The sequence below is a fragment of the Pyrus communis genome, chromosome 3, assembly GCF_041283825.1.
Source record: "Pyrus communis isolate YQ-2024b chromosome 3, ASM4128382v1, whole genome shotgun sequence".
Lineage (NCBI taxonomy): Eukaryota > Viridiplantae > Streptophyta > Magnoliopsida > Rosales > Rosaceae > Pyrus > Pyrus communis.
This window is the reverse complement of record NC_142567.1, coordinates 21,443,579-21,585,420: the sequence shown is the minus strand read 5'-3', so window position 1 is coordinate 21,585,420 and position 141,842 is coordinate 21,443,579. Positions and strand designations below refer to the sequence as shown.

Here is a 141,842-nt window from a genome sequence, read left to right as displayed (position 1 = left end):
TAATTCTCATGTCAATGTTATAAACATTGCTTTCAATTTTTCAAAAGATCTCTTCGTTGCTTCTCACTTATTTTTTATGAAATTATGACAGCATATACAAAATCACCTTATAATCTCAAAGCATCGTTTAACAGTCAATCTAACAAACTCAATCATCTCATGTGATATGATGAACCACATTAAGAATTCCAATTTGATATTTGGTGTAACATGCGATAAGAAATTTGGTAGAAGGATCGATGTTGTTTATTACTAATTCATAGTAGAGTCAAACTAAAGAGTTGGATCCCAATTTCCAATATCGAAAGTATTAAGGGCTGGTTTGGTATTGTTGTGCTTTGAAAAAAAACTGCTTCTGTTGTGCTGTGAGAATAAGCAGCAGAGTGTTTGGTAAACTTTTTGGAAAAGTGCTTTTGAAAAAAAAAAAACAGTATTATAGTGTTTGGTAAACTTTTATGTAAAATAGATGTGAAAAAAATCCAGTTTTTCAAAGCTGGGTTTTGCAGCTTCTTGTTTTTGGCTTTTTTTTACCCAAAACTGTGAAAAAAAGCTGAAGCTGAATGTTTACCAAACACAAAAACAGCTCCCAGCTTTTTCTGATACCAGCTTTTTTCAGAATCACCTCAGTACCAAACCAAGCCTAAGACTTATGTACTACCAATAACCATGAATGATCCAACTACTTATATTGGTGGAGTTGGATCCTTTGCAAAAAGTGGTATTTCAAATTCGAGAGAAAAGAAGAAATAAAAAATACAAAATTGTTTTTCATTATGCGCTCGCATAATTTTTAAAATTCCCAATTATTGGTGATTAACATATAAAATGATTTGTTAAAACAAGGATATCATAAACAATCATACTATTTTTCATTGAGTTTAAGTAAATTAACAACGGTACCAATGAGATTGAAATTGAATGGAAGTAGAACACAAAACAAAACAAGGTGCGCACGTGGCGCTGAAGTTTTTGAATTCCCAAAAAAAAAAAAAACAGCGTGCTACCGGTCACGACCGTGTCTTTTTTTCCTTTCCTTTTTTGTTGTTTTCTTCCTTTTTGCTTTTAATTATTTTTTAATGTTTATACACTAATCTTTTTTCTCATCGCTCTATTTAATTTTCATAATATATCTTTTATTAAAAATAAAAGGAACTGTTTATAATACTCTAAAAATCTCATTTTACATTTTTTATAAGTTTTTTTCTTTTTAATTATAAAAATTTGAAATGCCAAATAGAATTTTGATGTGCTAATAACAATTCTTAAAATAAAAAAGAATAAAAAATGTGGCATGCCACGGCGTCTGCGTGTTTCGCTTGACCTTGGTTAAGGTTGGGATTTTACGCCTTTACTGGTTTTAGTCGAATCATTTTCTTTTTATGTTAGAATATACTAGCAAGTAATGCCCCGCACGATGCTACAAGATTGAAAACCGCACGAAAAATTTGTATATAGTACTATTTACATACAAAGAATAATTCTTGACGTGTCTTATATACTTTTTGCATACAAAAGATATAGCCCTATTAAAAATCGTACATCCACATCAAAGTCTATTTACATCCTTATGTTCAATAAGGAACAAAAGAGTATCATTATTTTTTTCCTGTAGAGGGGCTAGGTTTCATGTCCCTCATCTTTTTCATGTATCATTATTGTTTTCGTTTCTAGAAAGGTAAGGTTTATGTTCACCTTTCTTTTATATGTATATATATATTTTTTTTCTTGTACTGTAAGGGGTTAGGTTTATGTTCCCTTGACTAGGTGTAACTTCTTTTTTCATTATCAATAAAATTTCCCTCATACCGTCAAGGTTTACCAAAAAAAAAAAAAAACAAAAATTGTCCTTCATTAGTTAGATGTTAATGATTTGAATTTTTAATTGGTGGAGGGTGTTTTTTGGTATTTCAAATGCTTCACTATTTTGATGCTTTCACTTTATATATACTAGCCTTCACACACGCGTTGGAGCGTGTGCAAAATGTATTTTTTGAATCACGGCGTGCTACGCGTGACTTACATTTTTTAAATGTATTTATATGCGTAAATTGACAAAAAGAAAGTTAAATATTTAAAGTAAATGAATAATTTTAGATCATGCTAGAAGAAACCCCTCATAAACCAATTAAAGTAACTGAATTCATATACTAAAATCGGTTTCTATAGAATTTACATTAAGAATAGAGAAAATAATATTTAATAAACAATTGCTTGAATCACATTATTGCTAGCCCATTGTAAGGTAAAGCCCACCTCCTCCCCTTTAGTGTAGATAATATCGTTTGTTAAAAAAAAAAAAACAATCATTTGACAATTAATTTAATCACATTATTATCCGCGTGCGAAATACATTTTTTATAAAGAAAATAATATTTAATAAACAACTGATTGAATTACATTATTACTAACCTATTGGAATGTACTAATTAAAAAAAAATTTACTAATTTATCATCGACACTACGCTCCTCTTAATATGTTTTGAACACAATATTCATTATTTTCCTTATTTATTATTATATTTTTCTTTTCCCTTCACGTGGGCACCATCAACTTTCACTTGTCCTTTCATTTTTCTTATTCTTTTCTCTCTTTCCACTTGTATTTATATTATATTTTATGATGATCAAATTATCAAATTATCCCTGCATTATTTGATATATTATATTGGGCTGTTTTTGAATTTTTTTGGTTGAGGGGTAATTTTGTCCTAATATTTTTGTCAAATGCGTGACCGCAAATCGGGGCTCTCGCTTTCTATTATATAGATATAGATGACTCTCGTTAAGATAGTGGTTTAAGATTTCCTAGTTTATTGGGTTAAACTTAAAATTCTTATACAACGACTGACAAATGGAATCATAAAGGAATATCATTACTTTACTGTATTATACTTTTCGCATACGCGCTTATGCTTCTTTTATCCCTTTCAAATCCTTTAGTATGATAAAAATTAATTTGGTCGAGTTGGTCTAGTTCGCCTTGTATGCTCTATTAAACTTATTTTAAATTGATGACCTTTTAAATGTTATCTCAAACGTCCTTTTTTATATTCTCTTTAATATCTATATTATTTTCTTAATACTATAATAAAAACGCTGTTGTTTTGCAATTTTTTTCTCTCTGATAATAAAATGACTGCTGATCTTCCAATCAAAGTATCATAGAATGAATCTTTACCCAAAAAATTAAAAAAAAAAAAAAGCATCATAGATGAATGATTTTGTAACAAATAAAGTTATCTTCTTTAAAATAAAGAAAAACTAATGAAAATGATTTTAAAATTTTGAGTTTTAGCGAAAATGACAAAATAAAGGTTAAAGTAAATAGTATCATAATTGATTTTTTTGTATAAAAATAAGATTTTTCGTTAAAATAAACAGTAACAATAGTATTTTGTAAAAATTTCCTTTAAATAATCAAGAGGTTTTGTGACCTACTAGCAATTGATCTGACGCCTTCATACCCGATGTAGTTGTCGGCTCACTCTACCCACGCTTGTACGATTGTAGCTCTTCTCCCTTTTTTTCACACGGCTCCACCTATATGGTACTTTGCTTTTTTTCTTTTTATTGGTAGGGAAAAGTTTAAGGAGAATTTGGCTACACTTACTACCAGAACACTTGGTGTACCCACAAATTTAATTAAGAGGATTTATGCGTGACATTTAACGGTTAGTTATTATCGATATAGATCTACGTACAATGCACACCAACTAGAACTGTCGGCAGCAGGAATTGAACTTAGATTGGGATAACCACAAGTACACCCTTACCCATTGAAACGACCTTCATAGCTATTTTTATTTAAACATCAATTATTGTTGTGATTCTCAAAAAAGTAAAAAAAAACCATCATTGTTCTGGATTGGATTGGATTTGCATGATGCTGAGCCAAAATGTACATTTAAGTTAAATTAGCGTTTTTGATTGCACGTATTCAGTTGCGTTGCTTTAACCGAATGATGATTAAAAAAGAGTAAACCTTTTATTCTGTTATTATATTTAATTAGTCTATTGATTAAAAAAGCCATTAATGCTTTCATGAGAAACTGAAATCTATTGATTAAAATTACTTTTAATATATTTTTTGAGGTCATTTGATAAAAATTTCATTTTCAACTTTTTATTTTCAGTTTTTACCTATTTTTTTTAACTGAGACTTCATTTCATAATTATTTTCAGTTTTTAAAAAGTGAAAATTATTTTTTCAATTAAAAATTTAAGAGTCGTCTGAAAACTATTTTGTTTTAAATTTTCAATGTTTATTTTCACATTTTTGAAACGAAAATTTTGTTTGGTAACTACTTTCAACTTTTAGTTTTTAAAAAATGAAATAAAAAACTACTCTTTTAAGGGCTGTTTGATAACTATTTCATTTTCAATTTTCAATTATTGTTTACACTTTTTTGAAATTCGAAAACTGAAAACTACTTCAATGAGTTTTTAAAATTTGGTCTTGAGTTTTCACTTTTTGGGTTTCAGTTTTCAGTTTTTTGAAAACCAAAAGCAAACATGATTTCAATTTTTGAAAAAGTGAAAATTGAAAACTAAAAATAAAAAATAAAAAAACCAAAAATGAAATGGTTCTCAAACGACCTCTTAAATTTTCCAAATTTTAGTCTTGAGTTTTGAGTTTTTAAATTTTTAAAAATTAAAATTTAAAAACAAAATGGTTATCAAACAATCCATTGACTTTCAAAATTTTACTTTAAATTTTTAGCTTTTTAAAAGTTTAAGTTAAAAATAGAGGGGTTTTGATATAGATGCCTATGTTTTAAAATTTTGACATTAAATATTTATGCCTTTTAGAGTTTTGATTAAACATTTTCCTATAATTTAGGTGCCACATGTATTAAAAGTAGCATTTTTTATAATTTAAATTCCCCAACTTGCCATTATATAAATATACCCTTTAATTCCTAGATAATACATCAAAACTCCTAAAATCTTGTAGATAAATATTGTAGAATTTAATTCCAATAAAAAGTCTTTCAAAAGACCCATGAATGGGACTTGCCATTATATTTAATATATCTTTTAATTTTCTTAGATAATATCTCAGAACTTCTAAAATCTTGCAGATAAATATTGTAGTATTCAATTTTAATAAAAAGTCTTTCAAATTACACATGAAACGTAGATTTCTTCTTTGTACATATTTGATACGTTACTTAATATATCTTCTTGGTACATATTTGGTATGTTTGTTTTCTTTTTTTTGTATGTATTTGGTACGTTTATATTTATTAAAAAAAAAACATATTTGGTACATATATTTCTCCTTGGTACATATTTGGTACGTTACTTTATATATCTTCTTGGTACGTATTTGGTAAGTTCATATTTCTTTTTTGTATGTATTTGGTACATTTATATATTATTTTGGTACGTTTATCTCTACTAATTAATGAAACCCTCTTTTCAACCAAAAGAGAGTGAAAAGACAAATTAGTCTTCTATCACACAAAAAAAATGATGGGCAATAATGTAATTTCACATGTCTAAATTTTATTATTTTTTTATTGAAACCTCACTTACAGGTGATGTTAAAATACCTCCAATAATAATAATAAAAAAAAACCTCCTTCTCCCCCCACGTTCTCTCTCTCTTTCTCTCTCTCTCTCTCCCCCTCTCTCCTTCTCATTTTCTAAAAAAAATGTGTTTATACAAACAAAGTGTGCAGACAAATAATCGTATCTATTTAAAAAAACATATTCGGTACGTTACTTTATATATCTTATTGGTACGTATTCGGTACGTTTAAATATATTATCTGAATGTACCAGCCTCAAGCCTCCGAAAATAGAGAATACATCTAATTATCTCACATGATATCAATATAAAATAGTGAAAACAACCACTAATTGAAATGGATAAGTCCATTCAAAATTCAAAAATGAGGATCACAGAATTCTAACGTGGGAGAAGAAACCATACGGCTCAAACGTGGGAGAAGAAACTGGCTTCCTAAAAGAAGGCCACGTACAAAAATATATCAACCTAAAATGATATATATGAAATTTAATAATTAGCATTTTAAATTAAAAAAACACAATAATTACATGCAATCTAAATAAATATAAAAATGCTGACATGGCTATTGTTTAGGCGTCCTAATCAAATTTCAAAATAGAATCAATGTTTAATCTAAAGAGTATTAGGTTTGGTTTGGTATTGCTGTGCTTTGAAAAAAAGCTGCTTCTGCTATGTTGTGAGAATAAGCAGCTGTGAAATAAAGCAACATAGTGTTTGGTAAACTTTTTTGTAAAAGTGCTTTTGAAAAAAAAAAAGCAGTATTAAAGTGTTTGGTAAACTTTTATGTAAAATAGATGTGAAAAAAAGCCGGTTTTTAAAGCTGGGTTTTGCAGCTTCTTGTTTTTGGCTTTTTTTCACCCAAAACTATGAAAACAAGCTGAAGCTAAATGTTTACCAAACACAAAAACAGCTCCCAGCTTTTTTTTATACCAGCTTTTTTCAGAATCATCTCAATATCAAACCGGGCTTTAGAAAAGTGCAGGGGATTCTAATTTTCCCTAAAAATAGTTACCAAATGAGTTTTTCAAAAATCTTAGAACTTAAAATTAAAAAATTAAGAAACTGAATAAATAGTAAGCGCCCCTTAATATACATCTACCATCACACCACTAATTACTCTTTGGGAAAATTTATTTGAACCCATATAACATATTTCTACACCCAACTTACTCTTTACATCCATATTAGTTTTAATTAAACTATTAATATCTCTTTAAACCCAAATTCACTACCTAAACTACACTCACAAACCCAATTCAATATGTAAATTATATTTGCACCCATTAAAAAATTAACAAATCAAAATCAACTCCTTGTATGTTCTCTCCTTTTCCAACAGTTGCTTTTGATTCCTTTAGAGCAGTTCCAGCCCAAGGAAAATGGACCGGCACCAAGTGAAGAAAATGGATCGGGACTATGTCCATCACCTCCAGCCCGCAAAACAGGCTGGCACCCAGCCCAAAATGGACAGACCCAGAGGCCGGTCCATTTCCCTGGCGCGTGCACAACACGCGCTCCTGGCGCGAGTAGTCGATAGCAATTGTAGGCGGTGGGGCCCGCGTGCAGGGCAAGTTGCGTCCGATTGTCAAAGGGCTACGTGGCCCTCCTCAGAGCCGTTGGATTTCCAACAGCTAGTTTTTGTAGGCCGTTGGATTTCCAACGGTAAAAAAAATTTAAATTTTACTTTTAGATTGGACCGTCCGATCACAGATCAACGGTCCACGTTTTTTTCACCAAAAATTAAAAAAAAAAAAAAAAAAAAAGGCCCAACGGTCAGAAATTTGACCGTTGGCCACGTGGCAGCGTGTTGGCTGTTGGATTTGATTATTTTTCAAATCCAACAGTCCAGATTAATTACAACATTAAAATTTATTAAAAATTGTCAAAATTTTTTTAAAAAATACAGAAAAATTTTAAAAAATTAATTTTTTTTTTCTATAAATACCTAACCCTCATCTTCCACCTTACACCACATTTCAATATTTTCTACACTTTCTACATTTGAATATTTTGTACACTTTGAGAGAAAAAAATGACTTCGTGGAAGCTCAGTGAAGATGTTACGTTGTGTGAATGTTGGGTTTACACTACTCATGACCCGATTACGGGTAATGAGATGGATAAGCGAGAAATGTGGAGTAAAATTACGAAATCGTTTTGCGATGTACATGGAAAAGATGCCAGATCTAGTCAAGGTCTTCAAGGTCGTTGGAAAAAACTCAACGCATCCTTTACTTGTTGGAAAAACGCCCTCTCTCATGCATCTGGTAATCTGCGTAGTGGGACAAGTTTAGCGGATGAGGTAACAATATTTTTATTTATTTATATGCATTCCACCCACATCAATATTTTAATTTATTTAATTTCTTATGTAATTTTTATGTAATATGCATTCCATGCCCATCAATATTTTATGTAATTTCTATGTAATTTATATGCATTCCACGTCCATCAATATTTTAATTAATTTATTAGTGTTACACCCGTTTTAATACTAATCCCACATTTTTATAGACACTACAAGCACAAGCATTCTACAATGCAAAGAACCATAACAAATCATTCAACAAATGGGAATGTTGGCAAATTGTCAAAGATTGCCCTAGATACAAAATTGTGGCAACCGGTCCAGAAGTTGTCATGCACGGTATGGGTCTACACAGTTCACCAGAAGCAGACACAGCCGAACAAGAAGCCAACACATTTGAAGACACGGAAGGGACGCCTGAACAAGTGCCAGAGACCCAACCGACTCGTCAGTCCCTCAGGCCTCAAGGTAAAAAGGCATCAAAGAAAAAAGGTAGTTCTTCCAAAAATGACTACACTAAATATATGGAGGAACTTACTCGTCAAGGTGAACTGAACATGGCATGGGAAAAGGCTAGAGATGAGGAAAAAGCTATTGCTATGGCAGCAATTATTGCAGCTACTGAGGCTTGTGATGCGGCAGCTGAGAGACAAAGAGAAATAGTTAATCGAGAGAACGAGATGATTAGAGAAGCACTTCATCGAGAGAATGAGATGCTTAGAGAAGAAAGGATGACTCAAACAGATCGTGACACTATGAACAAGTCTCTAGTAGGACTGTCTCCGAATTCAAAATATTTTTGGACATCAGAAAAAAGAGATGTCGTGCGAAGGAGGCGTGCAAGAGATGCCGAAACAAGTCAAGGGGGTTCCAGCTACAGAAATCCTAGCAACCAAGATCCTAGCACCACATATCCTAACTCCACAGACTTTATTTAATTTCTTATGTAATTTCTTATTTATTTTTAGAACTTTATTTAATTTCTTATGTAATTTCTTATTTACTTTTAGAACTTTATTTAATTTCTTATGTAATTTCATATTTACTTTTATAACTTTATTTAATTTCTTATGTAATTTCTTATTTACTTTTAGAACTTTATTTAATTTCTTATGTAATTTCTTATTTAGTTGGTGGCTCACGAGGACTCTACGGCAGTTCTGACAGACATCCATCAATGTAGGGTTTTGTTTTTCATACCTTGTATAATTAGAATTTAGCTTCCTGGATTGCACCTTGGCACTTACGCTCTGACTATGTATATCTACACTCCAACACTTATTCCCGCACTTATTTACTTGTCTTGTGTGCATTAGTTAATTGGTTTTTGATTTCTCACATCTTTATATCACTGTCACTTCCACACTGCGCACATGGCTACGTCACCATCACGTGACAGCCAACATGCCTCGATTTAGGTCGGGGTGTGTCAAGAAGCAATTCGAAGGAAGATAGAAAATCTAGTTGAGAGCAACTCTATTTGGTGAGAAAACTTCTTGTTCATTTGCATTGGATAGTCATTTTTTGTGTGAGAGAAAGAACCATGAACATAAACATAAAAACCGTAATGCGGATCAATGTTTTAGTAACATGATTTGTATTGGGGTGCTGCCATTTTTTGTCAGGGTTTGGTTAATGGGTGTGAGTTTATTGATAAATCTTATTTTTATTGTTAATTGTATATTGTACTTGATGGTAATTATGCAATAGGATAATATTGATATTTCATATTTAAAATTTATATTGGGTGTAGAAAAAGATTATATGAGTTCAAATAAAATTTATTTTACTCTTTTTTGTGATAAAAAAAAAATTTACAAACTGGCTCTCACATGTTCCATATTATTTACTTCCATCTCTTTTTACTAGTAAAAGAAAAATGAACAGAAACCGAAAATAAGCAAACATCTCGAATTTATTCAACTTCAATTTTCAGTTTGCCTAAACACAATTTTATTTTTTGGTTTTAATACTTAGTTGCTATTTATTGAAAATATTAAATGCATTAGAGCATCTTCAAATGAGATGTCAAAATGTCTAAATAAGTAATAACGGTAAAAAAAAGACAGCATCAATGTTTTCCAATCGAGAAGCCAAATCTGATGTGGCATGACATGGAATGACATCTCTCCCCTTACCAAATTTGACAACAGCTTCATAACATTTTTAATTAATTGTTAAGTGCTTTTTATTAATTTTTTATTGATTTAAAGCTTAGCCCTTTATATTTCTTTTCATTACCAAAGCAAGTGTAAATACTTTTATACCTTTTAATTCATTTTCTTTCATTACCAATGCAAAGAAAAGATATGTGAATTTTTATTTTATGTTTAAAATTTGACATATTGGGTGGAGAGTAAAACTTTAAAAGATATCAAAGTGCCACTTAAGCTGTTAAATGTAAATTTATGTTTAAAATTGACATCTCTTTTGGAGATGATCTTAGGGTTGGTTTGAGATTGTAATCAATGCTCATTTAATGAAATTTTCAAATGACAAGTATACCCCCACATGTTTTACAAAATTACAATATTTGCCTCTACATTATATCTTTGACAATTATTATTACATCATTTTTAGTCATTTAACATATTCAAAGTAATTTATATAAAAATTTATCAAACACTTAGACACTGTTTTTATTTATTTATTTTTATTTTAATAAAAGCACTTTTACATAAAAAAGTTTACCAAACAGTCAACAACTTTATTTTACAGCTGTTTATTCCCACAGCATAATAGAAACAATTTTTTTTTTTAAAGCACAATAATATCAAACTAGCCCTTAAATACCTGTTATGATTAGTTATGTCCTTTTCCAGCGTCTAATCCCAATTAAATAAAAAGTTGAATTTTTCCTTTTTTTTTTCTTTAAAAAAGGTTCAAATATATTTACCCTAAAACATTTAAAGTTAAATTAAAGAAAAATTAATGTAAAATACTTGAAAACTTTGAGTTTTAATGATAAAGATAAAATAAAGGGTAAAATAAATAATACTAGAATTGATTTTTTAGTATAAAAATATAATTTTTCGTTAAAATTTTAATTGATCTGAAGTCCTTTTCCTCCTGTGAACCTGTGTACTATGTACATAAATTTTTCTCTCATGCTAAAGGTAGTAATATAATTAAACTATAATTATTATTTTGCGGCAGTAAAACTTGAAAAAAAACAACTTTTCAACCAAATGAATTGTATTAGACACTTTATATCAAAATCGCGTGCCCACACATCAAAATATTCTTAACGTCCAATTTACCTTTTTCACCCCTCCTTTACCTCCGCGCCCGGGCCCACAGCTCCCACCCTATAAATCTCGACGCCGAGGACTTGAGATTCTTGTACCGACAGGAGCCCAAAATCGTCATTCAAGCTCGCAAACTGGTGAGAGAAGAGAGAGACAAACGTTTATGAGTTTTTAGAGAGAGAGAGAGAGAGAGAGAGACTCGTGGAGGGTTGCTGTGTGCGATGCGTGGAGGGCAGGTGCTGAGTGCCCAGACAGGGAAACACCGAGATCGCGCTCTTGAAAATGGCGGATCGTCATCCCAAACCCTCAATACTCTGAACCAGCTCTCATCGTATTCCTCGTTGCTCTTCCCAGATCACCGACTTGCAGGTCCTCTCTCTTTCCTCACATTGTCTTCAATTCTCTCTCTCTCTCTCTCTCGTCGGCATTGCATCGAATTCTCTGTCTCTACCCATCCTTCTCATTTTTTTTTACGTGCTCGTACCATCACATCGTCACGGGTTCATGATTAGTACTGTGTCAAATTTTGAATTTTGGTTTAAGCATTTCGATTTTGGTAATTTGACACTGATGTTTGTTTGAGTTTTTGCAGAGATGGCTGAGGCAGCGAAGGTTCTGTACATCGTGGTGGTTGACGAAGAGGACAAGAGAGAGAAAGGGAAGGATTCCTTTCGGTATACGCGTCCTGTTTTGCAGAGTTCTCTGCAACTCATGGGCTGCAAGCCCCGCCACGCCTTCAAGGTATCGAAAAAGTTTTGAGTTTTGAAATTTCTATGAAATTTTAGAACTTTTTGGCTTCTGGGTTGTGTTTTTGGTGTGGATTTGTTGTTGAATTCATTAATTTTGGGGACATATCTGTGGTTGCATGTAATGTGTTCTGGGAATGTTCTAAATTTGTCAAATTTTGAAGGCTTGAATGTTACATGGTGGTGTTGCATGTTTAGGTGAAAGGATTCTTTTAAATTTCGGGTCAACGGAGGCTTATCGGAACTGGTATTTTAGTCAGTGACTTAGTCTTGGTTGTACAATTGGCTTTCTATAGAGTCAACCTTATGAGTCATTATCACAGATTAAGTCCAGATTCTTCATAATTTGCTTTTCAAAAAGGTGGGTTATGACCGTTATATTGTTCTTGTGTTACCTTCGACTTGACCTGTTAAAAACTATTCTTCTGGTGGAGGATTTGATTATTATTGTTTCTGAACCATCTTAACTTGTGATCTTATCATCGTGTTCTCCATTTTACTTTTTATTTTTTCCTTCAGTTTTGGTTCTTTGGGAAGTTACATTTTAACAGTTGACTTTTTTAGTGGATCTCTAACCAATAATCTCTGTTGACGTACATTGTTATGAGAGTGTTTAATTGTCAACTCTAGAAGAACTTTAATTTTGAAATTTCCTGGTTTAGAAAGATCTCCCGTGTTTCATGTGTTTGACCAATGTTTTGAGGGTTTGTTCAATCTGGATGTAAAAGGGGGTTTGTTTTGTGCGAGAAATCCCTTGAACTTTGCTTACGTGTTGAGTGGTGTGGAATAAGCGAGAGTGGAAACCGTTTTAACTGAATGGGAGTTCCATTTAGGTTTGTTGTGTGTGAGAACTCCCTTGAACTTTTGTTATGTGCCGAGTGTTGTGGAACAAGTGAGAGGGTAAACGGTTTGATTGAAAGATGTTCTATTTAGGTTTGAATATAATCTATGCTTTTCTTTGCTGTTTATAATTTGTTTCTTCTTGCTGTGGTAATCTCAGGGATCATGCTTTTTAAAGCGTTGAAATGTGTGATTTGTGTGTATAAGGAGCTTTATGTTTCAACATCATTCAAGAATGTGCATTGTTTTAGTGATGTCTACATTAACTGAATGGATCAGTAAACTTTTATCCCCTAATCAGCTTTTGGTTCCAGTATTTAGTTTGTAAGACTCCATTGTAGCATTGTACAATAGCTTTGGTGCTTTAGTTTAGTTCTTTATAAAGTGATTTCTTTATTGTGTTTTGGTGTAGGTATGGTCTTTAGTTTTATTTAAATAGGGTTCATGTGGGTCATTTGGTTCATTATTAGAATAATCTTTCTGATGATAGTGTATTGTGATGTTTTTTTTGGACTGTACTGATTCCCATGTTTTATTTTACTTTAGAAATTTAACCACTAATGCCTGACCTATTTTTCCTTTGATCAGATTAGCCAACGGGTTTTCGAATTGATAAGAAATGAGAGTTCATCTAATGTCTTGCTGCCAGAAGGAACAGAAAATGTTCCTCCTAGTAAAGATGAGGCTGGAAACCATTTGGGTTCAGGGAAAGATGATAGAAGCAAGAGTGTTCCTTTTGAATTGTACAAAGCACGCACGACTGTTGTGGTTAGGAGAAAAACCTTCTTAGATGTTGTTTGTGATGCTCTGGCTGAGTACAAGTATGTTGGTCCCAACCAGAGGGCAGACTTAGCTTTGGCGTGCAGGTATGGAGGAGTCTTTTATCTTTATTTGAAATAAATGGAACTTACATACATGCGTTCATATATAAACTGCATTCTGTGAATAGTTTCCCTTTCCTGGCAATCTTTGCTTACATTGTGACAATTATTTCACATGCCGTGTCAACATTATGCATTTGAATGAAATATGGAAACACATATTTTATAAGCCATAACAGTGTGGAAATGTCTATGGTAACATTACTATATGACTTATCGGGAATGTTTTCAAACCTGTAATGTAACCGTGATCTTTTGAACTGTTTCTGTGGACTAGTGGCATAATAATTAGTTATTTTTGTGGTGCACCAATCAATCGAGTTCTAGTTTATTGATGGAGGGGTTTTCGTAATGCAGCTAGAATGGGAAGATGAAATCATTGTAGATGTTGGGATTTTAAAAGGGAATATTCTGTCTTACTGTATGACATTGTGATCTTTTTTTGTTTTTTTTTGTTTTTTTGGCAATCTTTAGAGTTATAATTTCTGCTAGTTTCCTAATTTTTATTTGGATAATTGTTTCCTTGCAGAATCAGGGAAAGGAAGGAATCCGTGACTGTACTGTTGTGTGGCACTAGTGGCTGTGGAAAATCTACTTTGTCCTCTTTGCTGGTATCTGAGTTCACTAGTTCCTTGTTTTCATGATTTCCTTTTGGGTTTTGTGTAGTCTTTAAGTGTTGTAATGATGTGCTTTTACTACATCTTTTTAATGCCTGTAGTGTACTATTTAAGCGTTGGATGATGTAAGTTTTATGTTCTGTTATGTAAATTTGTTTTGAATGTAATCTATAAAATTTTGCAGGGTAGCAGGTTGGGAATTACAACTGTGATATCTACCGACTCAATTCGGCACATGATGAGGAGCTTTGTAGATGAAAAGGAAAACCCTTTGCTATGGGCTTCAACCTATCATGCAGGGGAGTGTCTGGATCCAGTGGCTGTTGCAGAAGCCAAAGCTAAAAAGAAAGCCAAAAAATTGTCAGGAACTCCACACTTACTTCCCAAAGATGGGATGCCTGATGGCTCTGCCTTTGGGAAATCTGATACCCGATTGTCAGATGTCGGTTCGAGTACTGCTGAATTGATCAGCCCAAAGCAGATGGCTGTTGAAGGGTTTAAGGCTCAAAGTGAGATGGTGATTGACAGTCTTGATCGCCTTATCACTGCGTGGGAGGAACGGAGAGAATCAGTTATCGTGGAAGGTGTTCACTTGAGCCTTAATTTTGTGGTATGTATCTATAATGATCTTTCCGTATGTTGTTTTGTTGTTTCGTTGCTATATTTAGTTGCATCTCTCCCTCTCTCAATAATTATTTGAATTCCAGATGGGGCTTATGAAGAAACACCCTTCTATCATTCCATTCATGATATACATTACAAATGAGGACAAACACATGGAACGATTTGCTGTCCGTGCAAAGTATATGACACTGGACCCAACAAAGAACAAATATGTGAAGTATATCCGTAACATCAGAACAATCCAAGAATATCTCTGTAAGCGAGCTGACAAGCATCTTGTCCCCAAAATTAACAATACTAATGTTGACAAGAGTGTGGCAGCCATCCATGCAACAGTTTTTAGCTGCCTCCGTAGGCGTGAAGCAGGGGAGCAACTTTGTGATCCCATAAGAAACACAGTTACTGTAGTGGATGAGGAGTATAGGAACCAGTGTGCGGCCAATTCTTTGAGTTCTAAGGGGATGTTTCAGCTGATCCAGAGAAAAGGTTCGTCTAGGCATTTGATGGCTCTTGTAAATACTGATGGATCTGTGGCCAAGGCTTGGCCTATTGATTCAGTTAATAGTAATGGGAAGCCTATATTTTGCCATGGGACTGAGATGGAGATTGGAACCGCAGAGCAAGTGAATCTTCAGTTTGGTCTCTATGGGATCAGTGCTTGGCCCAGTGATGGTGGACCTAGTTGTGCTGGAAGTGTTGATGAGTCGAGGGGTGAGGGAACTGAGATTGGAAGAAGTATTCCCTCTTCTTGCTGCAGCTCCCCACGGATCTCTGAGGGACCTGCCAAAGAGGTATTTTATAGCACCAATTTCATTTTCTCCAGAACCTCTTCTATGACAGTATTCTTAGGTAGGTGTAAGCTGAGATTTGCTTAACAAGTTATCTAAATCGTGGATGAGTAATCGTAGAAATTAGTGGCATAGGCCAACAATTTAACTGCATGGACAATATAATAAGATTTGAACGATTTGTTCAGTTTAGTTTATCTTCTTGGATTTCTCATTGTTTTCTTTCCTTCAGCTGAAGGAGGACAATTCAGTGCATGGAAGCGACGAAGAGGTTGAAGAAGAGGCTGATGTAGGCAGTGATGAAGAACTAAGTGATGATGGTGACAAACGACTGTATGAAGAGGTATAACAAATTGGTTTGTTTGAAATTCTAGACAATAACTTGAACTTTATCTACTGAGGTCATATATATATATATATATATTATGAGCATTGCTATATTTAGGTCATGGTAAAGGTCCACACATACATGTGCGTGTGTGTAAACGCACACATGTATGATACAGAACTTCTGATCTTAAATGAGCTTATATCTGATCAAGGCTAATAAATTTGGGGAACTTTGTATGTTTAAACTGATATAATTCTGGTTAGATCAGATGAGAGGTTGAAACTCAACTTTTTGCAAGAATTAATTGTTTAAACTTTTTACTATTGTGCAGATAGGGTCGGTGGACGAGGAGTCTACAAAAACAGATGAAGAGTACGATGACTTAGCAATGCAGGACATGCAGGGGAATGGATACTGGATGGAGAATGATGATCAGGGAGCCAATCACAAGATTTCCCCCGTTTCTGAGGATCAATCAGCCGATAAAGAAGGGGATAAGTATCGCCAGAACCTGGATCTCTTCCTTAGAACTAGATCAGAGTCATTTTCTGAACCATTGTGCTCAAACTCTTCTTTGTTTATTGAGAAGAATGAGCTTTCAATGCCGTGCTCTGGCAATATGAGAATTAGAAAACGCCGCTCCCTTAGCATTCCCGCCTTGGGAAGGCACGGGTCATTAGTCGGGGGTCCCATACTTTCGGGAGCCCCTCAGTGCTAACACCTTAGTGTATATGGACCTTAGTGCTCTCATCACCCTGTCATTTTCTCCCTTTCTTTTTGTAGCCTGCCCTTTTAGCGTATTTAGTTAACTTAAGTCCCCCGTATCTGTACGGTAATCTATTTAGGAAGTTGCAACGGAATGTGTTATAGTATACTCATTAGCTATGAATCTATGGTAGAATGAGAACATGATTTTATGAGTAGTATGGGATGCATAGAATGAACTCAAGATTTTCGAGTTGTATGCTAAGCGCTGTCTATGGTTGAATACCTACTTTGTTTTTCGTGATTCTTTCTAGCAGGGATCGAGTTGGTTGTTTGTTCAATCTCTGTTCAAGATGTATTGCCCAACTATTCACCAAGTTGCCGAGGCCAGAAAGGGGAGGATTTGCGTCCGACTGAAAATGCGGATACAGAGATCCAGCTTACAAATGCAACCTGCTTCAGTGGAAAAGCGTTTCCTTTGCGGTTTTCGATGGCAGATAAGAAAGATAGTTTTGGTTTTATTGCTTCACTGGCTCATAAATGAAACGGATGTGTTTTTGTTTAACCTTAAAATTGGTGGTGCAGAATGATATCGAACATTTGGCTTTATTAATCGCAAGACCTCCCCATCTGTGAAACTCGATCAGCTCTTGGTTGATGGGCAATGCATTTTGCAGAGTTATCCTCGACGGTTGATTATCTGAAACGTACAACAACAATAACAAACGCTTATGCCACTAACTAGACTCGGCTGTATAAATCTTAGAATGCTATTGTGTTTGGTTTTGCGTCAGCTTCAACTACCCTATGTTTCTTCTTAAAGTCTATTTTCTTGGTTTCCTTTACCTTTTTTTATCCTGAGCTTGTCTCATAATCGTGTTTTTTAACCTGAGCATTTGCAGGTCTGTTTCGCATGCTCACACCGATTTTCTCTCATCTTCTCTTTAATCTTGTCATTCCTCGTGTGCCACGCATCCATCGCATCCAACGAAGCATTCTCATTTTCACTACACTCATTTTTGTACATGTTTATACCTGACCATCCAACATTTCGTGTCATTAAACACTGTTGGCTTTATTGTTGTCCTATAAAATTTAATTGCATACGTACAACATACACGATGCACTCTTCCACTTCAGTCAGCTTGTATTCTATGGTTGAGATCTTTATCCAATTTTCTGTTCTTTTGCAAGATAGATCTAGGATAATGAAAACGTTCACTCTTTGGTACTTCTTGATCTCCAATCTCACCCTTATCTCATTTGGACCCCTATTTCCTTTGAACTTGCACTATGTATACTACCTTTGACCTACTTAAGCAAAAACATTTAGATTGTAACACTTCCCGCAAAAGGTTAAGCTTGGCATTTACTCTCTCGTGTTTCATTTATCAACGCTCTATCATCTGCGAAAAGGATACACCAAGGGATATCTACTTGAATATATCCCATTAGCTCATCCATTACTAATGCAAAAAGTGAAGGACTAAGTTGAGCCTTGGTGTAGCCCTATAGTTATTGAAAAACTTTCACTTTGTCCTCGTGAGGTGTTACTAGAGTCTTGGCTCCATCATACATATCCTTTATTTCTTGGATATGTGTTACTCATACTCCTAGAATCCTCCAAAGAATTTCTCTTGGGACCTTATCATACTTTTTTTCCAAATCTATAAAGACCCATGTGCAAATTCTTTTGCATATCTCTATATCGTTTCATCGATCTTCGCAAGAGACAGATTGCCTCCATAATCGAGCATGCTAGCATAACCCTGAATTAATTATCTGCAACGTAAAATTTACGAAATCTTTTTAACAGGCAATTCGGTTGTTTACTTCCTCTCCTGTTTAAAAGCTGGCTGAATATTTCAATGACTAGGTTTAGACGGAGGCTTGTTAACAACTGAAGCTCGTTGAAGAAGCTAGATGGAGATCCATTGATCATAACTAGAAAAGGCCATGGGGAGATGATTTCTATTTTCTGCTCACATTTCAGGAAAACTCGAACATTTGAGGGTCTTAAGCGAGTTTGGACAATAATAGTACTAAGATGGGTGAGGCTCACAACAACTCATGTTGCATTCCTCAGTCCGAAGTAGCAGGCTTGTGTTATAGGTTGTAGAATCCCGGGGTGGGATCATGATATCAAATTTGCTTTAGTACAGTTGTGTGTGTTTTGAAGTCCCACGTCAAGTTGGGTCTGGTCTTTGGCGTCGGGATGGGGGGAGTACGGAGTTTAGTCACGCAAAGAGAGAGATACGAAGATGGGGCAAAAACTCGCCCTGGCCTGGATAGCGGAATTTGTCTTTGCTAACCATGGTTACCATGCCGCACCTCATTGGAGAAAGCAAGGCAAGGCATATTGTTGGGTTTTCAAGTTGCATCTACAAAACAGGATACAAAATTCGCCAATGATTCCGAACCACTTCATCTCAATAATATAGGGAACTTTTAAAATTAATTGTTTTGTTTTGCTTCTTACTTTCGACTTGTGTGGATGACAAGTAGAAATTAAATTATTATGATTGGCACATTATGTTACTTAACTCAATTTCTCCATTTTTAGTGTAAATGTTCGATGTATTAAAAAATTTGTTATATTTTGATTGTTTTAAGTTGTTTATAGGGAAACAAAAAGCGAAAGAGAGAGAATATTAGTGGGCGGAGCTAGAAATTAACTTCAAGAAGCACACTACTTGAATTTTAGCTCGAATCTCACTAAATCATTCGTAACTTAACTTTTGTCACATAATTTCTTGAACTCAACTTGTATCTCACTTAGCCTAACGTCATTTATAGTTTACAATTTAGCTCAAATCCCAACTTTTCTTTATGAACCATCCCATATTTTTTTCATTTTTCTGACTCAGCCCAGCCCAACTTAGAAGGAAACATTGTTCCAGCCTAGCCCAGTCCACATTCAAAAGCTAGTTTTGTCACTGATCAATTCTCTCATATACGGTGGGTCATACATAAGCCTTACTTGGTTTAGCTTCTACCATATTTTTTTTTATCTTCTTAAACACTCCTATTTAAATATGTCTGTTATTTTCGTTTAAGTTATTTATCTCATTATATACGAGATTTGAATTTAAGACCTCTTACTAAACCGAAATACTAAGTGACAATTTGTAGTATTTTCTTCGAATTGAACAAATAAAAGAAAGCAAAAAACTGAGCTAACAACTCACTTGGAAAAGTTTATAGAGAGGTCAAAACTAATCCAAAATTTGAAAGAAATAAGTTTCGAGAGATGGACATAGCGACACAGAGTTGAAGCAAAAGATGCAGACACGTTTGGGAAGAAATGAAAGACGTAAGAAATGCATACCTCAAAAGGAGCAAGCAAACCACCATGCTTGTTCTGAGGCCGCTCAGTCTTCCTTGTGTTTTGTCCACAAAACTTGAGAATCCGTGGTCATTTCATCCTCTGTGTATGGGGGGCATCACATCTTTCATCAGAAAACATTGAGTTCCACGCTACATAAAAGAGACATTCCTTGGAATATTCCATCCACTTCTGTCTACTTGTCCTTCGTTTGGCTTAGCTGTCATTACAAACCAAGCACAACAATAGGGGTGAAAGGTGAGTTGTAAATGACGTTTTTATTGCAGTGGTGAAAAATAATCATGTTTATGCACTGTGGTGTGAATTCGATTTTCACCAATTACTTTTTCCCTTATAATATTAAAAAAAAAAGGTGGAAGATGATTGTAAAATTTAATTTTAACTGGTTCCAATACAAGAATTTTAATCAAATCCAACATTTGGTTTGAAAATGTGTGTTTAAAACGTTATTCTGCTCATACGGCCTTTTGTTATAAGTTTAAAAATTCATCTGCTTCTCGTAAACTCGCCGATTGGGGGTGTTTTCTGAAGAACTTCAAGTGCTTTTAATTCTTTTCGCCCAATATTGCTTGAAAATACTATCGTCATTCTAAAAGCAGTTCCGAATAAATAGTAATTAGATTTCTGTGATGTTTGATGGCCTGCCTATGTCAAATACGGGATTGGGCAGCCCAGTAGCAGTATTTGGGTTCAGTCAAAACTCAAAGTTGACAAAGTCATAGGTTAAAAGTTGACAATAACAATTTGGATTTAAAATGGGGAAGGCTAGATATCACTGAAGCTGGTTTGTCGAATTTCCCTGAGGGGTTAAATTGATGAGGCTACATTTGGGTTTAGGACTTGCTAAGCCGAAAAGTATAGGGGTGAATGGTGCGCTTTTGAGTCTCTGATTCTCCGAGGACGTAGGAGTGGCCCTGAGAGTGTATCGGGAAAGACCCGATGACCGGTTTTCTGCGGGAGAGACGAGATGGAGCATGAAACATCTGAGATTTGGGAAATCTCAAGTGATTTCCAAAGCCTCCCACTACTCTGTATGTCAGCGGATAAGCTAGAGTTTTGAGTTCAAACTCCAGGTATGTCAACAACGAGAAAAACGAGCGCGAGAAATCATTTTGGTTTTAGACATCAAAGTTGACACAATATTTGTACCAGGGATGCTAGGAGTGCTCCATACTAGCAGAGAATGAACTTATGCATTGCAACAGCTGCAAACGTTGATCACTTTAATTAAAAACTAGACTCAAGTCAATCATTCTGAGTAAATATTACAACACTGCCGAAGAATTGATCTCTGAAGAAATCCTTTCTTTGGTGTGAGCAGGCCGTGGGATCAAATCTTGAAGGTGCGCACAGTATAATCCTTCAACTGAAAAATCTTCAATTTCCCAAGGAGTCACTCCTTTTTGTTCTTCATTAAATGAAGGAAGACGAACAGGAAAATACCAGTTACAGCAAGTTGTAGTCGTTGCTGACTCCATGAACTTCTATGAATATCTTAACAACACTAGACAGTAAAAAGCAGTCGCATGAAGTAATGGCAGACCACAGTTCAGCGTCACAATTCAATTCGAGTTGGAATCACTTTCTCTCCAGCCTTCCAAACTTGTAGCCTGATTAAATGGCTGAAGGTCCGAAGGCCAGGGTTTAGGGTTTAGGGTAATGGCAGACCACATCGCAACAATAAGCATACAGTGGGTCATTTCTTTTGCAAATCATACTTGTTTGTCCATATATTACCGAGTGAAATGGCAGCTGCTAAACGAGATCACCCAGAAGGTAGTAGTCTTAAGAACTCTTCTTTCTCAGAGCTATCACAGGCAGACTTACGAGTAGAAGGCACGTAATATTGTGATGGCCTCAACTCTATACAATTCCAATTCTTCATCTATTCTCCTTTCCTTGTGCACCTATATCGACAAACAGCAATTTCGGACACAGTAGTTCTACCACAGATTCTGCCCTTCCAAAAATGGAATGTGCCTCACAAAAATTTACAATGAACAGACATCAAAATTATGATCCAGATCAAGCATGTAATCCTTCTCCATCATCCCTCACTAAGCTTCAGAGCTTCATTCTCCAGATTGCCCGCCCCTGCGGCATCTAATCTCTTGTATGAGCACAACAGCTGCAAACATTGATCTCTTCATACATCACAAATTAGTGAAGCTCCCTATTTTAAGGTGTTGCACCTGTGTAATTAATCATTTTTCAACAGCCTCTTTTGGTTCCTCAGCCTGATCAGGTTGATTCGACTTAAGTGATCCATTTACCTTTTTTTTCCACGCAGATGAATCAGCATTCAAAACTATTTGCTCCATCAACAGTTGCAACTCAAGAGCTTCATCAATCATCTTTTTGTTGTGAAGTCCATCAATCAAGCTATTCAATATAACACTGTCCAATTCAAACCCCTTGCTCTGCATCTCAAGCACATACTTCATTGCCAGCCCAGTCTCTCCAGCCTTGCAAAGGCCCCTTATTAGAGCCCAGTACGTATCAGCGTTCGGGACTACACTTCTCTCATCCATTGTACAAAATGAAGAAATCGCACCATCCACAGACCCCAACCTACAATAGCCACTTATTATCAAATTGTACAAATGAGTGTTCACTTTCAATCCTTTATCATGCATCTCCCCAACCAGCCTCTCAGCTTCTTCTACCTTCCCTGCGCTTGTGAACCCATCAATCAAGAACTGATACGTCTTGATATCGAGCGCCACTCCTTCCTTCTCCATCAAAAGCAAAACCCTATCCAACTCTACAAAGTTCCATCTCTTAGCACAAGCATCCACCATTGTATTGAATGTAATGATATTGGGTTTAGTCCCTCTCCTCACCATCTCCTCCACCAACTCTCTACTCCTTCTAATCTCCCCACTCCTACACAACCCATCCACCACAACCGTCAAAGAATAAACCGAAACCTCAGTGCCCGATTCGCGCAGCCGATACAAGAAACCCAAACCCTTTTGCACCTCATCACATCTAATAAGAGTAACCAAATGCACAGTACAAGTTCTCTCATCAATCCGGATCCCATTACTCCTCATGTGATCAAAAGTCTCCAAAACCCGGTCCCAATTTTCGCAATCCGAATACACTTTAAGCATGCACTTGAACAATTTGGCTCTAACTCTAGGTTCAAGCCAGCAAATTTCAACAGCAGAAGCAATTACATGAAAAGGGTACCGGGTATTTTCATCAACGGAGACATATCTGAGGATTTCCTCGGCATCGTCGAACTTTCTTGTCTGGAGAAGCCTGCAGAGGATGGTCAAGTGGGCATGGAGGTCGATCTTGAAGGAGATTAAAGACTGGTTTTTGAGGAGGAAGTTGAAGAAAAGCAAACATTTGGAGGTTCTGAATTTGGGGTCGGAGAGAATGAAGCGGAGGGAGTTGGGGTTGAGGTTGGAGAGGAGGGTGATGGTGGTGGTGTTGAGAGGTTTTGGGGGTGTGGAGATGAGTTCTGTGAATTCTTGATAGGGTCTGGCGGGCGTTCTTTTCACAGTATTGAGGGTTCTGAGGACGTTTTGGAGCGACATTTTTTTTCGATCCGGAAGTTGGAAGTCAGTCACAACTCACAACTCCGTTTAGCCTTTTGGTTTTGGGCTATTTTGGAAAGTGATTTCCAGTATCATGTTTTGTTTCTTGTACGCATCTTTTAAATTCTAGCCATTGAATTAAATAAGTTAAACGAAAATAACAAATTTCTTTACATAAGAGTATGTGAGAAGGAGATGTGTTTATCATTTTTCTTTTGCAATTGGTTATATATTAAAATTGGTTTTCTCTAACATACATCAATAGTGCAGATTTAAGTTACACATAGGAACAAGAGTTGTTATACACACATTTATATTACACATGATAACAAGAGTTGTTAGATTGATTGTTCTAACGGATCTAATAGCTTTTGTTCTCATGTGTAACTTAAACCTGCACTTTTGAAGTGTATTAGAGAAAACTCAACATTTTGGATACAAAACAACGATTTAGGAGAATCTTAGCTGCAAGATGAGTTCTTTTATGTCCATGAGGTGCAAATGTGGATTATACATTAGTTTATAAACATGCCTACTACTCACCACTTCATTAATTTATGAAGGACTAAGCGGTCAAACAACACAAAAGCATAATTTGATACGATTTCATAAGTTCATAACCTTATAGTGTAGTGTGAGGAAATTTAACGAAAAGCTTCTGGTACTGTTTATTTTAACGAAAAACCATATTTTTATACTAAAAAGTCAATTCTGATACTATTCATTTTATCATTTATTTTATCATTATTGTTAAAACTCAAAGTTTTTAAGTATTTTTCATTAGTTTTCCTAAATTAAAACTCTGTGACCCATTTTAAAAATTAAAAGCTAACTTAGAGGGAGTGAATATAGTTTGTCCAAGGAAAAAAAAAGAAATTTTGAGAAGAAAAAAGAAAACAATTTTACACATTATTTTTCTTCTCTAACATATAGCTTTATTTTTTGCCTTTAGATTGAACAAATTTAGAAAGAGCCGAAGGGACAAATAAGTAAAAATTGCGAAGAGGAAAAAGTGGTGGGCATAAATCATTTACCCAAAAAAAATAAAAATAAAATGTAGCACTAGGTTCATTGGATGCGTATGGGAGCACTCTTGGAGCATCATCATTAAAACGATGGAAAACTAAGATAGTAAAAACCAGATTTACATCTCAATAAAATGTGAATGTGGATTCTACTTCAATGAACGAGACGTAAATTTAAATCTCATTCATTTTTCTCTCTATAAAAGCATCTCCAATAAAAAATGCAAATTGTCTTGAATTTCAGTGGACTGAAAATTTGAGACGTAAATGATCCAACTCGCTTAAAGTTGTAAAAACAAAATCTTATATATACATTTTTTTCATCTCCATCTGCATTTAAGAAACAATGGTGGAGTACCATGCAAACAAATAAGTACAACTACGAACTGGGTTGTCCTGTTTCTCGTTGCCTCTCCTCTTGCTGCTTGGGTTTAGGTTAGTTTTATTGGGTTCATTTGTGTTTACGTTTGCTATCCTTTACATTTTTATGCTTGTTTTCTTTTAGAAAATTAATAAAAAAAATATGCTTCAAAACGTTAAATCTTAATCAAAAGCATGGCTAATATCAAACCGGTCATATATATAGTTGGATAGTAGTTTACATGGAGAAATGCATGAACTTCAAAGTAGAGTTACCAGGTTGCCGCACACAATTCATATACTAGACTAGATAAAGCCGACATGTTTGTAAGGGTTTCTCCCGAGTTACCTAGGAAAAAAAAATGGAGTGATTAATGGCGGATCTGTCCACGCGTCTGTATCATTGTTATTGAAGGAACACCATGTTCATGAACTCATCATGTATATAGATATGGCCAAGTGGTGATGAGAGGTGCATGCCCTCTCTAACTACATCGGGCCTCTAGATACAAAGAAGTGGAAAATGAGAATAGAGAAAGAATAAGAGTGAGAGTCGACTGTGCAAGTGAAGGTTATTACGCCTACTTGCTCGTTTGCTACTTATGATGTTCTAGAATTTTCATGGAGGTACAGTTTGAGTACAACTATCACACGAGGGTAAGTTATTTGACAAAAATTCTAAGAAGAGAACCAAGTAATTGGTAGGTAGGGAGGGGAAAGTGGTGTATGCTCGTGCTGCATCTTGGACCACAACTATGGTGGTTTTTTTGTTCGTTAAGTTTTTGCTTTTCTGCATTTAAGTTGAAGGTTAAAATAGGATTAAAATGCAGGCGTTCTTTCATTTATTATTTACATGTTTTGTTGTTCACCTTAGTTTTTGTTTCCTCCTAAATCGTAAAGCATATTTTCTTTATTTTTTTTTTTTTCTTCTTATCTGGGTGAAAGGAAGCTGAACATTTGGAACACAAATTCACTGTCATGGGCAAAAATATAATTGGGTTTTGTTGTCCAAGGAGATCTCATGCGTGCGACCCAAAATCGTCCTTCACCAGCATGTCTGCCAAATTAACACCCACCCGGTGGCATCAGTTGGACCACCATGTACGACCATGGAGACCACTACTGCCTGCGTTTGGGCCCTTTCCTCCCTGAAATACGTACTGTAAATCCGTAAAATTTGATTTTAATCTCATACAGAAAAAATACACACACGTGTGCGCGCACACACACACGTGCGCGCACACACACATACATATAACTAATATTGTAATTGTAAGATCAATCAACTTATAAACTAAATTTCTAATAGAAATGAATTATAATATCAGAGTTTCAAGCATAATATATATGTACTAACTTAGAGAGTGCAGTCAAATTAAGATTTATAAGAAGAAAGGAAAAAAAAATAAAAAATTAAGATTCATAAGGATTTTGAATGACTTAAGAATTATAAGGTAGTCAATCAAGATTTTAAAAAATATATATTTTTTTTAAATTAATGTAAATTTATATGTAAACTAGAATTTTAATAGATATTTAGCAAGTGCATGCAAATCTAGATATATTTCAGAAGCTTACAGATTTTATGGAATTTCGTTAAGTTGCGAGATTTGAGGATAAACAGTATACATACCAAGGACACTAAACAATTTCACCCTTTCCCAAAGATTTTATTGGATTCCCCCGCAAATGAATTCATGAACTCTGTTGTTCACACTCGTGTCCTTCATAACTTTCCCTTAGGATCCCAGAATCATTCGACCTACCTAATTAAAGCACCATATGTGTAAGACATGACTGCATTCCACTGTTATGGGGCTCCTTATCATTATCTTCAGCCCCATTTTTTTTATCAAACGTATTTTAATCCTCACGTATTTTAATCACACTCACCAGGGACCAAATTTTCATTTGTCTGCTGTCAACAAAATAAACCGATATTCCATTTTTTTTTCTTCTCATTTACGGGAGAGAAAGAGAGATGGAGAGGTGGATTCTGGGCAGGTGATGGTGTAACAAGAGCATAGGAGGGAGGGGATATGGTGGTTATTGGGTAGGGAGGATGGGGAAGGGACACAGTTTTTCTTTTATGTCTTATTATTTCCAAAATCAAATTATTGAGATAAATGACTAGAAAATCTTCCAAAATCCATCAAAATTTATGAATAAAATTCTCTAAAAATTCATCAAGTTCCACAAATGAAATCAATCACAATCCTCAAAAGTGCATTTGGATTCTAAAAATCCTATCAAATCTACCGCTTAGAAAGTCTTTTAAAATCCTTCTACATGCTAATTTGATTACCTTTCATACGAACCTTGCATCATCTCTCAAAGTTTTTTTATTCAGTTGTTGTTTAAATCTTGTATCATCTCTCTAGTTCTCATAGAAAATAAAGAGATCGAATAAAGATAAAATACACCAAACATGTCCAAAATTTATTAGTTTTACTATCGACTTAAAATAGAGAAATAAATAACATCGAGAACTAAAACAAAAATGTTTTTATTTTTATTTTTATTTTTTGTGACCATAAATGCAGTATACCAACATAGAATGTATGAGAAAAGAGCCCTTTCAAATCGCTTCTAAAGATAATCACGATCTCAAAGAAAATTGCCTATCAGTCCCTATATTCGCTAGCAGCCTAGCAAAGATAAAGGTTAGATAATAATTTTCCAGAAGATAAAAATTAATCGAAGACGAGATTTTTGCCCAAATTTTTTTTGAACACAGTAGATATACATGACATTGCCTCTTTTAACACCATTCTAGTTTTGTGATCTCATGCATATATCTTTTAAAGATGTTACTTCTTGACTTCAAATATAGTACATCTTCCACAACAGGTTATATAAATATTCTTTTGTGCCTACGAAACTCATCATGTGATGAGTGTTGAAAACACAAATAAGTGTTGTAGAAAGGTGACACAACATATTTCTCCAGACAACAATAGATATATATATATATATATATATATATATAACTTAATTGTTTAGAGCATCTACATACACACATTTGAGAGTTTTTTTATTTTTTTTACCCAAGCATCTATAAATATAACTTAATTGTTTTAGAATGACTAAAACCCATGTAGTGAAAGCACTTTTGGGTTCTAAAAACACTTGAAGTGCATATTAGATCGTGCTTCTTGCAAGAAGCACTTTAAATGATTTTTCAAGATTTACTTGCATTTTTACTAAAAACTGTTAACTGCAAGCACCTTCATTAAAATTGTTAACCATTATTTTCAAGGACTTCCAAACACACTTCTAGTCAAGCAGAGAATAAAGCACGTATATGGGATATAGTACATGCATGATTCATAGCTGAAGTATAAATAAGAAGTATAGAGGTCAGGAGACACACTCGGACAATTAGAACGATATAGAACACAATAGTAAGCTATAAAGATCCCAAGATAAAGGGTAAGAAGTTCGAAATGAAATCATGATCACACAGGATAAACCATAAATTATCAACTATATATAGAAGACGATGCTAAAGTACATCAGCTCCATGCTTTTTTTTTTTTTAAATAAATAAATTGTGTAATGGACAATTAAAATCACAAATAAAAGAAAGAGCAGTGACCGGAGTTGTGTCAACAATTGGAATGCGTATGATTATTAATTAATTATGACTCATTATCTTAAGCAAAATTTAACAACAACGCCTAGATTCAAGTCTTAATTAAACACCGAAAGTAATGATAATATAGGTTCATGAGCAGAATAAGTGAATGAAGGTGGGGTAAATATATATGTAATTGTAAGAAAGAATGTGTTGAAATCTATGTAAAGTATGCGTTTTGTACGAAATGGAAGAAAGAGAGAAAATAGTTGAAAGAAAGTGCATTAAAATTCTAGATTTGTTATACATGCAAGTTCTCAAAATAAGCCAGAGTGATCAGGTAGTCATAGTTCATACTTTATTATCTAATTCATATACACACTACATATTTAGCTATAAGATTGCTTTGGTTAATTTAAGTATATTTCCATTCCGAAATTTTACGATTTGATGATCTGCCTAAGTACTTTTAAAGATCTTGGCATTAAGGGAAGATCAACTCCTATCTTAACAGTGAGAATTGGAAATCAGTGGTCCTAGCATTGTAGTTCACTATGTTATAACTGGAAATCTTGAGTTTGGACCACTCTAATTTATTCAATGCATGTTTGGAGATCGATATATATCAACATGTATGCATGATTAACCAGAAAGATGTACCTGATGACAGAGGTGGTTCATAAGGTTTTCCTCATTATCAAAACATAAAAAATATAAAATTCATAGATATAGGTACGGAAGATATTTGCATATGACTGAAGATATATCTTCATGTTACGATGGTACTTATTGCGTAGCCTAATTGAGACCCAATAAAATGTGAAAGTATCATGGATAGTGATAGAGGCACACAGATCTCCATGATCTTGAAATGACTGAAGCATCGGATGTTACTATTACTGAAGAAGTGAGAAAATAGTTGGAGTACTGAATATTATGTCTTTGAGAGGAGTGATGAATGAGACGGGAGTGAGGTTACATCTCAAGGGTCCCAAGTTGGAAGACGACTTACTCTTTGGTTGGTCCTCAAACAATTGTAAAGGCAAAGACAAAAATGGCTGTGAGAAAGTGACAATGTGTGACCATTTCCCATCAAGATTTTGCATATCGAAGTTCCCAAACCGATTCCAATTTTCAATGATCTACTGATTTCACAGCTAGAGATCGAACCACTTGAAATATTTTTCTAAAAACAATTAATTCTTTGAATCAAATAGCATCAACCCACCACCCAAAACAGGTGGGGAAAAAAACCATACACAGAGACGATCTAAAACTTCTTTCACACATATCTATTTCTCAGCAATAGAAAGACAGGAAAAAACCAAGCTTGTTATTTGTTCACGATTCAAAAGTAATAAATTTTAAGATGAGGATACAATTTGAAGATTTCCATTGTATTCTAAACTTTTAAAATTTAAAATTTTATTTGGTAACAACTTTGACTACGGTTTTCATGTTTGATAACAGGCATCTTTACATTGAAGAGACCTTAACTCAACTTTGAAATCTAACAATATTAATTGCTTTTGTATTTTCAAGGGGGGAGAGATTTATACACTACTCTTTTCACATATTGCACTCCCCTATATTTTTCTAACCACTGAATTAAATAAATAAAAGAAGAATTAAGAGACGAAATTAAGCAACAAAGTGTAAAATTAAGGAAAATCAAGATCAAAACAAAGTGTGGAAATCACTTCCCTTTCAAAATAATGAATAACGAGTTCTAGTGATGGACTCTTTTTTTTGCATTTTTAAGATTGTTGTTTTTTAGCAACCATTCTACCAAACAACAACTTTGTTATTGGAATGTATTCCCTATTTTTGGAAACTATTAGAAATCAGCTTTTGGATTCTATTCCGAACGGCCAAGTATTCGGACAATCCATGGGTAGATCTGAAAACCAACGCAACAAAATAGGAAAAATAAAAATAAATAAATGGTTTGAAAATATTTACCTTTTCAAAATGCTTTAAAGGCTTTGCAGCATCGTCAAGGCTGATCAACACTCTCCTTTCACATCCCAGTACCATAGACAAAGTCCCATCTCTCTCTGCATAAACAGACTTTGCTCAGGTAACCCTTGTACCCGAATCAAGCTTTTATCAGAAGAATAATCACAGATCTAAAAATTTAAGCAGAGCCAAGTTAATGAGGCCATAAATAACACCTACAAATACTACTGATAATATATATATATATATATATATATATATATATATATGAGCTCCATTAACAAAAATAAAGAAATTCCTAAAACTAGGGAAGCAAAATAATTTTTTTAGAAATACCCTTACCTGAAACAGTAGACAGAAAGCATACCAAATCATTGAAGTGAGAAAAGTGAAACTGACTGTGGAGTTCTCCTCTCTTTTGTATAGTGGTTTATTGCCGATGCAGCATCATCAAGATTCTCACCTTCAAAGAACTTTATCAGTTAATTGCATGTGTGAATCTTGATGATGCCACACCCGCAAACAACGACTGTCAATCTATACATTTCCTCCATGCATTTGAGTCAAATACTGTAAATTCTAACAAGAAAATGACACCCAGAATATTATATTTAGAAAGAAAAAAATTGAGGATATTCAAAGAAGAAAATAGTGAAGGAATAGAACCAAGTCCTCGAGCAATATGCTGCACTGCTGCAAGTGGCTAAAACGTAAAGAGGGGTACCCAAGAAGAATCTAACCCATGAACAAAACAAAACCCTATTCTTCTTTTAAGGTACTATTTAATAAAAACAAAGGGTACAGATGCAAAATTTTGTGGAGAATTCATATGTTTTGATACGCAGCTTAGGTTTCTACAAAGGATCGATCGATTCCCACAAAAGCACAATTTAAAAAATTTGTTTGTTTTATAAAAAGCAAAATCCATTTCAGATGCCATAGACATGGTTATATTCAGAAGAAAATCCAGTTGGTATCCAGTGTAAAGCAGAAAATAAGGTTGAAAAGGAGGGAAAAATTAGAACAAATTAACATTACGATTAGAGAGAAAACGAGCAGAATACTAAATTTGTGAAAAAGCAGAGAAAAAAAACCAGAAAAAAGAGCGTTTATATACTTGAGATCTAACACCATAGCGAAGGCCCTATGCGTTTGGCCCCTTGTGTGTGCGCGTGAGAAGTATCAGAGTTAGGAAGCTCTGAAACACGGATGGTAAAGCGAAAGTAGGGTTTATATAAGGAACATTGGTGAGCCTAGACTCTATTGGTTCTCCAAGTTTTTACAATCTTTGCATTTTGATTGGTAGATGCTGAGTGTACAGTACTGCGCCAATGTGGCCGCAGTTACACATCGTCGTCTTCATTAAAAACCCTAACTTTGATTTGGGTGTTGGGAGGATGAGGGCATCCTCTTCTTGTTGTTATGGATTCATGCACCCACACTCATTATGATTCTTTAAATCATTGCCAATTTTTTTGGTTGGTTACATTGAAGGGCTTCGAAGGCAATCACTTGTGTTAAATAAAATCATGTTAATTGAAGGAAGTTGAGGTTACAATCTAAAATTGATTCTTGGCAACATCTTTCTCGACGAAAGTTGATATATACCGACAAAATTTGACCTTTTATGGTGAAAGTTTTTGCGGGCATTGTCGTTTGGAAGGCCATTTTTTTAGTAGTGTTGGCAATGTAAGAAGTAACTTAGGGAAGCAAGGATCAGGCATGGAATAATTTTGATTTTTAAGTTTCCTGCATTTATTAAAATATGGTTATGAGAACAATCATTTCACTCTAACTTTTCCATTTGTTTACTTACACAAATGAAGTCGAAAAAGTGTGAGCTTCCCATTGAAATCCTTAATCAGAGAAAGAGGAGGAGGGGAGTGCTGATCAAATTCTCTTTGCTTAGTTCCCATATCTCTACGTTGTGTTTTCCATTTCTATTAAGTAAAAATGCCCTTACTTCCTTATAAGTTTATGAAAGGTTTCTTAATAGTCTAATGTAACGTGAGACATTTTTTTACATTGTCACGCATCCCCTCATGTGACACAACTTTTCGAGCCTAACTTACGTGGATAATTTTGAACTTTAAGCACATGGGCCATTGAGCCTTATACATAGCGAACCTGCTCTATAACCAATGAAATTGAGATTTCATACAAAACCAGAAGTATGTGAATCTTAAAGTCTCATACCATGATAATAGTGTATACTGCTATCTTGTATAGGGTTTAGGGTTTAGGGTTTAGATACCTTCCATCACATGGCCTTTCTACTGCATGCATTATGTGTAATGCTAGAAAGATCATTTATTCAAACTATATTTTGTAAACTATATGACGTGATTAAATTATTTGTTGATTAACGTACTTATTTTACATTGATAATGCATCTCATAATTTACAATTTGGTCTAAAAAATTAATCTATCATTCTACCTAGCATTACGCATACATTGTATACTTTTAGTATAATGAATGAGAGCATCTGTTTAATTTAACTAATTTGATCAGAAAAACAAAAGAAAATTGTGCAACACAACAAAACAGAAAACCGAAACACCGTTTCAAATGCCTGAAAAAGAGAAGGAAAACAATAAATCCCGTGTAAAGTGACAAATTTTGTCCCCCATCAGGTCTCCCCACCTGAAGGCCTCGTGGCCGCGGCCGTGTCCGTACATTCTGATGTGGCTGCTACAGGTTTTGCCTTTCTTTTATTCTTTTCACGTCATCAAACTAAGAATAAAAAAGCTGTTTGCAAAAGCAGCTAATTGGTATCGCATTTAAATAGTCAATTATCCACCTTTTGAGAAAAAAACAATAACATTATGTTAGATGTCATCTACTATTTATATCGAGTAATGCTAAAAAGATTAAATTTACAGATTAAATTTTAAAAATTAAAAAATATAGATGTCGATAATTGGTTCATTACTTAAGGGTTGATAAATGTGCTTATTTCTATTGATAACACATCATTTATTTTGCAAATTTAATCTCTCTAACATTACTATTCATATTTGTTTTTCCTTCTTCTTTTGGGCAATGACCATCCAAACTGATAGTTTTGGGTAGGCATGTACGCCAAACTGATAACTTATAAACGGAGCTTGGGTAAAATGCTTCAAGTTCATGTTAAGAACTTACTGCTAATACGATAGCCGAAGTTCTTCCTATTTGTGCCAAAATATAGCCATCAATAATATCATTAAGATTTTCGTTAAAAATTTACGTGTTTTCGTTAAAAAGTCACATACGAGTAATGTGACTGTTAGGAATATAATGAAAGAATGTGATGTATTGGATTGTCGACACTTGTCACAATAGGAGATTAGTTATATATATATTTATTTTTTTTAATATTTTTATTTTTAAGAATGTGTAAACATGAAAAGTAGATTTGTATTGATGAATTTGTAGGTTACAATCTCTGTTTACGATTTTCTTTTGATTCAGTCTTCAAATTTGATGTAGATGCATGATTGTTGATCCAAGGGTCGCGATGACTTGATTTCGGACGAACGGTTGAACGATTGCTTCAAGTTTTGAGCTTGAAAACAACGCATGGATGATCTTCACCTCAAGAATGTGGCAAATGTGGTGTTTGATGCGGGATTTCGTCGCTTCAAGGGTCTTGGTGACTTGATCTTGCAACGAACGTTGCTACAAGTTTATAAGCTTGCAACAAAGTCTTGAAGGAATCGGCATGAGTGCTTGTTGATTCTTCAAGGAAGTGCTTCGACTTTGGTTGAGAGAAAGCTTCGGCTTTGGTTGAATGTTCTTCGAAGAGAGCTTTGGCAGTGTATTAGTCTTCAAAGGTTTGGCAGAGGTTCTTCTGTGTAGAGATTTTTCGACCCTTATGCTTGTGGGAGGATCTTGTACTTATAAGCTTCTCACGGCTTGCCTTTGGGTGGATTTGGCCTTGATTTGTGTCTTGATTCGTCCATGAGAGAATTTAGGTATGTTTTGTGTTTAATTTCAGCCACTTTACTCCTTTGGCCAAAATTACGAGGCGTTTTTGCCTATTTTGTGAGCAATCTTCGATTCTTGCTTGTTTTATGAAGATGCCTTAACTTTCTTTCCGATTTTGAGAGCAATTTGGGCCCTTTTGCCCAATTTAAAGGAGTTTTCTCCCTTTAGCCAAATTTTGGGAATATTTTATACTTCGCTTACTTGATTTGTGCCACATGTCATTGATGACTTGTCTATTTGTGAGGAGTCATATGCCACGTGGAGCTTTGCGATGCATTCTTTGTATGCAACGAAATTTACATGTCTACAAATGCCCCACTTCAAGGCACGTTGTAGGCATGTGCTTGTCACATGTAGGAAACGTGTTTTGAAGTCCCGCAATGTGAATGTTCTAACTCAAGGGTAATCGAGACTTGGTCTTGAATTAGTTTGTTTCTTCAAGGGTCGTGGAGGCGTATTTCTTGAATTGAGACGATGAATTTTGTCAAGGGCTGTTAAGGCTTGATCTTGAATTGAAATGACATTGTTTCTTCAAGGGCTGTAAAGGCTTGATCTTGAATGAAGTTAGACCTGGCATTCGTGTTGTGTTTTTCGTGTTCATGTCGTTTTCGTGTCATACCCGATAGCTTAACGGGTCATGTCGTGTAATACCTGTTGAAGTAAACAGGTAATATGACCCGACCCGAAATCAACCCGTTAATATTTTCAGGTAATATGACCCGACCCGTTACCCTTTAAGAAAAATATATTTTAAATCAATAAAAATGAAAATGAAAAACATAATTTGACCCAAAAAAATGTAAAATATAATACTAAATTAGTATATACATACTAAATTTCGAAGTTGACCCCTTAATGAAAGTTGTAAAGCTTTTCATTATGAGTGATTACATTTTTCACACTTCTACAATAATTATTATTAATTTTATTAATTTTTCACTTAAATAAATAACATTGTTCAAGAGATTTGGAGGGTTTTAAAAATCTAAACGACCATGTAACTTTGCTAATGGAACTCAAAGCTTACATGTTATTCCATTTACAAAATCCTCAATTTTCATAGATCATCATGACATAAGATTTTGTGGTATATATCCACTTCTGTAAATATTTTAAATTGACGATCAAATTAGTTCATTGTATTCATATAGGATCAAGGAGTGTAGTTGTAAAAAATCATCAAAATTAGAGTTAAAATAACCGTTCAATCGTGATTTTTCGTTTATAATCGTCGAAACGTTTTGTCTCGTTACTTGATCTCTGAATGTTTGTTTTGTGCAATTTTTGGCATATGCGATCTCGAAGCATATATAAACAAGTTTGACGGTTGGATCATTGAAATTAGTTTCATATGATGCGTATCCCATCAAAATGATACATTAACTAACACTTAGAGTTTATTTAACTTTTATTAAGTATAACATAAGATTTTGTGGTATCCACTAGTGTAAATATTTTAAATTGAAGATCTAATTTATTCATTGTATTCATATAGGGTTAAGGAGTGTAGCTATAAAAAATCATCAAAATCGGAGTTAAAATAACCGTTAAATTCGTGATTTTTTTTTTTATAACCGTCGAAAAGTTTTGTCTCATTACTTGATCTCTAAATGTTTGTTTTTTTCAATTATTGGTGTATACGATCTCGAAGCATATATAAACAAGTTTGACGGTTGGATTGCTGAAATTAGTTTCGTAGGATGCGTATCCCATCAAAACAATAGATTCACTAAAACTTAAGAGTTTATTTATACTTTTATCAAGTATAACATAAGACTTTGTGGTATCCACTAGTGTAAATATTTTAAATTGAAGATCGAATTCATTCATGGTATTCATATAGGGTCAAGGAGTGTAGCTGTAAAAAATCATCAAAATCGGAGTTAAAATAACCGTTAAATCGTAATTTTTCGTTTATAACCGTCGAAACGTTTTGTCTCATTACTTGATCTCTAAATGTTTGTTTTTTGCAATTTTTGGCCTATGCGATCTCGAAGCATATATAAACAAGTTTGACGATTGGATCGTTGAAATTAGTTTTGTAGGATGCGTATCCCATCAAAACGATAGATTCACTAACTTTATTTATACTTTCATCAAGTATAACATAAGATTTTGTGGTATCCACTAGTGTAAATATTTTAAATTGAAGATCGAATTCATTCATTGTATTCATATAGGGTCAAGGAGTGTAGCTGTAAAAAATCATCAAAATCGGAGTTAAAATAACCGTTAAATCGTGATTTTTCGTTTATAACCATCGAAAAGTTTTGTCTCATTACTTGATCTCTGAATGTTTGTTTTTTTTCAATTTTTGGCGTATGCGATCTCAAAGCATATATAAACAAGTTTGACGGTTGGATCGTTGAAATTAGTTTCATAAGATGCGTATCCCATCAAAACAATAGATTCACTAACACTCGAGAGTTTATTTATACTTTCATCAAGTATAACATAAGATTTTGTGGTATCCACTAGTGTAAATATTTTAAATTGAAGATCAAATTCATTCATTGTATTCATATAGGGTCAAGGAGTGTAGCTGTAAAAAATCATCAAAATCAGAGTTAAAATAACTGTTAAATCGTGATTTTTCGTTTATAACTGTTGAAAAGTTTTGTCTCGTTACTTGATCTCTAAATGTTTGTATTTTGCAATTTTTGGGGTATGCGATCTCGAAGCATATATAAACAAGTTTGACGGTTGGATCGTTGAAATTAGTTTTGTAGGATACGTATCCTATCAAAATGATAGATTCACTAACACTTAAGAGTTTATTTATACTTTCATCAAGTATAACATAAGATTTTGTGGTATCCACTAGTGTAAATATTTTAAATTGAAGATCGAATTCATTCATTGTATTCATATAGGATCAAGGAGAGTAGCTGTAAAAAATCATCAAAATCGGAGTTAAAATAACCGTTAAATAGTAATTTTTCGTTTATAACCGTCAAAAAGTTTTGTTTCGTTACTTGATCTCTGAATGTTTGTTTTTTGCAATTTTTGGTGTATGCGATCTCGAAGCATATATAAACAAGTTTGACGGTTGGATCGTTGAAATTAGTTTCGTAGGATGCGTATCCCATCAAAACAATAGATTCACTAACACTCGAGAGTTTATTTATACTTTCATCAAGTATAACATAAGATTTTGTGGTATCCACTAGTGTAAATATTTTAAATTGAAGATCAAATTCATTCATTGTATTCATATAGGGTCAAGGAGTGTAGCTGTAAAAAATCATCAAAATCAGAGTTAAAATAACTGTTAAATCGTGATTTTTCGTTTATAACTGTTGAAAAGTTTTGTCTCGTTACTTGATCTCTAAATGTTTGTATTTTGCAATTTTTGGGGTATGCGATCTCGAAGCATATATAAACAAGTTTGACGGTTGGATCGTTGAAATTAGTTTTGTAGGATGCGTATCCTATCAAAATGATAGATTCACTAACACTTAAGAGTTTATTTATACTTTCATCAAGTATAACATAAGATTTTGTGGTATCCACTAGTGTAAATATTTTAAATTGAAGATCGAATTCATTCATTGTATTCATATAGGATCAAAGAGAGTAGCTGTAAAAAATCATCAAAATCGGAGTTAAAATAACCGTTAAATAGTAATTTTTCGTTTATAACCGTCAAAAAGTTTTGTTTCGTTACTTGATCTCTGAATGTTTGTTTTTTGCAATTTTTGGTGTATGCGATCTCGAAGCATATATAAACAAGTTTGACGGTTGGATCGTTGAAATTAGTTTCGTAGGATGCGTATCCCATCAAAATGATAGATTCACTAACACTTGAGAGTTTATTTATACTTTTATCAAGTATAACATAAGATTTTGTGGTGTAAATATTTTAAATTGAAGATTGAATTCATTCATTGTATTTATATAAGGTCAAGGAGTATAGCTGTAAAAAATCATCAAAATCAAAGTTAAAACAACTGTTAAATCGTGATTTTTCATTTATAACCGTCGAAAAGTTTTGTCTCGTTACTTAATCTTTGAATGTTTTTTTTTTTGCAAATTTTGGCGTATGCGATCTCGAAGCATATATAAACAAGTTTGACGGTTGGATCATTGAAATAAGTTTCATAGGATACGTATCCCATCAAAACAATACATTAACTAACACTTAGAGTTTCTTTGGGTTAAATATTAGGCGGGAAATGGATGGATATAGGCTACAAAATTTCCCAAACATTAGGCGGGAAATGGATGAAACTCTTGAAATATTAGGCGGGAAATTAATTATTATAATTTGTTTATGTGTTTGGTATTTTTAAATTACTTGATATTTTTATTTTTAATGTGTTTTATGATTTTTAATCTCAATCTTTGCCTATAATATACTATAAAAATAAATAAATAAATAAAACTTAAATTTTAAAATTTATATAGAATAATAATAGAATAATAATTAATAAACAATATATACATATTCATTATATCTATTGCATTTTATAGTAAGTTTTTTTTAGTAGTGTAAAAAATTAAAATCATCAAAATAGCATTTTTCTTATCGTGTCGAAACAGGTTACCTGCGTGTCACTCTCGTGTAAACCTGTTAAGGACCCGTTATTAACGGGTTATTATCGTGTGACCCGATAATGACCCGATTAGTTATCGTGTTGCCCGAAACTCGTTATTTTCGTGTCATTTACGTGTCGTGTTAACGGGTCATGTAAGAAATTGCCAGGTCTAAATGAAGTGATGGATTTCATCAAGGGCCGTTGAGGCTTGATCTTGAATTGAAATGAAAGTTTTCTTCAAGGGCCGTAGAGGCTTGATCTTGAAGGAAGTGATAGATTTCGTCAAGGGCCGTAGAAACTTGATCCTGAACGAAACATTTCTTCAAGGGTCGTTAAGGCTTGTTCTTGAATAGAAAGGAATTTTTTTTTTCTTCAAGGGCTGTAGAGGCTTGATCTTGAAAGAAATTTTGAAAATGGATAAATCGGCACATACTTATTGTACGTATTTGATTTTCCATAATCTTTGACAAAATGCATTTGGTGCATTTTGAATTTTTCCTTGTGGTTGTAGGAAAAATGTTTTCCTTCCTTCGATAGGAATCCCTTTCAATTTTCGTAACGAGGGGGACTTTCTTCAAAGTGTTGGAAAGCTTTTAATGATTTCCTTCAAGGTCTTGGAAAGTTTTAACGCTTGTCCTTGAGTGAGTAGGATGTGCATTTTCCTTTCCCTTTTTCTTTCCCATGGCAAAGAGGGTATTTTTCTTTCCTCTTTTGTTTTCCACAACAAGGAAGAAGTCTTTTTTTCTTCCTTGTTTTGATTTTCCACGGCAAGGAAGGAGTTTTTCTTCCTTATTTTGGTTTTCCCACGACATGGAAGCAATCTTTCTTCCTTGTTTTGATTTTTTACAGCAAGGAGGAAATATTTTTTATTCCCCTTTTGATTCCCCATGGCAAGGAGGTATCCTGCTTTCCTTTTTTTTGTTTTTTGTTTTGGGAACATGTTGTCTGACTTGCACGCCCAGTTTGAGGTTGATTTCTCTTTGAAAATTCTGAAAAGGTATAGGAAATGTAGCTTTATCCCTTATCTTTCCAGAAATATATCGCATGCCACTAGGAAAAATCGGGAAGGCTTCAACTTTGTACTTTCCTACAGCTGCGCAATCTTAACGGGAAAGCAACTGCTGCGGGAATGATTTAAAAAACTGGAATGTTTGGCTTTAGGGAAAATTATGAAATTTGGATATAATGATCCTCAGCCACTTAGCTTCCTTCTCCAATTGGCCTTGCATCAAAATCCTTCCGGAAAGTTAAATTATCATAAAAAACGTCCTACTTGCACATATTGGCTGTAACTTGCCATTTTTGCTTGGAATTTGCTTCCTTCTTTTGGTGGGAATGTGCTTCCTTGTTTTGATTTTCCTTTTGCTAGTTAGGTATGTATTTCCCTTATAGCATTAGGAAGCAATTGACCCCTATATATAGGACAATTGGGTGTGCATTTTTTTACACACACAATTGCTTGTCGTGGACTACCTTGAAGCTTTTGCCGTGGGCTTGCTGCTGTTGCCGTGCCCTTTTTGTCGCTTAGAGCTTGTTGCAGTGCGTCACTTTTACCGTGTGGGGTTGTGCAAACGACTGCAGCGAGTTTATGTTGTGTAGTGCTTTTTGGTCACAACTTTCCTCCGTGGTGACATTTTTGTGCTTCTTGCCGCTGCTTGGAGCTTGTTGCAGTGAGTCACTTTTACCGTGTGGGGTTGTGCAAAAGACTACGGCGAGTTTATGCTGTGTAGTGCCTTTTGGTCACAACTTTCCTCGGTGGTGACGTTGTTGTGCAGTGCAAGAAACTGCTTGCGTGATCATTAGGTAGCATTTTTGTTTTCTTGGTATTGTAGCGCACTTTGAAGGACCATTATGTAGCTGCCCTTTTCGCCGTGCAGTGCAAGAAACTGCTTGCGTAATTGCTGTGGGGTTGTGTAGTGCGATTACATGGCGTTTTGGTTTTCTTTGCTACTGTAACGCACTTCGAAGGACTATCTTGTAGTTGCTCTCTTCGCCGTGCAGTGCAAGAAATTGCTTGCGTAATCGTTGCGGGGTTGCGTAGTGAGATTACGTGGCGTTTTGGTTTTCTTAGCTACTGTACCATGCTTTGAAGGACCATCCTATAGCTGCCCTCTTCGCCGTGCTTTTCGAGCTTTTGTGGCTAATTTTCTTTTCGTCATTATGACTTCATCAAAGTCATCCTTCAACGCTTACGAGATTTGTCTCGCATGTCTTTTGCTTTAGTAGAGCGATTTTTCTTTCTTTGCCGCCCCACTTTTGTGCTTACGTTGCTTTGTTTATTTTGTTGCACCCATGATATTTTTCAAGTGCTTTAAGAATAATGCCATTACCATTCTAGCGAAGGAAAGCGATTCGCAAGATAAGGGAATAACGTTGAAGCTTTGTGCGTCGTTGACTTGCCCTAAGGAGCTTGTTTTTCCTGCAAAAGACAACTTGATGCACATCAAGTTGTGGTCTTCTGAAGTGTCTTGGGAAGTGACAAATTTTTGTCGATCAACTACAAAGAAGAAAGCGTGTACATTGAGGATTCTTATCTTGAATCCTTTGCACCATGCTCGTGACAATTAGCTTCTTCGCTATCGTATCCCTTGCGAAGCTGTGACTTAGAGTGGCGCGTTGTCGACTACTAGAGAAGTCGTCTTTGTTTTTTGGTCATTTTGTAATAAGGCTATGTAGGGCTGGGTTCAGTTTTTTGCCAAAATCGAAACTGAACCGAAATTTCGGTTCGGGTTTTTTTTTTTCCCTTTCAATAGCAAAAAAAATTCCTAATAAAACATTGTTGTTGATTCAGTTCAAAACGTCACAAATTATAAGGGTTAGTGAATCTTCTAGTTGTAGAAAATCACAAACAAATCATTGCAACTAGGATCTAGAATTATTTATGTGAACAAGGAGCTATCCCACAGTTCCCACTTGCATTTCCGAAATGATGCCTCGCAACAATCACTTGAATTCCATGGTTTCCTACAGCAATGGAAGCGACTATGTCTTCAAGGTCGAGTTCAATTTGCCCTTGTTATGCTAGCTTTATGATGAGCTCTTTAAGTGACACGCCCCAACCTCGATATCCCTAAATATTAGGGTAGGCACGTGCTGGTCGACACCCGAGGGTGACGAAGCCATTTAAAATATGCATACAACTAAAATATATGGTTAGAACAGATTAAACTAAAGCAGAATCGTGTTTACAGCATACAACTAAGTAAAAATAATGTGAAAGAACTACTATAGAAAGGTACGAACCAAGGAATGAGACTCACACCGAAGAGGCTCGAAGATGCCTAAATGGGAATGTCCTGACGCTGTGATCATATGCCTTGAATCTAATTCCTGAGGGGGCGTAAAAACAGAAAATGTGAGTGGACCATAAATTATAATAATACTAATAGTAAGAAAACCAGTTTATTGTAGAACATATTAACCCCCTGTTTTGAAAACACACACACACACACACACGCACACATATAATATTACATATAGGTTTTATGAAAAACCCTAGCATGCAGTGTAAAACATTTGTGAAACATCGTAAATCATATCCGTGCTGTACTCAACTAGGGGTATCATAGTTACCCGAAGGCAGTACTTGTCCATCACTCAAAGGTGAAACTGTATAACCTGTCCATCACCCGAAGGTAAAGCTGAATAACCTGTCCATCACCCACAAGTGAAATTGAATCAAATAGCATAACATCCATACTAACACTAATCGTGGCTAGTGAAGTTGTCCGACACCGTTTTCGACGGTGAAGCTAGGGGTATATAATATATCATATCTCACTCCTCCATCATCTATGTCCTATGGCCATAGACATAATACCCGTGGTGTGCGGATGTGCCGTATGATAACCCACTAAGTAAGCACCAAAAACATATCTCAAAATCCCACTCAAATCTGGAGCTCGAAAGCTCAAAGTCCAATCTTATAAATCATAGAAACTTTCTAGCTCAATTCATCAATATAAATCATAATGAATCCATATCCGTAAATCCATCATATAAATCATAATCGAAATCCATATACGCAAATCCAATAATTCATATCCGCTCGTAAAAACATAATTTTCGATAAATCATAATATTTCGTAAAGCAACTTAATTAAATCATGAATTCTATATAAACCATAATTATATAAATTCGTAAAACATAATATCAAACAAATTAAATGCATGAAATATGAAATGCATGCTAGGCTAATATTTTATAAAAATATATAAGTTATGAAGGGGTTCACTCGCAAGTTTTCCATTGCCCGAAAGCAGCTCGAACTATCGAGAATGTGATCACTTCCTGCCAATGCGCCTAAACACAATTAGGAACCTATTAGCAAAACTCTACTAAAACGTTATAATTTTGGAAAACGGTTGGCGGATTCGGATTCTGCCACCCCGACTTGCCGAAAAATCTAACAACTCCAAGAATTCCCAAATTTTACAGGAATGAAGATCTCAATGAGATGAAAAACTTTCATACCTGTGACTAAGACCAATTTTGAAAAGCCCCAATTTCACTAAAACCCTTCAGAAACCTTATAAAGGGTGTTTCTATATTCACCTCAAATCGATTTCAGTGCTCCAACCAATGATTGGGCATTATTCTTGAGCTCAAGGGGAGTTGTTTGATGGTGGGGATCGATGAGATTGCATTCAGAAATGGCGAATCGCTGCTTAGAGACTCACAGGTTGTCGTCGGAGCTAATGACTTTGAACTTCACAATTTAGAGCCCAATTCCTTCGATTTTTGGGTGGAATGTGAAGAAGGAAGGTTGTGGAGTTGGTTTTAGGTGGTTAAGTGATGTAATTCGCTGAAAAACGGATGAAAAACAGCTGGATTCCATGGCTACCATTCTGGTTTGGTCGGAAAAGGAGAAACAGGTTGTGGATCCCATGCTTCTCCTCTCCCTCATTTTCTTTCCTTTCCTGCTCTCCCTATTGGTCACTCTCTCTCTTCCTTTCACTGATTGGTCCACACCCCTCCTTATTCCTAATTTCCTTTCCATCACAGCCACACATATGGCATGACCATTCTTTTCTCCAGTAATCTGGAGCCTTCTAGAAAATGGTCAAATGACGATTTTATCCCTCTTTTTACTTGCCCACAACTTCTTCGTTATAACTCTGAATTACATTTTGTTTGCGCCCACGTGTTCATAGCAACGAGTACTACCCAAATTGCCAAGAAAATAGATTTTATGTGGCACGACAAGGTGGTCAACAAAAGTCAACATATTTGCCTTGAATGGCATTTTCATAAATTCACATTTTAAAATTATAAAAACTATAATTTTTGAGGACATGTCATTACATTAAGGACGAAGCATTTGCCAATAGGATGGTTTATGATACGATGGTATTTGCAGTACCTAGGATCGTTAACGCGATTCATCTCTTCGGGGCATTTGCATTCAGGCAACTTGATCACTTTCTTCTTTAGCAAGTCGTCTAGCATTGCGACCACATCAGAGTCCGGAAAAGGGTAGGTCTTTTGCTTCAGCTCCCTCAAGGTGTTTTTGTACCTATCTTGGATATGAGAAGGCTCACTTCATTTTATCTCATTCGCTTTGTTCTTAAAGGAGATCTTGACGGGCACAAGAGAGATCTTGATGGGGGCAGTGTTAACGGCAAAAGCTTCATTGGCGGGCTTCTTCCCAGTCTTATCTACCTTTGGAGTAAGCACCTTATCCTTCTTGAAGTTGGTGATTGGCTCATTTTTCCCATGGTTGGCGATACTCAGCTCCATGTCGTGGGAACGAGTTTCCAGTTCCTTAAATGTCCTTGGCTTTATGCCTTAGAGAATGTAGTGTAGCCCCCAGTGCATGCCTTGAACACACATCTCAATGAAGGAGATTTCAGAAAGCCGATCCTTGCAATCCAGACTTAATGAACGCTATCTTTTGATGTAGTCGATGATCGGTTCATCCTTCCATTGCTTCGTACTCGTCAGCTCTAGCATGCTTACGATGCGGCAAGTGTTGTAGAAGTGGTTAATGAACTTTTTTTCAAGTTGATCCCAGCTGTTGATGGATTTGGGCTCGAGGTCGGTGTACTAGTCAAAGGCATTACCTTTTAGCGAGCGCATGAATTGCTTGACGAGGTAGTCTCCATTTGTCCCAGCGCTGTTGCAAGTTTCGATGAAATAAGCAATATGTTGTTTCAGATTACCCTTTCCATCGAATTGCATAAACTTTGGCGGCTGATAACCCCTTAGCATCCTCAAGGCGTCAATCTTCTTGAAGTAAGGCTTTGAGTACAGTACGGAGTCATGCGAGCTTCCTTGGTACAACGCCTTAATGGTGCTAGTGATCATCTCCTGTAGCTGCTGGATAAAGAGAGATTCTATGAGCGCTGTTGCTTGGTCCAGCTTCTCCACCATTTTTTTCACCAGAGGTTCTTCATTTTCATCGGTTTCCTCCTTTGGTGGATCAACCTTCGACTTAGCTTTGTCGTCGTGATGCTTCTCCAGATGGTTGACAAGCGTAGCAATTTGCAAGTCCTTATCTTCCATGATTTTTGTCAGCCTTGCAATTGCTTCACTTATTTGAGCTAGCTATTCCTTGATGGAAGTTATGCTAGTAGTCATGACTTGCATGGCTACGGGACACGAGGTGCTTGAGTCGGCATCAGAAGTTAAAAACTCAGAGTACTTCCTCGGACTTTCTTCCCTTGGTGCCCTTAATGAGGCCAGGGTGATCACAGGTTCGTGCCTTAGGTGCTCTTACTCATTCAGCAAAGTTGATGAAGAGGTGGAAGGCACGACAGAGAGAGAGTTCCTGCTTTGCTTTGGGCTGTGACGCCCAAAGTGCCACCACTTGTGGCAAGGATGCCCTTGTTCTTTGCATTGGTAGTGGGAAGAGCTTGATCCTTTCTTGATGCCATTTGTGCGAGTTTTGAAGACATAGATGAGAGGCAGAGATGTCTCATTAGGTGTGCCAAATTTGTAAACAACAAAATTCCGTATCGAATGAAATAAGAACACGTGTACAAAGTAGATTTTTATTGATGAAGATGCGTGATTGTTGATCCAAGGGTCGCGATGACTTGATCTCGGACAAACGGTTGAACGATTGCTTCAAGTTTTGAGTTTGAAAACAACGCATGGATGATTTTCACCTCAAGGATGCGGCAAATGTGGTGTTTGATGCGGAATTTTGTCGCTTTAAGGGTCTTGGCGACTTGATCTTGAAATGAACGTTGCTACAAGTTTATAAGCTTGCAACAAAGTCTTGAAGGAATCAGCATAAGTGCTTGTTGATTCTTCAAGGAAATGCTTCGACTTTGGTCGAGAGAAAGCTTCGACTTTGGTTGAATGTTTTTCGAAAAGAGCTTTGGCAGTGTATTAGTCTTCAAAGGTTTGGCAGAGGTTCTTCTATGTAGAGATTTTTCGACCCTTATGCTTATGAGAGGACTTTGTATTTATAGGTTTCTCAAGGCTTGCCTTTGGGTGGATTTGGCCTTGAGTTGTGTCTTGATTCGTCCACGAGAGAATTTAGGCATGTTTTGTGTCTTAATTTCAGCCACTTTACTCCTTTGGCCGAAATTATGAGGCCTTGTTGCCTATTTGGTGAACAATATTCAATTCTTGCTTGATTTATGAAGATGCCTTAACTTTCTTTCCAATTTTGAGAGCAATTTGGGCCCTTTTGCTGAATTTAAAGGATTTTTCTCCCTTTAGCCGAATTATGGGAATATTTTATAATTCCCTTGCTTGATTTGTGCCACATGTCATTGATGACTTGTCCATTTGTGATGAGTCATATGCCACGTGGAGCTTTGCGATGCATTCTTTGTATACAACGAAAATTACATGTCTACAGATTGTTCTCTCTCTCTCTCTCTTGTCTATCTTCTTCTTCATTCTTCACAGCCTATCTTAACAGTGACCATTATTATGTTTTTTGGTCAAATAATGCCACTATTTTAAGAAAAGAGACCTAGGACTAGATTTGGCATTCGTGTCGTGTTTCTCGTGTTTGTGTCATACCCGATAGCTTAATGGGTCGTGTCATGTGATACCCATTAAAGTTTGGTAATATGACCCGACCCAAAATCAACCCGTTAATATTATCATGTAATATGACCCGACCCGTTACCCGTTATGAAAAATATATTTTAAATTAATAAAAATGAAAATGAAGAACATAATTTGACCCAAAAAAATGTAAAACATAATACTAAATTAGTATATACATACTAAATTTCGGAGTTGACCCCTTCATGAAAGTTGTAAAGCTTTTCATTACGAGTGATTACATTTTTCACACTTCTACAATAATTATTATTAATTTTATTAACTTTGCACTCAAATGAAAAACACTATTCATGAGATTTTGAGGGTTTTAAAAATCTAAATGACCATGTAACCATCGTCTAAGCGTTGAGGATGCAATTGTGAACGTTTATTATGCTTTCACATCTTTCAAACTTATACATTAATGATTTTGAATTTTGTTTATTTTGAACTCCTTTAAAAATACTATTCATTAGAGTTTGTGTGGTTTTAAAAATTCAAAAGATCATATACCCATCCTCGAAGCGTAGAGGATGCGACTACAAGCGTTTGCATATTTTTTCATATTTTTTGCACATGTAAATTAATTATTATATTTTTTTAATGTGTTTGGTATTTTTAAATTACTTGATATTTTATTTTTAATGTGTTTTATAATTTTTAATCTCAATCTTTGCCTATAATATATTATAAAAATAAATAAATAAATAAAACTTGAATTTTAAAATTTATATAGAATAATAATTAATAAACAATATATACATATTCATTATATCTATTGTATTTTATAGTATGTTTTTTTAGTAGTTTAAAATATTAAAATCATCAAAATAACTTTTTCCTCATTGTGTCAAAACAGGTTACCCGCATGTCATTCTCGTGTAAACCTGTTAAGGACCTGTTATTAACGGGTTATTATTGTGTGATCCGATAATGACCCAATTAATTATCGTGTTGATCCGAAACCCGTTATTTTCATGTCATGTTAACGGATCGTGTAAGAAATTGCCAGATCTATCAGGAACATTGCTTAAATCAAGCAAGGAATATAAGAAAGTGTACACCACCGATGGTGTCCAAGCAAGGGATGGTTTTCTTTGACAATACTAATGCTTCACGATTAATGGAAATCAATGGTTATGTTTGGTGCTTTTCAAAATCAAAATTTGAGATTCATCCCATCATGAGATTTTGAGTTTATAGGATAAAATTTCTCCCTTGATATCATTGCTCTTACAGCCTAAAGAAAAAGTGTACGCTGCAATGATAGAACTAGATATTATATTTTCTATCCCAAGGGCCACAAGCTACATTTTCACTGGTTCTGAATTTTCTTATCGGGTTTAAATTTGGTACTTGGTATGCTGCTGGCCATAAACAGATGATAGATATTTAAAGGGTCTAAATTGGCCACATCTATGCTTTAGATATTGACATTCTTCTACTACGTACTGCAACTGGGTCGTGTAATCAGGTAGAGAATTCAAATATAAGTATTTGGATCCTGGAAGCCATGGAGATTATCTTTAATGCAAGTGGAATAATAATCAAGAGATTTTGGATCATACATAACTCCAACAGTATGATATGTAAATATACTACGTATATGATGAGTCGTCATAAAATGACGTGTGTGTGTCTTTACAAACATTTGTTTCTCTAATCTCTCATATAAAATAACGTGTAAATTTGATTACAAACATTTGCTGCTTCATCTACGTGAAATTCAGCCCTGGTTTCGATAATATCAATGGTAGAGATAGGTGAACTCCATGGATAAAACTCGAACTAGAAACCAAAGTGTTGCTGTTCTTAAAGAGCAATGATCGGTAACAAGGCCAAGCAGGATTTGAGTTAATCATTCTCCGACCATCTCCACTCCATGTATCAGGTAATAAACGGAACAAGGCAAGTTAGATGCAGGTAGTGTCGTCATCCTTGTTCGGACTCCATTAAAGATGGGGTCCCGAGGTGGCAGCTAATTGGGAAATCCCTAATTGGTTGCAGTATCGTGTTATAGAGATAGGTGAAGAGATGTGGGGATGATCTGGCCCATGAGGGGGATTAGAGGAAGAGTGTCACATGGGAAGCACACTACTTGAAAGTGATAAAACACAAGGAAATGGTACGGAAGGGCCAGCATGCCACGGCAGTGTGCTTGTGCTGAACACAGAAGTCTTGGGTAGCTAGCAAGTGTTTGGTGCTATGAGCACTTGCGTGGCTTTTGGAATTTTAAGCTTGGGACTAAGGACATGGGACCCGACGCTCAGAAGAAAATGATTTGGTGGCATTGTGCCTCTTAGTTTATTTAACTTGTTAGGTATACATGTATATTACCGGATTTATTAGGCGATGGTGTGATGCTCAAACAAATAAACTCGACAATCAACAAACATCTTACCTCCCCCACATGTATATGAATGACAATGATACTTTCTTTAATTGATGGTTTTCTTGACTCTAGGCAATTGCTATTTTGTTGTAGGTTTGCACCTTTTGTTTTGATTGGAGGTACACTTGTATTTTAGTTACCGTTCCAAAAATTCTCGCCTAACGCCGCCTAGGCAGCTGACTGCTGGTCACTGTCCCAATTAATCTCTGGGTGTTTGAAAATTTAGACAAGGCGCCTAGACCTCCTTAGCAGTCCACCTAGCCCGCCTAGGCGCCCGCTTAGCCCACCTAGGTTGAGACTCTCACATAGACAAAAAATCGATAACTTTCATTTTGGATTTTATTTTTGTTCAATAAATTGTAAATGACTTGTTAAATACTTGGACGAACATTCATTATATGCTTGTATCCCAATACAATTATGTATTTTTGTAAGTATAAATATGCACTTATTTACACGATATCTAATAAATTTACTTAATCTGCTTGTTGGATAAATATCAGCACATGTTATACATGACTTTTTAAGAGTATTATGCCAACGCTTGATGTGTCGCAACTTTCCATTGTATACATGACTTTTGGCCCTTGATTGCGCGGCCATACTGTCACAATGTATACATATAGCAGTTACAGGCTTTGGCCACACTGGAATATCCTCCAGAAAATGTTTAAGCTACTCGGCTTCTTCTCTAATCAAGTCTAAAGCTATAAACTCTTACTCCATGGTGGAATGAGCTACACAGTTCTGTTTAGAGGATTTCTAAGATATTGCTGCACCTCCCCAGGTAAAAACATATCCACTTGTCGACTTGGATTTTGTAGTGTTAGAAATCCAATTGGCATCACTGAAGCCTTCTGCAACAGGTGGATACTTTGTGTGGTGTAATTCATAGTCAAGTTTATTTTTCAAATACCTTAACACTCTTGCTAAAGCATCCCAGTGCTCTTGTGCCGGATTACTTGTATATCTACTAAACCTGCTTACTACATAAGCTAAGTCGGGCCTAGTTGAAGTCATCAAGTACATTAGACTTCCAATTACTTGAGAATATTCAAGTTGAGATATGGCATTGCCTTTATTTTTATCCAACTTGCATCTAGCATCAAAAGGAGTTGCAGTAGGTTTGCAGTAAAATTGACCAAACCTTCGTAATATTTTTTCTACATAATGGGACCGTGTAAGGACATACCCTTCACTATTTCCCTTAATTTGAATTCCTAAAATGACATCGCCTTGACCTAAGTCTTTCATGGCAAAGCTTGAATTCAACATTTTCTTTGTTTTGTTTATTACATCTTTATCGCTTCCCATTATGAGCATATCATCCACATACAAGTAGACAATAAAGCAAATTTTATCATTACTCTTAATGTAGACACATTTATCAGATTCATTTATTTTGAACCCATGTGTCAACAAAGTATGATCAAATTTCTCGTGCCATTGTTTTGGTGCTTGTTTAAGTCCATATAATGACTTAACTAATTTGCACACTTTGCTTTCTTGTCCTTTAAGCACGAACCCTTCAGGTTGTTCCATGTATATTTCTTCATCATGTTCTCCATTTAAAAATGATATTTTTACATCCATTTGATGTATATCAAAGTTGTACACAACCGCAATCGCTATTAATGTCCTAATTGACATTATGCGAGAAACTGGAGAATAAGTGTCGAAATAATCCAACCCTTCCTTTTGGTGATAACCTTTGGCTACTAAACGTGCCTTGAACTTGTCAATGGTTCCATCTGCCTTAAGTTTCTTCTTGAAAATCCATTTATGACCAATTGGTTTACTAACGGGAGGTAAATCAACCAATTCCCATGTGTTATTTTCCATAATGGATTCCATTTCACTTTTAATTGCTTCCTTCCATAAAGGAGCCTCGGAAGAAGACATTGCTTCTTTAAAAGTTCTAGGTTCATTCTCGAACAAGAAAGCAATGAAATCTGATCCAAAGTTTTTAGAAACTTTGGTTCTTTTTTCCTCTTCTTGGTTCCACATCATTTTCTTCGACACCAGAAGAAGATGCTTCATCATGACTATGATCATGAATCCTCTTTGTATCAGAACCAGATTCCTTTTCTTTGTAAGGAAATATATCCTCAAAGAATTATGCATTTGCCAATTCTAATATAGTGTTAACATGTATGTCAAAAACTGAATATTTTACAGCAAGGAACCTATAAGTAGCACTATGGTTTGCATATCCAATGAGTACACAATCAATAGTTTTAGGTCCTAGTTTCGTTCTTTTTTGTAACTGAACTTGCACTTTTGCTTAGCAACCCCACACTTTTAGGGTTTTATAAGTGGGTTTATGTCCTTTCCATAGTTCATAAGGTCACTCATCCATCTTCTTTTGAGGAACCTTATTTAATATGGCATTTGCAGTAAGTAAAGCTTCACCTCGCAAATTGTGTGGAAGCCCAGAACTATTTAACATAGAATTAATCATACCCTTGAATGTTCTATTTTTTCTTTTGGCAACACCATTTTGTTGTGGTGTGTATGGAGCCGTTGTTTAATGTATAATTCCATGTTGTGCACAAAAATGTGAGAAGGCAGTACACTCATACTCTCCTCCTCTATCGGATCTAAGTGCTTTGATTTTTCTCTCAAGTTGATTTTCAACTTCAGCATTATATGTCTTAAACATATTCAAAGCTTCGTCCTTGCTATGAATCAAATTAACATAGCAATACTTACTGCAATAATCAATAAAAGTGACATAATAATTCTTTCCTCCACGAGTTGGTGTGGATTTAAAGTCACAAAGATCACTATGAATTAATCCAAGTAATTCATTTGATGTTTCCAAAATTGACTTTCTCATTTGCCTAGCAAATTTCGATTCAGTACATGTTTCACACTTATTATTAAAATCAATTTCGAATTTAGGTAATAATTCTAATTTAACCATTCTTTGCATGGAACGAAAATTAACATATCCTAATCTAGCATGCCAAATATTATAAGACTCAACAAAATAAGTAGAAGCATTTATTTTATTACCATCATCAACGACAATTACATTGAGTTTGAGTACCACTTTTATGGGCAATTCTGTGAAAAAGGGCTATGTGGATTTGTATATGGGCAATTCTGCCTCATTTGTTGGAAAGGGTTATGTGGCTGATGGCCTCGTGAAACTCAATGTAATTACAAAGAGGCCATCAGCCACATCTGCGGTGACACAAATCCACATAACCCTTTCACGAGGCCATCGTAGATGAGGTAGAATTGCCCATATACAACTTTTCTCCAAGGGCAGCAGGATGGTATTCAGCGAAAAGATTTCTGTCAGCGCAGATGTACTTGATAGCAACAGTATCCATCAGCCATTCACTCACATTTGAGACCATGTTGACCTCAGACACAACAGCAGCCAACTCTTCATCGGTGATTGCCATGTTAGAGTGGTTGTTGTTGTTTCCGTTGGCATGATTTCCATCTTTGCGATGATAACAATCTTGTGCCTTGTGACCAGATTTGCCACACACATAGCAGGCGCCCTTAATCTTCTTTAGATTCTTACCTTTAGGAGCAAGGGCAGATTGTACAAATTGCTTGGTTTTGGGAGCCTTATTCTTTTTCGACTTGGCCTTAGAGTTTCCTTCCTCAACATAATTCGCATTGGCTTCAATGGTAGCAAACCCACCAGAACGGTTTGCCTTTTTGTGGTCTTCTTCCACTCCTAGCCTCATAATCAAATCCTCCATATTGATCTCACGACGCTCGTGTTTAAGATAAATTTTGAAGTCATTCCAGAAAGTTGGCAATTTCTCTATTATCACCCCAACTTGGGAAATGTTCATTGATCTCGCATCCCTCGGAGTGCAGTTCATAGATTAATTTCTGGATTTCTTCGACCTGAGAGACAACAGATTTTGAATCCAACATAGTATATTTGACAAACTTATCGATAACAAATTTCTTTGAACCAACATCATTAATCTTATACTTTTTGTCCAGGGATTCCCAAAACTCCTTTGCAGTCTTGCATAAAGAATAAATGTCGTAGAGATTGCCATCCAAACTATTTAGAATATAATTCCTGCAACAAAACTCAGAGTGATTCCAAACTTCAATTGCCAAGACAGTCTCTTTTGTCATTGGATTCTCATTAGACTTTGGAGCTTCTTTCTTGACAACATGAGCAAGATTAATAGTTGTTAGGAAAAACAACATCTTCTATTGCCATCTCTTAAAATCTAGCCCTTTGAACTTTTCAGACTTTCAGAGTATTTTGGCACAGCGCCATTCACATTCATAGATTGTTGATCCATGAATTATCTGTTTCAAGATTGTTGGATAGATATCAACAATGTGTGATAAATTTATATATGCTAATAAATGATGAATGCGAACAACTAACTTAATAGAGTATGAACATGAAATAATATTAAACAGAAAAAACTAAAGATCAAGGCTTGCGTCCCTCAATGTCCTTAAAACAGATATTTCGTCCCTACTCAGTGCTTGTAGTTCTACGGATGTCTGTTTCGCTAGGATTCAACGATCAAGTTAAAATTCCAGCACCGGAAAACTTAACTTATGGCGAATTTGTTTATGGTTCTCTCAATAATAATGCTTTGGATTGTAGAAGAAGAATTATGTTTTTATGTGTTCTAAATGTCATGCAGATGGATGTATATATAATATGATTATCCCTATTTGCAACATGTATGGAGAATGAATGCATCTGTTGGGAGACATCTTCTCAGAGGGGTGTTTGCTTTTAATTATTAGAGCCCAAGCCCAAGAGCCCCAAGGCCCAAGGCCTATATTTTGATAATTAATTATATATTAATGATCAATTAATTAATACACTCCAAAGCCCAACTCCAAGGGTGGAGCCCAATTTTATTTCTCATGGTCTATCACTCCAATCACTTTCTATAAGGGACAAAGCCTTATAAAGTGATGGGATCTTTTGGTGGTGCGCAATGGGGAACACTGAAATTCTACTCAAAATTTCCAAAACTACCTAGGTCTTGTCTAGCCGCCTAGGCGCTAAGCTTGAGTTCACTGCCCGACTATTGCTAGCGCCTTTTAATACCATAATTTTAATATAACATGACAAGTATGATATCAATTATTAAATAGATAATTTGGTTTGAACCCGAAATTTTGGTGTATTTTAGCAAAAACTCTATTTTCAAATTAATAAAATCAATTGACCAGATTGCTCTGTGATCCTTCCTCTCTCGTAGCGAGAGTTTTGAAAGCTAAGTATTGCCCCACTTCTTCGTTTTTGGATGCCTCTGTGAAAAGCAATGCTTCCTATTGCTGGAAAAGCATTTGTGCTGCTAGAACCATCATCGAAAGAGGATCCAGGTGCTAAGTGGGTAGTGTTGATTCGATCAACACCTGGACTGATAGGTGGCTGCCTTTTGCTTCCTCTTACAAGGTGTTCACACCTAAGCCGGATGTGTGTAATATCGTCTATGACCGAGACCTAATCGAAGACAAGCCTCAAAAATGGAATGTGTCCTAAATGGGCTCTTTGTTCTCAGATTTTGGGGTTGACCTGACGCGTTCCAGTCCCTTGAATGTTAGGAAGCCAGACGCCAGGTTGGTGTGGCATTTTGAAAAGAAAGGAGTGTTTACTGTGAAGAGTGCTTTTCGCGTGGCTCGGGTGTGGGTGTCATCCACGAAGATTTAGAAATACATGTTTTCAATTGTTTAGAGGTCTTCATAGGTCTGCAAAAATTCAGTGTGAATTAGTTCTAATGGAGTTTTAGCTCCCCATGCCTTGTCTTGTGTAATGAATCCTTTTGAAGCTTCTCAAGTGCATACCCTTCATAGATTTCTTCACCTTCTTGGATTAGGCAATGCATGAACCATTTCTTTTGTTATAGCTTATACATTTTTCCTATCAAAGCGATCCCAAACCACCGACCCTTTGTTTACTTTGTAGTTTGTACCAAGAGATCTTATCTTCATTTACGTGCTCATTTGAGTTATTTCCTCGTCAAGTCGCCCAAGAGCGTTCTTCGCATCCACCAAGAGGACTAGGCACTTGTTGAGGTGCCTCCTTGGAGAATTGAGGCATAGGTTTTGACGACATTGTCCGCCTACAAGAACAAATCAATTACATTAAACAATTTGAGTCCTAAGAAATACTTGTTACGAATTAAATTGTTTATATAGATCGCTACGTACTTGTGATGAGGTAGATGACGTTCTTCGAGTATGAGAACTAATTGAATTCATTGAGCTTGAGCTTGAGGCCTTGCTTTTAAACGAGCTACGTCTTCAATAACTCAATTTATGGACATAAATACTCAACATTAGCAGTGAATAACCATGCACCGACTTCACACTCTTAAATGCAATAACACTTGGAACAACTTTTGTGTTTCTTACGAGAAGACAAATTTGATGATTTGAGGAGGTACCCCGGTATAGCTCTAATCCGAATTCGAAGCTGAGAAGGCAAGCGAGATGAGGATGGAGGAATACCTTAATGATCTGACCTTAAAAGCAGAGCAGGCAAGCACCACAAGTCACGAGGAAGAATTGTCCGTCGAGGTGGGCGACCTGCGTTGTCACGTTGAGGAGTGAGGACTGAGGGTGAGGAAGTGTCCAGACACTGAGGTGTGGGCGACTGGGTCTTGTTGCGCTGAGAAATTATAAACGTGGGATAGCGGGTTAAGGGTAAAAACCAAAACGACGCCATTTTGCACTTAATTACGATTTAATTTCTGAACCACTAAAATTGAAACCGACCAATAGCTTTCGGTTCAGTTCGGTTTCTTTGGTTTCGATTTGGTTTTTTTTTTTTTTTTTTTTTTTTTTTTTCGTTTTAACCTTTTTCGTTTTAATTTGGTAAACGATTCAGTTTTTTCGGACCCACTCCAACGTAATTCAATTCTTTGAGAACATTATGTTCACTCCTCTCATGTTTCGAGATGCCAATTTCGTTGCAAATGCTCTACTACATTATGTCATTTTCTTGATTATTTTAAAACTTGGCCAACTCTTTTAGTTAAAATGATATTTGAGATTCGCATAACTTTTAACTTTGGTTTATAACAATAAAAATCAATAGAACTGGTACTTAAGTTTGTCCATCGTAAATCATTTTGGTCTTGTGAGAATTTATCAACATCCTCGTTAAATTGTCATGAATAACCATGTGACCACATTTTAAAGCGTATTTTTGTCAAACCAATCCCTCAACTTAACGAGGGTATTGAGAAACAAAAATGATATACAAAATTACGGTTGACAAATTCAGAGACCCCTTCAATCGATTTTCATTATCAATGACAAAGTAAAAAATTATAACAATTTCAGAAGTCATTTTGGCTAACAAATCATTAGGGTGAGGGCCCCTTCTTGCCTGAGAAGTTCCATGTTATAATTTTCCTTTTCATATTAAAAATTTGAAAGAAAAGTTAGTTATTACTATGATCTAGTGGTATTCCTTTTTACTTGTAAGAGGTCTTCCGTCTTAGATTTGATTCTCATCAAAGACAAGTTTAAATTATATTATTGCTAAGTAATTATGAGACTAAACCCATCTATTTTTTCTTAGCGTATATAATATATTTTGTTAAAAAAAAAACCAAGAACAGCATGCTTCTTTTTTGTTTTTGAAATTTTTGTTTTTCCTTAGCGCTGCGGACAAGCCTGGCGGAATATCCTAGAAGAAAGCCCTTCGAGCTGGATTTCCTGCAGCCATTTCCTCCAACCAACATCCCCTGCCCCCCTTTCAAACTCTTTTCAGTATAAATTTTCAATCAGGTAAAGATTTTCTTGGATTCTTTCCGGTTTGCTTTTACCTTGAAATCCCACCGTAGGTCTTCTTGTATGGGACTGAATTGAACTTATTCCCAAACTGGGTTTGCTCTGCCGTAAAGTTTTTTCATTTTGTGATTTAACCATAAAATTTGCAGCCTTTAGAATATTGGGTGGTTCTGTTTTGGTAAAATATCTGATGGGTTGCCTTTGATTCTATCTGGGTTTGCCTGATTTTGCCAGATGAAGTGTTGGGTCTGCTAATTGGTTCCAGGAGTAAGGTGGCACTGACAAGTTTTTGATTGGTGATTAAAGGTTGGAGCTTCACTCCAATCAGGTAAGTCTCTTCTTTGAAATGCAATTTCCGGCATATTGATATCTGGTGAGGTTGATTAATCTTATGGATTTTCCCCGTTTAATCGTGTTAGGATATAATTCCCTGCAGGATGATTCTTCTTTCGTTTGTACAATTCATAAAAGAACAATATATGACCCAGATATTGAAATAATTAAAACAAGAGTATAAGATTGAGCTTTCAATTTATAAAAATGGATGCCGATGAGTGCTATGTATGGGCAGAACTAGAATAAGAAATGCCATTATGCATACCCTTGAAAAAGGCAAATCAAAGTGGTTACATTCTTAGAGAATAGCATTTATTCCTGAGGATATATAGGTTAGCTTTAGTTCAAAGAATTCTATTTTCAACGGTTGTGCGTGCATGTGTCTGTTTGTTCTGAATTCATTTGGGCTCAAAGATGACCTTCCAGTTGTAAATTGTGTTAGATGTTAGGCCTTGTGGTTGTAGGAATTTAGGAATTTTAGTATTTAGTTTGCTCCAAGAATTCTAGAGTTCGTAGTGGATACCTTGTTGGTTATGAGCTTACTGTTTCCATATTTACACTAAAAGATGATTTAATAGGAGGATTTGGGTAATATTTCAGAGCAATAGCTCCATAGGTTTGGTTTTTCTTTCTTAATGTTGAGGCTTTCATTGTTGGTACTGAATATTATAATAAAATATGAAGGGGAAAATAGCAGGATATACAATGTGATGCAGTTAGCTAGAAGATTGCATATGGAAGTTTTGTGTAGATTTTCTTGTAGTGTATTACTTATTGATATTGTTTGGTTTGGTGTACTTGTGTGTTTGTTTGAGTAATGTGTATGAGTGTACGTGCTTTTTCACGATCCCTATATAACTCTACAAACTTACCATCATTTTTTCTGTATCCTTCATTCTTTCTATTGCGATCTGCTCCTGTTAGCTCTATGGCAACCACTGATCCAATGTCTAATCTAGTTTCTTCTGTATCTATTATATAAAGAATTGCTTTACTGTATCTCAAAAAAAAGAAGAAAAAGTAAATACTTTATTGAACTAAAGGCACTAATTTCCCTTTCTTAACCGCACAAGAGATTTCTAATTGAACTGAAGCTTCCTCAATGCTGTAACTAGGCCTTTTTGTACTTATTTTTTAATGAATATGTGTTGTTATTCGTTAAAGTGTACATTTGAGGCAATGCCTACTGCGCATCAATGAATTTTTGCCTAAAACATCACAGATAAATACTTTTACCTGGGCAATGTAAGAAGCTTGTGACAGATTTGCTTAACACTTTTTAGCTGAGTAAACATTTTGATCATCAGCTCTAATAATTTGCGCCTTCTGGACCTCTCCTGGTGATTTCATTTATTGAATTTTTTATGTAACGAGACTGAAGTTTTGCTCTTCATCACTATTTCAGAAGCAGTGTCAGTGATGAGTGAAGTCCATCACTGCATCCTTGAAAGAATCTTAGAGGGTGAGAAATAGTTGGTCTATACATTAAAGTGTTGATTTGGGTTAAGTCTGGTGATGAGAAACTTTACTGAAAAGGGATTGTACTGTTCTTTGCTTTCGTTTTTTCACAAAGAAACTTTTAATATGCAGTTGCTTCACTTTTCTTTTTATATGGTATTTGCTTGGATGGGATGTCATAGTGATCTTGGGGTTCTTTCTTAAGTTCGGATTTGTTTTTAAATTTGTTTCTTTCATAAATTAAGATATATGGTCAAAGAAAATTTCACAAGTTTGAAATTGTATTACTATGGCCAGCGGCCTATTTCCAAGTTTTAGAGATCAACCTAGAAATTTCCTCCAGAAGATCCTCTGGGGGCATAATTCCCCTCTGTCCCTGGCTTCTTTAACCAAGTAAACCATAGGTATAATCACCAAAGTTTGTTTATATATTTCCCTAATTCTGTTTTCATCCTTGTTTTACTATTCTGTTGAGATACATTGAACTATTGGGTTTTTCCTTTAAATCATTTATCCCATTTCCTGAAACTACCCTATCCATCCATAAATTTTTCTGCAACATCATCAGTGTGGCAATCATTAATGGTGCTTACTTTGAAAAGGTCCGGCATCAATCAAACTGCCATTTCAATGTGGTTGGGGAGTGTATATATAAATCATATACATATCCATGATTCATAATTCATGCTATTCAAATGATGCAGATATGTGATTTGTATTTGTTTACTTTAGGCATATCCACTTCTAAATGTAAGAAATGATGCACATATTATTGTTTATAATTGTAGTTTAGAACATATCTTAGATTTATGTAAAAAAGTTGACCGCTAAATTGTAGATATGCTATTTGAATTATACCTTAAGTTGCATTTTTGTCCCTAAACTTGCATAAAAGTTGCTATGGTGCTCAAACTAATCCCGAGTTGCAACATTTTGTCCTTTCCGTTAGTTTTTCTGTCCTAAACCATTAGACTGCTTGACCCAAAACTAATAATCTATAATTAAATAAAACGAAAACAACGAACATGATTGAACAAGGGTGTGTAACAGGAAAAAAAGGGTGTGGTTTTGATACAACGATATTCTACTCTTAAGTGGGAGGGATATTATACTGTAAGTGTGTGGTTCCATTAAAGTGAAATAATTATATAAAGCTGATAGGATTTTGATTCTGCAATTTAGGATTTCTAGTTTTCTTTGCAACTATATCAGAAAGTGAAAATTGAATAATATACATGGGTCCCATAGCCATTCTGTTGTTTGTCCTGGACTTTAACATGTTGCAGTAAATGGTAGAATTTTCTGGCTTTCTTCTTGGTCTGCAATTAGACTCCTATGTTTGCATGTTCATGCACTGATAGCTTATCTGCGAGTCTCATGGAAGTATACCACTTTCTTTCAGGTCATTAGTTATATAATCTTCATCTGTTGATGATCTTGTGCCTGCTAGTTCCCGTTCCAACATGAACAACTCATTTGGTGATGATTATGTAAGTCTTCAGAACATTAGTGATTTTATTGTCAGCACAAACAAAACAGGGCAACCTTAACACTTTGTGTGCAGGATGAAGCAACTGTTGCAGGATTTGAAGTTTTAAGATCACCCGATGCAAGTTACAACAATGTGTACCCAGGGAATGAAGACGAGGCCCAGGATCCACCTCTTGTCCCTCCACAGCTACAACAGACGTTACTTAGTTACCCAGCAAGTGCAGACACTACTGGAACTCTTCCCTTACCACAAAACGTGACACTCAACCATCTTTACATTGAGAAACGGGAGACCCCACAATCTGTGGTCGCACTTGGGTTCACTCATCGCTTTCGTTCAAAATTTGTTACAGTTGTGCTTTACAAACCAGTTCAAAGAAGGGGCACTACCAGCAGTTAGGAATCGAACATTAGGAGGATACACCTAAATTAGTGGTGAAAGATACTTATTTCCTCACAGAAACTTATGAACTTAGGTTTGATTTCTGCCGAGTTCTTTGTAGACTTGATATATTCTTCAGGGTAGACTTGGTATACCGTGGAGTTGGCTGGTTAGGTTATGATCTCATGTGAGAATTGTTTATTTGAAATGATTGGGATCATTTGATTGCTTTTGTGAATATAAAATGCCTGCTTTATACAGATAAGGAAGCCTTCTCCAATGCACATCATGTGGTTGAATGAAGTTCGCAACTCTTGCAGAAACATGCATTCAATTATTCGTAATATATATGTATTTGACCTAAAACTAGAAGCTTATCTCCCAAGCATATAATTCATTTGTTTTATTTTGTGCTCCAATTATTTTGGTAATGTGAGTAGTCAACTCCTACTGTCACTACTTATCCTTGCCAAATGGGGGAAGTAAGAGGATTATTGTAATACAATATGGATGGGTTTTTTGATAATATTCTAAACTACTAAAAGCTACAGGATGAGATTCAAATTTGGGTGCGTGCAATTGTACAGAATATAACAAAGGCTAAACCTTTATAACATTATACATAATGAGATTCAAATTTGATTGATGCCACATCATTTGATGAACAAATTTATTTAGTATGCCTAACATTATACAGAATATAACAAAGGCTAAACCTTTATATATAATTCCCTGTTACTTATATTCAAATCCTAAACTATTATCCACCACTATGAATACCACTAGAACTCGATAATTCAATTTGTCAATACACAAAATTGGGTTGACTTTGGTACAACGCATAGTGTCACGTAGTGACCTTCGCAAAGGTGCTTTAGTCACATAGCTAGTGAAGATAATAGAGATGTAGATAAAGGGTAGTGAAGATAATATATGAAGGGCTAAACCTAGATCCGCTTTTCATTTCATATGTTTGAAGATATATAGATAGAAATGGCATTATGTGTTTCGTAGTTTTATTGTTCAAGAAATACATATCAATTCCGATGAAGTGGAACAAATAATTGGATTTATCTAGATCGAAGACCAACCAAGACATTCTTATCTTTCACTTGTAGGATCTGACCAATACATGCCTGGAGTACTTATCATAGAGAGTTCTTTCCAAAATACTAAAAGCTCTTATAATATGGCATGGCCAGCAAACACAATTGCTTTTTCGCATCTTTTAAACAAACAATAAAGGCCACAATTACAGGTCCCTCCAACGCATGGCCAACAAATTCCAATTACAAAATACCAAGTCGTGTTGTCGAAAGCCCTCAAAAAACAATACTCAAAGAAGTCTATGAGCAATTGAAAGGTGAAGTATTGCATAATAAATCATATTTTATGTGTCTCCATCAAACAGGTCGAGCAAGCGGTCGATAAATGAGAAAAGAAAAGCCTACAGATTGTGATCAGATGAGATGAAACATTTGACCTGTCATCTGGGAATTATAAGGAGTTTCGTGCGCCAAAGTGTTCAACAATACACAATTTGATAATGGTTTATAACGAGTAAGGCAACTTAATAAAAGATATATGTGATGAATTGTAATGGATGTCAAAGGTCATCCATCTCGTTAGCCCTTGACTGACTTGCAAATTGCAGGACATGTATGTTTTTTTAGCTTAACGTATCTGCATTTTGGCCACCTTAAACTTGCAAGTTGCAATAAATTACTGGTATAAATTAACATGTCATGTGTCATTGATGTATATACACACAGGCGCTATATAAACATTTATGTTTTTACTTTGTTTAACATATTATTTTGTCAAATTATAAGGCTTGCACAAGTATTACGCTTTATTGGATTAACAGTTTAGCAATATATTTTAACACAATATTTGGCATGAAACTATTTTGCCCCTGTACACAAGGGAAAGTCTTGAAATATCATATGAGTTTATACGCCTTTTTCAGTTTATCATATGAACTAAAATTTAGAGCGATTTGTCATGTCAAATTTTTGAAATCATTTTATGATCTCATCCTAACTCCATTAAATTTTCCACCAAAATAAGTCATGTGGCTTGCACATAACTTTTTTTTTCAAGGTTATTTTGAACATTTCAACTTTCCACTACCCTTCAAGGTTTTTTTGTGTTAAATTCACCCTTTTGGGCTTGTGCCTTTTGTTCATGTCTCATGATGGCATCGTTGAGATTTATCATGATGTAACTAGTAGCTTTGTGCCCGGAGTACCTATTGTAGTGGACAATATTTGTTTCCTTTGCAATTTATCTGAGGAGTCGACACTACTTGTATGTAAAGAGTGTCCCCTTAACTGTTTTGTTGGTGATTTTGTGCGAAATGTCTCTTATGTGGCGGATTATGAAGTGATTGAATTTTTAGTTGTCAGGATTAAAGTTCTTTTGATTGTAAAAGATTCACCGATATGGTGGCAATTAGATTGGTCAGGCCTTAAAATTTGACTATAATACTTACAATGTATTGGTACAATCACTAATTTGATGGTCAAATCATATATAAGCATTGTAGCGAATCTGAGATTAGCCTACACACCTTGGGTGAGGGAAGCACTCCCCAAATAAAACGTCTAAATGATTCTTATATTTAACAGCTAATGGTGACCAGGAACCATCGATCCTTCGAGGCGTCGACTCAGGTCGGGTTGAAAACACATAATGAGTTTTGTAATCATACAGAGCAAAAGTAAATACATTAAAATTTATCATGGATGATAATACGAATAAAACTTGTACCAATTCGTATGCCATCTTCTTTATATAGATTGACATTCATACACGTAGAAGCAGTTCTTTCTGATAATTCGAGTTTTCCACTTGGACCAATTGGTGCATGTTGATCCTTCCCTTTGTTGGCTAAACATGGGAAGGTGTGGCGTTTGGTGGAGTTGGAGCAGAGGCAACCCGCCTACCACGCTCAGACCTACTGTTCTCCGCGAACTTTAGACTCTGTTGGTGCAACCCCTTCTGCTTCTCCGCCTCACTCCACTCAGCTGCATAGTAAAACTTTTCTGTCGATTTCTCGACATCTTTGGAAGCTGGAAGGAACATGCTCCCCCACTGTGGGAAGTGCACCAAAGTCACAGGAAGAGTGCAGCACACAATCATTACCCCCATCCAAGACAATCCTGAGGCAGTTGAGAACGCTGAGGTTGAAAGGAACATTAGTTGGGTCAACCCAGACCCGAAGTTCCCACCTGCTCCGGTGAGGCCCGAGATGATGCCGAGGGAACGTCGGGAGATGAAGGGGATGATGCCAAAGGTAGCTCCACATGCAGCCGGGGCTCCTATAGAGAAGAGGATCATGGCAAAGACTGCATGGGGCAGTGAATTGGCTCGGCCGAGCCATATACAGAAGACTCCTCCTAGGGTTTGGAGAATCCAGAGAGTCCACAACCTGCCTCTCATGCCAAAGTACCTGCCTACTAGATCAGAAGCCCACCCACCAAAGGACGCGCCGCAAAGTTCGCCATGCTGAATGATGCAGCAATAATGCCGGCTAAGTGAAGTTTTAGATCAAATCTGTTGATTCGATTAGACAAAATTAAACATAATTAGTACAGTCCAAGAAAGAAATTAATGCGGCTGTATGCGAGCTGACACATATGAGTCTATTTTTATTAGAGAGATGATATAAATATATGATAAGTGTAACATTATTCATATATACATGCATAATTAGAAAACGTTACCTAATATATACTCAATTACATTGCTCATCAAAACATATGGTAAAAATAGTTATAATAAAAAAATAGTAATTAAATAAACAAAAAGTAACCTGTCTATTCAGCAATGACATTATCAATGGACAACTCAACACCCATGGAATAGCCATAGAGAAGAACGAAAATCCACGTTCTATAGTTTGTGATAGCATGCCACAGAACCTGAACAGTGGTAATCAAATTGATCAATTAGACATCAATAAAATTAATTAGCAACTTACACAAAATTCTTAGGTCTTTGAAAGTGATTGAATTAATAAAAAAAAAATATTTGTTTTAAAAAAAACTGACCTTGGAGAATTGATCTTTGGCAACTTCACCCTTCTTCTGCAAGGCACCAAGATTCCCATCACGCAAGTCTTGGCCAAGTGTCAACACCGTATTTCCAGTAATGATATTAAGCCGCCCAGGAATGAAGAATGCAATTCTCCAGGCAGTAAAAGAAGTTGCTCCACATCTGCCGATGATGTCAAACACCAATGCATCAAGAGCTGGGTGGCCCCACCGCCCATATTACCCCACCCAGCAGCAGTCCCATTCACCAGCCCAATAATCTTACTATTAAACATTGTGCTCATCCAGTATTGGCACGACACAAATGTTCCAAGAGAAAAACCGATCATAAACCTAACTACTAAGCAATGTATTAAAAGCGTGAGGCACGGGAGAAGCGTCCAAGGGATAGCCTAATCTCACGGGATCTAAATTTTTTAATATATACACTAAGCATACACATATATTTTATTAAAAAAAAAAGATTATTAATCAATAATTACCCTGAGCACACATATATTATAAATACATATACACACATATATATATACATATTATATATATATATATATATAAAATAGAGGATGAAAAACACAATGAGCACACATATAACAATGCATGTAGACGGCACACACATCCTTTATATAAAAAATAAAAATCAGGAAAACAAGGCAGAGTGATGATAGTGCAATTGGAAGAGGTATGCGGTAGTTAAAACCCTACCCAAAATTTGGTTTTGGGCGTATTTAAAAAAAAAGAAAAAGACGGCTCCGGCGACACCTTCTGCCCACTCTCTCAAAACAGAGGCGGTAACCCTCAAGCCCAGCCTCATAGGGCGCGCCTTGAGGCGGGTCTTTTAAAACATTGCTGCTAAGTAACCCCCAGCGTCAGACACAAACGACATGCAAAACACTGTGGGTGCGCTGAGCATTATGAAAAACGCACAGCCGTAGCGTGGCCCTAGCAAATCACACACCGCACCCATCAAATCCTTGAGAATATGCTGCCGGAGACGGAGGCAACCCCCGCATTTCCGATGTCTTGCTTGGTCAGGTTGAGATTGTCTCGGATGATAGGGACGAGAGGAGCAGCTGCAAATGTTGAGATAAAGCAAGTGAAGTAGGAGATCCAAGACAAGTGGAAGGTTCTCATGTGAGGGTTGGCCAATGAGAAGAGTTTGAAAACTTTGGCCTTGTGCTCTGAATGGACTGGCAAGTCAAATTTGGCAGTCGTGTCTGTTGGGACAATTGGTGATGCTACTGAGAATGCAAAGGTTTGCTCTCTGCCGGTCACTCCATGCATGGAACTTCCGGGTTCACCTTCGGTATCTGCCATTTCGGGTTCCGGATTTTGGGGTTTGGATTTAGAGTTTTGAAACTCGGAACGGTTTTTGAAACAGCTCTCAGAGAACTGAAATGGACTCGTTGTGTTGTGTGAGGAACGTACTAAGGGATTGTGGGATTTATATAGGGCTTGGAGTTGACATTGTGAAGGGTTGTGAAGAGCCAACGGGCAAGAGTAAGATTCTCAACATTTGTGTGATCCATTTCGCCGCATATGACGATATGAATAGTAAAAGTCTCATCATATATCCCAAGGGACCACCGTAACCTTTCCGAATTGGTCAACCAGCTGGTTAATTAACAAGTAGCTTGCATATTAGGGACAACCAAACCAAGTATTAATGAAGTCAATGAACTCCGAATTAATTAAGTCGGCCTGGAATTTGTACACATAAAAGGAAACTACATTTTAATATTGTTTGTTTAATTGGAGTAAGGCTTATTAGTCGAAATGCCCCCTGAAACTGCCATTGAGTTTATTCCTTAAAACTGATTTTATCTCACTTTGCCCAAAACTGACATTTTCAACTATTTTGTCTTACTTTAACCACTTATGTTAATGGACTGTTAAATTTAATGGTACTTTAGACATTTCAGTTTTTACACATTTATTTACTTCTAGCTTACACACTAAACAAGTCTCAATTTTATTTTTGACAACTCTAATTCAAACGCATAAATGTTGGGTATTTTTAAAAATAAATTATTCAATCAATATAAAAATTCCGATCAACAAAATCATTGTATCAAACAAAACAAGGGTTACATTGGTTCGTAGAGTCATTTCACTTGCAAGACATCCATGTATTGGCTCGAAACTTTGCAATTAAAAAATATTCATTACAAAAAAAAAAAAAAAAAATCATTATACCATTAAGCTATCCTACCCAAAATACTTCCCAAACCAAAAAAAATCATTTAAAGCAAATGTGCATAGTTTGAACAAGCTCATGCATAGTGGAATCGGTGCTCAACAAATTTTTTGTTTCAAATTGTGCACATTTGCTTTAAATGATTTTTTTGGTTTGCGAAGTATTTTGGATATGATAGCTTAATGGTATAATGATTTTGTTGTAATGAATTTGTGCGTTTGAATCAAGGTTGTCAAAAATAAAATTGAGACTTGTTTAGTGTGTGGGATAAAGGTAAATAAATGTGTAAAAATTGAAATGTCTGAAATACCATTAAATTTAACATTCCATTAACAAAAGTGGGTAAAGTGAGACAAAAGAGTTGAAAATGTCAGTTTCTGGAGGCAAAGTGAGACAAAACTAATTTTAGGGGATAAACTGAGACTCAATGATAGTTTCAAGAGGCATTTCGACTAATAATCCTTGGAGTAATCCCTAGCTGCATAAACCTAAATTATACATATGCAAGTAGTAAACTATCACTTCGATTGGTTAATAATGCAATCTATGAACACCCAACTTGTAATATAATAACTTCTGCAAACACTACGAAAATTTGCATGAGTTTTGAATGTGCTCTTGTCGAAAACGCTTAAATTGCTTGAATTCTCTCTAAACTATCGAATGAAATTTATTCTGGAATATGGTCTCTATTTATTTTTTGAAAAAAAAAAAAATCATTGATTACCGAAAATTTTGGATCAACGAAATAAATTTGTCACATCCCGGTCCGGGGCGGATCACTTCTCGGGTCCGCTCCACCACCGTAGCACGATATTGTCCGCTTTGGGCTTACCATTCCCTCACGGTTTTGTTTTTGGGAACTCACGGGCAACTTCCCAATGGGTCACCCATCATGGGATTGCTCTAGCCCCCTTCTCGCTTAACTTCGGAGTTCCTACGGAACCCGAAGCCAGTGAGCTCCCAAAAGGCCTCGTGCTAGGTAGAGATGGAAATATACATATAAGGATCACTCCTCTGGGCGATGTGGGATGTCACAAAATTAGTAGTCTAAAACTAATTCTCTCAAGTTTATGATTTTATTACACATACACATGTATAAATAATTAGCATTAATTGATATAAATATGCTCATCAATGTTTTTGTTAGAAATTGAACATTAGTCCTTATAAAAGATTAAAATTAAAAAAAAAACCTGGTGCTAGATTACATATTCAATTTAATCCTCTGAAGTGTACTTTTATCAAAATTTACATTCAATTTTTGTTATTTAATGTGTATTTTTATTTAATCTCTCCACATTAAAATTTTATTTTATTAATATGCACATATTTAGTTTTTTAATTATAAATGAATGTAAATGAGAAAATATTAAAAGAAATTTGTGATACAAAAATATATAAATACATAAGTGTATAGAAATGATTGTGCCAAAATATATAATTGACTTTTTTGTACCGAAATATTTGTACCTACATGATTGTAACAAAATATATTATAATGAACCTAAATGTATTATATTGAATTAATGTACCCAAATGTCAATACCGAAATGTATGTACCTAAATGTCAATATCGAAATGTACATACCTAAATATCAATATTGAAATGTATGTACCTAAATGTCAATACCGAAATGTATGTACCAAAATATACGTACCTAAATGTAGGTACCGAAATATAATATATTGAATTAATGTACCTAAAAATCAATCCTCAAATGTGTGTACCAAAATGTACCTAACGAAATGCATTATATTGACCGAAATGCATTATATTGAATCAATGTAATTATATGTTTGTACCGATGGATATACCGAAATATTCAAATGTATTAATGTACCTAAATGAAGAAAATAAAAAATTGTTATCGGAATATATATTATAAAAAAATTAGTTCCCTAAATGTAGACATTAAAATATATTATGATGAATGAAATAAAAATTAAATTTAAATGTAATTAATACATTAAAATAAAAATAAAAAGATAAATAAAACATCAAAATATAACTAATAAATGATATGATTAAATGTACTAGGGACTAAAATTGGATTTTAATCTTAGACAAGGTTATAGTCTAAAACTCATCTTTTTTAAGGATTAAAATGAAGTTTTCTATATTTTGTTTTACTTCCTCTGGTTATATACCTAAATGATAAAACATTAAAAAAGATAGTGACACATAAAAAAATGTAAATACATAAGTGTATTGAAAATATATTAAAATGAATTCATGTAATTAAATATCAATATTGAATTATATTATAATGAATTAATGTACCTATATGTTTGTAGCGAAATGTATGTGCCAACATGTAGGTACTGAAATGTATTATATTGAATTAATATATTTAAATGTCTGTACTAAATAGATATACCAAAATATATTAAATAATTTAATGCACCTAATAAATGAAGAATACAAAGTGTATCTGAATATATTATGTAAAAAAATTAGTTCACCTAAATGTCTACAACAAAATATATTATCATGAATGAAATGAAAATTAGAATAAAAAGTAATTAGTATATTAATTTTGGAATAAAAAAAATAAAACATCTAAAGATGATTGATAAATGAGTTGATTAAATGTATCAACGGCTTAGATTTTAATCTTACACATGATTTTAGTCTAAAATTTTCTCTTTCAAGAATTAGAATAAAGTTTTCTAATAAATTTAATATTACAAAAAAAAAAAAAGTCTAAAATTCATCTTTTTCGAGAATTGGAATAAGGTTTTCTAATAATTCCAATGATCTAACTTATTCTACCACACAATTACCGTTAAGAGCATCTCCAATGGGAGCCCAATTGCAAGAGCAATTGGATTCAATTGCCTTTGGACCCAAAAATGATTCTCCATTGGTGGAAAAATTGGGATGCAGTTCGCAAAAGGCAGCAACCCTACTGACTGGGCTTGCGCCCGCGTGGAGAAGGCCACGGGATGTCTGCAACAAACAAGGAGGGGTCCCGCCCCCCGCGCCCCCCCCCCCCCCCAACATGAACCCACCGAGCCTAACCGCTCTAATTTCATGCTACTACAGCCAAATTTCCAACGGTTTGTTGATTAGGACTGTTGGATTTCCAACAGTTAAAAAATGAAAATTTTGCAGCTCCACCACGTGGCACTTTGTGAGCCTCTGATTTCAAAAAATTGAAAATTCGACGATCAGGATTAATACAACTTTAAAAAATCCAAAAAGAATCATAAAAAAACCAAAAAAATTTAAAAATCCAAAAAACTTGCAAAGTTCTGACTTAAAATTCTTACAGAGTTCAACACACTTGCAAATTAAATATTTAAAATTAAACAAAATTCTACAACGACAATGACATTTGGGAATAAGATGAAGAAAACATTAAAAAATATATAAAATATATTTGTGAATAGTAATCACCCTTCCTATTCCTCCTTCCAACATGTGGACTTGCACAAGGCAATAAAATTGACATCACCCCACACTAATGGATGGAGATGCTCTAATAAAAAATGAATTTAACATAAACTAATAGATTATCCTTTTCAATATAATCAGTGGAGATGGTATATAACAAACACATGTTGCTAGAACCCTAATCTCTTTCTCTCTCTATGTCCCTCCCATCTGCAAAACATGTACACACTCTTGCACTAGAGTATATAAGAACACAATAGAGCGTAACTTGTTCACTAAACATCAGAATAAATTATTTCCTTCATCAATATATTCAAGTGACTTTTTCTTTGGTATCGATGGAAGTGACTAAAATTCGGATGTTTGTGACAGTACAAATATAAGGGGTAAATATATTACAAAAGAATATATACATCACCCGTTACCTGATATACAAGAAATTTCTGCAACTAAAGAAAACAAAACAAAAGAGAACACTTCCAAAGTACAAGCGCCCTACAAGACGAATTTTCTTTTACATGTTCATCACTAAGTAGTCTCCTCTATTCAAAGCACAAAGATGGTTAAAGCAAAGCTATCTTTCCACGGCCACTGCAGGCAAGGCATGATCGCGCAGAAGAGCATTTTGTGCAGTAGCTCCATTTCTTTGGAAGCCTGATATCATTTCAGAAGAATTTGTTGGAAAAAATGGAGTCTAATTGCTGTATAAATCACATATAAAAACAACAAATAATTTATGCTACGAAATAAACAATTTAATGCATACTCATAAGAAAACACAATGCTAATGCACATGACATTAGATTAGAACCATCTACATTAGATTAGAACCATCTAAAAGTCGGTCGAGGCAGATGTTAGACACTTTGTCCTTCAGACAATTTTACACCCAACTACGGTGCTCATGGTTGATTGACGCTTGTCTTTTAGAATACAACGACCATGTCCTTGTAATAGTGGCATTCCAAATCACAAGGCTCCAGTGAACCCCGAATGTGTTGAACTCTCTCAGACTCACTTAATCTCTAAATATGACATGACTCACATGAACATGTATGACTCAACTGAAAAAAAAATTGACAGATGACTTAATTTGATAGGCCTTTATATAGTTGTGGAAGTGACTCTTCGTAATAGTTGTGTAGTCTCATCTCTTCAATTAAAAGGCAAGGGTTGCACCTTCTCTTTAATTCAACAGTGACAACCCATCATATATAATTTCCATTCAAATAAAATAGTTAAATTAACTATGAATTAAATTTTCCAACAGAATTTAAGTGTTAATCGAATGAAAATGAGTGAGAAAGAGAAAGGTCCTAGAAGAAATGTGAGAGAAACTCAAAAGAAGTGTACATACCCTGCTGTGTATCGAGTGGCCATATTCTTAGAAGCCATTCTTGCCCTCTCAGCACTTTCGTCAGAGAGTTTCTTGAGTACAAAGCCTTCGCCTTTGCATTCAGGACATATACCAGAACCACGACAGGCTTCGCATATTTTCATAGGAACCTGCACTTCTGAAAAGGAGTTCATTTGGATAGATAGCTAGCTCAAGCATACGAAAAGAGATGTGACACGGTTATCATAATCGCCCTATCAGTACCTTTTCCGTTGGCATTGAATTGTTACATGTTCTATCAATTTCCATTCATTAAAGAAATGAATTTATGTCTTTGTAAATTATTACTTAGCTGGAGATAATGCTTCGTTGAGTTGATTTTTGTTGTTTTATAATTATGTACATACCTCAGCTTCTTCAGCAGCTTTGGTTCTCTTTGCAAGAACCGTAGCTGCTGTACCAACGACTGTAGCAGCAATCGCTATTGAAGCCACTGTTTCAGGTAGGGCAGAAGATACCAATGATGATTGTCTTCTTCTTTGCTCTCGTGGCTTTACATTGACTGAAGAACAAAAGTCACGGTCCAATCAATAAAGTGATCACTATCAGAAGAGAATCGTTCAACACTATAGACTATAGTCCTTGTATAGTTAAGAGAGTTATGAACTAGGTAAGTAATTTAACAAAGCTCTTGCTTGCTTATAGGGAATTGTCACAAAGTTGATTAGCAATTGTACTTCAATCAACACTAAGTACCAAAGTAAGTGGTATGCATTGCAGCTTGTGAATAATACAAAGAAAGAGTTAAGGCGTTAGTTTAAGGAATAAATTAACTTATACTTCACGTGGTAGAAACTAAAGGAAAGAAAGAAATTGAAACCATAACTCAAATATTTTCAGGTGTATTCCTGTTGTTTACTGGGATGAGTCAAATACATCAGCTGGTAGAAAACGCAGAGCACAATATTGGAATTTTAAGTTTAAAACAATGAAATAAAGGAGCTGGAAGCACATCAAGCTAAATGAAAATATACATGAAACGTCATATGAAATGGCCTAAACTTCCAAGTATGAGTTAGCATGAATAAACCGTTGACTTCGACAGAAATAAACTTCTCAATAAGAACAAGCAACCAACCCTATGTTGAAGAAATAAAAGATTCAAGACATTAACTTGCTATAAGCTTTACCATTATATACAGAACTATTTGTAGTCGAAGGAATACAAGAAAGAAATGCATGAATTCAATGATTTAAGCATACATAAAACCTTCGAATGGACTACTATATTTTTAGCCAAGAGAAAAAAGGACTAGCAAGTGATCAGAAACTAGAATTTTGATCCTTAATAATATGACAAAGAACAAACAAATGGAAATGTTATCATGTTATGATTGTAGTTTTCAGTTACACTTCTTACAAAAGCTCCTGCTGTGCATATTTCGTGTTAATTTATAGCTTATAAGCCTCAAATCCAGACAAAAGAAGAGGATAAATACAGTAAAACTGTTTATATATAGGTCTGATTATTCATTGTTTAACATCCCTAACTTCAAGCAACAGATTAGATCAGTGTTCCAAATCCCAATAGAGCTTACTTAACACTGTAGAAACAAGCACATGTCAAATTAGGTAAAAAAATCGTTCAACATGGCACCTGACTAGATAGCAATGTACATGATTCTACAATAGTTTCTGCATAAGATCTGACAGTGTCAGTTGGGTTGTGTGTACAGGGCAGGAACTAGCACGATTGATGGCCTAACACTTGGTTTGGTCCTCACAGCATTAGATGCCCCCTTGGGGCCGTGAGCATGCTGATTATTGGATCTATTAGGTGTTGCTAAACCTCTCTTAGTGTCGATTAAAGTTCTTCATTTTGGACCTTTGGTGACCATATGTACCAAAAAAGAAAATCAACAGTAGACACAATCAGATCCACCCAATATTAATAGAGAGAACCTTTGTTTAACTTTCACTCAAGATCAGGGCTGCCGACATGATACATGTGAGTGCTTCAGTGTCAAGAAGAAATCAACCCCACATCGAATGAAAAACCAATTACCTACACAAATGGTAGAATCTAATTATGGATTATTTTCAGATGTTTCAGGTTCCACCTTGCTTCCCACCAGCCATATTAAGGTTCAACCTAAATCCTAATCTCACCACCTTGCCTCTCCCCAACCCCATCTTACATTTTGAACTCCCGTCTACTTAAAAACGGCATTGCTCAGCAGAATCTCTGAACCCACATCAGCACAGGAAGCAAATACCCACACCCATCAAAAGCAAGTTACTGAAATAAAAAGCACTTATGCTCTCAGAGAAGAAAGCTGTATAACTTAATTTCGCATCCACCAAACCAACCAAGAAGCACCTCCCAGGAAGATCAATTAACTCACTTTCTTTAACCAACATTAATTTTTAAGTGTCCCCATTTATTGGCATGCCCAACAATAACTTGAATGACAAATCAGTAGAAAAAAGGATCATCTTTTATGTTAGTTTTAATTAGGATAACCCACGACAACAGCAACCAGCTTCCTCCATAAAGATTACATTTAAGGGCTTTTGGTGGAATAACCAAATCATTGGAACCCACTTTCGTAATCACTCTCAAATGCAGAATAAATTCTACAATAATGTCAATCTTTGTGGGCATTCTCCGTTCGTGGATTATCTCATTTTTCTCATTTCTATAACGCTTGCTTACCATCCTTTCCATTTTTAACAATGAGGTATTCTAAACTATTTTGATCTATATGAGGGAGAGCACACTGCTCTGACCAACTGATCTAACCTAGGTATGCCGGTTCCTTACCAACCATCTGCGCCAAGATTAAAATTCTAAAATAAAATCAATGATCAACAGCTTCACTTTCTATATAATGAACCACATGCATAAAATGGGAAGACATGCAGGTGCACAATAAATACATACATAGAGCTTAGAAATCTGAAGGTTTGATGCTTGAAATTAATCAAAGTTCGGGATATCTTACTCTTAGGAAGGTAAGAAAATGATATTTGGCGCACAGCTAACTCCATCGTTTACTGCGCTTCCGATCGAGTGAGTAAGGCAAAAACACCAGGCTTCTAGGGAGTATGATTGTAGTTCTGTTATCCTGACCACCTTATCTTGGCTGCTGGGTCTCGTCTTTATAACGCCCTTGGTTTTGCAGACAATTTCAGAAATGCCATTTTCTTTTTGGAGCTCAAAATCTGCATTTATTTGTGGTGGTAAATAAAACCATCTATCACCCACTCTCTCTCTTATTCTTATCCGAGACTGAGTTGTCTCGTCCCAAGACTCCATCCTCAGACCCAATTCACTCAACTCTCCTCCCTTCATCTCTCCTCCTTGAATCTCCTTTCCTCTCTCGCCGCCACCATCATCATCAGATTCGTCTGATTCGTTCTGTCTGATCATTTTCCGAAACCCTAATCCCCAATTCTAAGGTTTCCCCTCGCGGATCTCCCTCCATGTGGCTCCACTTTCGCCCTCCGCAGTCACCGCAAATGGAAATTCTAGTCCATTGAAATGGGAAATTAGGGTTTGATAGTCAGCAGGTGTGTGTATTTTGCGTCGTTGTGGGGGTGGTTTTTGGTGGCCATGGCTGCTTTGCAGAGAGTGGCGCAGTCCAGCGTGAGCACTACTGCGAGTAGTTACGGTTCGTGTAAAGGTGGTGGTGGTGTTTGTTCACCGCCTGCCGCCATTGAAATGGCAATTCCCGATCGGTTTCCGGCAGGCTTGAGGGTTATACTGGTCGACGACGACACCACGTGCTTGAGGATTCTTGAGCTGATGCTCCTCCGGTGTCTCCCCTAGGGTATGCCGTTGATCTTCTAGCTAGGACCTCAGTGATTGGATATGCTTATACTTTATTTGGTTCAGATTCTCGGTTTTTATGTCGAAAGTTTCGATAGATAGATGCTGTTTGTTTTTGCCTATTCTCAGTTTATAAATTATATATATAAAAAAAAATTAAAAATTAAAAAGTTGGTCCCGCGGGGCGGGGCGGGACAGGTCCAGTAAATAACAGACCAGGTTAGATCCGATTCCAAAACTACCCGGACCGTCCTGTCCTGTTACTGTTTAAAACTGGTAAGGTCGGTTCCTCCAAAATTATTTTGGAGCCCGTGCCCAGCCCTAGTAGGAAACTGGTGAAGATGGGACATTTGTGACTCAATCATACATTAAGGATCTGTATTCTAATTATTTCAATATTAAAATTTTAATTTAAGTTTCTACTTTTTAGTTTTGATTTTAACAAAAAATGGTAACTATTCAGGTATGAAATTTTATTAGGGTTCTAATTATGAAAAACTGAAAACTAAAATTAATTATGACTGAGAAGTTGAATTACTCGTCGAAAAAGTTTTAATTTTTAACATGTACAAATCTTTATATTTTTCCTTTAATTCTGATCCATTCGTTGGTGGGGAAACTATCCAAGGCCACTTACCATGAGTAAATGTATTAATGATGTATTGACGTTCCTCATGTTTGTTGTGCTCCAAATCCAATGTTTGTACTTGCGCAGTTATTATGACCATGGGACATGTGTGATTATCTTCGACCCAAAAATACAATCGAAAAGAATCTCATACATTTTAAATTTCAAAAATGTCTCTACTTGTGTAACATGGAACATTCCACAGCACTCATCTGTTCTTGCCAGATCGTATAAAAAACTACCTTAATTATTGGTGTCACGACACTTTTATACCATCTTTTAAAATTGACAATGTCATATCTCATATTTAGAATTTGGTCCAATGTTATACCTTCCGTTACTTGGCCGTTTACTTTTCAGTTAAATGTTGACGTGGCTTGATTTGTGACTCATTTTTTTATTAAAAAATTAAAAAAATATTATTAAAAATTAAAAAAATTTTTTAATATTTTTTAAAATAATAAAGAAAAGTATAAAAAAAAAATCCCTCTGTGTCCCCTCCCCTCTCTCTCTCCCCAACTTTATCTTCTTCCCTTCCTCATCTTCAACCAAAAAACAAAAAAAATAAAAATAAAAATTGGAAACCCATCAACTCGCTCTGGGGAAGAAGAAGGAGAAGGAGAAGGAGAAGGAGAAGAAGAGGAAGAAAGAAATTTTTTATTTTGAAAACCCATCGATCCCCCCTGTGGAAGAGCAAGAAGAAGCAGAGGAAGGAAAAAAAAAAAAAATCCAACCCAACCCAGTTCGCGCCCCCCTGCAACCCAGAAAAAAGAAGAAGGAAGAAGAAGAAGAAGAATAAAAAAAAAAAAATTCAACCCAACCCAGTTCGTGTACCCTTTGCAACCCAGAAAGAGGAAGAATGAGAAGAAAAAGAAAAAAAAAAAAAAATCCAAAGTGAACCCATTTTGTCCCCACGCCGCCCACCCCCCCCCTCCCAAAACCCAACCCCCTGCCAACCCCAAATCCACAACTCTCATCCATTCTTCACATCCTCTTTCGCAACCATCCTCCACCTTCTCTGCACACCCATCTTCCCGTCGACAAGATCTGGTTTATTTTTTATTTTTTATTTTTTTTCCTTCTGGGTTGCAGGAGGGAGAAGAGGGGATGGGGAGGGAGGACGACAAATTGAGAGTGGGTGCGGGGGAAGACAAATTGGATTTTTTTTTTTTTTTTGGGTTGCAGGTTGGGGGAAGAAGATGGGGAGAAGAGAGAGGAGGGGGATGGGGAGGGATGAACTGAGAGGGTTAAATTTTTTTTTTTAAACTTTTTATTATTAATTTAATATTTAAAAAATATTAAATACTTTTTTTTAGTTTTTAATAATATTTTAATGATTTTTAAATAGAAAGTGGGCCTCGAATCAAGTCATGTCAGCATTTAACTGAAAACTAAACGGTCAAGTAACGGAAGGTATAACATTGGACCAAATTCTAAAGATGAGGTATGATATTGTCAATTTTAAAAGATAAGGTATGAAAATGTCGTGACACCAATAATTGAGGTAGTTTTTTGTACTTTACCCCTTAAATTTAGATGTTCGAGTTTACAGCTTATTTTCTACTTAGTATTTTATTGTCAAAACTGTTGTAGGCGGGGATAAGAAAAGGTGTCTAATACTAGACGAATAGTTATTCTCAAACCAACTTTTGTTACCAACAACAGCAAAACCAAACACAAACACCACCCCCCAAAAAAAACCACCACCCCCATAAATAAATAATAATAAAAAATAAAAAATAAAAAAACTTCTTCAGGGTGTGCCATTTTACGATAGAGACTATAGTGAGTCCAATTAAAAGTTGTTGTGTCACATGATGCAAAAGATTTGCGTTGATGGCAGCATGCAAATTAATCCTTACTTTCATAATTTACATTACTGTCTAATTTATTACTGATAAAATACATTAATTTCTTCCCACTTGTTTCATAAATCTGATATAAATTTTTAGGCAGTAGCATTTTATTTGTTGGGAGAACTACAAAAAATATGGGCACTGCGCTTAATAAATTATTTGTGCCCTTTGAAGCCAAAGACCACCAACGTATGTGCCGATAGACCAATAGCAACAGTGCAACAACTATAATATTGTTTGTGCCCTCTATAGGCGTGCCCTTTGGTAATAAGGCACAAGATTGCTTTTGTGCTCCTAAAGAAAGCACCAATAACAACCTATTTGTGCCTTAATTTTGACAAGCATGTCAAATGAAAGACAATCATGCGCACAGTTTTCAAATTGTGCCCAATTGGTTCTATTTGAAAAAAAAAAAAATTTGAAACAAAACAAAAAATTCTAAATTTTCATAAAATAAAAAAATCCCACAATATACATGTATTTCAATTATTTTCCACAAATCCCACATATTTACAACTAGCTTTTCTTCAGAATCCTATCCTCTTCTACTGCAATCATTGGACCCAAGTTCTTCATGCAATGTAACTTTAACCACATTCCCTTGTTGCCTATAAGGAATCTTAGTAAAAAGTGTAGAGTAAGAAATATTTATACATTACAAATAGCATCCATTTTATCAAGATTATCACATGCAAACCACTTTGATCTTCCAGGGAATTAAGGACATAATGACATTAGCAATTATTGAAAAACCAACCTAAGTGCACTTGACATATATATTTCCCTTACCGTGAGCCATTTGATCATTCTCAGCATCAGCCAATAGATCCTTAACATTTTTCTCAATTTCACAACTGAACTTGGCCAAAACTTCAGGGCCATTAACAATCTAGCACAGTTCACAAAAAACAGAAATCTCATCAATCACCAATGCAGATAACAACTAACTTATATAAGGATATCCAAAATCATGCAGAGATGCTCAAATAGCTTTGGAACCTTAAAATAATGTACTAGCATCAAAATAATGTGTTAAATCGGCATGGTTCAATGTTTACAGCTGGCATAACTTAATCAATTCATTACCTAAGCCTACTATGAAAAATAAGAATTCATGATTGTAACAATGAATATCTAGTTCTTAATTTCATCTCAGTATCATGTATCATCAATGTTGGAACCCCCATTTGTCCAACATCGGATAGAGGGAGAAGAGAAGAGTACTTTAAATAGAATTACACCACTCTAATTAACGTCAAGGCCTTTTGTGATAAAACCCCACACCTGAGGGATTGAGCAGGTGGTAAAGTGGGGACAGTATTGGTGTTGTTGGAGTGGGCCCTTAGCCCGTCTACCTAAAAATTCCACAATAATACAATAGAAATGTGATTATTGTTGGCGTGAGTCAACAATAATACAATAGGAATGTAATTGTGTTTCCTAGTTTGGTTATAACTCTCTGATGTGATATAAAATAACACACAAATTAAACCCACTTTTTGATAGTTGTAGTATGTGAAAGTAGAGATCGTTATAGGTCGGGGATTAGGAGGGCTGCTAATCTACACAAATTAAACTCTAAATCACTAAACTAGACTCAAAAATAGAAAACTAAACTTAAACTGACACAAAACAAACTAAGCTGACTCAAATAACTCAAAACAAGCACTAAGGGGTGATTTGGAGGAAAATCTAACTAAGTTGACTCAAAACATGAAAGGGGGGTTTGTTTGGATGAAAATTGACTTAAAACTAATAAGTTCCAGAACTAAGTAAAGGTTGCACGAAATTAAGGTGAAAGGCTAGCTAGAGGGTTCTTCTCCACACATGACACATATGCAACACAAATCGATTTCCAGTTATTATTCCTATAAACCATGAATGACAATGCCCCAAATTAATTGTGAACTACACAAATTAACTCTCAGATTTTCCTAATTTCATTGAATTGGACTCAGCAACGCAATCAAATTATTCTTATCAAGTTCCCTATATGAACTACATGATAGAGATACATATCAAAGATCATTAAGTTCTATGAAAATCATAAGCATTGACAAGGCATTTGTAACTATGAACTACATGATACTCCTGCCATGGATTTACTTAACACAATCATGACTAGTGATTTCCACTACTTATAAATATAAGTTCATAACTATTAGGTGAAATTCACTTATATTTTAGCATCAGATTCATGCATGCAAACTAACTGTGCACCCTTAATCAACATACAAGAATGAGTTATCAATCAAACAGATAAGTAAATCGCATTCATGTTTTACGAAACAATAACTAGAAGAAATCAATTCATATCACATATATGTTCATGGCTTTGAATTCACCTCTAACTAAAATGAAATTAGTTCTACATGTCCATCATAATTAAAAACCAAATTAAAACAAACATTGGACTAAAACTAAGGATAAAATACACCTAGAAACACTGCAGTACTCCAATGACCTTGGATGGCAGGCATGGCTCCAAGCTTCTTCTTCTCCTTCGTTCCTTGCAAAGCTGCGATAGATGTGTATTTTTCTCTCTGGAATTCTCTCCAAAACTCCCTCTTTGTGCGGCAGATATGCTATGTATTTATAAGGCTAGGGTTTCACGGCAGAAATCCTTGGAGGACAGGGATAGGGTAAGGCAAATTTGTATTGGAAAAATGATTAGTTACATGGCAGAAACTAGGAAGAATAAGGAGAGGGTGTGGTAGATTCTAGGGCTTTTAGAAAGGGGGTGTTGTGGCAGGTTTCTAGAAGGACAAGGGATAAGGCATGCGACACCAATCTAGGGCAGAGAATAGAGCTTCTAGAACCAAATATTTAGGTGATTTAATGTGAAATTGATTCCCCTTTGTAGCTGGAATAAAGGTAGGAAAAGATTAAGATAGGATAAGATAAGATAAGGTTTGGATAAGATTTGGATAATGTTCATTCTTTTTAGCTGATTCCTTATCTTCAATGTCTTGAATCAAATCTTCCAGATGTTAAGCACATTCCTAGCCTCTTTTGATCTTCAAAAACATCCATCCACCTTGCTCCATGCATGTGCTATCCATTCCAAGCCTAAAACTACTCTAAAATGCTCCAAATTGCCTTTTCTTGCTAACTTTGCCATTTGGACCTACAAACACACGAAAATAGCTTAAATCACTATAATAAATAGAAACTAACGCACTAAATGCAAGGAAACAAGCTAATAAAGTCGTATAAATATGTTCCTATCACTCTCCTTTTATGTCTTTAATATTCCTTGTAGTACAAGGATTGAGTATGTATATATATGTGTTGCCTCCTATAAGAGATGAATATAGAGAAATATATTGAAACCCTAAAATTAATTTTATCTTGGCATCATAATAGGTTTCGCCCTATCTCATTCTCTAAATCCTATCCCTGTTCACTACTGTTTTCAGTGCTTCACTTTGTTGTCTGCGTAACAGCCATTGAAACCAAGCTCAAAAGTCTCGAAACAAGAGACCTTTATTAAAATCCCAAACCCAGGTCTCGAAACAAGAGACCACTAGACTCGTTACAACCCAAGCTCCCAAAGCATATAAACCTAAACTAGCAAACCGTGTGTCTTGAAGCAAGAGACACCACTTATTGGAAAAACCAAAAACTAGAAATCTAAAGCAAAGTTGGTTCCATGGCTGACAACCAAATGTTGGTTCCAATCTCCAACGAAAAAAAACATGGGTTGGTTGATTATGAAGGTCACAAAATAATTGGACAACAAGGTCCACTTCTAATCCACAACCTAATTGGGCGGCAAGCATGTGAACCTGGTGCCCGAAATCTAAAAGGGCAGCAAGCAATTGATAGAGTCTCTATTGGAACCCGCCTAGCCCACCAGTGAAGACTCATGAAGACTGGAGCTCGAACCCAGACAATCCGAGCCCACAACTGTCTCTATTGAATTTGATTGCTTCTTAAGGGCAATCAGATGATCCAGGTAACTCTGGCACAATTTTGATTGCATCTGTTGATGTCGATACAAGTTGGATTATTAACTCCGGAGCCACTGATCATATGACTTATGATCATACTTTATTTAACTTTACAACACCATAACCTCGGGATAGTATTGTCACTGCTAATGGAGGTGTTGCCCCAGTTACAAGAGCCGGTTCGATTGCACTCAATCCTACTCTCCCCTTACACATTTGCTTACTTGTTCCCACACTCTCTACCCATTTGTTATTTATGGGACAGGTCACCGAGCAATTAGACTGTGTTGTGCAAATGTTTCCGTCTTTCTGTTTACTTCAAGATATCCGAACTTAGGCGATCATTGGGCGTGGTACTAAGAGTAGGGGGTTGTACTATGTTGATGATATTACACAAGGTTGTGTTCATCAAGTTCAAGGTCGTGATAGTGGAAAGTTAAAGACTATTCAGTTGTGGCATCGTCATCTTGGTCATGCTTCCTTCAGTTATTTTCAAAAATTACTTCCGTCATTATTTGGTAATATTTCAGATTCTTCGTTAAAGTGTAATGTTTGCACATTAGCCAAAAGTCATCGAGCTTTTTATCCCCCAAGTTTTCATAAAAGAACAATTCCGTTTGAGTTAATTCATTCTGATGTGTGGAGGCCATCTTCGGTTACTACTCAACATGGTGTGCATTGGTTTGTAACATTTGTTGATGATTGCACTAGGATGACTTGGTTGGACCTTATGAAGAATAAAAGTGATGTGGGTGACATCTTCAAAGCATTTTATCACATGGTCTATGCTCAGTATTCACTCCCTGTTATAGTGCTTTGGTCAGACAACGATGGTGAGTATCTTAATCAGGATCTTTCTCAGTTTTTTACGGAAAAAGGGCATTCTTCATGAAAATCTGTGTCCTCAGACCCCACAACAAAATGGAGTTGCCGAATAAAAAAATCAGCACATCTTCTTATTGGTAGTTGTGCACCCAAGACATATTGGGCTGATGCAGTCACTTATGCTATTTATATCATGAACTAAATGCCATCGCGTGTTCTCTCTTTTAAAACCCCCTTAGCCGTGCTTGCTGATCATGTTTTGCTCCCTTCCACTCTTCATCTCGAACCCTGGGTTTTTGGTTGTGTGGTATATGTTCATCTTCACAAAAATCAAAGAAGTAAACTTGATCCATGTGCGATGTGGTGTGTATTGCTTGGCTTTAATCCTTAACAAAAAGGCTATAGATGTTATTATCTATCCACTCGACATACGTACATCACCATGAATGTTACCTTTTCTAAAGATGAATTATTTTTTCTTCCCAGCCATACTCCTCAAGGGGTGAAAACCTCTGGTGAAGATTATGGCTAGTTCGATATTATGCCTACTATTTCTGTAAATAGCCCAAACGGGCCTTTAGACCAAATTGGCTTAGATGCTGCTGATGAAACTGGCCTAGATGAAGCTAACTGTGACTGCCCTGATGAGTGTGCTGACCATGGCAGAGGAAATGGGCTAGGACTGTGATGCTTGCCCAAGTGGGCCGCATGTTATACCCAACGAGAATAATGATGGGTCGCATGTAAACGCTGCTGTCTTAGCCCAAATTATGATGCTGCTGCTGTTTGCCTATATGCAGCTACCAGCCTAAGTGGGCCAAATAGAAATTCTGGTGTTGGTCCGAGTACCCCAAATTTAAGTAATAGTTCCAGTGAGTTAGAAGACAGTAACAACTCCCTCACACTTCAATGGATATTCCCAAGGTAAGTACTCACTCGGGAACCATCTTATATGTTGCCTCTCGACAAAATCGAGGAAAACCGCTAGACAGGTACTCTCCAGAAAGAAATGTGTGGTATTCCATTTCAAACTATGTCTCTACTCATTGACTTTCACCGAAATATTATGCATTTGTTTAGCAAATAGAAACCATCAAAATACCCACCAGAGTGGAGGAAGCTTTGAAAGATTCGAAATGGACAAAAGCAATGCAAGTTGAAATGGTAGCATGACAAAAGAATAATACATGGAGTGTGGTCTGACTTCCTAAAGGAAAGAAATCAGTGGGGTGCAAGTAGGTGTTCACTATTAAACATAAGGCAGATGGAACAATTGATAGATACAAGGCGAGGCTAGTGGCCAAAGGTTTTACCCAAACCTTTAGGGTTGATTACGAGGAGACCTTTGCTCCTGTTGCAAAAATGAATACCATTAGAGTTTTATTATCTCTTGTTGCGAACCATGGCTAGCCTTTGAGACAGTTTGATGTTAAAAATGCTTTTCTACATGGTGATTTAGAGGAAGAGGTGTACATGGATATTCCACCAGGTTATGGTGCTGCGAACTCCAGTGGGAAAGTGTGTAAACTTCGGAAGGCATTGTATGGCCTTAAATAGTCACCCAGAGCATGGTTTGGATGGTTCACCCAGGCAATGAAGAAGTATGGGTATAGACAGGGAAACACAGACCATAAGTTGTTCATCAAACGCAAGGATGGCAAGGTAACTCTGCTTATCATAAATGTAGATGATATGATTGTCACAAGTGATGATACAATGGAAATCAAACGTCTGTAAGGGCATTTGTCTTCTGAGTTTGGGATGAAAGATCTTGGAGGACTTTAATACTTCTTGGGATTTAAAGTGGCTAGGTCTCAGGAAGGAATATACTTATCTCAGAGAAAGTATGTATTGGACCTTTTGTCTGAAACTGGTATGTTAGGGTGTAAACCAGTGGATATACCTATGGTGCAGAATCATCATCTAGCATTTTATCAGGATCAAGTCCTAGTGAATAAAGAAAGGTATCAAAGATTGGTAGGGTGATTGATTTATTTGTCATTTACAAGGCCAGATATTGGTTACGTAGTAAGTGTGGTGAGTCAATTTATGCATGCTCCTAGTGAGGATCATATGGCAGCAGTAATGCGGATTATGAGTTACTTAAAAGGAGCTCTAGGAAAAGGGTTGATGTATAGAAAGTATGGGCATATGTAGGTGAAAGGGTATACCGATGCAAATTAGGCTAGAAATATCACTGATCGACGGTCTACGTCGGGATACTTAACATTTATAGCTGGTAATCTTGTGACATGGAGAAGCAAGTAGCAAAATGTGGTGGCAAGGTCTTTGGTCGAGGCTGAGTACAGAGGAATGCCACATGGTATTTGTGAGCTTCTATGGCTTCAAATTCTACTCATTGAGATAGGGTTTAAACCAAAAGGTTCTATGTTGTTGTATTGTGATAATCAAGCAGCACGGGAGATAGCTAACAATCCGGTGCAGCATGATAGGACCAAACATGTTGAGGTGGATATAAATTTTATCAAAGAAAAGTTGGATGTTAAGTTGATTGACATTCCGTTTGTGAAGACAGAAGAACATTTAGTAGATATTCTAACTCATGCAGTTTCTGCAAGAAGGTTTCAAGACTCACTTGACAAGTTGGGCCTAGGTTATATCTATACACCAAATTGAGGGAGAGTGTTGGCGTGAGTCAACAATAATACAATAGGAATGTAATTGTGTTTCCTAGTTTGGGTATAACTCTCCTTTTATGTCTTTAATATTCCTTGTAGTACAAGGATTGAGTATATACATGTGTTGCCTCCTATGAGAGAAGAATATATAAAAATATCTTGAAACCTTAAAATTAATTTTATCTATCAATTGGTTTAGTCTTATTTGAAATTACGTCTGAAACATAGAAAAATAATCATTCAAACGAAAATAACAAATTCTTAGTCCTAAAAGAATTGCAACTCTCAAAAATTTGATTATTAAAGAAAAGGTGGATCAAACTCCAAAACTTTGGTTCTTTCCCGTTCAACATCTTTCCGATTTGACGAGCCATGAGAGAAAGAAAAAAAAGAGGCCATAACACAGTAGTTTGAGAAAAAAGAAAGCATCAAATGTTGTGTAATGGATATGATCCAAAGTCCAAACACATCCAAACTCATACATGCATAATGTTCGATCTTTTTCTTTCTTTTGAAAATTTGACTCTGAAACTTTCCAAAATATTAAAACGCTTTTAATCATTTCATTAACTGTGTTTATTAAGCACTGTAAGGATACTAATACAAAAGATAGAAAATTAAATATCATGAATAAAACCTAGTTATATTTCATGTAAGGCTCGAAATACCTTATGTAGGACTTTTATATCTCAAGTATAAACATTAGCAAGCTGTAAGAAACTTCACTCCATTTATCTCATTCCACAGAGTACTTGTAAGTTACAACATTGTAGGTACACATTTGTACCTGAGAACTATTCAACTGAGCTTCTGTTGTGGGTCGAGCGGTATAAATGGTAAATATCACATTATCATTCAAGACCAAAAATATGAGCCCTTTTTCAATCTCTTTCCGAAAACTCAAAAGGACTCAATTTCAGAACGGTTTTTTTTTTCACCCAAATGCACATTTGGGTTTCATTACTCTCCTCGCATCAATTTAAAAGGTACATAATTTCCAGTTTCATGTACAAATAAGATAATTATCACAAATGTTGCCAATCTAATCAAATAATAAATGTAAAGACAAATACCAAAGCATTTGAAAACATACGCAGATAAAAAAAAATCCAAGAACAAAATTGATGAAACGAAATAGGTCCGAGTGAATGGAAAGGAAAAAACAAAGGATCAATTCCACTTTAAAGAAACACGGTATAAAAAAAGACCCGTTTATGAAACTTATTATCTGGATGGGAATCAAGAACAAGAAAATTCAAAGTTAGAAATATTAAAAAAAAGAAAAAATTAATAAAAAAATGAATACATAAGATACATACACTAAAAGATAAGAAGAAATTCGACCGCCCCCTACATATTTGATACCCTCTCCTACGAAAAAACTCGCAATATAGACTCCATTTGTAATTCCATCAATTATTCGTCTATCAAAAAAATGAGTTAGTTCAGCCAATCTTCTTAATGCCACACTACAGGGAAAATTTACGCACGGCCTTGACATCATTGGAACAAGCCCAAAGGTAGTGCACACATTGTAACCTGCAATTACCGCTTTATTCACTTTAGAAATTAAATGCAGTCTTCCAACGTAGAACAATTTTAAATCCAAATTAGACGAGAAAGGCTTCACACTCTCCTACAGAGTTCCATCACTTAGACCCCAACAACATTGGCATGTTTATATTACATCTAAAGCCTAATAATAACTATCAAACCCACATTTCTTTTTATTTTCTTTATAAAACAAACGTATAGACAAATCAAACGAATTTAAGCAGAATCTCAAATTCAAGCACCAAATAATTAGTGGGAAAAAAAGTGAATCACTTACTAGGTTCCCTGAGGAGACGTTGAGTTTCCCAGATCTGAGAGGAGTCCGTGTTGCGGTGGTTGTCCAACTGATAGACGACATCCATCAGCGGAGTCTGAGAGAGGCAGAGATGGGTTTGTTTAAATATGAACCAGATCAAATTCCCTTTTGATTATAACTGTTGGGGCCCAAAAGTGTCACACACCAAGCCAATCAAGTCTCAAGGTCCAATTGTCATGCAAAGACTTTCTCAAAGCCCAAGTCCACCTCGACCTAAAAGTCCCCCAACATAAATTGGCGACTCTGCTGGGGATAAGTTGTAATCTTCATTCAATGGCTCCCAGATCCAGAAGAAACACTACCAAGAGTGGCAATGCCTCAGACGCAGGCGAGGATGCTTCCCGACTATATTAGTCTCAACATGAAGGCTAACGCTAGGAGAGCTAGGAAAACCTAGACGAATACGACATACTGGACATTATTGCAGCCATTCATGCCTTGGGTGAAGCCCAAAAACAAATTGTTACGTTTGTAAAAGAGTTGAAAAACTTAACCCCGAAGCCAAGCGAGAAAACCAATGACAAGGATTGCACGCCCAGGGAAAAGGTTTCTTAGGAGAAGTTAGCTGCTGATGTAGGCAAGGGTCCTGAGAAAGCACTATCCTTTATCACTCAGGAAGACGCCATAGCCATGCTCGAAAAAGAGCTGCACAGAAGCTCAGAAGACTGGAAATATGTTCTTGAGCCACCATATCCAACCAGCATTCTCCACATGCCATATCCTAAAGGATACGAGACTCCCAACCTTGTTCTCTTTGACGGGAGGAAGGGTAGCCCTAAGGAACATATAAGCCATTTCATTGATGCTTTAGGTCCTTATGCTAGTAACTGCAACCTCCATCTCAGGGAGTTCTCGAAAAGCCTAACTGATTATGCCTATACTTGGTACAAGACCCTTGCATCAGGTTCCATCCAGACCTGGGAAGAACTAACGGGAAGGTTCTGTAAAATGTACTTCCAGCATGAGGAAAGGGTCATGACAACTCAGCTCAACAATACACGCCAAAGGCATGGGGAAGATCTGCCCTTGATGGCTATGATGAGAAAAACGAGGAAGCTCTTATAGAGATTTGTATCAGCAACATTGTAGCTGACTACAAGTTTATTTGGAGAACATTGGTATCACCCAGTTCTCGAGGCGCATGGATGCAGTAAGGAAGACCAGCTTGTCGATCAAGCCTTCCATAGGGAAATCCTGGAAGATTGACAAAAAGGAAGCTCAACATGCCTTAGCCGTGGATGACAAATCTGATTACAACCCATGAAAAAGGAAGGAAACGAAGAGCGATTAGGAAACCTATCCTCCACTAGCATGTAGGGATGAGCAATTCCAAGCTATCTTTGATACCATGCTTGCAGATGGGGTCAACAAGCTACCTTAACCGTACAAAACCCCTTCTAGGGAACACAAAAATGATCATAGGTATCGTTGTTACCATCAGTATGTAGGACATCCCTCTATTGTATGCCAAACTTTGCGAAAAATTCTCCATTAAAAAATCCGTGAAAGAACGCTAGAGCTGTCATGCAAGACGTAAGCCATAGACATTGACCTTATACCGAAAAGCTGAGGGAAGGAGTGGGTAGCTGTCATTACACGCTCCGGAGATGACAATGATTACCATCCATGGATTTGCGATCCCAAGCCACCGGAAGCCATTTAGGAACCTTCCAGGAGAAGAGTTACTGGTGCAAATACTCCAAGCCACAGAGCTATGATACACCATGGCCTCAAGCTAAAGGGTGGGGAGATAAGGATGCAAATCTCATGGATTTTGCCCCAAGCCTAAGTGACGATGACTTCACCATCGATATCCCAGAAGAATACAATAAGGAAGCCGCGGAAGAGCATCTATTCAACCAGGAAATGATGGTTGTGACTTTGTACAACCGACCCAGTTGAGCGTTACCTTTCCCTAGGGCAAGGGCCCACTGCAGCACAGGTAATTTAGGAAAACTCGAAGTTCAAATCCCTCTTTGACTAGCTTGAATATGGCTCTGAAGCAAGAACTGCTATTGCTGAAGCTCTTATGCATGTTTCTGAGGATCATGGCTCTCAATGTTATGCTGCCCAATCGCAAAGGGCTTTCCTCGAGAATAACAATGCCATTATCTTCATTGACAAAGACATGGAAGTGGTTTTCCCTGACCACTGAAGGTCACTGTACCTGGAAGGACATATCAATGATGTGTTCATTAGGCAAGCTTTGGTAGACACTGGTTCCTCCGTTAACATTCTGCCCTTGGTAGTACTTACTGCATAAACTATAATGACTTGATAACTATCCTATTGAGAGGTGTCAATTGCATGGCAATATAAAGCACACATCCACAAGGTAGCTTCACATAGTCAGCATATATATGTGCCCTCTAAGCACATAATCCTTCTTTCCTATAACAATTTGGATTGGTAAAAATGATAGCTAGCCACGTAGACATAAATAGGATGAATGGTAATTCACCTCAGCTAAGAGTTGGATAGGGATAAAATCACAGTAGTAATATTACCTAAAATAAACTCTAAAAATACGGGATCTCACAAGTGTTTCCCGATGGCCGCGTCGTTTACCGCTTATGACAAGTTGGGGGCCTAACCACATTGAGTGGGAAAGCCTCAAGTATGTAGACACTACACACCAAGAAAATGAAGTTCCCAAGGAAGTTAAAGACATGCCTACACATGTTGCCGAGGACGAATCCATGCAAAAAATTATGCATACGCCAAAATGCATGCATGATGAATCCATTGCAGTGGCAGAAAAGCTTGAGGAGGTAAACCTAAGTGATGATCTCTCTATGCAAAATTTGATTTCTATTAGTGTGTACTTAACTATTGAGGAAAAGAAAGAACTAGTCAGCCTGCTAAAGGAGTTCAAATACCTCTTTGCCTAGATCTATGAAGAGATGCCAAGCCTTGACCCAAACTTAGTGTGCCACGCGCTAAATACACAGTTTGCAATCAAGCCCATGTGGCAACAAATGAGGAATTTCCACCCAGAAATAGAAGCTAAAATCAAAGTTGAAGTAGAAAAGCTCATTGCAACCAGATACATCAAGCCTATCAAGCACCTTCTTTGGCTAGCCTACATCGTCCCTGTAAAGAACAACACTGTTTAAATCTGGATTTGCTTCAATTATCGAGATCTCAATGCAGCATGCCCAAGAGACGAGTTTCCACTACCTAACATGGACATCATGATCGATTCAACCTCACGACAAAGCCTGATGTCTTTCACGGATGGCTTCAGTATGTACAATCAAATCAAGATGTCTGCCAAAGATGTTGAGAATGCAGCTTTCCGCACGCCATTTGGAAACTTTTACTACAGAGTCATGCCATTTGGACTAAAAAATGCAGGTACCACATATCGAAATGGCTACTATTACTTGACTTCGGTCAAGGAAGGTACGCTAACAAAACATGTCAATGCAAAGTGACTAAAGCCATAAAATTGTTAGAACACTTACACTTATTTTAGAAGAACAACCTCCTTTTATGTAATGGTCAATTTGCTTACTTTATGAGGCCTTGTAAAGCCATGCAACGATTGATGTACCCCAAATTTTAATGAAATGAATGAGCATTTTCTCAAAATCTTTGGTACATTCGTTTCTTTACATTGGCAAAGGTAACTAGAATGATTTCTTCTAAACAAGCTATAACAGTAATCATACCAAGGCTATAAAAAAACCTACGCCAAGCCTATCAATGCCATGCAAGCTGCTCAATGGTTCAATGCTTATGCAACATACTAAGCTAACACGCCATGCAAAACCATTGAGTCAGACAACTTAAGCTTTTCCTAAAGTTATACTTTTGCAACATGCCAAGCCTATCAATGCCATGCAAGTTGCTCAATGGTTCAATGGTCATGCAACATGCCAAGCCAACACACCATGCAAAACCATTGAGTCAACCAACTAAAGCTTTTTCAAAAGCTATACTTACACAATATGCCAAAGTCTATTAATGCAAAGTAAGCTGCTCAATGGTTCAATGCTTATAATATGCCAAGCCAACATGCCAAGCAAACCATTGAGTCAAACAACTTAAGCTTTTCCTAAAGCTATAATTATGCAAGCCAAGCCTATCAATGCCATGCAAGCTGCTCAATGATTCAATGCTCATGTAACATGCCAAGCCGACACGGCATGCAAAACCATAGAGTCAGGCAACTAAAGCTTTTCCAAAAGCTATACTTATGCAACATGCCTAAGCCTATTGATGCGAAATACGCCAAACTTAACATTGAAAAACCTAATGCTAAGCAAGTCAAGATTTTGTGACTTACTCTATTTCCTTATGGAAGCAATGACATTTTTTTCATCTTTCCTCAGGGAAACTCACTGGCAAAGTACCAAGCGGCAGGATCAGCTATTTCCCCCCCAGGAAAACAGGCAACAACTTAAACCTATGTCTAAAAGGCTAAATAGAAGTCCATCCTACACACTTCCATGCATGAAAAAGCAAATACCATGGCAAGAAGAGTAAAGACATTGCAAGCATTATGATGCGATCGACATCAGCTCAAAACCAAAGGAAAGAGTTCAAGGAAAATAAGCAAAATACAAAGCAAAGCGGCCCTATAACCATTGTTCGAAAAGCAATAAGATAGATGTCCAAACAGAAATTACAAATAAAGTAAAGGTGGAGTGAGGAAATCAATCTTCTTCATAGCCTGATGCAGCAACATCTGAAGGTTCATGCTCTGCCAAGAAAAAGAAGCCAAGGGTCAAAAAAATGCAAACAGTTAGGCAAAGCGTGCAGTCATAAGAAGGTGAGGAGTTAAGCTCAGAACACCACCTCTCAGAGGAACTGCTAGAGGTGCCAACAACCAACTGATCTGCTGCAAGCTGAAGGCACACTGCTATTTCCTTGGAGCTCCCGCGGACCAACTTCTTCAATTTGAGCTTTTCAACCTCTAGTTCCTTAAGTTGCAGTTCGAGAGCACACATCAATTTGTTGACTTTGATGAATTGATCCAAGACACCTTTCTTTTCAAGTTGAAGTCCAAACATGGCATCGCGAAACTCTTCCAGCCTCTCAATTAGAGAACCCACCGGCATGCCCAAAGCGGCTACATCGCTGATCATGTCACGCCAACATAAAAGTTTGTGCTTTGTGAGTTCTACAAGAGAAGTATGCTCCATACCGTAAAGCAGAAGCCCAAGCTCTTCAAAGATCATCCCACGCATAAAGGGAGACAAACCTATCAAGCTCACATCTGCGTCATCAGTACGCTCAAAAAACTTGGCCAACGCCTCAGCTAATCCAGAACGAACCTTCACTCCCCTAAAGTTGACTCGGGAAGAGAAGGCCTCGCCAGAAGGAATCAATTCCTCAACCGAACTTAACACCCTGGCTTCATTGGCAAGACTATGCTTGAGCTTTTCAAGGGCGTCATGCCACGATGCCCATTCTTCAACTGAAGCTCGCTCCTCAAGAGAAAGAACCTCTTCAGGAAAAACAGTAGGCTCGAGAAGAACGCAACTGAGGATTTGAGCTATTTGCTTCCTAACACCACCCACGTCATCATAACAAACTTCATCCAACCTTTCCTCATCCTCCCTTCTCACAGGTTTCCCCTCACAGAAGATCTCAGTGTCAGGGGCAACCACACAATATTCCCCTGGGTCAGTTTCAATGACCTTAAACTCTACACTTCTCATTCTTCCTCTAACAAGGAACAGATCTCCTTTCCTCACAGGGCGGTAAGCTTCCAAGAAATAGGCTACAAACAAAACAAAGGGATATATCAAGCCAAGTTTTAGTGTCCAAGCCTCAAGAAAAAAAAAAACTAAAGAAATTTAATCCGATACAAAATAGCAGACAGTATGCTGAGGAAGTGCAAAGCATCTGCATCAAACTTATATTTTTCAACTAAATGGCATGAACAGTTAAAACGGAGTAGGAAGAAATCCAAATAAATTAATGTAGATGTATCATAAACACTTACAAAGAGGCTACATAGAGAAATAAAAACAAACGAGCAAAGCACAATAATATGTTCCTAGACCAAAAATCACCACAGTGACCCAGGGAAAGTAAAAATTGTAGGAGGTCTTGGATGGGGCCTAAGTAACAAGTAAACCACAGTGATAAATATTTTAGAAGTAAAACAAATGACCACCAAAGGTGTCACCAACTCACGTTTCAAAAAGGCATCAAAGAGATTTCCCGTAACTCCTATAGAGTCATCAATAGGCAGAATGTGAACACTCTTCCCATACTTGACATCAGGGCATTGATGTACAGACACAACATCCCCAAGTCGAACCCTTAAATTCGACCTGACAACCTTGTTCATCCTGATTCTTGGCTCTTCACAGGTGTCATCAGCAAGTGCAATGCAGATTGTGTCTTTTCGTTTCTTCCCCTGAAAACCCAATCATAGATAATTAAATAAACACATGAGCCGTAAATCAAAACCTCCGCAAATTAAAAAAACACAATGTCATACAAATAAAGTAAGACGTGGAAACACTTGGATCTAGTTCGTTGACAAAATCCAATTAACGAATATCTATTACATGACAATGCCATGTACCTAACAGGTTCCGCTAAAGTAAAAGTGATCACTTTCCTTCTTTTATTAATTCTCAAACTTAAGCTTCCACACCAATGAGTACAAAGCAACCCAATTCTGGGTTCGAACTAAATTTGCGATTCAACCCCAATTCTCAATCTAAATGAAGTTGTTTCATAGAACATACAAATTATGCAACAACAAAAAATTTCCCTAAAACCTTATCCCAACAAAACCGTAGCGTGATATTTTAACTTTCAATTTATTTGACAAGCTACCCTAAATTTTATCTTCTCATTAGATTCGAAAAATAAATAAATAAATAAAATAAATAAGCGTACCTTGATGAGGATGGTGTCGCCACGGTGAAGCTGTAGCTTTTCCATGGTTTCGGGATGCATTGCAACGATGGAGTTATCGTCGTTTACGGCCTCATCAACGACGAGACGGTTCGGCGACTTCTTCCGCTCCAGAATTGCCGTCCACAAGTCCTCCTTCTTCCTGCAAAACAATCAAATCCCCAGTCAGAATTTAAATATTTATGCAAATAAAACGGAAAGGAAACACTCCGACATATAAAAATTGTGAAAAGTAACACAAAATTAATGGTGGCGAGTTGACTCACCAGTGGGACGATTCGGCTTGGTGAGCCATGGCGGTGGATCATTTCAGAGATCAGAAACTGTGGTAAACGAAGAACAGAAAGAGGAGAGAGAGGAGAGAGAGAGAGAGGGAGTGTTTGGAGTGTGTTAGAGGATTATACTTCAGGTTCTGAGTTTTTATGGAGTGTGTTAAGAGGATTATACTTCATTAGTGGGTTTGTTTGTGTTCGAACCAGTCAGCTTTCTCGTTGGAACCAGGCAACCAGTCCTAGAAATTTTTCATGACCGATACACACGTTGGTACATCACATGTTATTATACAAATTGTGGAATATGTGTGTTAAAATTTAATAACTTAAAAAATAAAATTTCTCACAACTTATATAAAAATACATAATGTACCCCTGTGTTTCAATCACAATGAAAATTTTCTCCAATCAATCAGCTTTCTTTTTTGGGAACTTTAATGAAAGCTTCCGGTATTGTTCACTTTAACGAAAAACCACATTTTTACACTAAAAAGTCATTTATGATACTATTCATTTTACCTTTTATTTTGTAATTTTCGTTAAAACTTAAAATTTTCAAGTCTTATCATTAGTTTTCCTTTCTTTTTTTCCTTGTCGACCACCATTTCTCTTTGCTTTGTTTCAAGGCTCTCTCTTTTCCTTGTTTCACACCAGCTTTCTCTTTTCCTTGCCGGCCACCATTTCTTTTCTTTTCCTTGATTCATGAAAAGATAGTTGCCTATAATCATTACTTTCTTTGCCTACATATATTGTCTTGTACATTCAGAACTTTTCATGAAATAGAAATACTTTGGAACTAAAAATCTACATGGTATCAGAGCAGTGTCACCCTTTGACCTGTGTTTGCCAATTTTGTTTCTGCTGTTCTTTTTCAAGCTTATGTAATGGCTGAAGAAAGCTCAGTTAATCTTGAGGGAGAAAGCTTTCAGGTATCTCCTTCGAGTTTTTTCGAAGCTAAGGTCAATATCAATCAGTGCCTATGCTTAGTGCTATTGAATGAACTCAATTCATTTGATCGATGTGTATGTAGTAATTCAAGTTTGTGGACATTCTCCATTCATGAATTATCTCATTTTTCTCATTTCTATAATGCTTGCTTACCATCTTTTTCTTTTTTAACAATGCGGTATTCTAAACTATGTTGATCTACATGAGGGCGAGCACACTACCCTGGCCAACTAATCTAACCTAGGTATGCCGGTTCCTTATCAACCATCCATGCCAAGATTAAAATTCTACAATACAATCAATGATCAACAACTTCACTTTCTATATAATGAATGTGGAACCAAAAATAATCAAGAAAATTATAGAGGCGACACGTGGACATTTGGGAAAAAATGATGAAATTACTCTCAAGGCACACCGGGATTCCTACGCGCATGCAACGGACAATAACAGCTCAATCAAGGAAGAGTCAAAGGTGATCAAAATGGTACTTAGTCAAATCTCTATCATCACTTCTCATCCAATCCCCACCTCAAAAGGTAACTCTCCTATTTGAATTAGGATTGATCGCCTAGATTAATTGCAAGATATTACTACATAATATCTTGCAATTAAATCCCTAATTCCACTAGAAGTGTCCGGACCCTATTCTCCAAATAGGGCCGGCCATACCCCTATAAATAGACCACTTTTCCTACTAAAATGCTAAGTTCATTCTCTCCCAAAAATTCTCAAACACATTTTCTCTTAAATTCTAATTTTGGCATAGGAGATTCTTTGACCAAAGCCCCCCATTAATCGTGGGCACCTGAAGCTTTTGGCCTTAATCTTAGGTGTTATTATTTTGCAGGTGCATTTTCATCAAAGGAAAAGATGACAGAAATTTGCATTCACAAATTGGTGCTTTCATTGAGAGGCTTGATTCACACGCTCAAAGAAGACTCTCGCATTCAACGTTTCTTGTTTCTTGCTCATTTTTAGTTCATACGTTCTTGTTCCTAGAATGTTTTGAATAAACACAAAAGAAAAGTACAATGACTAGAAATTCAGAAACCATAACAAATGAAGCTTCCTACGTTCAAGGATTTGGACCACGGCGATCCACGAGGCTCAATGCAATGACGAATAGAGCGGCACTACCCCCACGAGGCACCATCGTGGTAGCCACCATGATAGCAACCACGACAGCAACTTTCAGCAAGCCCATTGCCCACTGTGAGAAAGCCACCTCACAGCAGCAGGCGCAAGCCGTGCCACAAGGCAGCCAACCTAGATTCAACAAAGCCAAGCAGCTGCAGCAATTGGAGCAGCCCAGACCTCGCGAGCCCAAGGCCAGCGAGAGCCCAGTGCTCTCCAAGGCTGAGCCCAAGACCAGCGGGCCCGAGCCCAAGGTGAGTCGACTCGAGTGGCGGCCCGGCGCTAACACAACACGCTTCCGAACCGAGCCCAAGTCTAACACCCACAAACGCCGTACGTGGAGCAGCCCACTTTCATGGCCTTCTAAGCAGTCTAAACCGGTCCAAGACCGGTTCAACCGTCTCGACTTCAGATTTCTGGACCGACGACTGACCCAGGGATATTTTCACCCCATTTCTCTGCAAATTTGACATATCCCAACTCAAAACTCGTGCTCGGGGTCCATTACACCTTCACTACGCATAATGTCCAAGTTTTCTAACCCAAATGGAGAGCAACACTTGTCTCGACAAGTCATAGAGCTAACAAACATCCTCACATAGCAGACAACCTTGGTTAACCAGCTCTTGTAGCGTACTAAGATGCAACGTGCCCTAGATAAGGTGTGCCAAAGTAGGACAAGAGCAGACGATGAACCTCCAATAGCGTTCCGGTAAACAGCCCCTCGACAAGCCACAGACCAAGAGTTCAGGCAGTGTACACCCCCGATAGGGGCCCAAGATAGCGTATACTTTTGTCTTAGCACGCAGATGAGCGTGCATTCTTGGCTAGGCCCACGGACAAACATACATTCACGGTTGGGGCCACAATCCAATAATCAACATAAACAACCTTTCAAGCAAAGTGTTCATTTGCAGCTAGGCCAGCATTGAACATCCTCCACTTCACATCGAAGTAGGCAGCCTTGAAAAGAATCGCTCAGTCAATAAGAAGTCCGATCATTTATTCAACGTCAAGAAGAACCCAAAAGAATCGCTCCGTGACTATGTGAAGAGGTTCAAAGCAGAGAAGGCAAAGATAGTCGGATGCGACAACTCGATAGCTAGTGCAGCCTTCCAAAAAGGACTCCCAGCAGACCACTCACTGTTTGGTGAATTGATCATGAAAGAAGATCTAACTTTGGCAGACTCTTTCGCTTTGGCAAAGAAGCATGCACTTTGGGACGAGGCTTGGTGAGTAACCAAGGCACCCAGGCAGCCTTGAAGAGAATCGGCAATAGCTCACAAGAAATAGGACAAGAAGTAGTACAACAACAAAAGCAGGCATGAGGCTAAGCATAGGGATTGATCCACGACTAAATAAGGATAGACACTCAATAACTACTCTAAGTTCTCGATCCTGATCCACCAAATCCTCTGAGACATCAAGAGCAAACCTTGGTTCAAGCTACCGAAACAATCAAAAGGAGATACTTCCAAGTTTAACCACACCAAGTAATGCGCATTCCATCAAGGTCTCGGTCACACAACTTACTACTACTACACTTGGAAGAATTACCTTGAGAAGCTCATGAAAGAAGACAAGGTCGACAGATACTTAGACAAGCTAGTTGCGCAGCCTAGAAGGAACGCAGACGCCGACGAAGAAACCGCTAACCAAGACGATTCTAATCAATGGCATTTTTGCTGAATCTGAGCACTTGGGGGCTACGAACAACTCCAAGAAGAAGATGATCCAGCAGTCTTTACTAGTCTCACAGGTCCAGGTAGTCAACACCCAACCTGGACCCATCGTTGGCCTCACCAAGCAGGATTCCGAAGGCGTCGATTTCCCACACGATGCACTAGTGGTATCTATCCAACTAGTCCATGCTATAGTCGATAGAATGATGGTTGACAATGGAAATGCGGTCAACCTACTTCAGCTCCCAGTAATTCAGAAGATTGACCTAGAAAGCACAATCATACATCGAGTGGAGGTACTCAACGAATTTAACAGACATACCTCTACTGCCATCAGCAACATTACACTTGACTTGAGAACACCGCCAGTTGTCTCAAAGTAAATGTTCACGATAATAAGCGACTCGTTTCCCTATAATGGGATTCTAGGGAAACCTTGGCTAATAAAGTTTGAAGTTGTAACCTCCGTTAAGTATCAAAAAATCTAATTTCGCATCCAGGAGTACGAGAAATCAACTCTGACCAAGCCATATCTCAACGATGCACTGTGCAAGTAATGAAGGAGTCACAAAAGAATACCTTTACCCCCGTAGAAACTACCGAGGTCCAAGGGGACGATAAAGCTACCAAATAGCAATTACAGCAGTCGGATCAAGAAGATGATGTCTAAATCAATGTGCCAGCAAACGAAATGGGATGGAATCCCGAAGAGAATGCCAAGCACATCATTCTTGATCCCCAGTAGCCAGATAAGACTACTAAAATCGGCTTACGCTTGAGCCCGAAAGAAAAAAAGGAACTTACGGCTTTCCTCAAAGAAAATTGTGACGTCTTTGCATGGTCATATTCTGACATGCCTGACATCGAACCCAAGATACCTTGTCACAAGCTACACATTGACCCTATTGCTAAATCAGTGATCCAAAAGAGAAAATATTTCGCACCCGAACGAGTGGCGATCTATATAAAAGGTAGCACACTCAGTATGGCTTGCCAACGTCATGCTAGTAAAGAAAAAAGAGAATGGCAAATGGATGGTTTGCGTAAATTACACCAACCTTAACAAAGCATGCCCAAATGATCCTTATCCAGTTCCCCAAATTAATCTACTAGTAGATTCAACTTTCGGGAACCAGCTGCTTAGTTTCTTATACGCATAATCTGGCTACAACCAAATAGTTATATACGAGCCCGACAAGGAGAAAACTGCATTCGTGATCGAGCGATAAACCTATTGTTATAAGGTCATGCCTTTTGGCCTCAAAAACGCGAAAGCCACTTACCGACAACTGGTAAACACGATGTTCAAGAAGCAAACTGGAGTAACCATGGAGGTCTACGTCGATGACATTATGGTGAAGGGAAAACAGCCAGCAGACCACATCAGCAATTTGGTGGAAACTTTCGACATCCTTAAAAAGTACAAGATAAAGCTCAATCCCGCCAAATGCACATTCAGAGTATCTTCAGGAAAATTCTTAGGGTATCTAGTAACCCAACGAGGAATTGAAGCATATCCTAAGCAGATCCAAGCAATCCTAGAGATGAAGTCTTCAACTACCTTGAAGGAGATCCAAAACTTGACCAGAGGAGCAGCCGCGCTCAACCGCTACCTCACGCGGTCCACCGATCGATGCAAGCCTTTTTTCAAAGCAATCAAGAGGGCATAACGAGACAAATGGGATGATGAGTGCGAATGAGCTTTCCAAGACCTAAAGAAGTATCTCACATCACCTCTCTTACTATCCAAGCCAGAAGCAACAAATGACTTATACATCTACCAGGCAGTCTCAGAAATAGCAGTAAGCTCTGCCCTCATACGAGAGGAACTGGGGCCCAACTACTGGTATTTTACACTTCTAAAGCTCTTCTCGATACGGAAACCAGATATCTGAAGATCGAGAAATTGACTTTGGTGCTAATTGTTGCGGCTCGGACGCTCAAACCATATTTTCAAGCTCGTACAGTCATCATCATGACTTTGTATCCTCTACGATCAATCCTAAATGGTCCGGATGCTTCTTAACGAGTAATGAAGTGGGTGTTGGAACTTGGCCAATACGGCTTAGTTTTTCAACTCCCTACGATGATAAAGGCCCAAGCATTGGTGAACTTCATAGCAGAATTCACGCCTAGCCTAGGCAACGCAACAAAGCGACTCAACGACGTCCCAAAGGTAACCAAGAATACCCTAACCACGCCTGCTTCACCCAATGAAGACTTTGGAAATTACACATCAACGGTGTATCCAACTACAATGGCTCGGGAGCATGCGTGGTCTTTGTCACTCCAGACAGTTCGATGCTCGAGCAGGCAATCACTCTAAGCTTTAAAGGATCTAACAACAAAGCAAACTACGAAGCCCTTCTAGCAAGCCTCCGAATGGCGAAAGACTTGGCGGTGAAAAAGTTTGTAATTCATTTTGATTCCTAGCTAATCACTAGCCAGACTACTGGGGAGTACATGGCAAAGCATCCAAAGATGACACAATACCTAGAAAAGGTACGAAAGCAGCTCGAAGCGTTATTCTGGTGAAGTATCTAGACAAGCCAAGCATAGAGTCTGAGCGAGCAGCCGAGGTGTCACAGGTTAGTACAATTTCAAACTGGCAAGATTCCATTATAGACTACCTAGTTAATGGCATACTCCCTATGGAAAGATTGGAGTCTAGAAAACTCCAAACAAATGCAGCATGCTACTACATGTGGAACAGTTTTCTCTTCTTAAGATCCTACACCGGACCACATCTCCAGTACCTAACGCCTCCCGACGACCTAAAGGTTTAAGTTCAATCGACGAAGGCGTTTGTAGGAATCACTCTGGAAGTCGATCCTTGGCACAAAAGGCTCGTAACATAGGCTACAAATGGCTTACTATGAATCAAGACTCTAAGAAGTTAGTACAAAAGTGCGACCGCTGCAAATGCTACAAGCCGGTACAAGCATTGCCTGTTAGCGAACTACACCACCAGACGAGTTCTTGGTCGTTCATCCAGCAGCACATGTCAACACTATAATATCCCCAAGGCAATGATCAGGCCGAAGCATCCAACAAGATGATTCTCGACTGCATCAAGAAATCCCTCTCCAACAAGAAGGGAAAATGGCTAGACGAACTCCTCGAATGTCTATGAGTATATTGCACCACCAAACGACGAGCAACCGGTGATACTCCTTTCTCTTTGGCATTTAGTTCAAAAATAATCATTCATCCCAATATCATCATACCAAGTATCAATACTCTACTACCAAGCATCGAGCAGAACAAAAAGGAGATGGTCACGAACTTAGATCCGGCAGAAGAGAAACACGATAAGGTCATCACCTGTATCGCAGCCTACCAGTAACAGCTCATCTTCAACTACAACAAAAGGGCCAAAATCTAGTAGTTCTAGCATGGAGATCTAGTCCTAAGAAAATCCTTCATCACTGCCCACAGAGAAGGCTCTAAAAAGATGGATTCCATATGGGAAGGTCTGTACAAGATCAGTAGAGTAGGCGGTAAAGGTAGTTACACCCTCACCACCATGAATGACAAAGAGATCGAAAAGCAATGGAAAACTTATAATCTGAACGAGTACTATGTGTGACCTCCCACTACATCAAAGCCCGAAGACTCAAGCGGCTCGACGAGTACCACCTCTCAAGCTGAGGATTATCTAGTCGTTATGTAGTTTCTACCTTACAGCTAAGTTTTCGTTCTTTTCACTCGTTTTTCAATGAAGAATTCAGAAATAATTTACAACCTAGCTCAGCTGCATACTTACAATAACTGATCATTTCTGCACTTCAAAAGAAGATCGCACCTTTCTTAGAGACTTATCGCAAAAATTGCACCCCCCCTGGGGACCAACCATGTTCTCCAGTGTGAGAGAGTAAACCAATTCCCTAACACCCACATGGGTCTGCTCTTTAATGCAAGAAGATAAACTTTACACTCCGAATATCCAAACATAGATGAGTCGAGCTACCCTAGTGTAACTAGGTGCACGATGGCTTGCGTCGAGATTCCTGGAAGTAGCCACAATGGTCTTTTTCAAGGCTTAGCTATCTGAAGGATTTTGGGTCTCTTGGCCTAATCCGCAGGGAACTGGGCCTCAGAGATGGGGGAAACACATTATGTAGTATGCTCTACGGACGGTTGTCCTGGAGCCCTAAAACTGCTATCGAGTGCACTAAAGTAGCCTACGATTTCCGGAAGACTGCCTAAAGCTTGCCTTTCGAGCAGTAAGTCGCGCTAAACTTCCATAATCACACATTTTTGTGAAAGGTTAAACAAGTTAGTGCGCATATGCGAAACTATATCCACTGCCGACATGTTACGCAGTCGATAAGCTTCACCTCTGCCAAGCGTGGAATGATCATTTAAGGTCTACACTAATTCGTAAAGTGTTGTGATACTTGTTATGCGACCCATGGAATTGGTTACATAAAGAAGAAGAAGTTCTCTCGGACCTTTGCCTACGAAATTCCATACAACCACATACTTTTGATACAAAAGGTTAGCGAATTTCATGACCCAAAAATCTTTAGTATGTTGTGATGCAGGCCACGTAGCTCAAAGGATTGAAGAAAGCCAAGGTTAACTAGCCTAGTGGTCATGCGTACTCGTTTGCTTCTGTAAGTAAGGCATCCGACTGCTGACCCTATGGTTAACAACCTTACAAAAATTCTACACCAACACCTACAGTTGCATAGGCTACACGGGCATGTCTGCTTATAGAAAAGTAGCATGTATGCCGCTGGCCTAAAAGTCAAAGGTTGGGCGTAAACAAAAGAAGCGAAGATGGAGAAAAGCGAAGGAAGCAAGTTTATTAAATTTTCTAGCAAAATTGATAAACAAATAACAAAGGCCAAAGAAGTTTAAGCAAAACAAAAGTAACAAGGAAAACAAAGAAAATCCTAAAGGCTACTTAGAAGACTACTCTTCAGCAGCTTGGACATCCCACGACTACTCGACCGTGCCACACCTTTAGCAGCAGCATCATCCGGTGCTTCACCCCTGGCTGCTCTAGCCTGGGCACCAACTTCTCCAACTATTTCACCAATTGAGGCCTCAAAAATAAAGGCAAGCAAGTTTTTCAAAGAAATAAAGAAAGTCTCGAAGTTTTTCCCAGTAAACTCAAAGTCAGACGGTCTACCAAAGAGATGATCTACATAACCCAACTTCTAGAAATCAGCCTAACTCTAAGCAAGCGAAGCCTCAAGCCTAGCCTTCTAACCTTTTAGCTGCTCGTTCTCCTCCAGTATACCAACACAGACGTGCTGCAGATTATCTATTTCCTTCTTCAGACTCTCGTAGATCTTCAGCGCACATTGGAGTTATAACACTTGGAGTTCGACCCTATCAACGATCTTCTTGAAGTGGATCACTTGGTTATAAGCAGCAATCAACTCTTCATCCTTTGCGTAAGCAGCGAAATGAAGCTTAGAAATGGCACGCTCAAGATCTTGAATCTGAGGTATGTAACATCTGGTCTCCTTCTTTGCACCTTCATACTTAACTTGGATCGCGTCAAGGTTTTCAAGACAAGAATCTCTTGGGGAGTGATATCATGTTGCAGAGAAGTAGGGACAGAGATATTAGACCCCTTTAAAGTGGCGAGCTTAGACTCCAACTTCTTGATCTTCTCGGCAAAGGAATAAGCTCAGCTGTCATAGCATTTGCGAGCACAAGCTCGGTTACCAAAATAATCATCTTCTGTATCATAACAAGTAGAGTAGTTCTCGTATACTCAATCATATGCTTCGCAAAGAAACTTAGGCAAACAACTCCTATAATGCCATCAACAAGCTTGGCACACGTGTCTATATCTTCAAGCATATTTGGTTTCAAGAGCGCACCAATCTCTGCAGCCTCCCTAGAAACAGGCTTGGTGGATTTCTCACAACTGCCCACGCAAGCAGTCTCATTTTTCTCAGTAGATAAATCGATCTCAATACCAAAAGGAGTAGGCATTGGCGCCACTTTAGCAGCAGAGTCCACCTTATCACTCTTCATGGTAGTGAGCCTCTCCAAAAATGAACCAGAACTTAGCTCCTAGCAAACATCTTGGCACTGGTTTCGACACTAGAGGCACGACAGAACCTTTACGCTGAGCAATCCTATCAGCAATTGAACTAGCTATCATTGGCATGGCAAGCGTCACTAGCTCAGATCTAGCAGCCTCATCTTTCTTCCATTTGGAAGAAGTTGTGTCAATCATAAGCCTAGGGGCAGCACGCGAACCTTCACAAGTAGCGGATGAAGTCTTCGGTTTGTCGCATCAGGCATTTCTTGAGTAGGCGGGGAATATCTCTTTTTCTGACCTTCATTCACAACAGGCTCTATGGCGACGATCGAACGAGATAATGCCTCCACCTTGATTCACTTTATCTCCTTTTCTCGGGTGCATCCCATCTTTCTCCCAACGAAGATGACTAACCAACTGACCCCAATCACAGTACACAATAAAGATACCCAAAGCGATATACACCTTCTTCATATTTGGAGAAGTCTTAGAAGTTAAACTGAATTCCGAATTTACATAAGCAAATGAGGACAATCAATAAATCAGAGAGCATCTCAGCAAAAGTACAAAGCAGCCTAGAGACTAAGTAGCCTACTTACCGGTGATGAAAATCGTCAAAACATGCAGCTCAAGGGAAAAATCTGACTCTCATTCTCCACTTATCTCCAAAGTCTCATTGGCTCATTCATGATCTCCTTTGCTTGAATGATCGAAAAGCCTATGGCGGGATCGCAGCTGCCCAACTCCTTCAATGTGGCCTATGTCAAAAAAGTACCAAAATTCGTTGACAATCAAATCCAAGTCGAAGAATTGGCTTAGATAGAAGAACCACACCATCATATAAACCATATTTAAAGGACATTGAACAGGGGCGCACTTCATGGAGCAAAGAACTTCTTGGAAGAAACTCAGCATGGAAAAAGTAAATCCCAACACAAAGTAGTAGGGGTAAAACTTGATGGCTCTCTGAGCCTGTATGCCTCAAGAAAGTCTCTAAACGAGTCATCGGAGCTAATTTTGAAGTAAGTAGCCTTAAAGTAACCCACCTTACTCAAAGACCCACCTTAATGATACAATAGCGGCACATCATCATCACTCTTGTGGCTTGAAGAAGACATGCTTGAGGAAATTCTACAAATACGCAAAAAAAGAATCATTAAACGACTGCACAAAAAAAAAAAAAAAATGTGCCAGGCCCCACGGCCTATAACTGATGGGCAGCCATGCTAAGCCCCACGACCTGGATCTCCCATTCTCGGCTTAATGGCCTTGCGGCCCAATCCAAATGGAGGGGGCCTAGCGCCCCGGCACCTCCCTCTCTCTTTTCTCTCGCACACGAGCTTGAGCCCATCAAAAAAAAAAAAAAAATGAGGCATGTGCCTCCTCGGCCCAATCCATCACACCAGCACAAGTCGGAGCCCAGCCTTCCGTAAGGCAGCCTAAGAAGGAAGCCCGAGCCTCCCTTCCTCTCTCCTACACAAGCCCTAGCACAACGGGCTAAACCCAAGTGCTCCAGCGCCTTGGCCCAAGCCAACCATGCGCCGAGCCCTAGGCTCACACCTCTAGCCCTCGGCCCAAGCTGAGCCACCGCTGCACCACGCCACCCATGGCAACAGTGCCATGGCCTCTCTAAGCCACTTTTTGACACATTCTCGACCCCGTCCAGCCAAATTTTAAGCCCTGAGGCTCCCAAAAATTAAGAAGACAAGGAGAATTAATTTTTTCTTACCTTCGTGCAACATGAAGACGAAGAAAGCAATGAAAGACAGTCCTTTGCACAGGTAAGTGTAGAAGATTGCTAGAGGAGGGGGAACAAATATCCTCTAGCTTTCTCTTTCTTATAGGGTAGAATAAAATGTTTTCTAAAGTTGATTTAATCATCTACTTAAGGTAGACTTAAATAGACTTTAGAAGTAATTTATTTCCCTTTCCTTGAAAGATCTAATTTCCAATTAATGTGGGAATCTACATCAAAATAGGAAACAATATTATGTTTCCTAAAGCAAGGGAAGATCTTTACATGTTTGCTAAAGCAATGGAAGATCTCTACTTGTTTCCTAAAGTAAGGGAAGATCTTTACACAGCCCTTTTCCTGCGAGCAGCCCAACAAGTGTGGGGCATTTGTGGAACCAAAAATAATCAAGAAAATTATGGAGGTGACATGTTGACTTTTGGGTAAAAATGACAAAATTACCATCAAGGCACACCGGGATTCCCACGCACATGCAACAGACAACAACGGCTCAATCAAGGAAGAGTCAAAGGTGATCAAAATGGTATTTATTCAAATCTCTCTCATCACTTTCTCAAATTCAAACTTTGGCATCGGAGATTCTTCGGCCAAGACCCCCCCCCCCCAAAAAATTCATCATGGGCCCATGAGGTTTTTGGCCTTAATCTTAGGTGTTATTATTTTGCAGGTGCATTTTCATCAAAGAAGAAGACGGTGAAAATTTGCATCCATGATGAGCACATGCATAAAAACAAGAAGATATGCAAGTGCACAATAAATACATACATAAAGCTTAGAAGTATGAAGGTTTGATAGTTGAAATTAATAAAGATTGGGATATCATACTCCTAGGAAGGGAAGAAAATGATATTTGGTGCACAACTAACTCCATCATTTACTGCTCCTCCGAGTGAGTAAGGCAAGACACCAGGCTTCTAGGAGTAAGATTGTAGTTCCGTTATCCTACCTTATCTTGGCTACTGGGTCTGGTCTTTATAACACCCGTTTTGCAAACAATTTCAGAAATGCCATTTTCTTTTTGGATCTCAAAATGTGCATTTATTTGTGGTAGGAAACTGGTGAAGATGGGACATTTGTGACTCCATCATACATCAAGGATTCCTATTCTAATTATTTCAATATTAAAATTTTAATTTAAGTTTCTACTTTTTAGTTTTGATTTTAACAAAAAAATGGTAACTATTCAAATATGAAATTTTGTTAGGGTTCTAATTATGAATTTGAGGTCATAATGAAAGTGTATGTGAATGTGATACACAGTATATATGTAGCATTGTTATGAAGGATTCGAGGCCTCAAACGGGTTTGCAATCAACAAGAGTCAAGCGGTTCAGTCTAATTCAGAAGATTATATATGTCAAATTTTAGAACTAGAGTGTCATGCATGTGACCTAAAATATTGTAAGAGAAAAAACTGAAAACTAAAATTAATTATGAAGAGTTTAAAATCAGTTTTACTTATATCATTTTTTTTTTTTTAACTGAGACTTGAATTACTCATCGAAAAAGTTTTAATTTTCAAAATTTGATAGAGAGTTATAGCATGTACAAATCTTTATATTTTCCTTTTAAGTCTGATCCATTTGTTGGTAGAGAAACTATCCAAGGCCACTTACCATGGGCAAACGTATTAATACGTATCGACGTTCCTCATGTTTGTTGTGCTTCAAATCTAATATTTGTACTTGCGCAGTTATTATGACCATGGGACATGTGTGATTGTTTTCAACCCAAAAATACAAAAAACAAAAACAAAAAGAATCTCATACTTTTTAAATTTCAAAAATGTCTCTACTTCTGCAACATGGAACATTCCACAGCACTATTTGCGATTGCATGCCCTCATCTGCAAGCAGCCAGCATGCATGCATGCGTAGCCTCATCCTGTTCTTTACGGATCGTAGGGGTTTAAATTTAGATGTTCAAGTTTACAACTCATTTCATACTTAGTATTTTATCGTCAAAGCTTTTGTAGTTGAGGATAAGAAAAGATGTCAAATAATACATAAATCCTAGCTTTAATTTGTCACTGAATGAGTGTACGTCCTACCGTATTGGTATCATTAAGATGTTTACATTTTATGTGCATTGTAGCTGCTGATATCTACACTTATCAAACCAACTTTTGTGATCAACAATAGCAAAACCAAACCCACCCAACTTCCTCAGGGAGTGCCATTTTACCATAGAGACTATAGGGCGTCCAATTAAAAGTTGTTACACATGATGCTAAAGATTTGCGATGAAGGATGATTGCAGCATGCAAATTAATTCTCTTTCATAAATTACATTAATGTCTTAATTTATTACTGATATAAAATACATTAATTTCTTCCCACTTGTTTCATAAATCTGATATAAATTTTAGGCATTAGCATTTTGTTTGTTGGGAGGCAATTTTAATATGGTGGTGGATAAACGTCCTAATTATCTTCACCAAAGAAGTAGTTGGGCTATTTTTCAACCCTAACTCTACCCTTGTACAATTTAATAATTGATTGCTTATGGGTAGATGATGTTAATGAGGAGAGAATTTTTAGTGTGTTGGGAACAAAACTTGATACACCAAGTATCATAATACAAGTGGTTGAAATTTCTCGTTAAAAATTTTCTCTTACTTGCATCCCATCTCATGGAGAGAGATTATTAGTGTGCTAGGAACACGCCTAGTACACCAAGTGTTATAATACAAGTTGCTGGATACTTGAAAAAATAAATAAATAAATAAATAAACTTCTGACCACTTGTATTATGACACTTGGTGTACTGGAGGTGTTCCTGGCACGCTGAAAAAAATTTCTCCGTCTCACGGGTGTGCCATCTTATCCACAAACTTGGAATTAACGCATTTTTACTTTCCAAATTTCATAATTGAAACTGTTTAACTTCTTAATCATTAGAAGATAAACACTTTATATAAACTTTTTTTTTCTTCTAAAAGGGGGACAACTGGTGGTAAGCCACGTTATCGACCCCTTCCAAGGGCCGGGAATACTCACGGAGGCATTTCAGCCTCCCCCTGGGCATAATTCCGACTTCCACACCAGCAACGAGTTTCGAACTCAAGACCTCCAGTTTAGTTTTAAGGAAGCCTCGTAATCTGCTTTTTTATCACTGGGTCACCAGCTCGTGGTTTTTATACAAACAATATTGAGGGATGAAAATTTGAATTCGAGTCCTCAGATGAGATGTAAGGGAAAATGCTATAATTAAACCAACTAAACTATCAACCACTTTCAAGCTAACTCATTTTAATGTAGTTTGAATTAAGACTCAAACTTACTGGCATATGTTATACCCTAAGTACTATATGCAATGATAATTTGATTTTGACACACCTTCTAAATTGTTAGTTAATCTCACATTCATTTTCATTCTCTTATTTTGTTAAATTCATATTCATCTTTCATAATGCTCAAAATTACAAAAGAACAAAAGTTATTGAGCTTCTATGAAGTTTCCTTTTCACTAAAAAGAAGTTTCACTTAGCACCTCTCTCTCGATCAAAATTTTTCACTTTTTATTTTGTTTTTGGGTGGGAGGGCATTAGGTTACTTTGGAGGGAAATAATGGAAGATATTAAGGAGCCGAGTGCAAAGCGTGCAATGACAGAAAACTCACGGACATCCTCCTTCCTCCACTGTCTAAAGAAGCATGTACCCACCACAACCCCAACACTAATATCTCGATGACAATGAGCTGTGCAACCTCCTGCATTGTTCAGCTACTCACGAGCTTATTTAAAACCCCTTTCCAATTCCCCCTCCTTAAATAAACCTCTCAAACCCTCCAAACTTCTATATACTTCAAACCCTCACGAACCAAAAAAACTAAGAACATATTTCAGATATGTCTACCTCTATTCTTTGCATTGCACTTCTCTTACATTCCCTACTCCTGTTTTCTTATTTTGACATCTCTATGGCTGCGAGAAACATCCCGTCTAGCGCTCCGAGCACGATAGTGAGGCCTCTCGTCACCGAAGGAGGAGACCGCTATGTGAGTATGAAACCTCGGGACTTGAATCCCATGGAACAAGTTTTTCATGGGAGGGAAGTGAAGGGCTGCTTGCCAAAAGGGTTTAGGCATGCCTCGGCTCCTAGCCGGTTTGTGAACTATCACGCACTTGGCTCGGGGTGCTCTTCTGCTAAGAGTTCCCAGAAACCTTGATGACGGAGAGTTTGGAGAGGGATTCAAGGGATGCTTTGTATATGATTTTGGCATTTATCCGTGGTGGATTGAATGGGGGACAAGTGTCATTGTATGTGCCGGTTATACACATAACATTGTCACTCATAGTATGCATGTGGGTCTTACTATTTTATAGTAGATCTACATCGTATGTTGTGAGAATATAATCGGTGAATACAATGATTTTTGAAAAGAGATGGACGAAGAAAGTTATGAGTTTAAAATATAATTTTGTGTCATGATGACAAAATGCGAGAAGTGTGGATTTATTTATTTTTCTCAAAACTTCATTGTATGAGTTTAATTTGTGCCGTTTTTCTTCACATAGGTGATGGTTATATTTGTCTTATGTATATGTTAACAACTTACGAAGTTTTTTAACCAAAGCTTCTCCAATGTGATTCTTTCTTTTGCTTTTGAGATACATCTCTCCCTAATCTCCCACATGACTAGTTTAATCATGGAATACCAAATGGAAATACTTGTTGGTCTCCTTAGATGTTTTATTATTTGAATAATTTTGATATTTTACGTATTAGGGTTTTTTAGGTTTGATCACTATAATTATTGCTTGTGATTTAGTTTGAGAAATTAATTTAGTCATTACGTCGTCTTTCGTTTATAACCATCTCGGCATTCTTATTTGTTTGTTTTCCATTAATAATATTCTTAGTTTCATAGTTTGTTTGTTCGTTCGTTTGGTACTCTGATTTTCAACTATACTTCATATGAATTTTTAAGAAAAAGTAATTAATTATTTTAGCTATTTACCTAATTTATTTCATATGAAGAGTACAGGAAGATAGAGGCCAATTTAAATTGGAACTTGAGGGCAGTAAGAACCTGGCCTAGCTTAAAAAGTGCAGAGCAATTCACCAACCAAAATAACTACACTCCTTGCGATCGCGACATATGAGTTTCATCAAGTTTTCATTTGTCCATAACTCATTTATCCAATTTGCAATCAATCCAGGCGTTTGGTTGGCGGGAAAGGGGTTGGGATTGGAAAAATCACTTCCATTCCGATGTTTGGGAAAATGTTTCTTGCCTTTGAAAAAAGGAATTGTTATTAGCACTCCAAAAATCTCATTTTACACTTCAAACTTTCTATATTGGGAAAGAAAAATACACTTATGAGGAGTGTAGAATAAAATTTTTGGAGTGTCAATAACACTTCCCTTTAAAAAATGAGAGGGAAAAACCAAACTCACCATTCAATTTGGGTGTTAGTTTCTTTTCCCGTGAAAATCAAGGTAAGCATTAATTACATTTTTGTGACCAATATGTCCCCACAAACAGTTAAAATGTCATGCGAAATTAGGTATGGTGGTTGGATTTCATTACGACATATGTAACGGTTAAATAGGTGATTGTACTAAGTATATGGATGTATCGTAGCCAGATCTATAATGTAGAGATGAAATCAAAAATCTAATGGTCTATTCGTCAATTACTTTGTTTTTTACTTTTAATTTGTAGTTTTCATTTTGTGCTAGAAACATAGGAGAAATACACTAGAGATAAGGCATATGGAAAGAGTGAGAGGATAATGGGGAAGATGCAAAATGTAATAAAGACAAAGGAAAAAACAAAACCAAAAACAAATTTGTTTTCATTCGCTATTTAGTACTACGATCTAGATGTATTTCTCTTTACTTGTAAGTGAGAGGTCTTAAATTTGATTCTCGCTAAAGATAAATTTGAACCATATTATTATAGCTAACATCGTTTATTCAAAAAACAAAAATGGTTTACAGGCTTACTTCATAAACAAAATGATTATCAAACCGGCCGTACGTAAATTTGTTTATAATTCCTACACGAGACATAAAATGAAGTTTTCTAGTTACTTTCCCAACATTACCAAACATGAGAAAGAAATATTCCATTTACCATCCCCTCAGAAACGACATGGAAACCTAACACTGTAAAATTAGGGAGCACAAACAGCCAACCTTAACCAGCTTTCGTCCAATACAAACAACGTAGGTATTTAAAGAGAACAAATCTCATTAACAAAGTAACTAGCCTTCTCCAATCCATCAGTTGATTGATACAAATAAGATTAACAGCACAATATACTTAAAAACAACATGTTATCCTACAAACCCCACAAACTCTTTAGTACATTAAAGACTTGAGAGTCATAACCATGAAAAGGAAAGCCTTCCACAAAGGTGATAACATGAGCCTACAAAAGGCGTATCCGCGGACGGAACCGCCTCCGGAACCATGCACATGATAATATTAACTATACAAATCATCTTCATCTGCAGCAGCGGCAGAAGTTGCAAATGCATCAGAGCCGGTCGTCCCAGTTTGTGGATTTTCAGTAAACTTAAACTCAGTTCCGAAACCCCTGGACTGCTGCAAGGTCTGAGCAAAGACCTGGTATTTGCGTATATCAGCATCGCTGACACTCCTACGAGCATATTTCATCGACTCCTCAAAATGAGCAGCTTTAATCTCCGCCACTTCATCGTCAATGTCCTCATCCATAGAATCTGGATTCTCTGCCCTCCTCCTCTCCCGCTCGATATCCTGCAAACGCACCAAACTTTAATGACATATAGAACTTGTGCAGAACTTAACTTTACGATGTCTACATGCAGTGAATATCAAGCCAAGTCTACAAGGTCCACAATTTCGGGATGCAAACAACAAAGATTTGCACGTTTTGGCACATGGAACCACGTTCAAGTTATTCCCTGTCTGCATAAAGAGAATATTGCCATATAAAGCTCCCTACCCTCTACAACCCAAGAGGAGCAGAACAAAATCAGACATGCACAGATTTGAAAACCAAACCAAATTAACAAACAAGCAGAGGTTGCAATTTCCAGAACTGACTTGGATAAGCAAAATTTGTAATTTCCTAAACTCACACGACACTGAAGTTTGCACTAAATCTTTAAAGCCCAACGAAGACTACACGCAATCCCTTTTTTTTTTTTTATTCCTCTTTTGATGGTGAAATCATGCAAATTTACGTTATCAAAATTCATTACCACCCTAAACGTGCATCAATGGGAAGCTACACTTATTAAACCTTTGAAGAACTAAAATGACAAATGAGGACGTACCTTTTCTATATTCTCTCTTATGGCATACTTGCATGACCGCTGGCAGATCTCGGTGATATCAGCCCCACTAAAGCCCTGTGTATACCTGGCCAGTGCTCTCAAATCCACATCCTTTGAAATAGGTGATCTTCTCAAGCAAGATTTAAAGATTTGGAAACGTGATTCTTCATCTGGAAGAGGAATGTAGATCAACTGGTCAAGCCGGCCAGGGCGCAGAAGTGCCGGGTCAATAATATCAGGTCGGTTTGTGGCCCCAATAATGAAAACAGTCTTTTTTGCTGTCATGCCATCCATTTCAGTCAGGAGTTGGTTAAGAACACGATCACCAGCACCACCTGCATCCCCAGAACTGTTTCCCCTCTGCAACAATCAGTAAAAAGTAAAAAGAAGTAAGACTAACAAACCAAAAGGAAACTGCTGTGCAAATAAAGACATCGCGACAAGAAGTAAATTAATATTAATCAGCCAATTAACTTTATGAAATCAAAAACTTTCAGTGACTCAAACTTATAGACAAATAGAACCAACTTTTCAGTTCATGCTTCAGATAGCTTTAATTTATGCAAAATTATGTGGACAGAATATTAAATTAAATAATGAGGAAACAGACCTGGGTAGCAATGGAATCAAGCTCATCAAAGAAAAGGACACATGGTGCAGATGCACGAGCCTTGTCAAAGATTTCTCGCACATTGGCTTCACTCTCACCAAACCACATGGTGAGAAGTTCGGGGCCTTTAATACTGATGAAGTTAGCTTGACATTCATTTGCAATTGCCTTGGCCAAAAGAGTTTTCCCACATCCTGGGGGCCCATAGAACAGCACCCCTTTAGAAGGTGACATGCCAAATTTCTCAAACTTCTCCGGGTGCTCAACAGGATATTGAACGGTCTTTTAAGCAAACAAGGCAGAAGTTAGAAAGATTAGCTGTAAACACTAAGTAGCATAAGAATTTACAAGATATAAACATAATAGCAACAAATAAAAATTATTACCTCTTGTAACTCTCGCTTAACATTCTCAAGGCCTCCAATATCCTCCCAACTGACATTAGGAACTTCAACAACCTGCAACACATCAAAGAATTGGTACATAGCTTTAAAAATAAAATTTAAAAGTGGGGAAAGAGGGGGAGAGAGAGAGAGAGGACTTGTATATCTCAAAAGTATAAAACAACAATTATATACACTATAAGGGATCCAAACCAAAAAAATTACTCACTGTTTCACGCAAAGCAGATGGATTGCTTGTTCCAAGAGCAGTTTGGAAGTGCTCATTCGTAACCGCCATTGAATTCAGTATCTCTGCATCAATGGATTCATCTTCCAAGTCAATCACGTCCATCTTCTCCCTAATGCATTGCAGAGCAGCTTCAGTGCAGAGAGCAGCAAGGTCAGCACCAACATACCCATGAGTATCCTTGGAAATCCTCTCTAGATCAACCTGTACAGCAGGAAACATCATTTAGAACACCCATATGGATATAATGAAGTGGAAACCAAATTGGCATTTTTAAGTGAGAAACTTTGACCAAAAAGTCATGCCAGCTCTGAGCAAAAATCAGATACTTCGTACTTACATAATAGACCATCAAACCTATGCTTCAGTAAGCTCAGTGTAACACTTGAAGTTTCTTTTAATAATTATAACTTAAGGTTTTTCTAGCTTGTTTAACCAGATCTAGTTTATATTTGGGGAACCAAAGCAGTCATAATGTATTCCAGATACAACAAATGTTTTACCTTAATAAAAAACCTTAGTAAAGAAAGGAGAGGTTCAACTTACATCATCAGAGAGTTTCATGTTCTTTGTGTGTATGCGAAGAACTTCAAGGCGCCCAACTTCATCAGGAACACCAATGTCTATCTCCCTATCAAACCTACCAAACCTTCTCAAAGCCGCATCAATACTGTTTGGACGATTTGTAGCACCAATAACAATAACATGGGCTCGAGATTTCAGTCCATCCATCAGAGTCAAGAGCTGAGAGACAATCCGCCTTTCAACCTCACCATGTGTCTTCTCCCGCTTAGGAGCAATTGAATCAAGCTCATCAATAAAGATGATGGATGGGGCATTCTTCTCCGCTTCTTCAAATGCCTTTCTGAGATTGCTCTCACTCTCTCCAGCCAATTTTGACATAATCTCTGGCCCATTAATGCAAAAGAAAAAAGCACCAGTTTCATTGGCAACAGCCCTGGCTATTAATGTCTTTCCTGAACCCGGGGGTCCATAAAGTAGAATTCCTTTCGGAGGTTTCACACCAATTGATTTGAAAAGTTGAGGATGCCTTAGTGGCAGCTCTACTAGTTCACGGATTTGAGCCATTTGCTTCCTAACACCACCCACATCATCATAACCAACTTCATCCAACCTTTCCTCATCCTCCCTTCTCACGGGTTCCCCCTCACAAAAGATCTCAGTGTCAGGGGCAACCACACAATATTCTCCTGGGTCAGTTTCAATGACCTTAAACTCTACACTTCTCATTCCTCCTCTGACAAGGAACAGATCTCCTTTCCTCACAGGGCGGTAAGCTTCCAAGAAATAAGCTGCAAACAAAACAAAGGGATATAGCAAGCCAAGTTTTAGTGTCCAAAGTCTCAAGAAAAAACCTAAAGAAATTTAATCCGATACAAAATGGCAGACAGCATGCTGAGGTAGTGCAAGTCATCTGCATCAAACTTACATTTTTCAACAAAATGGCATGAACAGTTAAAATGGAGTAGGAAGCAATCCAAATAAATTAATGTAGATGTATCATAAACACTTACAAAGAGGCTACATAGAGAAATAAAAACAAACAAGAAAAGCACAATAATATGTTCCTAGACCAACAATCATCACAGTGACCCTGGGAAAGTAAAAATTGTAGAAGGTCTTGGATGGGACCTAAGTAACAAGTAAACCACAGTGATAAATATTTTAGAAGTAAAACAAATGACCACCAAAGATGTCACCAACTCACGTTTCAAAAAGGCATCAAAGAGATTTCCCGTAACTCCTTCTATAGAGTCATCAATAGGCAGAATGTGAACACGCTTCCCATACTTAACATCAGGGCATTGATGTACAGACACAACATCCCCAAGTCGAACCCTTAAATTCGACCTGACAACCTTGTTCATCCTTATTCTTGGCTCTTCACAGGTGTCATCAGCAAGTGCAATGCAGATTGTGTCTTTTCGTTTCTTCCCCTGAAAACCCAATCACAGATGATCAAATAAACACAAGACGTAAATCAAAACCTCCGCAAATAAAAACACAATGTAAAGTAAATAAAGTAGGACACGAAAACACTTGGGTCTGCTTCGTTGATAAAATCCCAGTAACAAATATCTATTTCATCATCACGCCATGTACCTAACAGGTTCCCCATAAGTAAAAGTGATAACTTTCCTTCTTTTTTATTGGCAAAAATAACTTTCCTTCTTTTATTAATTCTGAAACTTAAACATCAAAACCAATGAGTACATAGCAACCCAATTCTGGGTTCGAACGAAAATTGCAATTTCAACCTCAATTCACAATCTAAACTAAGTTGTTTCATAGAACATACAAATTATGCAACAACAAAAAAATTCCCTAAAACCTCATCCCAACAAAACCCTAGCGTGATATTTTAACTTTCAATTTATTTGACAAGCCACCCTCAATTTTATTTTCTGATTAGATTGAAAAAGAAAAAAAAAAAACAGTACCTTGATGAGGATGGTGTCGCCACGGAAAAGCTGGAGCTTTTCCATGGTTTCAGGATGCATTGAAACGACGGAGTTATCATCGTTTACAGCCTCATCAACGACAAGACGGTTCGGCGACTTCTTCCGCTCCAGAATTGCCGTCGAGAAGTCCTTCTTCTTCCTGCAAAACAATCAAATCCCCAGTCAGAATTTGAATATTTACGCAAATAAAACGGAAAGGAAACACTCCGACATAAAAATTGTGTAGAGTAAAACAAAATTAACGGTGGCGAGTTGACTCACGAGTCGGACGATTCGGCTTGGTGAGCCATGGCGGTGGAGAATTCAGAGATCAGGAACTGTGGTAGACGAAAAACAGAGGAGAGAGGAGAGAGAGGAGAGAGGGGGAGTGTTTGGAGTGTGTTGGAGGATTATACTTCAGGTTCTGAGTTTTTATGGCTTGTTTCTTGTTTGGTACGAAAATATTTGTCACTAGTGGGTTTGTTTGGTTACATGGACAGGCAGAACCCGAATTTGACTTGGAATTGGAATGCAAACAAAATTAGAAACTTCGAATTGCGATCAAAGCCCAAAAACCCAAACTGAACCTATCTTCAATGATTTACCCAAAAAATAAACAGAGAGTTATTTTTAAGACTAAACGTTCAAAATTTAACCCGACATAATGGTCTATTAAAAGCAAGTAAATATTTGGAGTTACAAACTCAGCTTCGAACTCTTACGAAAGGTCATTATTAGTATGTTATCGTTGTGTGGTGGGATCTCATATATTAAAAAAGAAAAAAAAAATCAAAATTTTAGTTTTCTTTTCATTTAAGAATTTTACAAAATAATGATGAATCTCAATGTGGTAATTGTAACCCCATTTTCTTTCTATTTGTCTTTTCATTTAGTTTTAAAAAAATATAAATCCAGCAAATATATTTAAAAAAAACAAAAACAAAAAACAAGAAAGGCCCATTAACAAACGAGAGTGTGTGACGAGGACTAGTAAACTAGTATGATATAAAGCCAGGAATGAGGATTCTCTTCAGATTATTTTTTGTGAGGATTTCGAGAATTCTCAAATTACGTCCGTTCATTATATATCGTACGGTCAGAAATTATTGTAATTTTTTTTATTTAAAATTGAATATAAACAGTACCCAACAAAAACTGACCGCACGATTTACGATGAACAAATGTGATCAAAAGATTCCTGGAATCCTCACAAAAGAGGATTCGAAGAGGATTCTCATTCTGAAGTCAGAACTCAGCCTTTTAAAAATGTCCTAGTGGTAACATGACTTTGCACGGTCCTTGAATTGTCCAAGGAAACCTACAAATCAAAGACAGAGATGCGAAGAGTGTAATCCAAAGTGTTAGATTCAAACTGCATCTAGTTTCAATTCGGAAATGACAATCCATTAACGATCATTACATATGCCTACAGGTGGGAACGGTACTGAATTACGGTATGTGACTCAGAGGCGGCATTGAGAGGGAGCGAAAGGTGCAATCGCACATGCCCCCGAAATCTTTATTATCAAAAAATTTTGGTATCTTATATTTATATGTAATATTGTTGTATATTAAAAATATACTTTTATTAGTACTTTAAAATCTTATAGTGTACTTTTTGAAGTGCACAATGAAATAGTAGAAATGCCGATAACAACACCTTAAAAAATGATTTTCTTTTCAATTTTATTATATAATAATGCTATATATTCAAGTGAAACTTTAAAGTTAGAGTTTTCGAAGTTTTTTTTTTCCTTTATTTGGTTGCTTAAGATTGAACTGCTATTTATTATTTAGTGAAGGTTAAGTTTGTAACTCTTTTTACTTATTTAATGACATTTGTAAACTTACAATCAATGCGTCCTAAATGTTGTTTTGATTTAAGTTATTATTTTCTAATACCAATATATTATCCTACTTCAAAAAAAAAAAAAAAAAAAAACTATCTTAAAAATGGGCCCTTTTATAAATTTCTCACAGGGCACCCGAAATCTCAGAGACGGCCCTGATGTGACTAGAACCGAAACTGAGTTATCTACCGAGTTGATACAGAACAATTTGGTAATGATTTTGATACATTTCGGTCTGTAGATTGGTTTGGGCAAAAAATAACTCCGGACTGGTACCAACTCAATGCTTCATTTTCATTATTTCATGCAAGTATATTTGTTGTTGGAGTTGTGCTCTAAAAGACCGTAATATTGAATATTATGTAACAACTTCATTTTAATTAATTAAAAAATGGCAAGTTTTATTCATTCATGAGTTTTGGCTTTATATTATAGAGATTATATACTATGAATAAGTCTATAGAATTTAAGGTATAGAAATAATGTCCTAAACGAGGTTAATGCCCACTTAGTCCTTAAACTAAATTCCTAACTGTTTAAAAAGTCGACTGAATATTGATTATCTAAAAAATATGGTATATACCATATTAATGTTAGCATCTCGTGTTACGCATGTTGAACACATGGTAGATATGCTCGATATCGTAGAGGGGTACTTGGAGACAATGATTGTCTTTTCCATGCTATTTTACACGATTGTCATCATGGGGAGGATGGAGAAGTGAAACCACCTGCAGAAGATTTTAGAAAACATGTATATTTTGATTTCCCAGATGGTTGAGGTCATTTTCACCCAAAGAGGCAAAAAATCTAAAGCCTTGGAAAAAGGGGCAAAACCGTTCTTTTGTTTATGTAAATCTTTTTTAATTAATTAAAAACATTAAAATTAAAAGCACTAAAAGTTTAAAATCTTCAATTAAAATTGTGGGTCATGTTTTTCACGTAAGGTGCATTTTTTTTTAATTATTAAAAACATTAAAATTAAAGGCATTAAAAGCTACAAGCAAGATTGTGAACTCTGTTTTCCACTCAAGGTTGTCCCTATATGTAAGGACATATACTATGTATCCGGTGAAATCCTATACGTTAGGGACTTACTTTCCGATCTATTAGAGATTGACTTTGTCTCTATATTTGTTTTACACCCATTTTATACGGTGGATGTCCCTATTTAAGGACTTCACATGAGATGCTCTTAAGCCTCCAAAACAAGGGCATTATCAAAATTTCTGTTAATCTCTTTTGAGCTAAATTTTTTGGTGCTAAATCTATATATAAAGCCATAGGCTCAATTTGGTGTCACCGGTTTCGACAAAAATAATTGGACCAAACTGCCCCTCAGCTAAAAAAATTTCAAAACCAACCCAACATAGTATATCAAATCATGCAAGTGTAAGTTGGTAATTTGGTCATCATAAAATATAATATAAATATAAATGGGGAGATAAAAGAATAAACAAATGACAAAGTTGATGGTGCCCACATGATGGGGAAGAAAAATATAATTAAAAAAATAAGAAAAATCATAAATGTTGTGTTCAAAACATCTTAAGAGATGCGTAGCATCGATGATAAAAAAAGAAAATAACGAAGTAAAAAAATATTGAAGCAATTCATGCATGTAAATACATTTAAAATGTCTAAGTCGTGCGTAGCTCGTTGTGATTCAAAAAAATGTCTTTTGCACGTGGTTGTTTATTAAATATTATTTCTCAATTTTTAAACACTTAAGAGGTGCGTAGTGCCAGTTATAAAAAAGTTTCTCGAATGCGCATGATAATATGATTCAATTAGTTGTAAAATTATCTTCTTCTTTTTTTTTTTTAACAAACAATGTTATCTACACTAAGGGGAGGGAGTGGGCTTAGCCTCACAATGTGCTAGCAATTAGTTTATTAAATATTATTTTTTTCTAATCTTAATGTAAATTCAATAAAATGTAGATGGAATTTGAAAGACCGCTTTTATTAATATAGATTCAGATGCTTTGATTAGTTAAAAGACCGCTTTTATTAAATATATTTATTATTCATTTCCATCTACATTAATAAATACATTTAAAACATGTAAATCGTGCGTAGCACATCGTGATTAAAAAAATGTCTTCTACATGCGCGTGTGAGTGCGTGCATGAATGCTAGTATAGCTAAAGTAAAAGCATATATAAAAGTCATTTGGAGATGCTTTTAGGTGAGTAGCACTGTATACCTACATGACTATGAATTTTTTTATCTTTTCATTTGTAATTAATGGATGAGGTGATAGCCTTGACAACAAACTTATTTTTCAAAAAATAATAAAAACTATCGTCTCATCTCGAGACTATTGATTCTAAGTGAAATGTCATAAGTTTAATTCTCATCAAAGAAGAATTTAAACCACATTATTACTTACACATTATGAAGCATGACTCACTCTTCCAATAAATAATATCATTCCCAAAAGAAAATAAATAAAAATAGAAGACTGTAAGTATGGAAATTTAGTTAAAAGAGAAAGTTGTGGAAGTTTCTTTTTTCAAAGTTGGGTCCAAATGAGAAAATGCTCGGGGATAATTTAGAAAGAGTGGGACCCCAATTGTGGACTCAATGGCGTAGTTAGAAATTATTCAGTGGGTGGGCTAAATTAAAATTATTACTACTAAATCAAATTTTTAATCTTATGTTGCCTACATAAAGTTATATAATAGTAAAAACTTGAATCTAGTACTTTGAAGCAAGAATTTTATGCTATGTTTTCTAGGTTTCTAACCTTCAAAGCTTTCAAGTGAATAAAATAAGAAACCATTTGTGGTATGTAAGTTTTAATTTATTACTATTATATATAATATTGGTTAAAGTGATGAGTTTATTTAACATCTATTAGCTCTTATTATTCTTAAAAACAACTTTATTAATATAAAAAATTCATTTGTTAAGTGGAATATGACAATTAAAAATTATAAACTAACCCAAAAATTAATATTTTTAAATTTGAAGAACCAAACTCTTCCTATACTATAGCCAAGGGGAGCCTTGTACTTGGCTCCGCCCTTGTGTGGACTGTAACTAAAAATGAGCATTGGATGCCACATTTGCCCCTTAAAAAAACAATTACATTTTGGAAATTATGCAAAATAGGAAGAAAAAAAAAATGAAAAGCAAAAATGACAAGTACCAAAAAAGAAAAGAAAAGAAAAGATAAAGTGAAGATGCAAATTGCAAAGCATACGTAAACCGGAATAATAAGCGGGTCAAATAATCCGCTGATTTAATTAATTTCCTCCCTCTTTCTCACTGCTACAGTCTAAGCCTTCGCTCTCTCTCTCTCTCTCTCTCTCTCTCTCCCCCTCCTCTGAGCTTACTCAGATCCAGGTAAGGTATGTCTCTGCTTCAATCTCTCAAGCTTTTACTACATCTCTGTTTGAAGTAGTTAAGGTTTAGATACAAGCTTTTACTTTCTGTTTGGCATCTGAGAAATGGGACAGAAAATCTAAGCAGAAAAACACTATTTACATTTTTCTGGGGGTTTAATGTTTGTGTTTTAGTTCAGTCTTCTAGGACGAAATCGAATTTTAGGATTCAAGGTTATAGTTTTCTTAGTCATTGTTCTGTTTTTAGCTACGGATATTTGTGTGTGTGTGTGTGTAAATTGATTTTCCTTCACATTCAACGTTACTGTTTCTTTAAGATTAAAGTTTTGATTGTTCTTACAAAATAAAAGAAGGGTTTAATTGCTTTTCAAAAAATGAAGTTTCTTTTCTTTTGTATTTAATTTTTAATTTTGTTGTTTCTATTTTTTACGGGTTTTTTAATTTAAAATGTGTATATTTTTAAGGGTTAAGCTACAGAAATAGCTCCTTGTGATCTCAGTTTAGTTGGTGAGGAAACAAGTTGTAGTTTTATGTTTGATTTCGAAATTCGAACTTTGACGCGTAAGTTCATGTTTCCATTTCAGATTTCTCATAGAATAAATGAACATAATCGAGAAATATTTTTTTGCCAAGATTAACATTTGATGACAAAATGCCATTTTTGAAGAACAGTAGTTGAAATGTTCTGCTAAAGTAATTAACTTGTAGTTCTTCCAATATTCTGTAAACCCGGATGGCATTTGAGTTCCTATATTCTGCATGTGGTGAGGGACGGGTGGGGTTATGGGTTACAATTAGTATAGGTCCAGGGTTCGATTCCCTCTAATGAAGCCGGAAAATAATCCTTTTCAGCCTTAAATATAAACATCAACTGATTGGGGGTAGTGGTGGTTTGTCTTTCTAGTTATTACAAGGTGACTTTGTTTTCTGACAGTTCGGATATTAACAGACGGTGGTTATGGTGGTGGTTCTTGATGTAGGACTTGAATTGTCTCGTCGATGTGTATGTAGTAATTCAAGTTTGTTGCTGATCATACGTTGTTGTAGAATGGCTTGAAGTTTTGTAATCTGGAAGAAGATAATGGAAGAAATACAATCACAATCGGATAATTATAGGTCTTCCTCGTCTTCAGCAAGTAGTCCAGCAAGTCGGGTACCCTCAAGTAACTTTTTCTACTTGCGCAAACCTGGCTCACTCAGACAACCCATCTCATTTGAAGATTCACCTGAATGGGAGGATACAGATATTGATGTTCGGGTGGAGGAAGGAGGTGACTCCATCAACATTGCAACCACTCCAGTCTCCGCATCTCTTTCGAAGCTTAATAGTGGGTCCTTGCCATCCCCACCGTTACCAGAGGGTGCAAATGTAGTAAGAAAGATTGCAGGGGCTTCACTTGTGTGGAAAGATTTGACAGTTACAATTAAGGGGAAAAGAAAGTACTCTGACAAGGTTATGAAGAGTTCAAATGGTTATGCTTTGCCTGGAACTATAACAGTAATTATGGGTCCTGCTAAGTCGGGGAAGTCGACGCTACTAAGGGCTCTTGCAGGTCCTTAAGCTTGCATGTTATTTCTAAATTTCTAATTGTGCATAGAATTGTGCCTTCTCTTATTTTTGCATACTTGAGTTCTAAGAATTGTTTGTTGACCTTGCTTAGGAAGATTGCCTCACTCAGCCAGAATGTATGGTGAGGTTTTTGTGAATGGCTCAAAGTCACCCATGCCGTATGGTTCATACGTAAGTTCCACCTCATCATCACCTTTCTTTTCAGTCTTTTATGCAGTTTGCAGTTCATACATTCGCTTAATTGCTTTCCCACTTTTACCCAATTAGTCTTGGGCTCTACTGACAATTTTATTCTCTTACATTTTGTTTGTCATGAGTCTGTTGCGACTGTTCCACTTATCATTTTTCCATTATTTCTGTTACACTCGCACACACATTTGGTGATTTTCTTTAAAGAAAAGTTACTCAAGTGACAATGTTAGCATCTGCTTTCAAATTAGTTTCCGTTTACATCTTCCTTTCTTCAAAAAGATGAGTACGAGTTAAATCAAATTTGAAACATATAGGTTATCATTTTTAAACAACTATTATTTTTGTTAGAGATGTGATTTGTCTCATCATTAGGATAATCTGATAATCCGAACCATGAAAGAAGTGATTGATAAAAAAAATAGAGAAATGCGTAAACAGTCTCTGTTCCCATGCTGCCAAGCCTGCATTAGTGTGGGTCGAAAGCCAGACTTGTTGTCATTACTCCATTGGACCTTGACCTTTTCAGGCTTCTCAATTTGCACCATTTGAACTGTCACACCCTTTCCTGTTTGGCATAATGGCATCTCCTAGGTGGAGCAGTTGATAGATTTTTCTCATTGCAAATTACGTGGTTGCAATGTTAGCTTTACTGACGATTAATTACTTTTTCGTTTTGTGTCTTAAAGGTCACGTTGTTTTTCTATGGCTCAACTCTGTGTCTGTGGACTCTGGCTTCATGTTTGTTAATCCAACTTGCAGGGTTTTGTTGAGAGGGAAATCACTCTAATTGGATCCCTCACTGTTCGGGAGTTTCTGTATTACTCCGCTCTGCTTCAGCTTCCTGGTTTCTTTTGTCAGAAAAAGAGTGTAGTAGAGGATGCCATCCATGCCATGTCACTGGGTGATTGTGCAAACAAATTGATAGGCGGTTACTGTAATATGAAGGGCCTTCCAAATGGCGATAGAAGGCGTGTTAGCATCGCTCGAGAGCTTGTGATGAGGCCACATATTTTATTCATAGATGAGCCTCTTTACCATCTTGATAGGTAATTTTTATTCTGTTCGCCGTGCTCTCTACATTATTCCATGGTGCACAACCCTATCCGTGGCCTGTATCACTATTTTGTGTATAACCATAAGCAACCAAATTATTTTCCATGGAAGCATTTCCAACTAAAGCATGAGTTTGGATAATTTTCTTTGAAGTATCTCAGTTACATTATATATTTCGAAGGAATCGCAACTGGTCTGAGATATTAAAGTTGGTGTGCTAAGGAATCTACTTGATGATTTCCAAGAATAATTTGGCTGACTCTAGAACTGATATAATATGAGGTTATTGCTGCATTGTCTCCTGAGGGATCAGGCAGCACCATTGAATTGTTTTGTTAGGTCTCCTATATCCATATATAGTTTACCGCGGGGACTCCATGCTTATGACCAATAGTCTTCCTATTGAATATATTTGATTCCTTGAAGTACCATGACTGAAGTGGTTTTGTTTTTTCAGTGTCTCTGCACTTCTGATGATGGTAACGCTGAAGAAACTTGCCAGTACGGGTTGCACCGTTGTATTTACCATTTACCAAAGCAGCACAGAAGTATTCGGCCTTTTTGATCGGATATGTCTTCTTTCAAATGGAAATACCTTGTTTTTTGGGGAAACCTTGGCTTGTTTGCAGGTAAATGACATTTAAATGTCTGTTTTGTCATTAACTTTTTAATCCTGGACTCGCTGACCCTAAAATAAGTCTGATTTGTCATTAACTCTTTAAACAAGGTACTATTTACTGATTAGTGTTCTGTGATTATTGTAAGAGAGAAGAAACTCAGGAAATCATGTATGTTTTAAAAATTAAAATTCTTAATTTCGTGTTTTTGTTTTTATTATTTTTTGTTCTTTATATTTTTGGAAGCTAATTGGAGAGTTGTAGATAAGTGCTGACATACACTTTATGTTGATCCAGCACTTCTCAAACGCTGGATTTCCTTGTCCGATTATGCAAAGTCCGTCAGATCACTTTTTACGGGCAATAAATACAGATTTCGACAAGATCATTGCAATGTGCAAAAATTGGCAGGTAAGTACAGGGTGCTGCAGTTTTCCTAATTCTGGTTGCATAAAGTGTAGAAGCCTTTAATTCGTAAGTTATAATTATCCTATTGAGAAATTTCAAAATTGTTGGACTGTATGTTTTTATTTTGACTTAAAAGTGGAAGGATGCCTAACCATATTTTGTTATGAACTCACCATAATAATTGTAGTCCAATATGTCTTAGACTTTAGCAGGACATTCATTTAGTTTAACATATGCTTTGCATGAACTGCAACGTGATGACAGGATGACAACGGAGATTTTTCATCGGTAAACATGGATACTGCTGTGGCAATACGCACCCTCGAAGCAACTTATAAATCATCAGCAGATGCTGCTGCAGTTGAAACTATGATACTGAGACTCACAGATAAGGTAAATATTTGATATGCAGCTGTGGTTTTCTGCATTATAATTGAAAGTTTCCTGTTTTCCATGTTGTGTTCCATAATTTGGGTGATGTGTACATATTAGCATATATATTTAGCTTCAGTAATCTTGGTTAACTTCTGATGTGCGTATTCTTCTATAGGAAGGTCCAGTACTCAAAAGCAAGGGAAAGGCTGGAGCTGTTACACGGGTAGCAGTTTTAACTTGGAGATCGTTATTAATAATGTCAAGGGATTGGAAATACTACTGGCTTCGTCTTATTCTTTATATGATTTTTACACTCTCCGTTGGTACAGTATTTTCTGGCTCAGGGCATTCTTTGTCTTCAGTTGCGGTGAGTTACTTAACATCACCTTTTGTCAATCACTAAGAAAATAAAATAAAAATCGATTGCATGCTTCCGTAATTGTTTTCAGTTCTACTTTATGAATACCACTTTCTTAATTGAACACTTCTTTTAAAATTTTCACTCTCGTATGCAGTCAAGACGAGTTGCAGCAGTGTTTATTTTTGTTTCTGTACTGTACTAGCAAACACTGCTGGAGCATATGCTATATTCTTAATAATGTTAAACCTTTTATATGCAGACAAAAGTTCCAGCAATATTTATATTTGTTTCGTTTACCTCACTACATGCATCCACAATATCTGTTTCCTTGTGTGGCATCTGAATCTCTTTTTCCACCATCTTTTATATGCAGACAAAAGTTGCAGCAATATTTGTATTTGTTTCGTTTACCGCACTACTAAGCATTTCTGGAGTACCTGCAGTTATAAAAGAAATCAAGGTAATCTTGATTGATTCATTTCCTAGATATTGACTTAAAGTAGTGTGAAAGTTGGCCAAGTTATGATTAATATAGTGGCAAACATTTGTGGATTAATTATATGAATTATGCTAGTATTACGCTATTTTCTTGAAAGAACCCAAGATTGAAGGATCCAAAATTGATCTCAGTTTAAACTTAGGCAGTTTTATGGACATTCCATTAATTTGCAATGATGATAATGATATCATTATTTCCAGTTGAGTGGCTGGTTGATAGGACATTCTTATAATTACTGTAATTAATTATGTTCATTGCTTTGGGATTCTTCTCTTCTAATCAAACTGATTATGGATACTGCAGATATATGCCAGTGAAGAATCGAACCACCATTTGGGGACACTAGTCTTTTTATTTGGACAGCTTCTCTCTAGCATCCCGTTCCTGTTTCTCATCTCCATCCCATCAAGTGTCGTCTTTTATTTCCTTATAGGACTGCGAGATGAGTTCAGCTTGTTGATGTACTTCATGCTGAATTTCTTCATGTGCCTCTTAGTAAATGATGGGATAATGCTGGTGGTGGTTTCTTTATGGCAAGATGTTTTCTGGAGCACCCTCACTCTGATATGCATACAAGTAAGTTCCTCTATCTCAACGAAATAATGTACTTGAAGTTTCCCAAGTTCAGCATTGAGTCATCTTTGAATGAACAAGAACTTTTAACATTTTTCCGCTTGGTTAATCATGTTGCTTTTTCCTGGTAAAAAATCATTAAATTTGGTATGGGCTTGGATAAACTAAACGATGAAACCAAATCATAAAGTACATGGCAGACTGGCAGTTGTGGTGTTTTATGGTATTGTGCGATAAAATATCAATGAATGTCCGTGATACAATTATGCTTTTCTGACAATGATTGACAGTGTTATAACGTTATGATCAGTTTCCTATCCTTCCCTAATCTTGCATTGAATGCATTTGGAATTTCAGGTGGTAATGATGCTAGCTGCGGGCTATTTCAGAATTCGAAATGCTTTGCCTGGACCCGTGTGGACATATCCAGTATCCTATATAGCTTTCCATACGTACTCTATACAGGCAAGAGGATTTACTTGATCCTTTGTATTTTTCTTCCTTGTTGCATAACAATGTTGAAAATCAATTGTCGGGCAACCTGGTTTAGTTTCAAATTTCTCGAGTTTGGGAAGGATTAAAAAAAAGCATTTCAGAGTGATATTTTGGAACTAGTTGGTTAATTTTAATAATTTTCTTTTCTAACTGAAGCTTCTAAAACTATTACCTTTCTGTTACAGGGGCTGTTGGAGAATGAGTACATAGGGACATCCTTCGCGGTTGGGCAGGTAAGGACCATATCTGGGTATCAAGCACTTAGTAGCGCATATCACATCTCCCCTGACAACAATGCCAAGTGGGAAAATTTATTGATCTTGTTTCTAATGGCTGTCGGGTATCGTATTCTTGTCCTTGTTTTACTGTACTTTCGCGTAGGGGGAAAAAAGTGTATACGTAAGATTTTGAAGTGTAATGAGGATTCAAACAATGCAAGATGAATGAAGTTGCTCCCTGCCGTGAGTGTTGTATCTCAGCCATCATATTTTTGTAACTTCAAGTAGTTCTTGGCATGTGCAATTTTGCTTTTGTAAACCTTTATCGTCTATGAATGAGAAAATGCATGTTTTAGAGAGCTTTTGCTGATTGGTTTTTTGGTGCCAACTCCTCGTTATTTTGAATTCTTACGGAGCTGAGATCTGCATTTGTACCTGATTTTCATTGCAATCGGAAAAGTTCGGTACCTACGAGTGAGGGGAGAGTAATCTCATTGTTTGCAGACGGGAGTAGTCAAGTCGCCTAGAGCAATGTAGTCTCTCTCATTTGCACTAAAATTCGAATCTCTCTTCCTGTAGTTTACATTAGGTTAAAATAATGCTTGAATCAAAGCAGGAGAGGCACGTGACATCACTCCACGCCATGGTGATTGTTGACAACACTTCATGTTACATCCTATATTCATTCAACTTCGTACATCACAAAGTCCACTATAAACAATGACATGAATATAAAAGGTCAGCCTCAAGCCAACTAGGCTCCCTGCTTTGCTTTGCGAAGATCGGAAATGAACATCTATAGTACATAGTCTTATCCTTGGTTTGGGTCATGAGAACGTCTATTGTACATACGAGTATATACAACAAATATTTATTAAAGAAAATTATGTACCACTTGGAAGGAAAAATATTTCATCTTTTGGGGTTCTCACATCTTGGCCTTTAGATCCTTGATGAAATTGTCCATGTTTTTCTCTGATGATCCATTGGGTGTCAATGCATCCTCCAATGTGTTCTTAACCTTGACAACTGCTCTCCTATACTCATCCCCTGATTTTCCATCCATCAGATGGTTGATTTTCTCCGACACTTCCTCCTTGCTGACCACCCTCCGATTGCATAAATTGATCCCGACCTTCCAATCGTCAACTATTAATTTTCTGTTAGTGAACTGATCAGTAAGCAAAGGGAAACACAACAATGGGACACCACACCAAATACTCTCCAATGTTGAGTTCCATCCACAATGTGTTAAAAACCCTCCGATGGCCGGGTGGGCCAAGACCGCCTTTTGCGAGCACCACGGTATGACAATGCTCCGATCCTTGACATCATCTCGAAAGCCCGAGGGTAACGGGTCGGTGTCGTTTGAGCTGACGATATCCGGCCGAAGCACCCAAACAAAGTTCACTTTGCTAAGCTTAAGCCCGTTAGCAATCTCTAATAGGTCTTTCTTTGCAACATGAGCATAGCTACCAAATGAGACATACAAAACCGAGCCATGGGGCTTGGTGTTGAGCCACTGGGTGCAGTCTGACTCGGACCACAGGCTCGTAGCCGCAATGTTCTTGCTGAATGTGGTTGGAAAAATGGGTCCTATGGCATAGAACTTCATCTTGGCTTGCAAGGCTGATATGGTCTCGGATTCAATCTCCTGCACTGTGTTGCACAAATGAAAATGTGCACCTCTGGCGTCCTTGAAGGCATTGAAAATGATTTGGTGGCACACAGATGTTGTATCAGTGTCCTGAAGATATGACATCATGTCTTTGGGATCAATTGCTCGCACTCCTGGTATGTAATCTATGGTGTCCTCTCGCACATCTACATAAAACAGGATACCTTCGTTTAGACCCCAGTGAAGAACAACTATATATATTGTCCCAACTGTGAATCAAACCGTTGATTAAGTAACTTTATTTTCAAATGCATGATCTAAACTGGGAGTGTAACTGTATAACATGTTATTTAAATTAATAGAAGAACAAATGTGAACGATGAACTATTGCCAAACATGTTAGGTTAGGAAACTACAATGTATGTAACTCTTACGCCAAACAAAATTTCACATGACGAATGATATAGAGAGTAGAGGCCAAACGAGTTTGTCATGCCAGCCGTGATAAAATTTATTTAATTAAAAGAATAAATTAACAGTGTGACAACATAACATATACTTCGTTACCCTATTAATAGCAGAAACTTACCCTGACATGCAAAATGGCCATGCCTTCGAAGAAGATCGAGATGATAATACAGTGAAAAAACCAAAGCAGGTTCTGTCCAAAATGAAACGTAAATAATCCCAAACTTCCTGGCAATCTTCGAGGGCCACACGAAAAACGTGTCAGCAATTATACAAGTGACCGGTGTGGTGTCAGCCGAAGACTTCACAACCTTTCCCACCACCTCCTCTACGTGGGCCGAAAATACATGCAACAAAGAAGCCATGAACTGGTCATGATTAAGCGACCGGTCAAACTCAACGGGTAGGCCATCAGAGACGGTGGTGTAGTCTATGTTGAGGCCGGATTCATGTAAATAGGCGAAAGGGTTCCCGGCGGATTTTGGTTGCGCTTTGGAGGTATGGTGTTGGATGAAGTGGGTGTTGATGAAGGTGATCTTGAAGCCATGTGATGCAAGCTTGATAGCTAGATGGACGGATGGGATTACGTGGCCTTGGAGAGGGTAGGCGATGAAGATAGCGTGAGGACGTTTTTGACGATTGGTATTAGTATGACCCTGGTCTTCCATTAATGCTAAGAACTATGAAATGAGAAAAGGGGGAGGGAGGGAGGGAGGGAGAGAGATACTGGCTAGGTTTTTGGATGTTCAGTTTATAAATCCCAAGTTGTACGGTACCTAACTTGACTATAATATGGCTGAATTTGCCTTTCTTTGCGGACAGTCATTTTTTGTAGCAAATTGGTTGATCAAGAGCAAACCAAACCAAACCAAAAATATTAGTTTGCAGAAATATGCATACATAACATATAGGGCAACGAACAGGTTGTTGTGTGGTCAATGTTTTTCCATGAATCAATTGATAGGTATCGGATGAAAGGTAAATAATAAATCATGGTGGGATAAAACGCTTATTATTTGCCACACATGTTACCTTGTCATTTGGAGATAACAAATGAAATTTGATCATGTAATCGTATTTTGTAAGTTGTTGAGGACTTAGTCTCACACTTACGAAAAGAATTCAGAAAACCTAAATTGAAGAACTCAATGTTCACACATTACTCATTGAAGAACTCTACAATGAATAACATATTTTTTTTCATTTGACGATATTATAATACAATATAAATTGGGTGCAGATCGAGACACATGGCCCTATCAATGTGCATGCCGTACCCTGTATTTGGTTTTGGTGACTTAGTGGGGTTTAGAGTTTAGGTTTTAGTTTGTATAAATTTTGGTGAATGTATGTTACGTAGTGTATCGATTAATACAATATGATGAGATGCTATGAAAATATTCAATGGTAAAGAATGTAAATGGCAAGTACATACAAGAATTGTTTTCTAAAAGTGGAAAATGCCAATAATGTGGATAACTTAGGCAGCCACTTAACAACATGCATGCCAAAGCGCCATGCGGCTATTTGTGCCCTTATCAAAAATGGATCAGTTGCAAATCAATCAAGATAAGCATTCATGGCTTGATATTGTGCATGAGAAAAGAAATTCAGAATTCCTCTCTGTAATCCGACTAAGCTTAGAATTGATTGATTTGCTCAAAAATTATAAACTTGTTAATTAAGGTATATGGATTTACTAAACGTGCACTATTTATCTTTTTAACCGATGCCATTAGCTTTTTTGTCATAAAATACCATGCTCATGAGTACCTTCTTCCAAAAATAAAAATCCACACCACCATCACTATTTGGATACGGTTACACGTAGGGGTCATTTTTCAATTTGATCAGATCGGAAATAAGCATTCTAATGCTAATTTAAAAAAGTTTTGGAATCAAATTTCGGAATTTTGGATTATTGGAAATTTCGAAATTGATTTTTCTGGGAATTTTCGGAACATAATTCACGCCTTCTACATTTTACAGATTTTTAGAATCTTGTAAATTTTTTCAAATTTTTATGTATCCACCATTCAATAATTTTGTTTTGAATTTTGGCGATATTTGTAGCTATGAAGTGTGTGTATGACATAAATCATATAAGACAAGATATAATATTTATGATTATACTCTATATTTTAATATATAATAGTATGATTGAACATACAATAGGCGAAATAAAGCATATCTAAATATAATGTTCAAGAAAAAAAAAAAGCATATCTAAGTATAACAATATTGAATTATGCATAGGTTTTTTTTAAGTACTAAGTTTGAGAATTTCGAATCGAAATTTCGGATTTGATAAGTTCATTCCAATTGCCATTCAAAATTTCGAAGTCGGAAATGTTCGGGCTTAGAACAGAAATTTTCGAGATCGAATAGGTACATTCCAGTCCAACTTGCACAAGAGTTCAACTTCGTCCCTCAATAACATAACATATAATAACTCATTAGAAACCAATAAGTGCTTTCAACATAATCATTCTGACAAATACATATGTGCATTTCTTCGAGATTTGACAAATACATATCGTGCATTTCTTTGAGATTCTTGTCCAAATCCACTCATTTGGTATGCATGATTGTATTGGAATAGATAAATTAAGGATATATTGGAGAAGAAATTATAAAATTATGATCACCTAGAGGTTGATTAACTCATAAAGAATACTTATCCATTCGAATACTCTTTAAAATGGTAGGATTAGAAGGGCTGAATTTCTTTCATAACTAATTCTCTCCAAATAAAAAACCATCCACTTTTGCCTTTAATATAACTTTAAATTTGAAAATTCTCCATATCAGTTCAATCATGCGTGTCAAACGAGCTCTAAGGTTTTTGGAGTAATCTTTATAAGTATACTCATCCAGTACACACACCACCCCCTAACTCCTTATAAAAAAATAGAGGGTGAAGAGAGGGGGGATCAAGTTGTCTGTCCGAGTTTATTCTATGACAGTATTCATCATGTCTTTTATGATTTGATTGTTGTTATGAATTAAATTTCTTTTGCTATGACTAAGATATAGCCTAGCCATGAATACTCGAAATTTATAGTTCTATTAATTTCTTAATGTTATTTCATGTGAGTTTTTGTTATTGTTCTTAATGCTTTGAATGTCTAGCCAACATTTAATTGATTTGATGACCAAATTGAGACAGAAAAAAGATATTTGGTGTCTGCTGCTTGTAACCAATGACACGTTTTAAATGATTATGGAATGGACTAACATGATTCATGTCGTTTCTCTTGCAGATTTTCCATATATCTTAGTGGATTCTTGGTTTTCTAATCTCGTTGCACATTAGAGAATGAGTTGTTAATTAATAATATTTTGGCTTTTTAGCCAAAATAGCTCATAAGATTAGCATAATTCCTCACTTTGATATATGAGATTTAAAATTGATAAAAACTGGTCTATGAGATTGACTATAATATGACTGAATTTGCCTTTCTTTGCGGACCATCATTTTTTGTAGCAAATTGGTTGATCAAGAGCAAACCAAACCAAAAAATTAGTTTGCAGAAATATGCATACACAACATATAGGGCGACGAACAGGTTCTTGTGTGGTCAATGTTTTTTCATGAATCAATTGATAAGTATCGGATAAAAGGTAAATAATAAGTCATGTTGGGATGAAATGCTTAATTATTTGCCACTCACGTTACTTTGTCATTTGGAGATAACAAATGAAACTTGAGCATGTACACGTGCTTTGTAAGTAGCGGAGCACTTGGACACTTACGACAAGGCTTCAAAAAACCTAAATTGAAGAACTCGATGTTTGCTCATTGAAGAACTCTGCGATGAATATTTTTTTTCTTTTCATTTGGTGATGTTCTAATGCAATCTAAATAAAGAGAATCGACAAGTGAAATTGTGTGCAGATGGAGGCACACGGCCCTATCTACGTGCACCACGTACCATGTATTTGGTTTTGGTGATTGAGCAGGGTTTAGAGTTTAGGTTTTAGTTTTTATAAATTAAGGTTAATGGTGATTGTATAAGTCATTGACTATACACAAACTTTTTTTTTTTGGTTAGTTTTGGGTTGATTTGGGTGCATGCATAATATCATATGATGTCACGTAGTGAGATGGTATGACAATATTCAATGGTAAAGAATACAAATGGCAAGTAGATACAAGAAGTGTTTTTCTAAAGAGTGTGTCAATCAATAAAGATAAGCATTCATGGCTTGATATTGTGCATGAGAAAGAAATTCAGAACTCCTGTGTGAAATTCGACAGATTACACTATCCATCAGGAAGGTACAACCACCACGCAGCGAACTTCATTTAAAACTTGTTCCCAAGTAGGGGTGACCCTAACGTGGTCACAAAGTTGTCTCCAACTCAGTCGCTCACCGGTGCCCATGATGTAGCGTACTGAAATCAAGCCATTCCAAATCGGTCATATATTCTGTAAGAACTGCAGACCAAAATATGCGTGACCTGAACCGTTCTAGGGTGGTTGTGTCCTCTCGGTGGATATGGTGGCAAACTGGCCCATCATCATCCTCCTCAGCAACCTCATCCTCTTCCTCACCAACCTCATCAACTCTCTCTTACCCCTATTGAGTATACCACAATAGTAGTCAAACCAACTCGGATCGCTGACCAGCCAAGCAGAGAGAGGTCGGCAGTCCCATCTATTTCTCTCAAAGCTCTGGTAACACTATAGGTGTACCTAATATGGTCTAATGACCTCCATCCCGTCAACCGCACTGCTACTACTCAAAGAAAGGCCCATAAATCGGCATAGTCGTTTGGCTACAATGTCGAAATGAAGATATTTTCACCAAGCTGATTTTAGTACGAAGACCTATGGATCTATACCAAAATCAGCTTGGTGAAAATATCTTCATTTCGATGTTGTACCCAGACAACTAAGCTAATTTATGGGCCTTCCTTCGTGTAGTAGCAGTGCGGTTGGTAATGCTTGTGGTTTATATATGCTTTTGGTGCAACTTTTGCAGCATTGGTGCTCTCTTCTCCTAGCCGTGACCGTAAGTGGTATATTGGAGGCTTACGCAGCACAACTTGATAATGCATTCATACGCTCATATTCTACAGCCTTCTGTGTTTGTAAATGGTGCTCCAACGTCCTGAACGAAAAATATATACGCCAGTGAAGAGAGCTTCCCAAAATTAGCTTCTTTTACGTTCATGAGCTTCCCGTGAGCACTTTCTTTTGTACATATATAATCTGCTGACCGAGAGGATACATACAGATTGTCGTACCAAATTCCTCCACAAGTTGGAATGATTTTTGTTTTAGAATTTAGGAATACATATAAAGGGCAGTTCACTTAAACGTGCCTACTAAGTCGAATTAGCATACAAGAAATTTACTTCGTCGTTTTTGTTCTTTATTTTTCCCAGAGAAAAAGGGGGTTGTGAGGTTGGTTAGGGGGATAGAGATTGTAGGTACGAGGGATCCAGATTTTGTTGGGATATTCATACATTTCGTTGTGTTAATACAAATAAATTCTTTTCTTTTGTTATGATTGGCTCATTATTGTTGATCGACTGCTCAACTTCTTTGTCATTCATTCATGAATTATGAGTTAGCCTCTTGAATTGTTGTACGTAGTGCCTATCATTGTAAGAGAATCATGACTGCCACATGGTGTTCCCGTTATGTAAAAAGGTTTTTTATTAGACCAAAAGACATTTGGAAGCTCAAATATCTGAAGCTTAATTATAGCAATGGTCTTCGATCTTGGCATCATATTTTTTTCATCCCTAATTTTTTTATCTTTTGTTTTTAGTGATTCTCAAACTCACTTTCGTGTGATGTGCGTCCGTTCGCTTTATCCATTTTTTCTGTACAATTTAAGGGCAAATACGACAATTAAAAAAAATTAATCAAACAAAAATTTCAACTTCTTAACTACAATAGGGTGGATCAAGTTCAAGATATCTCCTCCCTTGCACTTTTGTTCGTTTTATTTGATTATTTCACTTAACTTTTGAGGTATTGGGGTGAGTTTTCAAATGTGCCCTTAAAGTTACATAGAGGTAGAGGGAGTTATAGAAAAGGGGATGGAATTAAGCAATATAGAACCAAAATGCCACGTTGGAGTGAGTGTGAGGACTTCCGAACAAAAAGAGAGTGAGTACGACGCAATGAATAAAGAGGAAGATTCTGACTACTAAGTCAATCCACCACTTAAATTGACATGTTATATTAAGCATAATTTATAAATTATAGTTTTTAGAATACATTAGTTCATCTGATACAATTGAATCGCTTTATTTAACCAATCATGGTGAGAAATTCTGCAATATAAATATCATACTAGCTTCGCAATGTCAATATATATATATATATATATATATATATATATATATATATGTATGTATGTATGTATATGGTCGAGGAGTTCATGGGATGGGGTTTTGAAGGGATTGGACATCTGCCCGTTATATTATCCTTTTTTTTGTTTTTTTTTTTTCGTGAAAAGGATGATAGCGGATTACGCGAACCGAGCTACGAATAAAGTTTGATCGTCGGATTATAATAATAGAAATCTTACCTTCTAAACCCTCACAAAACGAAAAGAAAGAGCCAAAATTCCTGGATTAGCCATCAACTATACTTTAGAACGATAAAAAAAAAGACTAACTCCCAGATATGACCTTAATTAGCAATTTTGGCATTGTGTTGTAATAGAATGACAGCGCGCTTAAATCTTACGACTTTTCCATGCATATGTAGCGTAGGTAGGACCTTGCTGTTTCTTTTTTTGGAACCTTCTAGTTTGTATTTGAAAATTGTGTAGTATAATACACACACAAGTTGTATAACTAGCAGCCTTTAGGTTAGGTACATCCAAAGTTGGATTTCCTCTCACTAATTAAAAATTCTTTGATAGCAAAAGCCATGCCAAAAATTTCTGAACTCTATAATTGCAAACTCATCAAAAGATAATACAATTCCTCAACCAAAAAGGACATTAGTCATAAACCCAAAACTCTAGTCACGAGGACTAAACCTTGTAATTTGACTAAAGGCACCATGAGGAAAGGATGCACTGCCTTCTAATGATCTTGCACATGTCGGCAAAGAAGCTCTACTATAAGTCACATCCAACAAATATCGAGGGTCGTCCTCGTAGGCATATGCCAAGCGCATAAACCACAACAATCATCACTGCTGAGAGTTGAACAACAAACACCAAAGTCATGACCACGACCACTACCACGAAAACTCTCCTTGACAAAGTGGGAGAGAGGGATCACAACCATAAAGACTTTCCTCGAAAGTACGAGAGAGCGACCACAACTAAAAACATAGAGGGAAAGAAGGGAAGAGATCAAGAAAGATTCCCGCTGACCCCAAGACTAGAGCAAGAGGTCAGCGGCTAGGATTTTTCTTGTAGAGTTGTTATAAGTTATGTTACCCTAAACATAATTTTTAAATGAAAGTTTCTTATCTCCCAAGTAACTTTTTTCTACCACTAAAATTGGTCAAAAATACTTTGCAAGGGAAAATAGACACCAAGTACCAAATGTACCAGTCATATATATTTGATAACGACGTCGTCAATGTACTAGATATTATAAATTGGATGTCGATACCAGCCAATAACGTCAATTTCATTATCAAAATATGCCGGAAAACAAATTTACAACCGCGCATATAAGCAGTTTTTGTGTGTTTGTCTCTTGATTGAATGGTTTTTCACTCAAGTAGTACCGTCCTTTTTATTTTTCCCTTATGCGGCAACCTTGTTAACTAATTTAGTTGCATAGAAAACACATGGAACCTATGTCGAGGCCTTTTTCAATAATGAATCAATCTTGAAATTAATTGATGGCACGATGAGTCTCTATTTATCGAACCTACGTACATTGCTTGGTCTTTCTATAGCAAAATATCTGGCTGGACAGCTAGATTTGATCCCACAAAACTAACCTTTTTTCCTTGCTATCACAATACTTTCTGAGCTTTTTTCTCTTTGATTACATGTCATCGACAAAATGGTTGTGTTCAGGCTGGATTTCCCTCGCACAGCTTTTCGAGGAGGTGGCACTTTGTTGGTTGTCGGGCAAGTTCTTGCTGCATCGTATGCTGCAAGATAAGTTCCTAGTTAGTTTGAAGGGTGCATTTGTGAGGCCTTTGGTGTAGGCCTTGAGGCTCACAGTCTAAGCTAACTGAGATATGAGCGTGTCACTGTTATCTTAGTATAATAGATTGTTGAATGGATATGAGTTAAGTTGATTACTTGCGCTCCAAGTTACTCAAACTTCTCGTTTATCAAATGATTGTCACAGAAAGGTTAAGTCTACATTAAGTTCTTTTTCTTCCCTTGTAAACAAGGACTTTTAGTTCATAGTCTTGTATGTCCAAAACGAAGGGAGTTCAAGGCTCTTCCAACCACTTCTTCGATCAAAGTTTATTTTAATGAAACTGGTTTTATTAACTTCTCTAGATTCAGTTGCAAATGAAGCTTTTAATTTGTAAAATAGTTGAAAATGACTTAAATACACAAGGGAACATGCATTAAATAATAGATCTAATACATATGAGTACAAACAAAAAAGATTCGGGCAAGATTTCACCTTGTCGGGTAAGGTTGAACTTCTTGCAGCCACTTCTCTTTATGCTTACAGAGGTTTGTATGCTAAGAGGGATGGAAAGTAAATAGGTTTTACATGAGGGAATCGATACTACAACACTGAGGGATGGTAGCAGAGCTTTTACACTGGACAAAAGATGGCTTTTCTAAGGGAACTATAGTTAAAAGGACTGAATATAGACAAGTTTCAGCTTTTGGGTATGAACTGGCTTGGGAACAAAGTTTGTATATCTTTTGATTGGTTGAGTGTCCTTGTCTTTGGTGTCTCTTTCTCCTTTTATAGGCAATTTGGTCCGACTGTCTTGGCTTTGTTCTTGGCCAATGGCTTTGGGAGGGTAGTGTGTCATCTCTTATTTACTCCTTTATAGTACACTGTGTGGGACGGAATAAGGGCCTTTCTCACCTCCTACGAGTCGTCCAACGGAAAAGACTTTCTGAATGGGGTAAAAGAACTTGGGATCGTTGATCTCTTCCTTAAAGATTGGGATGAGTCGATGTCGGTCGATGGTGTGAAAACACTTCCTGATGTCGAATTCCAAAAACCAATGAGAGGTTTCCCACTCTTCTTTGATCCGTCTTAAGGCCGAGTGGTGGTAGGCTTAGTAGGGCTTGAACCTACAATATAACCGTTATGAGCGGTACGTTTCAACCAATTAAAGCTATGGATTCATAGATCGATCGTTCCAGATGTGATGTTGCAAGCTGCCGATCAACGCAACCAATATTTGACGCGAGGCCTTTATACGATTACGATAAAGATTGAATCAGAAAGTGCTTTTTAGCTGGTGGTGAGTTTGTCTCCATCACCCATCACTTCAATCATAGGCACATGGGCTACGCTCTAGCTGAAATGGCTTCAATTTGCTTCAGGCTTATCGACTAGGTCTCGGGCAAGTCTCATTTGCGTTGGCGCCTTTGGGCTTTCACTAACACAAAACCCAATGTTAGATATTAACCCAAACAGGTTCACCTTGAGATTGAAAAGGCATAAGACTAGACGAGGGAGTGAGAAAAGAAATTCATGCCAAAGCGCCAAGCGGTTATTTGTGTCTTTATAAAAAATGGATCAGTTGCAAATCAATCAAGAAAATCATTCATGGCTTGATATTATGCATGAGAAAAGAAATTCAGAATTCCTCTCTGATTGATTTGCTCAGAAATTATAAACTTGTTAATTAAGATATATGGATTTACTAAATGTGCACTGTTGATCTTTTTAACCGATGCCATTAGCTTTTTTGTCATAAAATACCATGCTCATGAGTATCTTCTTCCAAAAATAAAAATCCGCACAACCATCACTATTTGGATACGGTCACACGTAGGGGTCATTTTTCAGTTTGATCAAATCGGAAATGAGCATTCTAATGCTAATTTAAAAAAAAAAAAAAAAAGATTTGGAATCAAATTTCAGAATTTTGGATCATTGGAAACTTCGGAATTGATTTTTCTCGGAATTTGCGGAACATAATTCATGCCTTTTACATTTTACAGATTTTTAGAATCTTGTAAATTTTTTCAAATTTTTATGTATCCACCGTTCAATAATTTGTTTCGAATTTTGGCGATATTTATAGATGTGAAGTGTGTGCATGACATAAATCATATAAGACAAGATATAGTAATACTTATGATTATACTCTATATTTTAATATATAATAGTATGATTGAACATACAAAAGACGAAATAAAGCATATCTAAATATAATGTTCAAGAAAAAAAAACATATCTAAATAAAACAATATTGAATTATGCATAGATTTTTTTTAAGTAAAGTTTGAGAATTTCGAGTCGAAATTTCGAATCTGATAGGCACATTCCAATTGCCATTCAAATTTTGCGAAATCGGAAATGTTCGGGCTTAGCACAGAAATTTTCGAGATCGAATAGGTACATTCCATTCCTACTTGCACAAGAGTTCCAACTTCGTCCCTCAATAACATAACACATAATAACTCATTAGAAACCCATAAGTGCTTCAACATAATCATTCTATGTGCATTTCTTCCAGATTTGACAAATACATATCATGCATTTCTTTGAGATTCTTGTCCAAATCAGCTCATTTGGTATACATGATTGTATTGGAATGAATAAATTAAGGGTATGTTGGAGGAGAAATTATAAAATTATGATCACCTCGAGGTTGATTAACTCATAAAGCATACTTGTCCATTTTAAAATCTCTCTTTAAAATGGTAGGATCAGACGGGCTGAATTTCTTTCACAACTAATTCTCTTCAAATGAAAAACCATCCACTTTCGCCTTCAAATGAAAATTCTTCATATCAATCCATCATGTGTATCAAACGAGCTCTAAGGCTTTTGGAGTAATCTTTATAAGTATTCTATGACACTATTCATCATGTCTTTTATTATTTGATTGTTGTTATGAATTAAATTTCTTCTGCTATGACTAAGATATAGCCTCGAAATTTATAGTTTTATTAATTAATTTCTTAATGTTAGTTTTTGTTATTGTTCTTAATGCTTTGAATGTCTAGCCAACATTTAATTGATTTGATGACCAAATTGAGACAGAAAAAAGATATTTGGTGTATGCT

At 36.5% G+C, this 141,842-nt stretch overlaps 8 protein-coding genes, 1 long non-coding RNA gene and 1 pseudogene across 23 annotated transcripts; 3 read left to right on the top strand and 7 right to left on the bottom strand.

The window, feature by feature from the left end:
* Positions 1-11,189: 11,189 nt before the first annotated feature.
* On the top strand, positions 11,190-17,262 carry LOC137715245 (P-loop NTPase domain-containing protein LPA1 homolog 2). Of its 3 annotated transcripts, none has more exons than XM_068454499.2 (9): positions 11,190-11,461; positions 11,685-11,833; positions 13,267-13,544; positions 14,089-14,170; positions 14,361-14,786; positions 14,884-15,591; positions 15,821-15,931; positions 16,251-16,417; positions 16,942-17,262. In XM_068454499.2, exons 1-9 carry the CDS (start codon positions 11,314-11,316, stop codon positions 17,039-17,041), a joined length of 2,169 nt encoding a protein of 722 aa, XP_068310600.2. In that variant the 5' UTR covers positions 11,190-11,313; the 3' UTR covers positions 17,042-17,262. The 3 variants fall into 3 exon arrangements, with proteins under 3 accessions (XP_068310600.2, XP_088547409.1, XP_068310599.2); XM_088691283.1 differs by having other exon boundaries at positions 16,939-17,262; XM_068454498.2 differs by having other exon boundaries at positions 16,251-17,262.
* Positions 17,263-21,144: 3,882 nt separating this feature from the next.
* On the bottom strand, positions 21,145-23,621 carry LOC137716285 (Pentatricopeptide repeat (PPR) superfamily protein). The gene has a single exon (XM_068455719.2). The coding sequence runs from the start codon at positions 23,516-23,518 to the stop codon at positions 22,175-22,177; it is 1,344 nt and encodes a 447-aa protein (XP_068311820.2). The 5' UTR covers positions 23,519-23,621; the 3' UTR covers positions 21,145-22,174.
* A 1,482-nt stretch (positions 23,622-25,103) lies between these two features.
* Positions 25,104-31,646, bottom strand: LOC137714113 (uncharacterized). The gene is made up of 3 exons (XR_011065400.2): positions 30,782-31,646; positions 30,443-30,566; positions 25,104-26,051 (listed from the first exon to the last, which is right to left on the bottom strand). It is a non-coding gene; the product is annotated as an uncharacterized LOC137714113 (long non-coding RNA).
* Positions 31,647-56,928: 25,282 nt separating this feature from the next.
* Positions 56,929-61,041, top strand: LOC137715940 (SNF1-related protein kinase regulatory subunit beta-3). 3 transcript variants are annotated; one of them, XM_068455306.2, is made up of 5 exons: positions 56,929-57,106; positions 57,344-57,437; positions 58,851-58,907; positions 60,306-60,393; positions 60,468-61,041. In XM_068455306.2, exons 4-5 carry the CDS (start codon positions 60,367-60,369, stop codon positions 60,792-60,794), a joined length of 354 nt encoding a protein of 117 aa, XP_068311407.1. In that variant the 5' UTR covers positions 56,929-57,106; positions 57,344-57,437; positions 58,851-58,907; positions 60,306-60,366; the 3' UTR covers positions 60,795-61,041. The 3 variants fall into 3 exon arrangements, with proteins under 3 accessions (XP_068311407.1, XP_068311405.1, XP_068311406.1); XM_068455304.2 differs by lacking the exon at positions 58,851-58,907 and having other exon boundaries at positions 56,930-57,106; XM_068455305.2 differs by lacking the exons at positions 56,929-57,106; positions 58,851-58,907 and adding an exon at positions 57,160-57,216.
* Positions 61,042-63,231: 2,190 nt separating this feature from the next.
* Positions 63,232-66,183, bottom strand: LOC137714196 (high affinity nitrate transporter 2.4-like; annotated as a pseudogene). Its single transcript, XR_015960337.1, has 4 exons — positions 65,677-66,183; positions 64,832-65,167; positions 64,580-64,702; positions 63,232-64,336 (listed from the first exon to the last, which is right to left on the bottom strand). The product of XR_015960337.1 is annotated as a high affinity nitrate transporter 2.4-like (transcript).
* A 4,590-nt stretch (positions 66,184-70,773) lies between these two features.
* On the bottom strand, positions 70,774-75,689 carry LOC137716216 (uncharacterized). Its single transcript, XM_068455636.2, has 4 exons — positions 74,770-75,689; positions 72,172-72,326; positions 71,786-71,934; positions 70,774-71,082 (listed from the first exon to the last, which is right to left on the bottom strand). The coding sequence occupies exons 1-4, from the start codon at positions 74,813-74,815 to the stop codon at positions 70,992-70,994; spliced, it is 441 nt and encodes a 146-aa protein (XP_068311737.1). The 5' UTR covers positions 74,816-75,689; the 3' UTR covers positions 70,774-70,991.
* A 16,174-nt stretch (positions 75,690-91,863) lies between these two features.
* LOC137716109 (uncharacterized) lies at positions 91,864-94,788 on the bottom strand. Its single transcript, XM_068455504.2, has 5 exons — positions 94,519-94,788; positions 94,235-94,394; positions 93,518-93,743; positions 92,171-93,098; positions 91,864-92,075 (listed from the first exon to the last, which is right to left on the bottom strand). Exons 1-5 carry the CDS (start codon positions 94,545-94,547, stop codon positions 92,069-92,071), a joined length of 1,350 nt encoding a protein of 449 aa, XP_068311605.1. The 5' UTR covers positions 94,548-94,788; the 3' UTR covers positions 91,864-92,068.
* A 17,447-nt stretch (positions 94,789-112,235) lies between these two features.
* Positions 112,236-117,482, bottom strand: LOC137715008 (cell division cycle protein 48 homolog). The gene is made up of 9 exons (XM_068454207.2): positions 117,313-117,482; positions 117,031-117,190; positions 116,298-116,526; positions 115,115-115,881; positions 114,551-114,772; positions 114,325-114,396; positions 113,939-114,220; positions 113,329-113,688; positions 112,236-112,786 (listed from the first exon to the last, which is right to left on the bottom strand). The coding sequence occupies exons 1-9, from the start codon at positions 117,339-117,341 to the stop codon at positions 112,493-112,495; spliced, it is 2,415 nt and encodes an 804-aa protein (XP_068310308.1). The 5' UTR covers positions 117,342-117,482; the 3' UTR covers positions 112,236-112,492.
* Positions 117,483-122,066: 4,584 nt separating this feature from the next.
* On the top strand, positions 122,067-128,952 carry ABCG3 (ABC-2 type transporter family protein). Of its 10 annotated transcripts, none has more exons than XM_068454563.2 (12): positions 122,067-122,233; positions 123,213-123,785; positions 123,894-123,973; positions 124,754-125,040; positions 125,505-125,676; positions 125,962-126,075; positions 126,337-126,465; positions 126,623-126,814; positions 127,182-127,268; positions 127,611-127,883; positions 128,238-128,345; positions 128,561-128,952. In XM_068454563.2, the coding sequence occupies exons 2-12, from the start codon at positions 123,314-123,316 to the stop codon at positions 128,816-128,818; spliced, it is 2,172 nt and encodes a 723-aa protein (XP_068310664.2). In that variant the 5' UTR covers positions 122,067-122,233; positions 123,213-123,313; the 3' UTR covers positions 128,819-128,952. The 10 variants fall into 10 exon arrangements, with proteins under 10 accessions (XP_068310664.2, XP_068310666.2, XP_068310668.2 ...); XM_068454565.2 differs by having other exon boundaries at positions 122,087-122,238; XM_068454567.2 differs by having other exon boundaries at positions 122,089-122,233; positions 123,280-123,785.
* Positions 128,953-129,117: 165 nt separating this feature from the next.
* LOC137715293 (UDP-glycosyltransferase 86A1-like) lies at positions 129,118-131,429 on the bottom strand. Its single transcript, XM_068454568.2, has 2 exons — positions 130,801-131,429; positions 129,118-130,417 (listed from the first exon to the last, which is right to left on the bottom strand). The coding sequence occupies exons 1-2, from the start codon at positions 131,345-131,347 to the stop codon at positions 129,522-129,524; spliced, it is 1,443 nt and encodes a 480-aa protein (XP_068310669.2). The 5' UTR covers positions 131,348-131,429; the 3' UTR covers positions 129,118-129,521.
* Positions 131,430-141,842: the final 10,413 nt, after the last annotated feature.

Coding starts and splice junctions, on each gene's coding strand:
- LOC137715245 (XM_068454498.2), top strand. CDS start 11,314: ATGCGTGGAGGGCAGGTGCTGAGTGCCCAGACAGGGAAACACCGAGAT. Junction 15,592..15,820: donor CTGAGGGACCTGCCAAAGAG/GTATTTTATAGC, acceptor TCTTTCCTTCAG/CTGAAGGAGGACAATTCAGT. Junction 15,932..16,250: donor ACAAACGACTGTATGAAGAG/GTATAACAAATT, acceptor ACTATTGTGCAG/ATAGGGTCGGTGGACGAGGA.
- LOC137716285 (XM_068455719.2), bottom strand. CDS start 23,518: ATGTCGCTCCAAAACGTCCTCAGAACCCTCAATACTGTGAAAAGAACG.
- LOC137715940 (XM_068455306.2), top strand. CDS start 60,367: ATGAACAACTCATTTGGTGATGATTAT. Junction 60,394..60,467: donor ACTCATTTGGTGATGATTAT/GTAAGTCTTCAG, acceptor CTTTGTGTGCAG/GATGAAGCAACTGTTGCAGG.
- LOC137716216 (XM_068455636.2), bottom strand. CDS start 74,815: ATGGAGTTAGCTGTGCGCCAAATATCATTTTCTTACCTTCCTAAGA. Junction 72,327..74,769: donor ATTTTCTTACCTTCCTAAGA/GTAAGATATCCC, acceptor TTTGTTCTTCAG/TCAATGTAAAGCCACGAGAG. Junction 71,083..71,785: donor GCCACTCGATACACAGCAGG/GTATGTACACTT, acceptor AAATGATATCAG/GCTTCCAAAGAAATGGAGCT.
- LOC137716109 (XM_068455504.2), bottom strand. CDS start 94,547: ATGGCTCACCAAGCCGAATCGTCCCACTG. Junction 94,395..94,518: donor CAAGCCGAATCGTCCCACTG/GTGAGTCAACTC, acceptor ATTGTTTTGCAG/GAAGAAGGAGGACTTGTGGA. Junction 93,099..93,517: donor CTTTGATGCCTTTTTGAAAC/GTGAGTTGGTGA, acceptor TTTTGTTTGTAG/CCTATTTCTTGGAAGCTTAC.
- LOC137715008 (XM_068454207.2), bottom strand. CDS start 117,341: ATGGCTCACCAAGCCGAATCGTCCGACTC. Junction 117,191..117,312: donor CAAGCCGAATCGTCCGACTC/GTGAGTCAACTC, acceptor ATTGTTTTGCAG/GAAGAAGAAGGACTTCTCGA. Junction 114,773..115,114: donor ACATGAAACTCTCTGATGAT/GTAAGTTGAACC, acceptor CCTGCTGTACAG/GTTGATCTAGAGAGGATTTC.
- ABCG3 (XM_068454563.2), top strand. CDS start 123,314: ATGGAAGAAATACAATCACAATCGGATAATTATAGGTCTTCCTCGTCT. Junction 127,884..128,237: donor TCACTCTGATATGCATACAA/GTAAGTTCCTCT, acceptor TTGGAATTTCAG/GTGGTAATGATGCTAGCTGC. Junction 128,346..128,560: donor TCCATACGTACTCTATACAG/GCAAGAGGATTT, acceptor TTTCTGTTACAG/GGGCTGTTGGAGAATGAGTA.
- LOC137715293 (XM_068454568.2), bottom strand. CDS start 131,347: ATGGAAGACCAGGGTCATACTAATACCAATCGTCAAAAACGTCCTCAC. Junction 130,418..130,800: donor TGGCCATTTTGCATGTCAGG/GTAAGTTTCTGC, acceptor TGTTTTATGTAG/ATGTGCGAGAGGACACCATA.